This window comes from Anser brachyrhynchus (genome assembly GCF_964034855.1).
Source record: "Anser brachyrhynchus genome assembly, chromosome: 2".
Taxonomy (NCBI): Eukaryota; Metazoa; Chordata; class Aves; order Anseriformes; family Anatidae; genus Anser; species Anser brachyrhynchus.
The window spans coordinates 119,578,885-119,723,063 of record NC_137695.1 but is presented as its reverse complement, the minus strand read 5'-3'; the positions used below and the strand labels follow the sequence as shown (position 1 = coordinate 119,723,063).

Here is a 144,179-nt window from a genome sequence, read left to right as displayed (position 1 = left end):
CTTCTGATGGGTTTTGCCATCATTTTAGATGTTCTTATATGAAGTTCTCCAGATGCACTGACAAGGTTTCTAACCGGAAAAAAAAAAAAAAAAAAAAAAGCTGATCTTTTCATCAATACAAAAGCTCTTCAGAGTTCTCTGCCTGATTCGGTAATCAGAAATCAGCTCAGAAATGCTGCTGCTACTATATACAAACCTGCTAGAAAGATTCCAGAAAATATACTTGTCAAATTTCCAACTGAGGCATGAGGATTAAGAAGTCCATTTCCATTAAGGTTTTGTGCTGTTTTTTGACTACAATCCATGTAACACTTTCCTTTATTATTTATTTATTTATTTATTTATTTATTTATTTTGAAATACCAGAGAGTCACTTCAATTATTTACTGTTTCCTGAGCTTTCTCATGATGGAAATTATAAAAAAAACCACCACCCAACACTATTATATTTCCTGTATTTCCTGAATGCCTCAGAAAGTAAATCACTAGCACAGTCACCAAGTAACCAAGTAAGGGCTTCTCATATAAAGCCCCTATCTCACTTTCACTGATATTCAGTGTACTTTTTCACAGACAACAAAAGAGACATATACTGTAGCTCAATTGGTCTAAGTCATCTTTAGACATTTTTTAAGCCGGTTTTTACAGTTATTATCATAATATTCTGTCACCTAAGTAAAACAACACTCTTATTCTTTCTAGACTATGTTCAGAAGTACAGATCATCCCAGGCCCAGAAAAAAAGAGTTAAACATGTCATCCATTTTTTGTCCAGAAAATATATATATATATTTTTTTGCAGATATATTTGTTTTTCAGACTTTGTCTATTCATTCAATTTTGTCTTTATGCAGATATTAACTGAAATAAATCCCATCTTATATGATACCAACACAGAAACTAGACAATTCAATATATTTCCTCAAATCCTAGTAGCTTTGATTGGAGTACTCAATTTATTGAAATGCAATTAAATCACCATTGAAAGCATGACTGGAAATGAGTGGCAAGATATTCATCATCCAAAAGACAAGGTGTCTTGGCTTAACTCTCATTTTTACTACTGAAATGTATGCAATAGACATAGTGTTAATGAAACTTTCATATTGAAACCCCCAGTAAGAGGGAAGGGAAGTCTTGCTCTCAGAAAGAAGTCTTTCTCATTTTGTGACAGGGATGACAAACATAGACCACTGTTAACTATAAACATTCAGGGTTTCTATCCACCATTCAAACAAAGTGGGTGAGCTAAGATTTCAAACTAACACACTCAAGTCATCTGTCTGAGCTTCACCTCCAGCATGGACTAAATCACATTTATTCAGTGAGAGGGAGGAGGGGGATTGTGTTGGAAAAAATTTTTATGTTCATTCCTGTAGAAGAGCAAATAACACTGGATTTAATTAATGTCTTGACAGTGGAGTTAATGAGTGTCAGCATTTGGCTACAAAGAATTAAAATCCAGATTAAAAATCTTATAAACATCTCCTGTAGTGAGCTCAGACTGCACTGCAAATATGGCAGCAACTTGCTTTTTATAGAGTATCTTGTTAGGAGTGTTTTAAGTAAGAGTTAGCTCTAAAGTAAGTAAGTAATTGAGTTAAGACTTGAGTCTTACTCAAGTACACTGCTGAGATCAGGTAGAGAAAGAAAAGATTGCTAAAACATGTTGGGTAATCACAGGTAGCTACAAAATCCAAAGCAGAAATTTTCAGTTATGCAAAATTTAGTTACAAAAACTTACTTCAGCTGTGTGGTGTTACCTGTGAACACCCAGGATGTCCAATGAATGCTTCTGTTCCCAAAGGTGCTGCATCTTCACTGGAAAAAAATGCAAATCTCCCTTCTGTGGGAGCACTCAGACCTCGGATATCAGAACATGGTTTCCTTTTCCTAAGCTTTTACTGTCCATTTTCAGTAAAATTTTACAAGTGCTTCAAATGTATTCTGTTCTTATGGCTTTTAGAAAAATGATAGAAGACATATAAGTGAATCACTGAAAGAGAAGCTTGTTGCTTAGCTCATATATATATGAATCTGAAAATTATTTGTAAGTTACTCATATCCTCAGTTGTGAGGCTCTGCATTTCTTCTGAAGAGTTTTATTGCTGGAAAGAATACTTAAGTAAAATAACTATGCAGCTTTTATTTATTTATTTATTTATTCCCATTAGGAAAATTCTACTGTATTAATATGCTGGGACATTGATTTCTCTCAGTGATGTAACCCCCATCCGATAATGCATTGTCTTCGCAGAGGCTTTTAGAGGTTGCTTTTCTTAGGAATTTAAATGGAATAGATACTTCTACCTCTAGCCGTCACTGCTGTGTGAAGAATTTTTATGCGTTCACAGATTGAATTGGGTGCATGCTACAAGCTGAGGCAACAAAATGCTACAGTGCACAGTAGACTTCAGAGAACATTATGCTTCTACATTAGCTGCTAAACAAAAACAAAAAACAAACAAACACACAAAGCAGCACCAGAAATATGAAGTTAATGAACTGAGTTATTAACTTTGTACCAAATTCAGAGTTGCTGAAACTCACTGCAAGCCTGGTAGCATAAATATGGACCTATTTCCCTGTCCCAAGGTAAGCTGTGATTATATTTTTCTACCTGTTTGGACCTTTGTTTTGAGAGACTGTCTGCATCTTCTTCCCAGTTCCTGATCAAAGTTCACCAACTACAGTAAAAGTGTCGTGACAGCCAGGAATAAATATTAGGACCCTGTATGTAGAAAATGGCTTAGATTATTAAGAAATGGGATTGAGAAGCTGAACACAGATTACCATTTATGTTGTGAAATATTTTTTAAGTGTTACTTGTGGGTTTATGGACAGAAATGTTAAAAAGAAACACAGTGAAACATACTAGAAAGGCATTGTAATTTTAGCCATAATAACAAGTTTAAAGAAGTAAACCAAATAATTAAGAAATGACTGAAAAAAGAAATCCATAGTGTTTATAGATGTCTCTAAAATATTTCACAGGCCTTTTATCTTCACTCTTCTGCTAAATCTACAATTTCCCGGCTGATCTTCTCTTTTTCTCAAGACTGATTTATCCAAAGGAGGTAGTGAGATGACAATAAGGCCCCTTCCCATTGTGGTGATCAGTAAGCATAGCGTTTTTTCCAGATGTTGTACAAATATAAAATAAAAACATAGTTACCTACCCATAAAGCTCACAGGGTGACCATTGAAACAGGATGCAATCACAGATAAAAGGAGCCTGGCAGGGAAACATTCAACAAGATACCTTTCTGAGGCATAAGCAGCTTAGCCAAGTTACCTTTTTGTCATTTCTGAGAGATAAGGAAAGGGAAGAGAGGACAGAAAAAGAACTCAAAGTATGATATGTTTTCATAAGGTACTACATCAGAAGCTAACAGTTTAATACTATATTAGTGGATGTTAATTTCTCTTCTCTTGGTAATTTGTTCATTGCCATAAATTTTTGTGATTGTCTTCATGCATTAACTCAGAGAATGGGAAAAAGGCAAACAATGTTTTGACAGAACTGCCTCCCCCTTACAAGAGGTATTCTTGCTGTGCTGTATGCTTCATGCTGTGCTTTTGTGCCTCTATGGGTACTGTTTAGGGAAGAGTAGAATTGAAAAGGAAGAGAAAAAATCAATTTTAACATTATTTCTTATCTGTGCTTCTGTTCCTGAGGGTTTGTTCCAGAATAATTTTGTCACAGTAAAGCTACTATGACAATTCTACATTACCACACAGTGCAGAATATATTGACTAACATTATGGAGCAATGATGGTGCCACCACATAGTACTTTATTGTGATACCACCAGCACTGAACCTGGTGGATATGTTTGCAATGTTGTTTGCAATTACTTCCTGGTTGCATTGTAGAGGAGTTTTTGACCAAATATGCCAAGTCCTTTATAACTAGCACATTACATGAGGTATCTTGGGAGTTAATGTAGGGATCATAGTTTCAAATAGTGTTAAAATAATGCAGAATTTTTTTAAAGGTTTAACATAGATATTCTCTCTTATGGGGTCAGTAAATTGCTTAAAAAATCCTTTGCTCTGTTGATGCTCTTGCATTACATCTTTAATATGCAACTAAAGTTTAAAGAATACCATGAAAACTTGTTTAATATCTGCTTGCATTTTATGCTTAGTCTTTCTTGTTTATGGCTATTATTAGCATATGATTTAATTGATCTGTGTAGGTTAAAGTTACTAACTTTGACACTAACTTTGACACAAAGGGAAAAATAAGAAAATGCAGCGATTTCAATAAGCAGTAAACACTGGCTAGAAGTGCAATGCATTCAGTATAAGATGAACCACATCACAGCATATGGATAGTATATAAAAATTCCAGGTTTGCCTGTAGTATTACCCTGCACTTTTTTTTTTTTTTTTCTGCTTATTTTCCACTCCATATATGTTCTTAGGACATAATTAAATAGTTATGCATTCTTCTACCTCAGGCTTCAGCCCCACACTACCTGACATCTGAAAGGCCAGTTCATTCTCTCGGGCAGACATTCCTAGCTACAGAAAGGAAACAACAAAAAAATAATAATTAGTTTTGAGTAGATCTCGGACAAATAAGCTATTTACTACCTTTTTGAATTCCTTTGCTACATGTTATTATCATAAAGCAAGGCTATTTCTCCTACTACTGTACAGAACTAATGAGATGTGATTGTCTTCATGCATTCTTGATGCATTCTAACTTCTTGATGCTAGCAGTCATAATCACTACTAACATTATTTTACTATTATTCACATACTAACCTTCTTGTTGACTTTTCCTGAAAGTCTTTTTATTTTCAGCATTTTGTATCTCCTTAACCCTCCCAGCAGAGATCAGTGAGATGGTGTAAACATAAAAGCCATCACTTTTGGGAGATAACCGTTTCTCACTCCAGCACTTTTTCCTATATCTCTTCAGATTATTTAAGTGAATCTGTTACAAATGTTTAGAACTCCAGGTCTCTGCTGCTGTTTTCTCCAGTTTTTCTTCTGATGTCCTTAGTCAAAGCATCCTGTTGATGGTGGGAATGGTATAATTTAAATTTAAATTTAAAGTTGAAAACTAAATACCAATGATTTTATTTGTATTTGGAAAGCAATAGCCCAGATGTAAAAGGGACACAAGTGACATTAGAAATGTAATGAATTTCCAGTTGTTAAAAGGATTTGATTTCTTTTGAATTTATTATTGTAGGAAGCTAAGGCAAACAGATCTGCAAGAGACTTAGTTGTTTTCTTTACTCCTAGATGTTCTTCAAACAAATGTTAAAGGAATACTAATTCACCTTAAATGCAACCAGATTATACACTATCCCTGTTAGAGTACATTAGACTTTCTGTAAAGTATCTGGTGTAGGAACAAGGTTAATGATCTAAATGGCCAGTGGGATGAACAGAGTATGAGGATGATGTATTAGGGATCTAAATTAGATCACAGCTGTAAGTGTAAATTACTCTCTAACACTTTGCTGCTGTGGAACATGAATAAGTAAAGCTTTCCAGATTCTTTGACAGTTTGCTGTTTTCTCAATAGATTTTGAGACATGACTCCCTGGTCTGCTGCCAGTCCCTCTGCCAGGAAAAATCCCTTTTCTTCCCCAACCTCTACAGTAAAGTCATCTCCCATAACTCCCATAACTGTGACTGCAGATCCTCTGTTCTTCTTTCTGAGTGATCACAAGGTGACAAAATTACACTTGAATGAAATGCAGGTTACGGTGGGACATTACAGAGAGCAGTGAAGAATATCAGCCTTGGAATATAAACTAGGTTGGTGTGTAAGCACTGGAGAAAGGATTGTTTCTTTGATACCCCAGGCACATCCTAACTATTCTGAGATAACTGATTTTAGATGTCCAGACTGTGTTTACATCAGAAGTGGCCAAACTGCCAAGTTCAAGCCTGTTGAGAAAATTTTTCCACATGGTATTATTCTATAACATGCAAGTTCCTTTTTAAAACCAAATTAATTTTCCCTTAATGAGTTTCCTTTGCTTATTTTAAACTGGTGACAATACACAAGGTTTATTTCAGGCAAAGTTGCTGCATTTAGTTTGATGTTTGTCATAATTTCTGTGTACTCCTCCATGTGACATGTTGTATGGGAATAAGCACTCACTGTATATTCTAAATGTGAAGTTCAGCTTGGAAATCCTGAAGTTGTTCTTCTGTAAAACTACAGCTAGTTTTTGCTTCAGCTTCCCTTCACATGGGTAGTGAAGAAGTACATATGCTCTGAGGCCAAATAACAGTCTATAGCTAGTGTTTGTTTAATCAAAATCCAATTCCAAGAAGACAACAGCCATTGCCTATATAAACCTGGCATGTTGTCAGCAGGAATAGGTGAAATATGTAGATAATAAATATAGGATTCCTTGAACCTATTGTTGTTTTTACAGGCTGATAAATCAAAAAGAAATGAAGATCAAGAGGAGAATCCTTTACACAATGATTGTCAAAATAGATGATATCTGAGAAGCATTTTATTACAGTGGCTCAGTGAAATCTAGTTTCTTGGCTTCACAATGTAGCTCTGAGCAGTAGCTCAGATTTGTTCCTGCCTCAAAGATTCTGTAACCTCTCATGATGCCATTGGATATTAGAAGAATTTTTGACACAAACTTAAGGTTTCCCAAAGGCAACAAAGTTCTATAAAATACCATTGTTCAAAAAACAAGCACTATCTTAGTTTTTTTTTTTCTTGTGTAACTCACAATAAGTTAATATATCCCAGGGAATCTAATTTCCCAATACTGTAGGCAACAATAAAATCCCAAGTTGTAATGTTCTTTATAATAACTCATCTTAGGAGACTGTTTCTTAGCTGCCTGCTATAAACTTTGAATCCCCTTCTTCTTCTAAAACAAAACAAAACAAACAAACAAAAGAAGAAAAATTCAACTTTGACTTGCCCATTTTTTTTTTTTTTTTGGCTTTATCCTGCTTAGTGATGACCTGACCTGGGACTGGCATTTTCTCCTCAAAAAAACATTTTTTTCACAGTCTTTGGGGGATTGCAGGTGGGGGTGTGATACAAAAGGATTGGAGCTGATTACCTTTTTGGTCAATTTGTACACACACTCAAAATTTGAAAACTTGATTTTCTTGAGTTGTGGAAATAGTATTTTTACATACGTTAGCTCCTCACTCTGAATGGTCACCTTTTCTCTAGTGTAATAAAATGAAATGAAATGAAATGAAATGAAATGAAATGAAATGAAATGAACAATGGTACTTAATCATTTAGTCTGTATGTTACAGAGACATATTGGAAAACCTGATAGTTCTTTGACAGAAATGATGACCAACGATAGCTATAGCTGAAATCAATGAGAACTGTGCTGTAGACCACCAAGTGGCTACATTAGGGGTGATACTATGGAAAGCTTAGTTCTCTTAGTTGTCATCAATAGGCTACACAAGTTATGAGAGTTTCTGTAGCTTTTTGATGTGTACCACTATACTTTTTCATCTCATTTAATTTCAATTAACCCTTTTTGGATTATATGGTCATACTGTGTATAGTCATTCAAATGCACATTATACACTGGCCTTAATGTCCCTCTGGCTGCAGGAGCAACTTGGGAAAATGTCTGCCTTATTCACAAGGCAGTTTTCTTAATAGTCAGCTTTCTTTTTTCACTAATGAATAAACATGTTTCTGAAGAGGTTTGAGTTGCTGAAGATCCAAATGCAGTATTGTCTTAGTTCAGCTGTAATTGTTAACATAATAATGTACCTTTAGTACTTTGAAACCATCTTTTTTTTTTTTCTGACAATCTGAGTCTCAGTTTCATACACATTTTTATTTATATTTATTTTTTTGTCATGTAAGCCTTTTCCAAAGCTATCAAGACCCTATTGTATATATGACATACTAGAGTGGTATATATCAGTCTTGAATTTATAAACGTAAATGAAACTTCTGAACACACTTGATCGCAAATAATGGTCATATGGATTTTTGTCTGAACAGAGTGGTAAGGGGACATCTATTACAACAGCTCTCAATTGCTTAATTTCAGCAATGCATTTTGAAGCGAGCAGATAAATATTTTTTTATATTTGCAGTATTTCTGTAAGACATTGCACAGAATTCTCTTAACAAGTCCAAACATCTCTGGGTTCTCTGATTTTTAAAGACAAGTAAATGTTTCTATAGCTTCCTCCCTTAAACTCTACACTTTTAGCTTCACTTTTTTATGTCAATGGTAGAAGTTGTCAGGGCTGACAGAAAATTATTGGTATGGCAAACGTGTCTTGAGAGTTCATCAAAATATACCTTCCTTGCAGAGTGTAGTGCAGATAAATACCTCTGCTGAGGAGCTGTGTTGTTACAGACTTTTGAATAAAGTTCAGGTAACTGGGTCTGAGAATTGTGTGGAGGAGGAACGAGAAGGGCCATTTTCCCTCTTGCAAATTTTCCGTCTTATAAATGGCCTTTACAAATAGGTAAAAAATAGATAGGGCCAGGACAGCCCTCAAGCCTGTATTCTATTACTTGGAGAAATACTCTGCAAGATAGATGGGATTTATTCATCAGAGGGATGTCTTTCACTTCAAGTGGAAAGTTGTGACATGAGCATAGTCATATCCCATAATACTTATCTAATTGTTTGCGTCCTTGAGTAATAGAAGTAGAGTTATTGGGATCCTGATTGTGAATGTCAATTACCTCTGTTGTGTTCTGCTGCCTTGGGAGCACGATTGTTCCTTAGATACTGACTAACTAGAAATGATTTCTCTGGAAAGTCGATTTGACTTTGGCCTACAGCTCAAAACAAAAAACCAACAATCAGTAAGGTTAATAATGATGAAGTTTGATTTTGAGAATTTCTCAATACCCGTCTTATTAGATGGAAGTGTCATTTCTGTGCTGCGGAAAGCACCACACTTGATATCATCCTACATGTAATTTCAGCCTACAGGCTTACTGCTTTCCTGATTCAAATACCATCATCCCTGATAGAGGAGATTTATCACTATGTGAAGCTCTTCTCAGGAAACAGGGACAAAAATAATATATCTTGGTGCCCTTCACTGACACCTTCTAGATGCATCATTAAATTCCAGCTTTCTCTCTGTGCATGGTGAGTTCTAACATTGTTTCTCATAATTCTATCTATATAATATAAAGAGTGGCCTTTTTGTTTGATTTATTTGTCTTCTATTTTTCTTTGCAAGTGATCAAACATCCTGTGATATTTGATAGCTTTCCTTTGTTGTTCTTAAAGTGAATACTTTGACACATAAAGTGGTCATTGTTTTCTTTTATAACATTTCACTTAATAGTTTTTAACTATTTTAACTATTAGGCACAACACAAACTAAGTTTAAGGATTTCATTTGAAGTGCATGATATTAATACTGTCCATTGGACCCCTCATTTCAAAAGAGATGTAATTAAACTTGGAAAAAATACAATGAACACAATGAAGATCAAACTTCCACACAAAGAAAGACTGATAAAGCTATGAGTCTTTGTCTTGTAAAAGAGACAACTTAAGGTGTTTATTATTGAGAGAGAAAAAATTATGAAGGTCCATTCACTGTTATTATTATTATTATTATTATTATTAATTATTATTATTTTATTTTTCAAGACAGAAATCTGGCCATCAAATGAAACTTAGTGTGAATCAAGAGAAACAAAACAAAATGATTCTTCACGCAAAAAAAAAAAAAAAGTAGATCTCTGATATATCTCACTAGCAGAAGAGATGGTTTTTAAAAAAATGGATTCAAAATAAAACTACAAAAGTATTTAGAAGAAAGATCACTGAAGATTATACAACAGACAAACTACTCAGAAATCTCAGGAAAAGAGGTCTGTTTTCCCAGATACTTTTGCCTTAATAACCCAACTCTATGAAGGTATTTATGTTTTTAGACAAATATTAAAATATTTTTATCATAAACCAAGATAGTTCAGATGTGCAGGTACAGTATGACAGATGCACTGTCACAGCTCTTTGAACACATTAATGACCCAGAATAGTTCTTCTCCTTTGGGGCTCAAGCTTTTTTGCTGACCTCTGTTTCTCATGATCCATTACAGGCCTTCACAAAAGAACAAGATGATAATACCCTATGAGAACATATAGTCTTTCTATAATCTAGTTTTCAGAGGGGACTACAAAATCAGTGGTCAGTGACATGTGCTTCTTTTTCAATAATATATATTCAATTTTAGTTTTCTGAATTATATATGGAAATTTTTTACTTTGTTAAAATCTTTCTCAGAAAATAAGTCACTCTGCAATAAACTCAATCTCAATTACCTTGACAAATGCAAAGCTCAGATTAAGCAAGATCTTACTAAATCTATGTGAATTACAAATACGTTTCATTTTTTGGTTGTTAAAATAGCTATATTTTGTTGTAGACTGGCTTAATATGAATTTTAAAGCTTTGATTTCAAATGAAAGTTAAAGTATTAATTTCCAGTGACCTGATAGTCTTCTGTTGCTGCCTGCTGCATTTTGTGAGATTTGCCCATTGTTACTAGATGTACTCATAATGAATACAACAGTGATTTCTTGTACATACCTGCAAGTTCATTATTAGTATTTATTTACATATGTGTTGCTGGTAACTGTTATGCTTTGCTTCCTGTTTTGTTTGTTTGTTTGTTTGTTTAAGTACAATTACTGTGATTTACTTTTTCAAGTTTAGCCACCAACACTTTTGGCAGCTGAGGTATGGGCCTCGTCAGTGAGTCAGTCCTGCAGCTATTCTTCATCTCTTTGATAGTGGCTGAGGGTCTGAAGATGATTTGCATGGACTTGTGAAACCAAACAGTGAAATGGTTGCTCTGTTTCCTTGGTGGGTTTTATTTTCATATTTTGTAATTTGCAGTAAATAAAAGAAAATAACAATTTGAAACTCACAGGCAAAAACGTTGTTTGCTCACAGAGAAGCCAATATCTAGGAAAAGCAAAAGCATTTGCAAAACATAGGCCTGCCTGACTGCAATGTGTCATAAGAAAATGACTAGCAGACTTGAGTAAGTTGCAGTGACTCACTGTACCAGATGTTCTATGAACACTGTTTTGATCCAAAACCTTCCTCTCTGTGGAGAGAAATTTAGTTATGTTCGACTTCTTTCATGTGCTTCTTTCCTGCCACATGGCAGCTTTCCAGTGTGCCAATGGAGTCATGGATGATAGGCATTTGTAGTGTGCAGACCTCCAGTTTATTGATATATTACAGCAGTAAGGATGCTGCTGTTGGTACTCTAAGCCCACTTCTTGTCAATATTATGATATGATTAGAAGAAGACAATTTTCTGGAAGGATCCATTTAAGTCTGCTTGATGATCTCTAGTTAGCTTGGAAAGTTAAAAACAAAAACAGAAGAACAACAAAAACAAACAAACAAAATAAATAAAACCTTTGCTATGAAACCGAAGTAAAGATTTGTGGTGTAGTAGCTCTTTCCCCAGCTCAGCTATGGTTCCAGATCAACTAATGTTATCATCCCTCTTTTGTCAACAGGCAACTGGCATAACAGGTGAGAACAAACAGGTGCTCCCTGATCATGTCTTGGACCCTGTGGCCTGGATTGTAGCCTAATCTGGGAAGTAACATTTTGGAAGGTACCAGAATGGCAAAGTTGGTGGAAAATAAGCCAAACTGCTTTATCTGAAACATAGCCAGGATGGAAAAGTACTGACTAAAGAATCGATCATCTCGTGGTCCTATAAATAGTCGTCCTGAGCAAAGAGCCCATGGAGATCTCCAGGACTTCAGTGGGCTGTGATCCTTGATCTCCCACTGAGCTGGGACACCTCTCAGGGCACTCCTGAGGTGGGACGTCTCTCAGGGCAGATTCCTTGAGGATCAAAGATTATCTGCTGACAAACGCTGATGGCAGAGGAGGAAAAGTAATTCACCAAAAAGGAGGGAAAGTCCTTAAGCATGCAACTGAGTTTAGAACCTTGTCCCTACAATATCCTGCAGTAAATCTTGTGTGAACCTTGCCATTCTTGAATCTTTAAGTAAGTCACTGTTTCAATTGTAGTAAATTCTGTTGAATCACTGTATTAAATTGGCTGATGCTTAAGTGCTGTTAAGAATTACACAACCCAATCTTGTGATTTACCATAAAGCTATTAATAAATCCTAAATTGCTGCTTAATCGAAGTTGTGTAAAAATTAATTTGCTACATTTATATGGATTGCCCTGGAAGAGGGCAAGTGTCATAGAAGAAGGACCCAGAAGATCACCCAGGAAATTCCGGACCCGTTAGTCTTATTTTAATCCCAGGGAAAGTAATGGAATGAGTTATCCTAGAAACTATCACAAACCAAATTAAGCAGGTTACCAGAAAAAGCCAACATGGATATACCAAAGGCAAATCGTGGTTGACTAACCTGATCACCTACAATAAAATTACATCAAATAGTTCAAAGGAGGGTCATGAGGATGATCAAAAGGCTAAAGAATCTGTTCTGAAGGAGTTAAGTTTATTCACCCTGGGGAACAGAAGACTCCTGGGGAATATCATTACAGTATTCCAGTGCTTAAAGTGTGGCTACAAAAAGGAGGAAGGCTCTCTTTACAAGGAGGCACATGGAGAAGACAAGGGACAATAGGTACAAGCTGCACCAGGAGAGGCTTCATCTTGACATAACAAATACATTTTTAACAGTGAGAACTATCAACGATTGTAATGACCTCTCCAGGGATGTGGTAGAATCCCCATCACTGGGGATTTTCAAAATGTGATTGAACAGGGTGCTAGATAATCTCATCTAGGCTCCCTTTTCGCATGAAAGGTTGGTCCTGATGATCTACTGAGGTCCCTTCCAGCCTGGGCTGATCTATGATTCTGTGAGATCACCCCAAGTCTTCTCTTCTCCAGGCTAAAGAGTCACAGATCTTTCCTCAGCCTTTCCTCATAGAAGAGATGCTCCAGTATCTTAATCATTTTTGTGGTCATTTTCTGGGCTATCTCCAGTATTTCTATATCTTCTACTGGGGAGCTCAGAGCTGAACCCAGTACTCCAGGCGTGGCCTCACAGGTGCTGAGTAGAGGGGAAGGATCACCTCCCTCCAACTGCTAGCAGTGCTTTGTCTAATGCAGCCTTCTTTGTGGCAAGGGCACGTTGCTGGCTTGTGTTCAACTTGGTGTCCACCAGGACCACCAGGTCCATTTCTGCCAAGCTGCTTTCCAGCTAGATGGCCTCCAGCATGTACTAATGTCTGGGGTTGTTCCCCACCAGGTGCAGGACACGGCAATTCCCCTTGTTGAACTGCATGAGTTTCTTGACAGCCCACCTCTCCACCATGTCCAGGTCCCTCTGGATGACAGCATGGTCCTCTGGTCCCTCCATTCCTCCTCCTATCCTCCACTCCTCCCAGTTTTGTGTCATCTGCATACTCAATGAGGGTACACTCTGCCCCATCCTCCAGATCATTAATGAAGATGTCAAAAAGGACTGAACCAAGTACTGACCTCTAGGGTACACTGCCAGTTACTGGATTCCAACTAGACTTTGTGGCACTAATCACCATCTTCTTGGCTTTGCCATTCAGCTGCTTTTCAGTCCATTAGACTGCCAGCTCATTTCATCATAGAAGATTATCAGGTTGGGCAAGCATCACTTCCCCTTGGTGAACTCATGCTGACTACTTCTAGTTATCTTCTTGTCCTTCATGTTTCCAGGTTTCCAGGATTAGTTTTCCCCTCACATTCCCAGGCATAGAGATGAAGCTGAATTATTGGTAGTTCCCTGGGTCCTCAGTCCTGCCCTTCTAAAAGATAGAAGTCACATTTGCTTTCTTCTGGTCCTCAGATACCTCTACCAGTCACCAGGATTATTCAAAGATTATAAAGTGGCCTTGCAATTACATCTGCCAGCTCCTTCATCTGGCATTCCATCAGGCCCATGGAATTATGCATGTCCACTTTGCTTAAATATTCTCTAACCTGATTCTGTTCTACCTAATCCAACATATTTCTCTTTCACTGAGGGTCCATCTTCTTTGCTACAAACTTTCGCCCCTTCATCTCCTAGGCCTTGCAATTCTGAAGACTGGTCTTGCTAGGACCATAATTCTCCAGGATGATTGGCAGATTCTAGATCAGCCTGAAGGTCTGGCAGAGCATAGCAAAGGCCAATAATGTTTTAAGATGGAGCACAATATGTTCATAAATGTGATTGTATGATGGGGTGTTGTGGCAATGGGGAACTGGGCATTGAAACCCTTTGAGGTGCCCTGTCTTGTGTATAGCCCTGTCTTCCAGTGTTCAGCTGTGAATGGTCTTCACTTTTCTGCCAGCAATTGAGTGGGGAAGCTGCCACCTGGCTTTCAAATCAGCAGGAACATTATCTTGCCATATGCTTAGCGTGGAAGTCCCCAGGCCACTGTATTTTGGTTACAAGTGTGTGTGGCTTCCCCGGATTCTTCATGTCCCCATGTATGTTACACACAGTCAGTCTCAGTCCCAGCCCTTCTTCATGTCTTCCTTTGCTACTGCAATGAGGATTAGAAGTGCATGTTTTCTCTTGCCAAAGCAGTGGACAAAATGGAAAGGCTGTTTCTCATTATGGGACAGGGAGAAAGAGGATGAACCTTGGTGATCAAGTCCACATAAGAGGTTTCTGCAGAACTTGTTATCTTTTTCTTCCACAGGGACACAATTTAAAAGGAATTGTTTATAGCACAGAAGAGAGAGCTATTATTGGCAAAGAATATGGTAGTGCTTTGGTGCCTTATAAACAACTGTAACAACCTTAGAGAACTGCAAGTGTAAAGGGATCTACGAGCCCTTTTGCAGCCCCTGGGTAGCTATGATGTAGTTATTTCCAGATCTTGAGCAGCATAAACCCTTGCTGTCCCTTGCTGGCAACCCAGGTGTACAGGCTAAAACATTTCCTTGGGCAGAGCCCCACAGAGCAGCAGGAGTGCTACCAGAATTTAAGCCATGATTTCTACAAAATGCCAAGCTCAACTGTTTGGTTTTGCCTGCACTGTGCTGTCCTAGACTGCTTTGCTCTCTAGTGGGCAGTGCAGGGAAAAAAATACATAAATAAATAAAAAAAAATGAAGGTACTGAGATCCCTTCTGCATATGGCCTATGGTTTTTTTGTTTGTTTGTTTGTTTGTTTTTGTTTTTTCCTCTCCTAGAAATGATCGCAGGTGAAATATGAACTTTTTAAGAACTAGTGCCTGGCATTTTATTTTGAAGCCTTTCTTAAGGACTTCTAGGATGGCTCCATCACCAATAACTGTTATGGTAGGAGATGATAGGCTTACCTCCTCTTGCTGCTGTGTTCACCACTGCCAAAGGTGGGACAGCTGACCTTGCTGCAGCTAGTGGAACTTCTGTGTTCTTGTTCCTTACAAGAAACAAACCACAGAGCAAACCACAGAAAACAGAGAAAGACAAATTAACAACTGAGCAATTTGCTGTGTCAAACGAAGCTCCAGCTGAACTCACAGACTGAGAGGCAAAGTCCCTTCATTGCCAGATGGTACTGGTGGAGGCTGTTGCTTGGGATTAACCTGCAAGAAACGTTCTGTACTTAGAGAGCAGACCCTGGGGTGTACGGTCCACCAGTGAACCTCATCGGCCAGTTGGACATCTGGGAGATGCAGGGATGGCACAGAGGCTTTGCTCCAGCCAGCAGTCTGGGATGTGCCCAGTGGACCATGACAACAGTGCTTCTGGAGGCTCCTACTGTGATTCCAAGAAGCTCCCAAGAGGTACAAGCAGTCTGAACATGGCAGGGCTCGGACCACCTGTCCTCCTGGGCTCTCAGCCCCACACAGCAGATTTTAAAATGCATTATGGTAATATCTATCAAACTCTATAACAGGTCCCTGAGTAATGGAAGCAAATTTTATTTGTTACACTGGACTGGACAAAGCACTGAAATATGCTTTAGGAGTTTATTGTGAAATAGCAAGCTGTATAGGAGATAAAGCTTTTCAGAATGTGTGAATAAATTGATTTTCTTTTATAATCTTGTTAACCAGATTGTAGCTTTGGTCAGTAATTTCCTTCTTGCATGAAGATTTCATATTCTGAGTTGAGGTGAAGGGAAACATGTAACTTGGAAAATATCCTGGGTATGTGAAAGGTACCGACTTTCCAGTTCTCTTTAGAAAGGGAAAAGAAAGAGTGGAGTTCAGAAGTTTCAGAATTAATCTAAACTGAAACTTCATGTCAAGTTGGGAAAGATGCAGGCTCATACACTGCAAGGAAAATGTTGAAGTGGGAAGTGGGAGAATAGGAACAGGCTAGACTAAATTGTATTTGATTCCCTAATGGTTCCTATCAGACCTCTGTTTCTCTGAAAACAAGAACAAAAGAAGGCAAAGGAAATAGGATGCAATTTCTGCACTCTGCTGCTCTTTGGCTGGGGCCCAGGAAGCACATATTACTTAGCTGTGTACTATCCTGTGAATGCACTTAATGTTAATGAGTCCTCTCTGTAAAACTTCTTAGGCACGTGTCTATCAAATCCTGTACATCTAGTGAGTAGCAGCTCTGTGGCAGGTTACATTATTGACCACAACAAATTTTTCAATGCAGGGCAGCCACAGCTGCCACGGGAGCCTCCTGAGGTGGAATGGCCGCAGCTGCAGCACTGTGCAACCACTCAGGTCAGATGCAACCTGACCGGGAATGGACAAGGTCAGCCCTGGCAGAGGAGCCACAACACCACATTGCAGGTCAGTGAAGAATGGCTCATGGATGAATGTGAAGCGGGAACCAGTTGTTTTGCAAAAGTTGCGCAAGTCTTGATAGATTAGGAGATGTTTGAAATGTGGATCTGAATGTGATTCTGATTGTGTTACCATAGTATAACAAGGTGTTTATTAAGGGTTATACTCTGAAGAGCTCAAAATCTGTATAATGACTTTCAAGAGTGGCAATATCAGCAAAAATGTTGATATGTTGGAGAAAAGAAATGTAAAACAGATGTCTGTGTAAACAATCATGAATTGCAACTGATATATATTACATGTATTGTGGAAAATAAATGGCCAATAGTATATTCTGTGAAACATGTCTTAAGTTAATCCCAGTGGCTTAAATAATATTGATTCATGATCTATTCTACATGGTAAGTAAAAGGGATGTTTTGGATACAAGATTAATCTTTCTTGTTAGAAAAATAAGAGCCCTTGAGCTTATTAAAAACATACACTAAGTGACTGAGGCCCACTCTGGTGCAGCTGAGGTGCTACAAAAGGACTAAATCTCTTTTTTGAATCTATCCTTTGGTAAAAGCAAAGTTCTTTGTGGGGTAGGAAAAAAACATGGAAAAGACAGGTGTGTGTTTCTGTTGGCAGGGAGCTGAATGGGGTGGACTCGTTTCACTTTCTCAAGGCTTTTAAATTCAGAATATGTTCTTTTGCTTTGATATCACTTGCTAAATAATGCTTGAGTGATGGAGAAGAGTCACATGGAGGCACCTGTTGAGAAGCATGCAGTGGTGTGCTGTTGCCATGCAACCCACAGCAGGAGCACTTTGATAATCTGCCTGTCTCTTTGGACATGCTGATCTGGGCTTGGAGTGGGGAGGTTAGAAACAAGCTTTGAAAAAAACAGCCATGAAAATATTATGCAGTAATTAGTAAGTAACTTTATTCAAGATGGCTGGAATGTTTCAGGAAGTGTTTTGTTATGTCCTGCCTGTGCTTTGGAAAGTCATACAAATCCTTTGCTGCTCAGGGCACCAGCCTCATTTTCTTTAGTCAGGGAAAAGAAAAATTAGATCGGGATGGCTGGAGGGCTGGAAACTGAAACATTTTCACTGTTTTACATGAAAAAAGGCTATGTCTTGCTGTCCATGTGTCAGATAGTCAGTCAAATTCACTATATTTGTTTCCCTTAACTGGAGATAATATAAAACTCATTGAAAAACTTTAGAGTATCTTCTTGTCATGTAAGCTTTTGGCTTTTGGATACTGTTTAATAAAATGGCCAAAACCTGCACAGTTGTTTTTTTGTTGTTGTTGCTGTTTTTTTAAAGTTTATTTAATCCCAATTTCAGTTGCCAGGAAGGAACTCCTGAGGAAGAGGACATTGACTTTGTAGCTTTCCTTTCAAAATCTGATCACTTGATTAGTGAGAACATGAGAAAATATAGATGGCCCACAGATTTCATATCTCATCGTTGTGAGGTAATGAAATGAATCCTGAGGATAACTGAAAAAACTGAGTTTCTAGGACTGAAGTCTGAGCCATTTGAACATTTATAACTCTGTCTCTTTAAGTTGTAAAATACAATGTATCCCACCTAAAATAAACAAACAAACAAACAAATAAAAAGGAGACTGATAATATCTGTAATTTCTGATTTCATAATTATTTAAATAGAGAGCATTTTCCACTGCATTCTTATTTTGTGATAAAAAGGGGCTTGACTAAAGAATCTGCTACTTGGGATCCAACTTAAAATATTTTTACCAAGTTTCTTAATAAAATAGCAGGCTCCTAGAAGAAACTTTCACATGACCTTTATTAATACAAACCTGACAAGAGCTTGCATTGAATTTTTATGAGTGTTTTTGCAGAAAATTCAGAAGTAGCAATTTATTCCAGTCTTTCCATAGTCATGCTTGTGTTCATGTATGGTGAGAGGCCTTATGTATCTGTTGTCTTTACCATAATAATCAACAGAAAATTAAAGTGCCAGAGAAATATCTTGAGGAGTTCAATAAGCAATAATGTAATAGTAATAGTTTTATATATAATGCATAGGTCTGTACTTATTTATAAATATTTATGAACAAATATGAATCAACAATTTCATATGTTGGTAATTTATCATTCATAACAAATAATACCTCTTGCAAATAAGTCAAATGCAGATTTAAAAAAGTAATTTTTTTCCACACCAGTGGCAGATAATTTTTAGCTTATGTTGATATAAAGTATTGCAGCCTGACTTTGATCTCTTGTAGCTAACATATAGTTGCAAAGATTTAATGCTGCTGAACAGCTTGCTCGGATGTCTTTCCAATGATCTGCAAAGCCTTAAGGATTTCACAGTGATTAACTCTACCATATGTATTTTCTAAAGGCCAATTTTGCCAGGCCATAAATTTATATGCAGATTAAACTGGCAAGTATGAGCAAACTTTCAGAACGAAGTAAAGTAAGTGTTAACTGCTTGTCACTGCCTTTGATTGTCATGTTATATAGACTATTATTGTAGTAGAAAAATTCCAAAATAAGGAGGATAGGCAAGTAATAAATGAAGTTCCCATTTGGCATGACAGCTGGAGTATCAGAAAATTCTCCTGTTGTCATGGGTTGTTGCTACCAGTTATTTTACATACAAATTGCTTCACTCTTCTCTGGTTGGCAAGTTTTCTTGGCACGACCAATATTTAGTGTCTAATTCTCTAAGCACATGCTAAGAAATATTTTCCTCTATAACTGCTTATGAATGATTTGCACTTGGCACCAGAAAAAAGGCAGGTTTCTGAATACACATTAGAGGTTTTGGGGCCCTGAAAATGGACAGAAGCAGGCAGGAATGAATAAACATGCCTACACTGAACTAGTAAGGAAGACAGCTAGAGAAAACCTCCTTCTGCAGCAGCTGATGATCTGACAAGAAGATAATGGAAGTCCTGCTGCTCTGACAACAGGCAATGGTATGAAGCAGAACAGATAACTGTTCACAGGAACATGTAAGGTGTCCAGCATAGCAAAATTCAAACCAAGGACAGGAAGTCATGTATCCAAAAATGTGTTTTGTTATTGTTTTTCCCAGCTTCAACTAAAAACAGCACACAATTTCATATCTATATTTGTACATAGCATAGATTTATAATTTATAGATTGACTTGTGCCCTGAGGTGTGTGCCCTGAGATTTCCATCTCTGTCAGCCAGGAGAAAAAGAACACTTTTGTCTCAGAAACTGATAAGCTGTTTACATTGGGTAAAGATTGCTTCACTTAGCCAATAATGTTTGCTAAATTTATGGGTATGTGAGGAAGTTTCCCTCAGGAAAAAGCTATGCTCAAAGTTCTAAATGATTCCTATTCTCAGAAATCTTGAAGGAGATGCTGGGAAAAGGGATACATCTTAAAGAAACCAAGGGAGAGATTTAGATTTATGATTTGCCCACGTCCTGAGATTGCAGTCCTTTTCTTGTGTATCAGATGTAAGGTTTATGTAAGACCAGACACAGAGTTGAATTTGTAGTTAGATGACACAGAGAGATCTTACATTGATACCGATGAAAGCTTGCAGGTTTGTTTATTTCTGGGAACCTATCCATAAAAAAACTTTTAACTGTATTGCCTATGCGCAGAGTATGAAAATGAACTCCTAATATTTACTTATCTTGAGTTCTTGGCAAACAATGAAGCATGTAGATAACTCTGCTCAGTATAACCTTTAAGGTACTTGTGGGAAAAAGCACAGGTGCCCTTGCCTAGAGGAGCTGAAACAGATCTGGTAATGCTACTTCTCTATAGTGAAGATATCTTCTTGTGATGAGACTCTACAGTGACTCCCTAGGGATGGGAGAAGCTGCCTGAAATTCAAGGGTTTACAAGTTTGTTGCAGGTTTGCTGTGCTTTCAGAGCTGGAGAGATCTAGGAGAGCTACTGAAATTGAAAATCAGTCCTTGTTTACCTTAGCAAATCCTGACGTTGTTATGTTTCAGGAAAAGGTTTGCATTCTGAAAAGGGAGTTCATGCTCAGGAATTAGGGGAATAATTATTTCATTCCCCTTAAGCAAAGTTTGCTTAACAATAGCTTAATAGACACCACAATGAAAGAAGTTATCAGGATCATTAAAAAAAAGCACAAGAAGTATCCAATAGGATGAAACTTTGTCTGGAAAGTAGATGTGGAAAGTCTGACGAATAAACTCGATATCATAACTTAGAGGTTATCAATATTTTAAATGTGGGGAGAAAATAAACACCGAACAAGAAAGAGGAAAAAAAAAAGAAGATAATGAAACAGATAGTATGGAAATTTAGTATGGAAGGATTAGCCATAATTATCAGGGAAAAACAAGAAAATTAAGAAAGGCTGAAATGAAGAAAGAAGTGATTTGTTAATATTAATCAAAGGAGAAATCAATAAATGTATCAGGGTGATACATCCTAGAAAGAAGAAACTGCACCAGCATGAGTATAAATAAGTCAATAACAAAAAAGACAATGAATAAATGCTGAGAGTCTGAATAACAGGAGGTGTTATCTCTCATTAAAAAGCAGGTGTAGGAGTACTTGGAAACACTATGAACATGCCCATATGAGATAATATACATTTCCTATGATACTGGAGAGCAAAATTCATTAGCACCGAAAGGTCTTTGAACATAGGAAAAGTAGCAGATGATCAAGATTTTTTTTTTTTTTTGACTGTGGATAGATACTTGCAGCATTTATTTTGCATCTATTTACTCACTGAAAAGACAAAATGTTGCTGTGGCAGCTTTTTATACTTTTGCATTTCTGTCATGTTTTCTTCATGATGTGACTGAGAGAAGGATCTGTAAGAAAAGCAAGTAAAGACCATGTATTAAAATCAAATTTTGTTCAGCACCATTGCTCATTCCCACATTAAAAAAAAAAAAAAAAAAAAAGTGGAAATTCCTGTGCCACATCTCGAGAGCCTTCATAAGGCTGGCTTTTGTATTTTTGTTTGTATTTGTTTAGTAAATATAACAGTAGAGAACTTTAAGGGACTGGTTATAGAAACAAAGATTTAGCAGACTGATGGAGAGTCCTTTCTTAGGTGACGATAATAAATAAAAAACTACAGTAATTCTTTCCCTGTTGGACCACAGGAGCTTTCCTCGGCAAGGGATACAGTTCACCAAAAGGCAGGGGAGACAGGTCACTAGCTCTGTAGAGACTTTTGTTGTATGAAAGAATCAACAAACAAAACAGAAAGATTTCCCAAAGGTCTTCCTCGAAGACAAAATGGAATGAGGGTTGGGAGAAAATGAATCCTCAGTTGACCTCTAATACTGACCTCTAAGATTTCTATGCTACCTATGTTATCTATCAAGGAAAATGTAAGACTTCTAAATACCTTGGAAAGTTTGTTCTTTTCCCAACTATGTGCACCCGTGTATGCAGAAACAGAAAATATGTCACTTGGAAGTACTATAGCAAGGAGGAAATAAAATGGAAATGATAATGAAGAAAAACATGGAACAAAAAGATAGGATGCCATGGTTATTGGACATAGTAAAGAAATAACTGACTAGTGTATTTCTGTTATTGCGTAATGCTGGCTGCTGTGACATAAGAGTATCTTTTAAGGCTGTAACAGACTTAATGCCTTTTTTCTTTCTCATCTTCAGAATAAGGGTTAACAAACCATCTCTGTTGTTTCTCTCTATCTCTCTCTCACTTTCTTCCCCCACAAATTGACTTCATGCAGTTCTGTTTGATTTCTTCTAACAAATGGGTGTCCTAACATGTGTCCTAAGAAATGAGTTAAGGTGATCGGTATACTGTGAATAACATGCTTGTGCACAAAATTCATAGAAAATCTACTCACACTGAGACTCAGGTTTGTTGGAAGGTGAGTGATGGATATACAGCTTAGTGTATTTCATGCAGGTTTAATTTAGCATCTGCTTGCTGTTGCAAATTAATCTTAAAGTAATCGGTCTCCATCTTGGAAGAGCAAATGTTCCTGAAATAAAATTCATATAATAAATTGATTACAAGGTAAAAAACAGAAAAAATGTAGATGGAAAGATAAATGATTAGATGAAAGGTACCTATTTCCACGCAACCAGTGTGATGACAATTAAAGCCAGGTGTGATTGATTGCTATGAAACAGAAGGCAACTTTTGATTCGCTTTATCATTGATTCTAAAAAGTTGCTAATTTTGATGGTGTGGGGTTATATTTATGAACAAGCTTGCTTATGATTTTTTATTGCCATTTAAAGTCTAGGTTTTTCAAAGACAAATCCAGCATTTTACTTTTATTTATACAGATGTTCATCACAGTTCCTTAAAATTCTGTCCATTCTTTCCAAATCATTTTTCACTATTTTCTTACCAAAGACTTTTTTTTCCGTTATGATGATTATGTACTGTAGCTAATATCTAGTTATTCCTGGATACATTGTGCTTGGACTGAAGAATAAATGGAGATCTAATTTCTGTTGCTCATTTTAACCCTGATATTTTAATATAGTGTTTTTGGTTTTGTTTTTCAGCTACTTACCTTTCTCCTTTTATTTCCCTTCCTGTCACGGTTCTGAGTCTCTCAAAATGAAACTCTCTAAATGCTAAAGGTAAACATACAGAATGTGGAAGAAAAATGGAAACCTTGCTAACTCCCAGATATTGTGAATTTTTATGTAAAACAGATGCCTGTAACTTTCATCTTTGATCAAATAAGTGCAAATATACTTGAAGCCAACCTTAGATCAAACAAAACAAAACATAACAAAGCAAAACAAAACAAAACAAAAACCCACCCTACACACAACAAAAAAACAGTGTTGGTGATTCCATATGATGTGCCAAGAAGCGAATCTTGAAAAGACTACATCATCAGGCACTGGCCATATTCTTTCTTACCAGTATAGTACTGGAGTCACAACCACAGAATCACAGAAAAGCTGAAGTTGTAAAGTGCATCTGCAGATGATCTAGTCCATCCTCCTGTGCAGACAAGGTCAACAAGATCAGACTGCACAGAACTGTGTTCAGTTGGCTTTTGACAGTCTCCAAAATCTGTTCCAGTAATCAATCGTTCTTACAGTAAAAAAAGTTTGTCCGTCCATCCATCCATCAGTCTCCCCCCTTATATTTAAGCAGAATTTCTCATGTTTCAGTTTGTGGCTATTGCCTCTCATCCTTTCACTGTATACCACTGAGAAGAACCTTGTTCTATCTTCTTTACTTCCTCTGATCACATATTTATACACATTGTTAAGGTTCCTCTGACTCTTCTTTTCTCCAGTCTAAACAGTCCAAGCTCTCCCAGCCTTGTATGACACTTTCCTTGCTGCAAGGACACACTTGTGCCTTATGTATCACCTGGCATCCACCAGGACACCCAGGTCTCCTTGTGCCAAACTGCTTTCCTGCATACTGTTTCACAGCCTGTACTGATGCCTGCTGTGATTCCTAGCTAGGGGCAGGACTTCACTTAGTTGAACTTCATAAGGTTCTTGTTAGCCCATTTCGACAGCCCTTGCATTCCCTCTGAATGGCAGTGCAAGTCTCTGGTCCCTCAGCCACTCCTCCAACTTCTATATCATCAGCAAACTTGCTGTCCCATCATTTGGATCACTAATGAAGACATTGAACAACATGGGAGGCAGTATTGACCCTCGAAGTCATTATATATAAGTAGTGGCCATTACATACATGTGGGATCATGATTTCCCTCAACTTTGTGAATTAATAACCCTAGAGAGTTTCTAATGAAGGAAAGCTTCCTCACCTTAATCATATTACTAATTGGAAAAGGAATTCCAGCTTGACTACATTTATATAGTCAAGATCATGGGATGATGTGTGAGAGCCGCTGCTCATATTGTTATGACGCATATGCCAACTTTCTGTTTCAGAAAAAAAGAGAAAATGCAGTCTGAATATACTGTTTTTCTCATAGTTTTCTTTTACTTTTTTTTTTTTTTTTTTTGAGAAGTGAAAGCAGAGATACACACACCTCGTTTTGTGTTGTTAGTATAATGCATGACAGGAGACTGGGACTGGGGGAATTGGAATGCTCAGCAGACCTGTTGTGAATTTTAGAGAAGAAACTGAATTGTTTGGGTTCTAAAATATTTTTCCCGCTCCTAGGCACCATTCATCATACACACTTTAAAAACACGATACAACACAATGTTTGCAATACATGCAATACCACATGAGTACTGTCAACACTAAATCCTAGTCAACAATGATACAGACCAGATAGGCAGGGAGATTCATTTGACAGTCTTTCCAAGGATTTCTGAAGTTTCTGCTGATGTTTTACACATCAGGATATGGAAGGAATATTTTAGACCTCCTTTTTTTAATCTGGAGACAGCAACACGCTGGCGACGAGACGCTGGAGAGCAGCCCCGCAGAGAGGGATCTGGGGGTTGTGGTTGACAGCAAGTTGAATATGAGCCAGCAGTGCGCCCTGGTAGCCAGGAGGGCCAACCGTATCCTGGGATGCATCAAGCACGGCACTGCTAGTCGGTCGAGGGAAGTGATTGTCCCTCTCTGCGCTGGTGCGGCCTCGCCTCGAGTACTGTGTGCAGTTCTGGGCATCACAGTACAAAAAGGACGTTAAACTGTTGGAGAGTGTCCAGAGGAGGGTGACAAAGATGGTGAAGGGCCTAGAGGGGAAGACATATGAGGAGCGGCTGAGGTCACTGGGCCTGTTCAGCCTGGAGAAGAGGAGGCTGAGGGGGGACCTCATTGCAGTCTACAACTTCCTTGCGAGAGGGAGTGGAGAGGCAGGTGACCTATTCTCCGTAATCACCAGTGATAGGACCCACAGGAACGCTGTCAAGCTGAGGCAGGGGAGGTTTAGGCTGGACATCAGGAAGAGGTTCTTCATTAAGAGGGTGGTCACGCACTGGAACAGGCTCCCCAGTGAAGTAGTCACTGCACCAAGCCTGTCTGAATTTAAGAAGTAATTGGACTGTGCACTTAGTCACATGATCTAAACTTTTGGGCAGACCTGTGCGGTGCCAGGAGTTGGACTTGATGATCCTTATGGGTCCCTTCCAACTCGGGATATTCTATGATTCTATGATTCTATGATTCTAACACAACCATTGTAGATGAAGAATCAGTTACATCCATGTCCCCTACACAGCTTTACCCCTCTGGCAGATCAGGAGCTGAAATCAGCTGTGAACATCACCATCTGATGAAGCTGAATGTAGTATAATTAATGTTGAATTGCCCTTACCTGAGACGTTTGAGGTGAAAAAATGGTCAATCTGGCGTATCTAATATTTTTATCCTTTGCTTATTTTTAAACAGATCCATTAAGTTCAACAGTGAAGCAGTTTAAGAAATGCATGTGCTCTCGCCTCACAGAGTCGTCCTTAACCCAGATTAAAAATATACTAGAAGCTAATTCGAATATCTGGTCCCAACAGTTGATAAAAGGGGATGACCAGCTAGCAGGTGGAGGGAGGTGATTCTTCCCCTCTGCCCTTGTGAGGCCCCACTTGGAGTGCCGCGTCCAGGTCTGGGACTCTCAGCACAAGAAAGACATGGACTTGTTTGAGTGAGTCCAGGGAAGGTCCACAAAGATGATCAGAGGGCTGGAGCACCTTTCCTATGAAGACAGGATGAGGGAGTTGGGGTTGTTCAGCCTGGAGAAGAGAAGGCTCCTGACTGCTTATTGCAGTCCTCCAGTACCTAAAGGGGGCCTACAAGAAAGCTGGGGGGAGACTCTGTGTCAGGGATTGTAGTGATAAGATAAGAGGTAATGGCTTTAAACTAAAAGAGGGTAGGTTTAGATTAGATATAAGGAAGAAATTCTTCACTCAGAGGGTGGTGAGCCACTGGAACAGGTTGCCTAGAGAAGCTGTGGATACCCCATCCCTGGAGGTGTTTAAGGCCAGGTTGGATGGGGCTTTGAGCAACCTGGTCTGGTGGGAGGTGTCCCTGCCCATGGGCAGGGGGGTTGGCACTAGATGACCTTTAAAGGTCCCTTCCAGCCCAAACCGTTCTATGATAATATGATTCTCTGATCATATAACCACAGTGTTTAGGTGTGTGCTGGGAATATGTGAGCTGTAACCAAGAATCAAGCAGAAGAGGTAAAGAAACACATTCTGGATTAGTGCTCCAACAAGTATGCTGTTGTTTCAGGCAGGTAGGCTTAACCGTAGCTCTTCCTCCTGCTGTATTTTATTAAAAAGCAGCTGTTATGAATGCTTTTTGTTTGAACTGTCAGGCTCAGACTCTAGTTCAGACATTGTGTTTACCCATATTCCAAGAGAGCCTGCCAGGCTGATCCCTTACAGGAGGGCAAAGCTCACTCTCTGTGGCTCTCCTACTTGTTTAAATATGCCAGATATTTGTTCAGCGATGTTAAAGCTGGGTAATTCTACACATGTACCACAGAAGTATCTGGTGAACTCTGTCAGAAAACCCTCCAGGCATATTTCTATGGAATCAGAGATCCCCAGGGGGAGATAGCAGCCGGATGGAGATTTCTGAGGTTATTTGGTGTTTAGGGAGAAAGTTAGGTCATTCAATCTTACTTTAAGTGCATTCTTTATTTAAGCTGCCTGTTCAAATAAGGTTATATAGCTGGCAACATATTCAGCAGTAAAATTGTTCTTCTCTGCCCTTTAAAATTAAACTGAAAATAGCAAACCAATTTAGTTCATAAGTAATTACAATGGCTTCTTAATTGTCTCAGTGCAGGTTGCCACTCCAGCTGATGTGCTGATGGGGTATTTAGTGATTATCTTCTGACATTTTCTAAGGGCCCCTGGAGATGTCTGACATAACCAGTGGCAGCAGTTGAGCATTGAGCTGGCCTCCCTGCTGCACTCTGCAAGCTGCAGGCTGCCTGAGCGCCTTATGAGCCCACGTCTCACCACACCATTTAAATGCCTGCTCAGTTGGATTCACTGCTGGTGGAAGTGGGTGAAATGAAACTGCTGAACTGTCAGCTGGGGAAGCATGGTGGAAATGTATGCTTCTCTTCCTTGTCTGTCTACAAAGATGGTCCTTTAGTGAAGGGATAGAGGGATAGAGGAGAGTGTAGGCTCGTACCTGTTACTGTATCATGTCTAAAACACTATAGTAAAAGGTTCAGAAGTATTAGTCTTTCTTTCTTTTCTTTCTTTCTTTCTTTCTTTCTTTCTTTCTTTCTTTCTTTCTTTCTTTCTTTCTTTCTTTCTTTCTTTCTTTCTTTCTTTCTTTTCTTTCTTTCCTTCCTTCCTTCCTTCCTTCCTTCCTTCCTTCCTTCCTTTCTTTCTTTCTTTCTTTCTTTCTTTCTTTCTTTCTTTCTTTCTTTCTTTCTTTCTTTCTTTCTTTCTTTTTCTTTCTTTCTTTTCTTTCTTTCCTTTTTCCTTTTTCCTTTTTCCTTTTTTTCAGCTCCTCCTGTTGGCTGTCAAAAGTTTGTCTACTACTGTAGACAAACAGTAAAGTGGGACCATCTAGGGTGTCACAGAAGGGGAAGGAATTGAAGGGTCAGGGTCAGATTTGGGCAAAGATGACTCCGTTTTTCAGCATTCGTGAATCCTGAAAGATCTAAGTGGCCATGCTAATTGTCATCTTTACTTGGCAATCTCTGTGGAAAATCTGAAAGTCTCAGGATATTGTATTTATTATATCATATTCTACCCCTATGGCTGATGTAGTGTCTTTTTTTTCAATTTCTCCACAAGCCTCATATCTGAGTATCCCTCAATTTCTCTGGAGAACATTTTCTTTCCTGATAATGTGTTCTTCCTCTTCACTACAAACTCTTACTAGCCAACTGAAGAGAAGGGGTATCCTGTTCTGTTTAGGGCAACAGTTATGTTCTACCTAGGCCTACTTTGCTTTTTACACTAAAATTTTTCTCCTGGCAAAACATTCCATCTCAGAACATTGTGATTAAACTATAAAACACCTGGTGTGATAGTTCAGTGAGAATGAGTGGTGCCTTATTTCATGCTTTATTCAGTTAGACAATGGACTCTAAGTGAGGTAAGATAAAGAACTGACTGATGTGTTTGTCTGGAAATTTTCAACCTCATGGAAGGAAATGCATAAGAAATTTCTCTTATCACATCTCTTATTCCTCTTTACTCAAAGTAGAAGAGTATGTAATTGAATTTGAATATATAGAATCATATAATCATAGAATGGATTGGGTTGGAAGGGACCTCATAGATCACCTAGTTCCAAACCCCCGCCATAGGCAGGGACGCCACCCACTAGATCAGGTTGCTCAGGGCCTCATTTCCACTTTGCCACTGTTACAGTGGCTTCAGGAATGGAAATTAATGAAAAGCAATCAAATGGAAGGTAGAGAAATATTTTGTGGAAGGTAGGGAAATATTTTGGTTGAGGCTGAACAGAAGATAAATTTAAATGAGATTGGAACAGAAAGGAGGAAAAAGAAAAGCATTAATTTTGGATATATTTTATTTTACAAAAAACAAGGCTTTTTTTTGTTTTGGATAAGGTATATTTGACTAAACTTACTCTCTTTCTAACTTGATAATGTGAAATAAATTTAGAATAGATTTTCCAATTTGTAAAAGAATTTCCCAAAACATTTTCAAGTAGGCACTTCAGAAAACAAGAATAATAGCTGAATGAAAAAAAAAAAAGGAAAAAAAAAAAGAAGGTGATGTTCCAGCTCTTGGTTTTCTTCCACAATTGAATTAAAATTAAAATGAATTTTCATAATGAAAGAAGTAAAAGCAAGAATAAGCATTATTTAAATATAGGCAAGACTGTTATTTGGATGCTCTGAGAACCCCTCTTGCTCTCAGATACTTGCATTCGAAACCTGAGAAAACTTCTGCTTTCACTGCTGTTATTCTTTTAATGATAGACTTCCACAATAAGTCTTTTTAGAAATGTCCTCTTATATATATATATATATATAGCCATTAAAATATAGCATGTTTTATTTGAAATCCTTATTATGCCAGACATTTATGTAAAGTCCATTGTCTGTTTTATTGGGCTTTTTCTTTCACATGTATATACCATATTTCAGAGCACAGCAGGACTGCACAAAATAAAAGGGCTGGGTACTGGCTAATATTGAAGGCTATCATTAGCGAAAATGAAATTAATTGGATTATACATAGTGCGCTATTGGTTCTTACAGAAATACCGGAATAAAACAGCAGGCTTTCTTGAGAAGGGACAAAATCATGTAAACAAAGCATCGAAAACCCCATCAAGGAGCATTAAACTTCTGAAAACTAGAAAGAAATTAACCATAATAGCTTGTTTACTGGGGAGGTTATAACTAGAGCTTCTTAAATATTGTCTGCACTTTGTCAAGAAAACACACAACACATTTTTTTTCCCTACGGAGATGACGTCTACTGAAGTGCCTGCCTGTGCCCATCTATTGCTGGAGAATTCCTGCAGTCAGGTATTATGCAGAGGGAGAATTTTTTATTTGACCCTAGCTGTTCTCCTTCTTGGATTTCACAGAAATTTCTGAAGCTAGAAGACTTCAAGTACATTTTTTCTTAAATATTTGGTTACTGGAAGTTGTTCTGTTGGTTCATCTGCCTCCATTTGACATTCATCAGAGTGACCACAACACAGAGCAAATGTGGGCGCCCAGCCCCATGCTGCGGGGCAACTGAGAGCTGTCTCCAATGAATCTGTGATAGTCCCTTTGATGGTTGTGTCTTTTCCACAGTTAAATCTCCATATCTGTTACTGTGTGGAGCATAACCCACTCTTTGGTGCTCATCTTATTCATCTTACATCAATTAATTTCATTATCCTTTTTAATTTATTGGTAAATTCAGAGTAAATTATTCCTGCATAGAGAAATATTCCTCACACTCTGTTCAACTGGATAAGACTACAGATCATATTTAAATACAATACTTAAAGTTGTGTGTCATTTGCTTCATTCTGCTTGGGAAATGCCTATTTTTTTTTAATTTTTTTTCCTTACGTGATAGAAAAATCTAGCAAGACTAGATTGCAAAATTCTAGCAGAAAGAATTGTACCCCTCCATCCAAAAGAAATTTTTAAAATTTCTTTTTGTGTAATTTTGTATCAATTGCACATATATCAAACTGATCCATGAATTTTTACTATCCTAATTGCTTTGGTATCTAGAATGTGCATAATATAATAAGAGGTTAGCCAAACTTGCTAATTCAGCAAAACTATCTTCAGCTTCTGAAAAGCATCTCAGCATTCCAGTTTAAAGGCATATAGATTTTGTAAGTTACATTTAAGCAGTGCCAAATGCAGCTGATAAATGGCTTTTTAATGTATCACAAGGTCTTGATGCCTGTTCTAATCTGGAGTCTGCAAGCTACATAGGCCATAAACATCTTCTGAATATTTACAAATGTCTCCTATTAGTCAGAAAGAAGCATGTCCCATCTGATGACTTTTGATAATAGAAGTCTTCCTGAAGCTGTTGTGGTTTTACCCTGCTGGGCAGCTGAGCTCCAAACATTCTCTCACTCCCACTCCTCAAAGGGAAAGGAGGAGAAAATATGATGGCGTGGCTCAAGGTTTGAATTAAGGACAGGGAGATCGCTCAACAATTATTGTCACAGAAAAAACAGGCTCAGCATAGGGAGATTGGAGAAATTTATTACATATTACTAACAAGCTAGAGGAGTGAGAAACAAAGAAAAACTAAAACCACCATTTCCCCCCCCCCATCCACCCTTTTCCACCTCCTCCCCTCAGGTGGAGCAGGGGAACCGTGAATGGGGGCTGCGGTCAGTCCCTAACACTTTGTCTCGGCTGCTCCTTCACGGTCTCTCTCTGCCCCTGCTTCACGTGGGGTCCCTCCCATGGGATGCCGTCCTTCCCGAATTTATCCTGTGGGGGCAGCAGCTCTTCGAGAACTGCTCCCCCATGGCTCCGTACCACGGGGTCCATCCCCCAGGAGCAAACTGCTCCAGCACGGGTCCCCCACGGGCGGCAGCTCCCCCCAGACCCCCTGCTCCTGCGTGGGCTCCTCTCCACGGGCTGCAGCTCCGGCCCGGGGCCTGCTCCTGCGGGGGCTCTCCATGGGCCGCAGCCTCCTCCAGGCCACATCCACCTGCTCCACCGGGGGCTCCTCCACGGGCTGCAGCGTGGAGATCTGCTCCGTGTGGGACCCATGGGCTGCAGGGGGACAGCCTGCTCCACCAGGGGCCTCTCCACAGGCCGCAGGGGACGTCTGCTCCAGCGCCTGGAGCACCTCTCCCCCCCCTTCTTCACTGACCTTGGCGCCTGCAAGGCTGTTTCTCATTTCCTCGCTCTCTCTCCCAGCTGCTGTTCCCTAGCAGTTTTTTTTGTTTGTTTGTTTTTGTTTTTCCCTTTCTTAAATCTGCTCTCCCAGAGGTGCAAACAATATCACTTATTGGCTTCTGGTCTGGTGCCTGGAGCACCTCCTGCCCTCCTTCTGGTTCTCACTCCTTGCTCTCCCAGCTGCTGTTGCACAGCAATATTTTACCTTCCTTACATCTGCTCTCCCAGAAGCCCAACCAGCATCACTCACTGGCTTGGCTCTGGCAGGCAGCGGGTCCCTGTTGGAGCCTGCTGGAGCTGGCTCTGATCTGACATGGGGCAGCTGCTGGGCTCTGGTCACAGAGGCCACCCCTGCAGCCTCCCGCTACCAAAACCTTGCCACGTTAACCCAAGACAGAAGCTTGTCTGGCTAAAACTACTCACTGTTTCCAGCATATTTTTAGGCTGTCCATCACATATTTTCCCAGGAAAAGGAAGATTAAATCAATTTTGATGACAGAATGAATGCTGGCCCTTCTCAAGGGCCTCTAGCTTATCCCAGATGCTGGAGTTTGAGGTAATACAAATCTTTAGTACATTAATTGAAGCTGTATGAGAAAAAGGGGGCTTTACCTAAGACTAATGGTATGAGTGTTATATGACACAGGACAAAGTATTTGTCACTGTTAGAATGAAGAAAAAAAAAGTCAAATACCTCTTCCTAATTGTTCTTTGAACTTGGAAATTATTACTCCAGTCTAAGGCGGCAGCATATTTTCTAGTATAAGTCCTCACACTGAAGTACCCACACATGCTTAATGGCTATGTAGCACAGATATTAATGAAAATTGAGATACTCTATTATAAATTGTGAAGTATGAATCCTGAGATTTACATATCAGATTTAGTATATTGATGCTTTAATATCCAAATACAATTCTTTCCCCTTTACTACAAGGTCACATATCATATATTTATTATCAAGAGATTGTATTTGGAAGTGAAGTTTAATCATATTAACAGGTTGCTTGTTTCAAAACTTTTGACTTTACAGAGTGTTTTTCATTAAATTTGTTAAAGTAAGTAAATATTATGATCTTAACCCCTCTAACCCCTCTGGTTAAGTCAATGTCATTATTTATAGGATGTGTTGGTGACCTCAAAAAAAAAAAAAAAGGAAAAAAAAAAGACCCCCAAAAGTGATCTGCTGAGATGTATGCTGATTTCAGCTTACAGCTGATTCCAGGAGCTAAATGAGACACTTGAGATAGCAGAGAAAAAGTTATGAAAGTGAGAATGTGCATTGTGGAAACTGAGCTATGAAGTGAAATTAAAATGCAGGTTTTAGTAGAGTGAAAATCAAAGATAACTGGGAGATGGGGTTAAGATCATAAATGGCCTTGAAACAGCAGTTTGGTTCAGCTTGGGAAGCAAGGACTTTGCTGCGATATTTAAAGAGCAGCAAAATGACACATTTTAATGGGATACGAAGGTGTCAAGTGGAGCAACAGGAGACAAGTTAGAGCAGAAAAAGATAAAAACTCTTAAAAGTGTCACTGATGCAGATGGAGAGCAAGAATCTGTAAAGCAAAACACTTGCAGTTATGGAGTGGGCTTGGAGTAAGAGGTGCTACCAGGATGTCCTGTGTAACTTAATTAAAGCTAGGACAGTTACATATACCTAGGACGTGGGCTTGGGCTTTATATGGGGACTGACATGGAAAAATAAAAAAAAAAAAGACTTTTATATAACAGCCAATCACTTCAGAAGAGCCAGTTACTGATAAAATGGTGTTGGGAAGCTTTAGATCTCATCTTCTTCCGTGATCAAGACGAAACAATGAAAGAGGAAGTCAACTCACTTAGAGGAAACTTCTAGGATGGAGCAGGAGGAAGAATTGGAAGAAGCAAGCTGCTCTGCAGCCGGGCCACCGTGAGAACAGGAAGGGAGAGAGATAGAAATCATAAGCGAGTCAGAAACCACCCGATCTCTGTCCCTGAGTAAGCCACTAGGTATGTGAGAGGATTTCAACTGTCACCCAGGCGAGCACATGGTCAGCTAGCTGCTCTGATGTTGGTATACTGGAGCCAGTAGTCAGGAACTGGAGGGCAAGGAAGCCAAGCAGTTGGGATACTTTTGTAGGGAAAGGGGCATTGGCAAAGTGATTGGAAAATGGGCACAAGTCCTCAGCCTCTGGATGTGACTCCTGTCTTGTCCAAAGGAAAGGAATCCCTTCAAAGAAGATACTGTAAATTTCCAAAGCAAGTAGACCACCATGGAAGGAGGTATCCAGTACCTGAGAGGGTCTCTTGTTATGAAAGTGTGGTCTTCCCAAGCAACCACTATGAGCCTTGAAGCTTTGCTTCCCAAGACATGGCTGAACATTGCTAGCTGATGGAAAGTAGAGAATAATTGTTTTCTCCTTTTGCTTCCATTCAGCCTTTGCTTTTAGAGGTCTATCAGTGTGAACCACCACAGCTGGTTCAACTGAACTGCTTGATTCCTTTTTTCTCAGGTGGCTAAGATGGCATGAGCAAAACAAAACTTTCAGAAGCAAGATGAAAATCTTTCTTTTCTGGACTTGGTGATCACTAAAAAAAGGTGTTACATAAAATACTGTTTAAAGTTTTTGAAGATAATTAGATCTCTGATGTTTGTGGGAGTGCTTTGTGCATTCAACTGTTTTGAGGCTGAGATACCACTGACTAATACAGAAATGTGAAGGTGGAATGCTGAGTCACATGGCTTTCAGTGATACCATAGCTAACAAAGTGTGAACAAAGATATAAGAACAAATCTTATATTTTTTTAAACAAACACTTTTGTTAAAGTTAAGTAATGCCCTTTATGCAGTATTTGTTTCCCTCTCTTTTCTTTATGTTGAATTCCTTAGGGTCAAGGGATTTTGTGTGTGTGTGTTTAGGTCACTGTTAAGTGCAATTTAAGAGATGATTTCAGATATGCAGGCTTATATCAGGCTCAGCAAGGTGCATATATGCATTTGCTATTGTTTCTAATACTGTGCATCATAAGGTATTAAACCTCTAAATATGTGTTAGGCAGTGATGTTTATATCTTAAAATGGTTGGTTTAAACAACCATCCAAAATGTCAGACTTACCCGAAATAAGTCAGAATTTCTGACGTTTTTCTTTCGTGTTAGTAGACTCTATAGAAGTAGACTCTATAGAAGGCTTAGTTCATCCTTGTATAACGAATCTAATTGTTTAAAAAAAAGTAATGCCATAACATGTCTTGAGTCTATAAACATATACTTAAATAATGGCATTGACTCTCCCATTGGTGAGGGACACAGTCTTGTTCCAGCATACTTTCTGTACAATTAAGTCATCTTGGCTAAATTTGGCATCTGAGTGAAGCAGATGAGTAAATAAATATCCCTGTTAGTCTTTATAAGCTCCAGAATTAAAACTGAGTTTTCTGTTATTACAGATAATGAGGTAAGGAGACTGTTGGAGCACTTGCAGCATATTCATAGGACATAGCACAGGACAACCAGGATGCTATAACACTAGTTCTGACCAGTGACCCATCGATGCCATTACCATGTCTACAACTAATTGCAAGAAATGAGATAATTTCTTCAGATCCTTGTGGCAGACAGCAAGACAGTGATGATAGTGCACAGAAGCATGTATTGCTCAGACATCTTTGATATTTTTCTCATCATCCCCTTCTATTGCAACTCTAAATATTTATTTAAGCATCTCCTATCCTATTTTGAATTCTGTTAAACTTTCTGCTTCACTGCTATTTTTGACAGTGAAGTTCAATATGCAAGGCATTCACTTACTCTTTGAGAATTACTATTTCTGCTGTGCACCGTAAACCTGCTGCCTTCACTTTCATGCACTGGCTAGTGACTCTCACTTTGGCTTTTTAGGCTCACCTAGCTTTCTTTGTGTGTGTTCAAACACTCTGTGAAAATGCTGCTATAATTAGCCCAAGTACAGACTGAGATACCATTGTTTGAGTTGTTAACTTATACTGCCTTTAACAAACGACTTGATGCACAGCCTTCGTCTGTTTTGTCTAGAAGGGTTTAGTTTTATATAGTCTTTGCAAGAAAGAAACAAAACTCAGTCCTGAAATGGCATGTGATAAAGTGCCAAAGATTTGTGCCCAAAACAAATAATTGATGCATGCATTAGCTTGGACAATACTAGTGGGCAAGGATCGTTAAACAAGCCAATAGTTTAACTACAGTCATACGAAACTAATTATCACAATGACTTTCTGTTGCATTTCTGTAGCTACGTAAAGGTAATTCTATAAAAATTTCAGTTACACAGAAATGTAATTTCATTTTTCACTTTGAAATTACATTTTCTTTTCATTTCAGTTCATGTAAATTCAAATGAAGATCCACTCAGTTTCCTTTCTTCTCTCTTTTGTAGATCTGAAAAGATGTCTTGCCATTCTCTATTTCTTAATGTTATCTCTCTCCTCATACTCATGGTGCTGCCATTAAACTTTTTCATGTTTGAGAGTACTTTATCTATCTGAAAGATTAAAGCAGATGGGCTAGCTTTCTCTCTTCTTCCTTTTTTTTTTTTTCCTTCTTGGTCTCTAAGTAAGGGTAAATTTTTTGCATCTAGTGAACTGCATGTGGTTCTGTATGCGGGAAAAAAAATATATATATCTTTCATAAAGTAACTCTGTAGCCATAATTAGTAATTTGTGCCTGAAAAATTCTGAGTCTTTAAAACATAATTTGAACTAGAAAATCCAAATCAACACAAGATGAATTTTACTTCACTGAATGGTAGACAACAATTGAAATGCAAAAGCAATATTTTTTTCCAGAAACACTTTATTTAAACTTATAGCTTGTAGTATTACCAATCCATTTCAGAAACTGAAATTAATAATCATTCCACTTAACAATACATTTTAAATAGTTGGTTGTACAAACTGCATAGAAGCTTATACTTTTGTTGCCCATAAATTCAGTCTTGTGCCTCTGAAAAGCTTCCAAAGTGTTCATTCTGCTTCATAGAGAAGAAGAGAAATAAAATCAACAACTTCTTTGTCAAAGACATTTCATGCACTAGTGAAAAGCTATTCACATAAGGTAGAGTTTCAAATATCTCAGCTGCTTGGTTTTCTGAAAGCTGCATCTTCCAAACAGAAACAGATTCAGCTCATTTTCTGCCCCAGCAAGTTAAGGAGTTTTGTGCAGGGAAGCCTAGGATAAAGCCGCAGGAAGGTGGGCATTGCCATGTTGGCATAAACAGCCTCTTGTACAGGTTCTGGAGGAAAAACAAAACAAAACAAACAAACAAACAAAAAAAACAGCTTGTTTTGGAATAGGATAACTGAGCCTGGATGAACCACTGTCAGGTCTGCTTAAGAAAACAACTATGTGAGCTAAAGACTGTTTTACTAGAGGCAGAAGACAAATGCAAATGTGGATTTTTTGGAGCAGCACATTTGCAACAAGTGGCAAAGTACTGCAAAAGAAGATGTAGAAAGCGTAGCCAGAAATAAATAAATTAAATAAATAAATAAATAAATAAATAAATAAAAGTGTAGCCAAAAAAGCCTTAAGAACGGATTGAGAATAGCCCTGATGAGAAGGACTTGGGGGTGTTGGCTGATGAGAAGCTCTACATGAGCTGGCAGTGTGTGCTTACAGCTCAGAAAGCCAACTGTATATTGGGCTGCATCAGAAGCAGCGTGGCCAGCAGGACGAGGGAGATGAATGTGCCCCTCTGCTCTGCTCTTGTGAGACCCCACCTGGAGTGCTGCATCCAGGCCTGGGGCCCCCAGCACAAGAAGGATGTGGGGCTGTTAGAATAAGTCCAGAGGAGGGCCACAAAGATGATCAAGGAGCTGGAGCACCTCTCCTACAAAGACAGGCTGGGGGAGGTGGGGTTGTTCAGCCTGGAGAAGAGAAGGCTCCGTGCAGACCTTGTAGCAGCCTTCCAGTACCTAACAGGGGCCTACGGGAAAGCTGGGGAGGGACTCTGTTTCAGGAAGTGTAGTGACAGGACAAAGAGTAATGGCTTTAGTCTAAAGAGGGGTAGATTTAGGTCAGATATAAGGATGAAATTCTTTACTATGATGGTGGTGAGGCACTGGCACAGGTTGCCCAGAGCAGCAGTGGATGCCCCATCCCTGGAGGCGTTCAAGGCCAGGTTGGATGGGGCTTTCGGCAACCTGATCTAGTGGGAGGTGTCCCTGCCCATGGCAGGGGGGTTGTAACTAGGTGATCTTTAAGGTCCCTTCCAACCCAAACCATTCTATGATTTTAGGATTTGAAATGCTGACACTGTGAATGAATCTGTTATAAATGAAGGCTTTTTTGAAATGTGATGACCAGATGTCAATGGTCCATTTTAAGTGTGATTTTTTTTTGGCACAGGCAACAGGCAGTCTGTACTGCATCTTCTGAGCTTTGCAAGTGTGAGGTGGGTGGTGAATGACAGATCAACATTATCATCAATTCAGCTTTCACTGAGCCTTGTAAAAGACGTCCCATGTAAAAGCTGTCCAAGGCTCACAACACATATCTTTAAAAAATGTTGCACCATCACATGTGTACCAATAAGATTTTATAAGTAATAGAAATTGAAAAGAAAAATATTATGTTTTATCCAAGTTTTAAATGTATAACGCAGCATGAACTGTACAAAGGCTCTTTCATAAAAGCATGTACTATAACCTGGACATAGGGATAAGGAAAAGTGGAGATGCAGTAAATACAGGAATTCCATTTTAAGGCATAGAAGAAACTGAAATCTCAAAGCAGCTTTAGCCTTTAACAACAAGAAACTTTACAGGATGACAGCACTGGATTTAGCTGCAGAAGGTGAAGAGCCTTCTGTACAAATGAATGGGGTGATAGAGATGCCAAGCAAAATCCTTCCAGTTGAGTGGAATTTTATTAGTCTAGATTTCTTTTTTTTTTAAATTTATTGCACTGTTGGAAGCCTGTGTTTTCAAAAGTGCTCAGCTTTATCTTTTAAAAAGATCTACAGGGATAAAATTGATCCTGAGTTCTCTAACGCATCAGGCCATTCTGCTCCCGCCAATATTAAGATCCCTAAACCCATGCTACAGGGAAAGCTCTTGCAGTAAGGACACTGCATGAATTCTCAAGAGTACCCATAATGTATGGTTGTGCCTTCAACAGTTTTCTAAGTACATTTGAGGGCTACTTAAACAGCTCTATGTCAACAGCAGGAATCTGCTTCTCAGTGTCCAATGTTACACAAGAAACCCCTGTGGCATGTAGAGCCCATGGGAGATGATAACATTTGAAATACATTGATAACATCATGAAGGCAGTTCTATACTTGCCTACATCTCGAACCACTTCTGCACACTAAAGTGCCTTAGATATTTCTTATGCAGAGCTTCCCAAGGCTGTTTATCCTTTCCGAATCTGTGAGCCCATTGGAAATCAGTCCCTTTTATAATAATCACATAAACAGATTCCTTGGTCACAGTAATGGGCAAGGATCAGCTGATTTGTCTAATGCATGTAATGAAATGTCTTGAGGAGCACAAAGCTGAAGAGACTTGCTCCATACACTCTGCATCAAGATTGTTTCATTTTTTCTGAAAACTAGAATGCATCTTCTCAGCTATGTTGAAAGGCAGCCCTGTGGCCTCACTGAGATATATATTTTTTTAGTGTATTTATGTAGAAACATTGTAGATTCAATGACTTACCATTGGATTTTGTTATTGTTGTTGTTTTTGTTCTTTTATTTATTTTTAATATAGATTCCATATTCGTATCAAAAGCTGGTCTCCGATGTGGGTGCTGTTAGGCTGTTGTGAAATCATCTTTTAAACCTCCTTCAGGAATAAATGAATAATTCAGCCTTTTAGGAAACAACTTTAAGAGATATTTTTCTGACCTTGCAACTTCTCTCTGAATCCTCTCCACTTGGTAAAGCTCCTTCCTGAAATGCAGTTACAATGCTTGGCACTATTGTGCTACAGTTGGACTGTAGTTCTTCTAATACTTATAGAAAATACTTACATAAAAATGCCTTATTCTTACCCTTTATGGGCTTAATTTTCATATATTCTTCTTTATAACTGTCATTTTCACTTGCTTTTAATTGCTGTCAATTTGTTGTGTATATTTTCCATTTATTATACATTGGTAGGATGGAGTGTTTGTTTTCCTTACAGTATTTACTTACACTCAACAAGTACAGAGTTTAAATTAACAGAGCATTCTTTCTCTTGCATGTTAAAATATTTTCAAATAATTATCCTTTATCATTCACATTTACGTATTTGTATATTTTTGGACTAAATGATCTCTAAAAATCCCTTCCAACCCAAACCATTCTGTGATTCTATGATTTTCCTCCTCTTCGGCATTTTAATCTTCTCTTTCATGGTAAAGGCTTTTCTATTTTATTTTATTCACTTTGAGTTGTGTCTCATCTTTCTAAATTTAAAATAAGCCATATTCTTTACTTTCTACCGATCATATTAGAAGCCAGTTTTCAGTCTCTAGATGCAACGGTAATATGTCAACATATGGCAACTGGAGTAATTATTTAACAACAAGTGATTATTATCTTTGTCTTGAACATATGCAGGAAAATGCAACAGAAATAATTTGTTGGAAATGAAAAATATATTTAAGAGGGAGAATTAAAGGTTCAACCCACCTGTCTATAAATGTTAATAAAATTGCCAATCTGCTGCCTGTTCAGAAAACAAAAATCAGAGTTGATTGCAGTCATTTTTATCTCCACAGTTTGCAGTGACAGAAAAAATTACAGTGAAGCAAAGCCTACAAGTTCAAATGTGGTTTCGTACATATAATTTATCTCTCTACCCACACTCAGTTACATAGAATGCTTTGAGGTTCATCTAATTTCCTTGTTCCAACACACAAACACCCACCATTGAAGTTAATGGTTTTTATTTTATTTTAAACAGTTTTTCCAGCTATGCTAAATTAGCAGGAACATTTTAATCAAAGCTTGCAGTGGATAGTCCCTTGCCAGTCTTTGGGAACTATGGTTTGGTGCATGCAGAGGGTGTGTTTGCTTGAAGACATCTATGCACGGTTGTCTGGTCGGCTCATCACATGAACAGAGACAGACTGGTTGAACTGTATTACTTGATCATAGCTCTGACAAGCTTTAACTAGTATCTCAGCACTTACTTCCTTGCTTTTGTGCAATTTGCAAAATGAAATTAGAACCTAAGTATTTGGAAAGCCATGCAGATTATTGACCTTTGGAGTATTATGGAGAGAGCACATGTAAAACAAAGCATGAAATGTAAGGCAGCTTCCTGCCTTACAGTAGTATCTGTGGTGCCTTACAGTAGTACCTGTAGTAGGCTGTTTTCATCCTCTGGAAATGTCAAAATTACTTTTTGCTATCTATTTTTGTCATCTTCAAAATCAATGCAGCCAATTGGAAATGCAATTGCATTAACCGTATGAAATGGGCATATTTTACACTATCCCCAGACAGAAAACAGTTTTTGATATTTATGCATAATACCTTGGATATGGTTTGAAGAAGAGAGAGCCAGGCTCCTCACAGAGGAGCACAGTGGGAGTATGAGAGATCATAGGCATGACTTGAAACAGGAGAGGTGCCAACAGGACGTAAGGAAACTCTTTTCCACGTGACGACATTGTCAGTCCTTATGTGGGTCTGGTAATGCATATCTCGTTCAGCTCCACTGAGTGCCATAAGAACCTACACCAATGGCCGTAAATATGTTTATAGCCATAAAATCAGGATAGATAAAAATTGGTGAAGTCCTTTGGATTGTCTCAGATATTCCTCAAGAACTCTTTGAGAATGTTTCCTATTGTAACTCTCCTAATCAAGAGCTGGTTTGATTTTTTTAACGTTGAAGAATATTTGAATTATTTCTCCTTAGAAACTTACTTTTTCCATTTAAATGTTATGTTTCTTCTGCTTTAAAGTACTTTTAACAATTGATATTTTCAGTAATTAAAATGTTAAAATTTCCCATGTAAAATGAAATCCTATATTCTGTACTGCCCACTTTCATTAAAGTGATTTGTGTCAGATGAAAATGAAAGCATAAAATGACTTTATTTTGAACTGTTGTTCATCACATTTCATAGTGACTACTTTCTTTGTTCAGCATAAAAAGGATTTTTTCGTGTATAATATGTAGTATGGAGTAATATCTCCTTTGTAAGAAAGTATTTCTGTGGGGCAAAATTAGGTGTTGTGAGAAAAAAGGCAGCAAGATTTGTTCCACCCAAGACTATCAATAGTACCTTGCTCATTCCTTGAGCAAAGGATCAATTCCCATACCATATAGTGTGATGCTCTGCAATAAAAACTGGGGTAGAATTAAAAGAAGGTGGTAATTTGCATCATTTAAGTTGACTTACCTAGAGACTGGCTGGGCATTGATCTGCCTGAGGGAGCTGGTGAATTGAAGCGTATGGTCACTTGGTCACAATCCACTTGGTCACTTTTTTTTTTTTTTCCCCACTTATTAAACTGTCTTTGTCCTGACTCAGGAGTTTTCTTACTTTTGCTCTTTGCATTCTCTCCCCTGTCCCACTGCTGGGAGAGGGAGAGCTGGGGAGCAAGTGCACAGCTGCTACTAACCATGGCAGGGTTAGTAATATAATTGGATTAATTTTTAAGAAATATTCTGAAAGAAAATAGAGCTAGTTACTACCACAGATCTAACCACTCACTTTTCAATTACAAGTTGGATTTCTTTGATTTTGCTTTCTCTATTATAATAAATAGAGAATAATAATATATAATATATAATAAATATATAATATATAATATATAATATATAATATATAATATATAATATATAATATATAATATATAATATATAATATATAATATATAATATATAATATATAATATATAATATATAATATATAATATATAATATATAATAAATAATAAATAATAAATCTGTTTTTTTGTTTGTTTGTTTTTTTCTATAATGCAAAAGAGGACTTAATATTTTGTCTTACAAAACAAGAAATCAAGGAATACTTTTATGTCTGATACAGGCAATGCCAGAAGATAGGATGATCTGACAAACAATAAATGATAGATGCTAGCCACAGTGTGATTTTGAAGCATCTGTCTTAAGTATTGTGAGGTGTTCTCTGTGAGATTTACACTTTTCTCTGCCTTTGTCATTTTGGGTACTATTATAGGACTTGCACTCAGGTCTGTAGGAATATTAGATATTGGATATTCTACTGGCTAATGGGGGGGGGGGGGGACGGGGACGAGAGGAAGAGGAAATGTGCTTAATACCTTTAGTACTTTCCTTTATCACTGCTCTTCTGTGAGAGGAACTGAGCCTTAACTCGGTGCTTACAGAAACGTTACTTAAGAGGACCTATGCAAAACCAAATATGAAGTGCAGGTGTCTGCAGTATAATACCACAGTTTCTACTAACAGAGCTATGAAGAAAATTAATGAATATTGATTAATATTTCATTTTCTAACATCATTCTCCAAACACCAGTTTTGGCACCTCTAGCAAGTAATAACAGCCTTTAGCCTGTGTGGGAGCACATTTGGCTTTGACGGCACTGTTGGATGCCAGAGAGTATGTTTTGTCCCCAGTAATATCTGGGTCCTTGCTTTGCTCTTTGCTAGATTCTACAAGGGAAAATGCTGAAAATGTTGAACAACTTTTGGATCTAATGCAAATTGTTGTTCCTTTCATCTAGAATTTGTATTAGCTTAAAAAACTTAGTTTAAAAACAAAAACACTTTAGTGATGCTTTAGATAACTAAAGCAGATGGAGTAGACTATGTGTGAAGATTTTGTTTGTACATTTTGAAAGGCATTTAAAAAAATCAAACGTATTGCACTATACTGATCTTCTAATAAGAAGAAAGACCGTTTTCTCTGCCATAAGATCTCTGCTAGTTTCTTCACTTAATGTGTAGGAATGGAGTTTCATTGCAAACAATTTCATGGGAAAAGAAGTATTTAAATTGAATTTCTCTGAAGAAATGACATGAATGTTGCAATATATTGACACAGAATGTGCTTCAAACTTGGGCTTTATCAATATTTTCCTCTGGCTGAGCTATGGGAGGATGTGATGTGGATTGAAAATAGAAGTAATTAATTTTGGAATCTTCTGGGGAATGGAGTTTCCATTTGTCAGTCACCTACAAGCCCAGTCACTGCCTCCTCCACATTTCTCCCTGGTCACATTCTGAGGGGGTTTATTTAACAAGTTGCATAGCTGGATCTCAAGTGGTAAGGTGAAAATTAGCAATGTTAACATTGTAACTAGATTCACAGGCACAATAATTGGGTCTCTTCTCAAATCCAGGAATTCCCATGCCGTGCACATTTCTGATGCCAAATTTTGCTCTGACCTCCAAGTACAGCTATTTGCTTGTTTCTTTCAATTATGGGGCCAGAGTAAGCTGCTTCCAGACCTGATCCTTGCTCCTGTCCTACTTTTGTAATGTAAGGAGAAATTGATTTTTGAACCTATTTTTAATCTACCTCTGTTTCTTGTTTATCACACAGCTCCACAATCAATTGTAGTGGTGCATCTCAAGCAATGATACTGGAGCAGCAGTCAATGTGATTGTTGAAGAAACGTAAATCTAAACACATGATTTTTTTTTCCCTTTGTCATGATGAGCTGGGTACAAGTGCTTGAAAGTCTGCTTAACCTTTCTGAAATAATCTTTGTGGGAGCTGTGAGCTGTTAATTTGTTTAAATGAGACACCAAGTTTGAAATCTAAAGATGCTAGAGTGAAAATTCAAAGTGCAAATTGCTTCATGACTTCTTATCCTAGCAGAAGCAGCCATCCAACATGGTTCCTTCACAATCCTGCATTCAAGCATTTGGAAATCAAATGTACATAAAGTTTTCAACATAATTACCAAAACATTCACAGGTCTATGGATATCAATATTGGTTGACATTGGTTTCTCTCCTATGCATATTAATATTTGTTCATGGCGGCTTCTCTCCTAAGCATATTTTTATGCAAAGGTTATGGTTAGATATTGTCCTATCCTGACATTACAGAAATATGTACTAACCTCATGAGTAGTTCTTAATACCTTAGTTTTCTTTTGCTTAATATGATATTTTTCTTTTTGATTAGTTTCCCCAGTTTTTCTGTAAGTTTCATTAGGAGAAATTTATTCTCAGAAAGAGTAGTCAGACATTGGAACGGGTTGAGATAAGAACCCTTTAATAAGACGGATAAAAGAAATAAAACCAAACAATAAATAAATAAATAAATAAATAAATAAACAAGTGATGCACAATGCTCACGACCAGCTCACCACCTGCTGACCAATGCACAGCCAGTCCCTGAGCAACAGCAGCAGCCCCAGCCAACTCCCCCCGTTTTATCATTCAGCATAACACCCTATGTTACGGGACATCCCTTTGGCCAGGCTGGGCCAGCTGCCCTGGCTGTGTCCCCTCCCAGCTCCTGGTGCACCCCCAGCCTCCTCGCTGGCAGGGCAGCACAGGGAGCTGAAAAGTCCTTGGCTCCGTGTAGGCCCTGCTCTGCCACAACTAAAACATCAGTGTGTTATCAGCATCATTCTCATCCTAAATCCAAAACACAGCACCATACCAGCTACTAGGAGGAACATTAACTCTACCCCAGCTGCAACCAGGATAAAGAAGTACAATTACAGTTTTCAGTTTTGTTTAGTATCTGTATCTTTCAGTAGATCCATTCATGAGAACATCCATTCTTGGAACAAGAAGCTATCATAATTATTTTCTCCGAGTTGAAAAAGAACAGAGAAAGAAACATGTTTTGAAAATAATTTTCCATTTTTAATATATTTTCTTTGTCTGTATCCAATTGAAATCTTTTTAGGCAACTACGAGTGGTTTTCAACACAAGGAAGTTATTCTTCTCTGAGCTGAGACTTATTCACCTTTAGCAGTGGCAGAGTCAGTATCTGGAGAGAAAATAAAACATACTTCTAAGTGGATTTTAGGGTGTGTGTGTGAAAAATGAAGACAGACACTTGCAACAATTACAGTTCAACTTTTTCGTTTCTAATGATGTGGCTGCTTTTGAACTTGCAGGCACTTCCATGCAGGCAGCAATTTGGAAAAGAGTAAGTTATGGGCTTTGGTGGGTCCACTTGCTCAATACCACTTTTACAGGAGGGATTTCATGAAGTAGTTGCTCTAGCACCAAAACTAATGGTGTTCCTTCCCCATAATTTTAGGTATTTCAGTAAGTCAAACAATTATTTCAATTTTTAAACATATCTCTTATTAGCTTGATAAGTCAACACTTTGGGTCTAATCAAGTGAACATGCCTTTCCTGTCACAGATGAGAAACATTTCACTCGGAAGAGAGAAACAGCAATATGGTTTGTTGATGTGAAGTAGTGATTTAACGAAGCTTATGTGACTTAAAGATTTGATGATGGCATTTTTTTTTTATTTACTGCACAGAGGATAAGGACAGACAAGATCATCAGGGAGGCCTCCCATTGAGTCCCAAAGTTCATAGTGCACCTCCTTGCTCTCTAAACTCCTTGAACCGAGGAGGTAGGGAGCCTAGGTGCAGCTAAATACAATCCCAGTCCCACGCTTGGTCAGAGGTTTATGTCTGAAGGATTATATATGCACAATCAGTCCTTTCTATTACTTAGAAGTGTGGCTGTCCCATTTGGCACATTTCTGTTGTGCGATTTGGCTTTTCATACATTCACTTTCAAAGCAGCAGTTTGGAACTGGAATTAAAATGACATCTCATATGTCTGTCAGCTCCTCCAGCACCCAACTTGAGCCAATACCATGGCTGCTCTCTGCCTGAACAAGGCCTCTGGTGCAGCCAGGACACTTTTTGAGCAAGGGAACGGCCAGACCAAAGTGGGGGTGGGAGCACACTGTCACATTTCCTTCACACAAACAGACGACATATTTTATTTTTCCGTGACTGTGGTCTCATCTCCTGCAGGATTGCAGCTTTTTGTAGCCTGTGCTGTTCCAATGGAAGGTTATTTGGGTTAACAGCCACTTGATGTTGCTATACCAACCCAGCTGATGGTGTAGCCTTATTGCTGAGCAGCTGGCTTGGTACAAATAGAGGTTTTACAAGCTACAACTCAAGCAGCTGGCTCCACAGAACTATTAGTAAGGCTAAGGCAATTCCCTAGTGAAAAGAAGATAGATCCACACATTAGCAAGACAAGACATGCTGCTCATACCCTACTGCTAGCACTGATAACACTTTGTGATTTCTGAGGTCAGGCACAAATGGTGAACTGAAAGCCGGGTCCAACTGTTGAGCAGTATTTTATCTTTTCCCTGGATAGTATAATTTGGACTCTCGATTTAAGCAGACAACATTAAAACCAAAAAAACAAGTACCAGAGAACAGTAGGATTCAAGCTTATGGTCAGAAATTCAGTGCATATCATTCAGTGCAAATATATCATAAGAAAAAAAAATGAATTAAGTAATTTTAGATTTCCCTACTTTTCGAGAATATTCAGTTCAGTACTGATGATAGTTCAGTATTCTTAGTATTTTTAATCCACTACTCTTTTCTTTACATAGATATGCTAAACATATCCATTTAACTGCCATGACATCCTCTGTGTGGAAAGGTAAATACCGTGAATATTTAGGATCTCATCAATGCCTTTCTTTTAGCAGTCCAGAAAACTGGAGCAGGTAATGGGACTCCATATGGCTCCAGTGTGATTATAAATGCGCAGGTCCTCTTCAGACCAAGGCAAAACCACTGGTGGAGGATTATACTGGGGATGTATTCTCTATTTTGAGGTTATTAGTGTTTAAGAACTCTGCAAATCTGTTTTGTTTTCAGCATTTTTTATATATTCACTCATTAAGTATTTCTTCAAATATAAGTTTGCTTTTGATAGCCAGAGCAGGCTACCAAAATAGGCCCAGGGTGCACAACTCAGCCAGCCTCTGTGCTGCAGTGGGTGTTGAGGTGCTGGCTGTGGACCAGCAATAATGAGAGCTATGGTCTGAAAAAACAGCGATGAATTCTTTATACCACAAATAATAAATATTGTTGTGGTTATTAATTCTCACATAGAAAATAACCATACTAACTGTATTTATCTCAAGATCAAGATGGTTGTTTTAGATATTTTTTTGACATTTAATGTGTTTGTTTTGACTGAATGTAAAGTTGATTAGAACTAATAATTCCCTCATTCTTAACTGTGATTCATGAAAAAGTCTGGAGTGTTTTCAGAGATTAGCTTACTGTTACACTTTATACCAAGTGATTTAATTTAAAGATATTTACCACACAACTCATTGTTTGAACTAATTGCGGTAATGCAGAGAAAACTGATTCTGCAACCACCACTGTATTCCTGTGTAACTACAGCAAAATGTTCAACATTCTTTTTCCAATTCAGCTTTTTCATCAATGTGTTAACCTCAGTCTGTTTCTTTCCTTTCATCACAATCAGAATCAACTTCAACAAACACTGACATCAACATGATCATAATGCAAAATCCTTCATTTTTGAAAGCAAAACTCTAATTTTAAGGTAAGCTTTTACTCTTGTCCTCTCTTTGTATAATAGCAGTTCAAGCAAGTCCTTGGCAGATTTGTCACCTCAGAATTGAAATCTAATGTGGTTATTTGAGGCTTGAAATTTATGTGAAATTAATTCTGTTTCATAAGCTTGCAGCAGTACTGCTTGGCCCACGTCCTTTATTAATAATTCTGACATTCAAGCACACCTGCCTTTGACAGCGGCAATGGCAGGGACTGGTGAAACAAGAGGAATAAAAGAGAAAGCTGGTTCTGCTTAATCTAAATATTTACAATGTTATCACTGCTGGGCAAGCAAAGTTCAAGTTTTAAGTCAGCAAGTTGAAATTAACAAAATAATTTAAGCATATATTAGCAAGAAAAAAAAATTTAGGCCAAATTCTTCAAAATAGTTCTCAGTAGAGAGATTTTTCTCTCAGATGTAACAATTGTATCACATTACAAATTTCCAGTAGAAAAATATATGCAGCTAATAGCACAATAATAGGAATCGATGAAAGGAAAACCAAAATATTTTGAATTTGCACAGAAATAGCTGTTTTTATATTCCATATGGGATAGGAGCTTTCAATTGACTTTTCATGGAAATGGTGGAGGGAGAAGAGTCTGGAGAGAAACATTGACAATGATTTCCAACATCCAAAATGAAAGAACAAATGATGCTTTCCCCAGTTGTTTGTTTGATTGTAATGGCTGAAGCAGTTTTATTAATCAGACCATGAAAATATCTCTGAAAATGCATGAGAAATTGTTTTCTTTGAGAAAACAATGCCTCTGGAGACAGTGTTACTATATCACATCAGAAGTCAAATAGCTCTTAGTATTTAACCACAAAACTGGAAATGAAAGGATGCATTCTGTGCAGTAGCAAGTTTGCTGCTCTGTCATCAGAAGATTTTTAATGGTTTAAAAACTATGCATAAAGAACAGTTTTGAGCTTAGCTTTATGTTATACATTATTTAAAGCATTTCTTGTTCCATATCTAACTTGCTCCTACACCTACAACAACGTTATGCCAGGATTGTCTTCACTGGAGTCCTTACCAAATGCTGACACAAATTTGTCAGGCTGTATTTTCATTTCCCATGGAAAGTGAATTTTTTCCTGTCTCTGTTGGATAGGTTTTCCTCCATAAGTCTATGATACTTGTTTATCTTCAGAAGCCACAGGGTTATGATCCTGGGTCCCTGCTCGAGCAGCAAGGTTGGTCCAGATGACTTCCAGGGGTCCCTTCCAACCTCAACCATTCTGTATTTCTGTGGTACAGAACTGATGCTGACAAGCAATGTTTTGAGCAAAAGGTAATTAATCCCAAGCAAAAATCACTCAGAAAAATCATTTGCTGTCCAGCTTGTGATTGTTGGAGGCTTTACACAGCTGTACTTTCACCTCAGCTGCCCTTGCTGCCAAGAGGCAGGCTTAGGTGCTCACTGTTACAAGCACTGGTGACGTGTTCCTTCCCAGGGATGAGTCCTCTACCCTAAAATTGAGTTCTAGACTGAACAGAGATGTGTTTTTTCTAGGTTACTAGGAAGGCAATAGGGGACTGAGGATCAACAAAGAGCTTAAACATATTCTTTGTTTACTGTGGATTTGCAATAGGAAGTAGTTTTATTTCTACAGTGGTAGGGAGAAGGTGCACTTCTTAATACTGCCTGTATTTTGGGTCTGCTTTTGTGCTCAGACTAACTACATGCTGCTTGTGGGTGCAGAGGTCCAGCTGAGAGCGTCACAGGAAGAAAAATTCCTTTATTTAAACAGGTGCAAACCCTCTGTGTAAACTGCATTGCCTTCTGTGGCTTGGTGCACAGCTTGCCTCTGAATAAAGCTAGACCTGGGAGGACTTCCCTAGGGACTCACGGGCTCGTGAAATAGCAGGTGGTTTGGAAAGACATCTGTGTGTTCTTTGAGTTTCGCTTGCTTTTCAGAGAGAAACATGTGGAAACACTGGCTTGGTTTGACAGATTTCATTCTGCCTTAAAGTTTATTTGACTGAAAAGAACCAGCCCTGTCTTCAGTTTTTCCTCTACCTACATTTATAATTTGGCATTTTTTAACAGTATACTATTAACCATAATATGACACTGATGAAGCAATTCACCTATAAATTTGGAAGTATTTGTTGTACCACAGTAGAAACACGTCAGACATGAAGTACTACCATGACAATTCATGCTGCTCTTTTGCACTCAATATACTACTATACTATCCTGAAACCAATAAAATCATGTGATGTTAAAAAAGGCATGCATTTATTCATATGTTCTTGATTTAAACTCACTGAAGAAATCTAAGGTAAATCTGCTAATTTTCATTGGCTGTAGAGCATGTTTCATATAGAATAAGTACTATCCTTAAGCATGATATAGAATAAACTTTTTGCCTGGTATTAAGGCAATCTCTGAGCAGTGAGTAGATAGCTAACCACAGTCGCATTTTTACTAAATATTGTTTTTTAAAATTCCTATTTTTACATCAGAACAGCATAAAGAACTCCTGCTAATTGGGGCAGTAACTAATATCCTGGGATGAGGACGGAAATCAGGTCTCTGCTGATGCTCTTCTTATTGACCTTCCAAAGACTTGTCCAAAACATACCATAGAGAAAACTACAAGACCAGTCAAAGTAGGCGGGATTAAATGAAAGCAACTGTAAGCATTTGCAACTAACTTGAATTAATCTTGTGCAGTATTCAGAGTTGTTGGTATTTTGTTTACAGTAAAATGTGAGCATGCCAGAAATTCTGGCAAAATACTTATGCTTCTGTGCTCATATGAAGACCACGAAGCATTACAGTTTGGTGATGAACAAAGTAGTTTACCACTGCTGTGAAAAACAAGCATATTAAGGATGCTTTTGACACCTTCTGTCTCATACTGAATATCATGACTTGCAAGCTGAGCGTATGTCCTCTAAATTGCCAGCCTTACAAAGGCAATGGTAAAAAAAAAATTGTCTTCGTTCCGCTGCTATCAGCAGAACAAATGTTCATCGAGTCAAACATACAGTTAAAAAAATCTCCTTTTTCCTCTTCCAGTTGAAGAATGATAAAAGCAAGATAATGGAAATGACAGTTGGAACTTAAGCCCACAAAGAAACATCAGTGTAGTGACAGGAATTGTTTCAGTTGTGGAGGCTGGCTCTTACAGAAGAATTTGCCTAATTGAAAAGGAGGTCTAAATTCTCCATGCAGTGTACTGCCTAATAATAATAAGAGACTAATAACCAAGAAGAAAGTCCCTAGAATGCAAGATACTGAGCTGAAGGGACTGCTAAACCAACCAAGAAGAACTGCCAGGCAGAAATCCTATCATATTCTTGATCTAAACATTTACCTGCACCCCTGTGATCAAATTCACAGCATCAAACTGCTTCTGAATTTGAATGTGTGAACTGTTCCTTTGAAAATCCTCCACTCGTTTCTTAAATTAAAAAAAAAAAAAAAAAAGTTTAGCAAGCAATCCAAGGAGCATGAAACCTGTGTTAGAAAGACATTTGGGCATTAGCTGGAAGAGGCAGTGCGCACCACAAAGATGCTGACAGCACTCACTTTGCTGGATAGTGTCTGGGCTGCCTACCAGAAAAAAAAAAAAAAAAAAAAAAAAAAAAAAAACCACAGAAACGAAAGGGATTTAAGAATAAGTAACAGAAAATGACAATCATAAGACCTCTCTCTCTCTCTCTTTTTTCCCTTCACCTTTTGCAGTGAAGGATTATTAGAAATCCCTGAAATTTGCGGGCAGGCATCTTTGAAGCCTTTGGTGTATATTGAAAATTTTAATCATTTCAGGAGAGGCATTTATCTGATGAGAAAGTGCTTCTTTTAGAGTCTCAGGGAATTACCCTTGCCATTATTAAGGTGGAATATATAGAAAGTGAAGAAGTAACACTTCAGAAAGTCTATCCTAGCAGGCAGAGCAGATGGCATTTTTTGTTGTGCTGATTTCTGTTGCACATCTCCATTAGACCAGGAGTCTTGTACCTGATGGTGCTGAGCACTTACAAGTAATCAAAATGGGGTCTGTGAGAATGGGTTTTACACAAAGCTGAGCCCTGTTCTGACTGACTGCAGGGCTGGTGCTCCTTGAAACCCTCAATCTCCCTTTCTGGATAACTTTGATCAATCTTAGTGGTAACTTTCATAGCTCTGTAGGTTTCTTTTTCAAAAATGATGCAGGAGCCAGAATGTTCCTGCCTTCATTGATTTGTATTGCCAGGTACTGAAGATTATGGGATTTGGGAAAGAATATTTAGTTTAAGTTTGCCTTCAGCATAATTCTTAAATTTTGTGAATAATTTTTCCATGATAGAAAAGATTTACAGGAAACTGTATTTATTTGAAAAGACTAACTGGTAATGAAAAATGCCATGTGTTGTTTCACTAAGGTAGTATTTTGACTAAGAGAATGGACTGCTTGAAAATAAAGAATTTGCATGTTACCAGCAAGTTCTCAAGAACTATTCAAATATTTTTAATCACTTAAAAGATTTAGTCATCTCTACTTTAAAACAGTGCGTCTCCATGTTCCCTCTTTGTTGTTTCTTCTCCTTTTTTTTTTTTTTTTTTGGTAGTATGCGAATTTAAAATTGCCTATCTTATTTCCTGAATATTTAATATCATATTTGGTTGTGAATGCATTCATTGTATCTACTAAAACAGGCTTTATGAATCTGTTTTTCTAGCTTAGGCTAAAAAAATATAGAGTCCAGTATAAGCAAAAAATGGTCTGGTCTCAGCATAAAATTCTGGTAAAATCAAGGTAGCATTACCTTGTATATTACAGTTCTATAGAAGAAGTTCTGTAGAAGTTCTATAATGCAAACTTCTACACTGCAAAATATCTAACTCTAGAAATAACATTAGTGGTTTATCACCAGTCATAACACATAACCTTAGCAAATATGTTTCCAATGATGTTCTCCTTCAAAATCTTGTTTGCAATTACTATCTTCCACTGTCATCTAGTGTCCAAATAAACTTTCTGCAAGTACTTAATGATTAAACAGAAGAATGAGAAGCTGCTTTTTCCCACCTTAAATTGAAAGGAAAAACAAAACAAAAAAAACAACCCACAAACAAGCAAACCAAACCAAACCAAACCAACCAACAAAATAACCGAAGAAACAGAAATTAATTCCTAAACCTTGGATATTTTCTTCTGTCTTGGTAGTTACTCAGCCTTGAAAAACTCTTTGTAGCTGAATATGCAGGTCCAGCAAAGAAATGTGAAATGGAGAAGCAATACAGAGCTTTGAAAAAGAACAGCATTACAAATGATAGTTGAAGGAACAGGGACTGCAGGTCCTCCTTGTGTCTGAGCTTGAAGGTAACTAGAAGAATGTGGGCTAGGAGAAGGCACTGTCAAAATATCTCAGCACAATTAAACGTAAGAAGTAAATAGACATATCTAGTGTAGAAAGATATTAAGATATTATTGAAAACCGAAACAAAAACACAACAAAATAACAAATAAAACTCTGGCAAAACAAGAACATGCATTCAATATATTCCATGCTTTCCCATGAAATCTCCCTCTTTCCCACATAAAGTAACAAAAAAGCAGACATGGCAGATTTGAGACATGTTCCCCAACACATTTCTGTGGTTTTTCAGTGAGCACACTGCTGGTATGCTGCAAAACTGAGCCATATTCAATAGTTTCCTCTTCATATGCCTCCCCCCCCCACCCCCTCTCCCCCCGTTTATCATTCAGATTAGTGTTTCAATAGAACTTGTAAAAGTATTGCACTGAGAATATTTGACAATCATTTCACAGAAATATCAGTTAATTTTCAAAGTGAAAGATGATATGAAACTCTTGTTTCTACTTACCTGTATTTGCCACAGCCACCTGGCCAAATTCAGTTTTCATTTTACAACATCCATGTAGCACACAAGACATTCTCAGAAAAGCAGGTACTGTGCTCACATATCCATAAGAAAATAGGATTTAAAATAAGCTCTGATAACATGAGATGTCATTTATGTTATTTAGCCCTGCTAGAATTAGCTTCAAGGAACCATGGCACCACACTCTAATATGACAAACTTAACCCAGGGCATTAATATCTTTTTCTGAAGTTGCTGCCAAATGTGTATTACCTATTTACTTCATAAATATTATTCCAAGGGGAAAAATGGAAGTATAGTGAAGTTAAATAACTAAAGATGACATAAGGGCAATTTATTATTATATAACATACTAATAAAAGGCTGTTTTTTGTTGTTGTTGTTGTTTTGTTTTGTTTTTTAATGTAAAAAACTTGCTATTCTTGGTTAAAGTAGATATTGAATTTCATTAGGTAAGTGCAATAAAAGTTCTAATCTGCTTAATGGGATTTTTCTTTACCTTTAAGTTCTCTTCCTGTATTTACTAATTATGTAAATAACCAACCATGTTTACCAGTTTTTAGTCAGAAAGAAAGAACTTACTGTCACTCTCTTTTAGTAGGTGATTTTTGTTTAATGTTAAAATAAGGTTATTAGGTTATTTTATAGCCTACTAAAAAAGCCTACATTTAAGTCCCAGTATGTCCTTTATAGAGGTCCATATGGCAAATGCAAAAGACTTTTGGAACCCGACAAAATAAGTATGTGCATTATTTATTACCCTGTCTATTGCCTCATCAAGTAACTAACGAAATTTCAGTACTTGGAGTTCTAAAAGAGTTTGAATGCATTTTCTATAGAGAAAACAATTTATTCTATAAATCTGAATGATAAATTCCTTGCATTAAAGTGTGCAGAAATAAAATCTAACAGTAGCTTTAGAACTCACTAGAAAATACTATACCGGGGTGGCTGTCCCAGCTAAAATGTTGCTTTAAGAAAACAGAAGAAAAAATGTTCCCAAAAGGTTTTTTTGTTTTGTTGTTTTGTTTTTCATTATGAAATTATTGTTTTTTGTTTGTTTGTTTGTTTTTTTGAACATGGTAAGCTTCAATTGAAACCCTCTAAGCAGCATAGTACAACTTCAGTCCTTTGTGAAATGAAGTCTCTGTGTGTCTAGTAAAGTATCTAAGTGTTGGTACTCAAACTTTTAATATTGTGCTATATTGGACCTCTAAGTGTCTACCTGCTCTTTGCTAGAATATTAGAAATATTCAAGGACATGCCTTTCTGCATATGGTAAATGACATTCAGACAACTTTGTACTCATCGGACTGTAAAAGAAACAGAACAAAGATACGCTTCCTTTCTGAAACACTGCCTAACCTTAGCAAGCACTCTATATGGCTATATCACACAGCTCAATATTAATTCCTAATATGTGTCTTTAATGGAAAATATTAAAACTCACATTCATCCTTGCTAAATGAGGTATTTGAAAAATAATTAAGAAATATTAGAGAGAAATAAATAAATTGTGTAGGACTGACATGCAGGTTGTTAGACCACTGTGTTGGTTTTAATGTATATATTCCCTTGTCTGTTCTGGGATTGATGTTCTACTCTTATTTGATAAATAAATAAATAAATAAAAAGATGAAGCGTGAAAACTGATGAAACCATGCATCAAGAGTGGATTTGGTTCCTAAACATACTCCACATTATGTATGCTTAAAGAGAAAAAAAAAATAAACTCTGAGAGCTCCGCTTGCTTTCCGGCAGAATCAACATGTAAAGACTAACAATGTCCTCTAGCGTTGCTTTCTCAGAATTGCAATATAGTGTTGCCAGCAATAAACCACGGCATCCATGAAATAGGTAATTCTAGACTGCATTAAACTATGTGGTGTAATGCAGAAGAGGATCTTTTAGAGAAGAAAAAATGCTTATTCTATTAAATAAAGCTAACACCAGCAGAAGTACTCTGTTATTTCTCTTAAAAGCTAGTAAAAACTTACGGAACTCTATTTGTTTGGATTGATAGCTCCTGTTTCTGACCATAGTGGGAAAAAAAACTTTCTGTGCTCTTCTTTGCGCCTGGATGGGGAAGAAGGACAATGGCTCAGCTGAGAGGCCACTCCATCTGGCCCATATGCCCAGGACAGGCAAGACAGGAGGAGCAGGAGAAAATCAATTAAACCCCAACAACAAAAGCAAGTGAGAGGCTATTACATTTCATACTGTTGCTGGCTATGCTGTGCATCCTACAGACCTTTTGAGGGGAAAGGATATAGCAGCAGTGCTTTCTAAGACAACCTTCATGCAAGGATAAGGCTGTTACTGTCCCCTACACAGACAAATACCCCTGTTGCATATTGGCTTCAATAGCCATGAGCCTGAACAGAAAGAGCCTAGATACATAGACATGGTTAGAAAAAGACAGTACTGGGATGTAAATTAATTGCTTGTTTGGGCTTGAGAGGGAACACAATACTTCTCTTCAGTAACATCATAGATATGCCAAGAATCTTTGGCCTCAGTCCCGCAGCCCAGACCTTGCTTTCAGATCTCTGGTGCATCTGTTGGAGAAGTGAGATCGATTCAGTTCTATTGAAAATACCAACTGCTTCAGAGAAATACAAAAAATTGTCTTTAGGGACAAGTTGCCACAGCAGGATGGTTGAAAAGGTTAAACAAAATCCTCTGTGGAACCCTAGCGCATCTTACAGGAGGACTCCAGAGGCCTTCATAAACACAGCTGAACTGAAATCACAAAATCATCTTCCTGGGTTCTTCCAGGGTTTGCTCTGGTCAGCAGGCACTGAAGAGTGCAGTGTTTCTATGTCTAATTCCACTTTGGGATCTGGCTTGCTCTCACTTGCTCCTCACTTTTCTTCTTAGCATTTCTTTCTTCCTTTGTAATGACAATATTAAGCACACTGCTGAGTTACTGCTTGTATCTGCAAGAGTTTTCTATAATTTTCTTTAATTGCCTCCAATTCATTGCTATTTGCTGTGTAAACATAGATTTTTATTTTTTTTTAGAGTACATCTATGCAATACACTAGTCAATCTATATCTGCAACTTGAGATGATTTCTATTGCTTAGTTTCAGAAATGTAATCCTGTCATTAGAGAAAAAGTGACTGTAAAACCTACAGTCAAAGGTTTGACTCTGCTAGCCCTCAATGGGTCACAGCACTACTGGTGGCATAGCTGCAAGGACATAGTGCTCAGGCTGAGATAGCCAGCTGTGAATTTCCCAAGTTCACAAACCAGTTTTGCAGCCACAGCTGAGCAGGTGATACTTCAGCTGTGCTATCACCAATGAAAGATGTGCAACACTTAACGCAAGTTCTGCTCCACATCTGTGATCTGAAATCCAACACAGAGCACCAACACTGCGTGCAAGTTGTGGGATGAGCTGTCTGCAGCAAAATCACAAAACACCCTGGCATGTGCTGGAATGTACCTCACAAAATATGAAGAGGGACAATGAACTTAGGAAGGTGTGAAAAGCAATGGCTTATTGAGATGGTCATCTGGAGTATTTCTGAATTTAAGATAACCACAAGAAATGCTTGAATTTCCATATGTCTCTGGAGAGCACAATGCAAAATCAATCATAAGCACACTCAGACTTTAAGCAGCATTTGGGACAGATTGGGCTTCTGTGCTCCTATGAACTAAGTAAACTGCAAAGTGGAGTTACTACTTGGAGAAATATTAAATGAACAAAATTATGACGTTTTCTCCAGCTCTGTCTTTCAAAAATTACCTCTTATAAGCAAGCTGGAAAAAAAAATAAAAAATTCGTCCTGCAGACAAACCTACATTATTCAAGTGGAATGTGTGGCTGGTTAGTGACCACCAGTAAAGTTTGTCTCATTCAAAATGGGTGTACTTTGGTCAGGTAAGGGGGCATAGGTAAACTTGGCAATTCCTTTTGCCTAGTCTTCCATATAGTTCCATAGTGTCCATATCCTATAGTTTGATGTGACACCTACAGCACTTTTTCATCATGATGCCAACGGTTTAATTCAGTTAATACAGCTAAAAGGATTAAAAATAACGTTAATACTGCTCAAAATGGTTCCATGAAAATGCATCCAAAACAGTAAAGCTTCATTGACTCAGGTTATATATTAGAGGAAACAACAGACATACTACTCACTGAAGCTCATTTCTTCACGGTTAAATCATGAACACAGAAAACCTCTATGCACAAACCTGATTTTCTATATATGCTGTAAAAAATGAAGAAAAGCAAAAACCCAAACCAGTCTTCAAGAAAAGAATCCTATTAAGAATTTGATGGTGGTGAGATTACAGTTTTGACATATTTTTTCCTACTTTTCCGTGCCCAAATGATTATGCAGATAGTGATCTGCATTATCGCTAATTTGCTTATTTCAGCAGAAAACAGTAATTTGTTCTTAGTAGAGATTTCTACCTGTTAGTCTCCATTTTGGTGTCCTTCATGTGTTGATGCATAAATGTACCAAACACAATCATTTTAGAAATACATTCTAGAAAAATATTCATTTTATGATCTTTGAGTATTTTTAACTGCAAAATAGCCTTCCACGATCTCTATCTCTTTAAACAATTCCCTCTCTGCGTTGGCTTCAACAATCTATACATGCTTTTAAAATGCATAGGGAACATAAATGATGCAATGAAACCAGCAGACTTCAGAGTTGCTGCATTGCAAAGCTCAAATGCAGAGCAAATTCCAAAGCCGCAAAGCCCTGAAAGAGGATTCTGCCAGCACCCACAGCTGATCTCATCAATGAATATAAAAAAGCTTCTAAGAATGTGTAATGAATGCAAGTACACTCAGAAGTCAGATTTTTATTTTTTATTTTTTGAAAATGATTTAAAATCTCGCTTAAATTATTCTACTCCTACATAATCTTTTACAAATACTTAAACTAGGTACTTAGGAATGGTACTTAGGTATAGCCTCTTCTGGTGATACAAAGAATCATCACTTCAGTTTATTCAGTTAATTGAGGTCAATGACTAATTCGTTGCATTAAGAATCTGTGAGCTAGAAGAAAATGATGGTTTTGTTTCCCTTCCATTCAGGAATAAAAATGAATAAAAATGAAACAAAAAGCGCTGAATGCTATAAGCTACAAGACCAAAGGAGAAAAAATAATTCAATATGTTAATAGGTGATATTTTCTTTTCACAATTCATCTTCATTTAAGCACAAAGTGGGTTTTATAAATTTGGTTTGAGGCTCTTAATAATTTATTTAAATATAATTAATAAATTACATTAAATTACATTACATTTAAATTTATTTACTTAAATTAAATTTATTTATTTACATTACATTTACATTTAAATTACATTAAATGAAGAGTTTCTGCATCTTGAATTTCTAATTTGTGTTAATACAAAGCTTGTGGGTGGGGGGAAGTTATATGCTAATATAAAATCCAAGCAGTCCTTTTTAACAACAACAAAAGAAAACAAACAAACAAACAAAAAATGCCTAAGTTACTGACTTAGATTATATGTAATCATACTTTTTCTAGCCTTTAAAAAATAGACTGTCCATTAAAAACTAAACATAGGAGTGGACAAGGTCTAGAAGTGTATGAGGCTGTCTCAGGGCAGTGCCTGATGAGGGGCATCTCCAGGCTGGGTGCTGGGACATTGGTTGGCTCGTGGCCTGGGTTTTCAGCCGAGTACATCCCAAATCCCTTTTCCCTGAATAATGCCACTTAAACGTAGCTTTGTGTACTGTGGTAGAGTTACAGTGAGATGTAAAGTTCACCGCTGAGGCTGAGAGGAGCTCCAGTCTCACAGGTAAGCCTGCACCCCTTCGTTTGTGAATTATTTCTTTATGGTGACTGACCCGGGACAGTGACTGATGCAAGTCATGAGAGGATGGGAATATGTGATCTGTGAACAGAAAGACCACCAGGTATTTAGAATGATGTTTTGCAAATGGGGACAGCGTATCCCATGCCATAACTCTAAAATGAAGAGGCGTCTCCACAGCTTTCTAGCAACTTAGGCCAACTGAATTCCTGGGATAACTTCTTCAACCCGAATATCTGTTTATATAATTAATTTTCTTGTCTGTAGGAATTAGACTTAACATTTAAAACTATAGTTGTATATGTGAATGTGACTTAAGTGCTTTAATAGGAAAAAAAAAAGCTGCTACATATTAAAAAGTCAATTCTATTCCCAGCAACATGAAATACTCAGTAATACTAATACAGCAATGCCTTTATATAATTGTAATTATTATTACTGTTCTGTGTAATGTTTAGTGCATTACTTGTTTTTCCTTGTGTTCAGTATCCTCCATGTGTTGTGGGGAGGAGGTGGTGCGGGAAGGTTTGGTTGTTACATTACACACAAACGATGTCTCTAAATTAAAATGAGCAAAGAGAATTTTTATATGATTATTCAGGTGGCCTGTGTTCCTTTCAAAGCTCCTGCTCTTAACCACTTCTGAAGGTATGTCCATTCTGACTATTTTATCTGAGGTTTAAATGTCATTTGCATGTTTCTGCCCAGGACCAAAACCTGATCGCATGACCTAGATGTTAAATTGAAGCTAAATAATTAGCTTCCTGCACAGAGCTCAGGCAATGAGCACAAAAAAATCAAGCTATTCACTTATGAATTCAAAACCTATGTAGTCAGAATTACAGAAATATATTGGGAAGAGTCACATGATGTTAAAATCACTAGTTAGGAATGATCCATAAAAGGGTCAGAGGGAGTGGTGTGCTGTCAAAAATGGCATCAGCTGCTCCTGAGTCACTGACCATTCAAAAACAAATTACTGGGAGCTTATGGACCAGTCTGTGCTCTAGAAAGAAGCAAGAGATGGGACAGTACTTGGTGTTTACTGTGGAGTGCCAGGCTCCATTAAGGGATAATCAAAGTTCTTTAAGCCTCTCTGCCCAATATGGAGGAGAACTTGTGTTGTTGGAGGCTGGCATTCACTTTGTACACTCCAGTTCAGAGCAGTAATTTACTTTGTGCTTTAAAAACCCCACTATTTTAAAAAGTGATTAACTTGTTTTGTTGCAGGAAAACTTAAACTGAAAACAAATACTTGTTCAAGATTTCTTTAAAAGATGCTACAAAGACTCAGTGAGTGTGAATGGAGAGACAAGGAACTTAGGTTTCAAACATCAGCCTGGCTCAGCAGGGAAGGGAAAGCAGCTATGTCCATTATCCTAACCCCCTGACCCCTCACCCCTCAAAAAAGACAAAATTGAAGGGAAGTTGATAAAGATATCAAGTGTAAGGGAAGCAGAAGTGCACAGGGACAGTTATGGGCAAGAAGAGCTAAAGAAAACAGGAAGATGTGGTTTTTCAAGTACATTTGGAACTGAATAAATACCAGCAGTATTGGTCCATTACTGGCAAGGCAGGTTACAACTGCAGATGAAGAAGCTACATAAAGATTGATATGCTACTTCCGTGTTTGATACTGAAATCATTCTGCTGACCTAGTGCTATCAGTTTAAAGGGTATGCCTGACAGAAGTGTTAGGGATGCACTATGGGAATAAACACTTAGGAGCAGAACTCGAGGAGTTAGCTTATTTGGTGTCACGGAGAAAATTCAGAGGTGCTATGGAATCACATGTGAACAAACACCTCCAGAAGAGAAGCGTGTAAGCGATTAAATGGCTGACAGTGAAACTGCCCAGTTAAGGTAACAATATGATGCTAATTAACCACTGTAATCCTTGAAAGTTTAGATTGACACTGGATGTCTTTCTTAAAACACTGTAAATCAAACAAGAGTTTTCACAGTCTTGTCCCATTTGTTTTGGGAGTACTCAGACTAATTCATGTCTCCTAGTTTTCTTTTGGAATTGAATTAAATCAACATATGTATATATATTTCTCTAAAGCATTTTCACTCAAAAAGCATTCTTGACTTCATGAAATTACAACCCCCATAGTTTGTAGTAAGTAGCTAACCAACCTTGCTTCAATTTTTTTAAATACATAGCTTTGGCTTGCAACTGGAATTTTTAAATATAAATCACATTTGCAGTGTCTATACCCACGTATGGCAGCTCTCATGGCCCAAACAGGCTCTGCAAGCCCTTCCAAGGGGTTGGCTGTCCTGCTCGAGGCCAGCTGTGACATGGTGTGGTGATGGGGACCTGGTCAGGCTGCTGTGAAAGGACTGTGTGGGAGGCCCTGGGGGGCTGCTTCCCCTCTGCTCGGGAGCTGCATTTACGTTTCAGCCCTTGGCCTTGGCCTTTTCTTGAGGTACACTGCAGCTGTGACCCCGTGGATCCTGATGCACTGTGCTGGCTCAACCCCAGGCCTGCCTTGTCACCATGGATTTGCCTCCCAGCTGCTGACCTGGTGGCTGAACCAGGTTTTCGTCACCAGACCTCCTTCTGGTACAGTGGGACCGCACTCTTTGTTCATGATGACAGTGCCCCTGCCAACCTCGCCGTCAGCTTCGGCTGCCAGCTTGCCTGCCCTCGCAGAGCACCCCTTTCTTTTTGCTCCCCAACTACAGCTGCATGAACACATAATTTAAGAGACACATTCCTTGGTATACCCAATTTAGCTCCCAAAATTAAAAGCACACAGTGAAAAACTCCTTCAACCTCCTTGGCTGTTGTACAGAATGTGAAAACAATGTACTGGTGAATTCTGGACAATACGTTGAAAGAATACTAACTTAAATTTGGTCCAGCGCTTTGAAAATGTGAAGAATTATCAGCAACCCCAAATTAATGCTTTTTTATACATATCCTGGAGCAAAATAGTCTTCACAAAATACAGCTTTTCAGGGCAGAAGTGCTAGATATGATGTTAAACTTTTGTTTGTTTTTGTTCAGACAGGCTCGTGGAAAAAAAAAAAAGCCACTGTAATTAGTTGCTTGGCATGAAGTGGCTCTGGATCACTTTGAGAGGAAGCAACATAATGAAATGTTACAGGATCAAGCCAGACCAACCTGCTCTGCTAGCAGTGCTTTGCTTACTCCTGTTCCTGCTTCAGTCCTTCCTGAGCTGCCTCTGAAATCAAGGTGTCCCATACGTGCCGTCAAAGACAACAGCGCTTCAGTGCCTAGAGCCTTTATGGAATTGCTGAAAGCCTGAATGGCAGAGGTGCTTTGTCAGGAAACTACCAGGCCCATTGGCACTGCCACTTCAGTGTCTGAGTAATCAAAGTTAAATTACACAAAGCTGCCCTGAATTGCTCAATTGCCCTGATCATATTTCCCATTAAATTATGTCTGCTCATTTCGGTACCAATGCCTTCTCCTCTCCAGTCACGGTTGTACTCTGAAGTGCCAAAGTCATCTTCCAGAATGTGGGTAACTAGGCCACGTTTCCCTACAAGCTGCAGGAGTCAGAAAGCGCTCGGTATCAGGTACCACAAGGTGGCAACTGGGGGTAACGAGGCCTTATTTACTTGCAAATCCCACAGCAGTGTTTTCCAAGAAGAAATACCTGTCTGCACAAGCTGTGGCTGTTCATTGTTGTCTTTAACATGACAGACAGGCAGGAAGCTCTTCATCCTGACAGAAATAACTACTTCAGGGTTTACCGTGAAAACCATAAGCCTGGTCTAGCTTGTGAGGAAGCGTGTTTTTTTGGCTGATGAACTAAGGAAAAAATAAAATTGGGTGAAGGGCTGTGCACGAGATGAGACTTAGAGGCCTAAGAAGAAACCTCAGGTGAGGGGGGAAGAAAATGTTCTTTATAATGACCCTAGTTATTTTAGTAAATGCATCTGTCCTGCAGGCTGAAAATGAGATGCCTGTGCTCTCACTTTGCGTCCCTCCTCTTATGCGCTTGCTTCCTATTCTGACCGCGGCATCGTGCTTTGAATTTCTTCTATTCCCTGACCTGCTGCCTATGGTTTAGGTTACAGGAGAGGTCACGGTGCTGCAGTACATAAGACCCAACAATACGCATAAAATATAACACAAGAATATGATACGGAAAAGATATGACATAAGGGAGCCTTGCTTCTTCTAGGGATGTCCTGAACCCAAGCACCGTGACCCCCACCTGCAGCTGAGGCAAACCCCCTCACGCCGCCCGCTATCCTGCTCTTTCGTACGTGACTAGACCACTAGAGAAACCAAAAATAAAAGAGAAACCCGAAAGCGAGGCGTACAAAGTTTATTTTCGCTTTCCCAGCATAGGAACAAGGGGCCAGCCCCCGAGGAGACTCAGGGGCTGCTTCGTGCCAAAAAACAAATCACAAAAAACTCATGAGCCAACTCAGGGAGGCGGCGAGAGGATCCCCCCAGCCTGGGGAGGGCAGAGCGGGCCGTTCCCAGGCGTCGGGGGGGCTGAAATCAGCCCGGCGGCCGCGCCGGCGCTACGCGGAGGAGAAGCGAGGCCCGGCCCCACCGCTTCCGCCGCCCGGTTCCTCCCCGGGGCCGCCCCCTCCCGGCGTTCCCCGGCTCCGGAAGCGGCTGACGACAATAACAAACAGCGGCGGCGGCTGCGCCCCGGCTCCCCCGGCCCCGCACCGCCCGCTCCCCGCCTGCCTGAGCGCTCGGGGGGCCCCCGCCCAGCCGCCGGGCCCGGGGGGCGCCGCTGCCGCCCGCCCGCCGCACGATGCGCGGGGCCGCCGCCGCCGGCCCCCGGGGTGAGTGGCGCTGGGAAGGGCGGGGGGGCGCGGGCCCCTCGGCCGCCCCGTTCCATCGCAGGGAGCCGCGGGGAGGCCGGCGGGGGGCTGCCCGGCTCCACCGCCTTGCCGCAAGGGGGCTCGGCGAGGGCTGGGAGGCGAGGAGTCGGGGTACGGGGGGGGGGGGGGGTGGTAGTGATGGTGGTGGTGGGGACCCCCGGGAGGGCGGGTTGGGGCGCTCCCTGCCCGCGGCTTGACGGCGGAGCCCTGGCAGCGAAGTTGCTCCGAGGGATGACTCAGCCGGCCTGCGCCTCCCTGCCCGCCCTCGGCGGCAGGCAGGCAGGCAGGGCAACGTCGTGCTGGCCAGCGCTGACCTGCAGCCCTCTCGGCTCTTGGCTTCTTTCTGCTCCCCAGGGAGCCGTGCCCCGCGCCCAGCCTTACCCTGCTTTCCCCTTGCTGCGGGGCCGGCCGGGGCTGGCTTTGCTTCTGCGGTGACCCCAAAGTTTTGTCTGACTGCGGGGTGGAGGTAGGGCTGCTAACCTGGGTGCTGGGGGAATCGCGTGAGCAGAGCCTGGCATCGCCGTCTTTCTTTACTTTATCTAGAGATTAAAGAAAAACAACTCGTGCCTGAAACCAAGGTACTCAGCAGTAACCTTGACGTGTTAGTTTAACCCTCTTTTAGCCGTAGTTGTTTTTACTCTACCATCTGTTTCATGCCTGAAGTAATTAAGTGGTGAGTTCTGTCGGCGAGCCGAGCAATGCGTTCATGCTTAAAGTTGCGCCCGTATTTCACTTTGGGAGAGAATGAGCAGGTCGGGTGTCTTTCCTACCACTACGTAAATGTGAGAAGTGGTTGGCGTAGTAGGCTTTCTGGAAGAACACCGCTTCTGAAATCAATGGGTTGATTGCACAGTATAAGTTATCCCAGCTGCGTTGGAAAAATAATGCAGATGGAAAAAGGTGCATCTTAGAGTTGAAGTTCATATGGCTTGGCAGTAGTATGAGGAGTACTAGGTACTAGAAACACTTCATAACAATAAAGCAAGCTTGTGCACACTTATGATATATTTAAGTTGTGGACCTAAAATAAATTAATATCTAGCACTTTGGGATGTTTTTAGGAGATGAAGCACATGAAGAAGGGACTTCGCTGTTAATTAATGTTTTCCCTTACAATTTAGCGCCAAAGAACAAATACTAGCAAGAAAGAAATTGGATGTATAAATCATTAAGTTTAGTTTAAATAAAAGTGTGCAGAGGATACAGTTGTACTTACTCTAAATGCCATCTAGAGTTCCAAATGGTTTTATTTTATGGGGAATAGTGAAGAGAATTTACCCGAGAAAGTGGAGAAAAGGACTTGAGCAGTGCCAGTTATGGACCCAGAAATAGAAGCAGGAACCTTTGGGATAATAGATTAGTGTAAGATAGACGTAACTGCACTTTGGAGGTATGTTAACGTTGTACGCTTTGTATAAATAGCTGTATGTTTTGTAGGTTTAAAAAAAAAAAATCACAAAACCAACCAACCCCACTATATATTGCACTGTAATCTATTGATCTGGCCTTTTGCTCGGCACAGATTTGGGTTAGTAGTGTCTGAGATCTTCCTCAAGGGGCTGGCTCTCTCCTCATGTCATGTTACCATATTTATAATTAGAAGTGTACCAAGCAGATTTGCGCCTACTGGAGGAGAGGGCAGCGGTTATTTTGAGGTCTTTTGTGTTGTCTGTTTAAAACATGGTTTGTCCCTCTGTGTACTCCAAACTTCGCTAAGGTTATACATAATTTTGCAAAACTTGAAGTGAAAAACAGTTTCTAAGCTACTTGTAAATTTCTTAGAATTTCAGTTATTCTGGTTAAACTGGAGGTAGGTTTATGTGGGAGGATAGGAATGGTGTGTGTCCTTCTGCTCCTTTTGATATGAGAGTGACAGTTGGAGTAGAATTGTTGGAAAGTTTTCCTTATGTTATCCTGTGGGGTTGGTTGTTATCAGTGTGTTCTTAAGCCTTTGTTTGTAAAGCAATAATTTTAGTGGATGACTGGCTCTGCTCTGTGAGGATCTTGAGGCTTGTATTGCAAAGTTTGGGTTTGCTCACATACTACGGTAAAATGAACCAGGTCAAAATGAAAACTGTTGTGTAAGGTGGGTACTCTGAAAAGTATAGTGTGCATGCCAGGCTGTCTCACGAGCTGCTCCAGAGTCATTTGGACAGTGTCCAGGCTGCTATGCCTCTCCTTCTGCATGTGTGTATTGCTCAAGAACAGTTATGCTCCTGATGTTGGTCTGCAGCTCCATGATACCACACGAGGAGTTTCCGAAAAGGGGAAAAAAAAATCTAATACCCTACCAACTTGGCACCAGAGCATTAGCTGTTAGTGAGGTCCTTAGAAGTAGTAATCTGTGAAGAAGCAAAGCTTGATTACAAGATGCAGGCTTACATAATGTTATGTTATGCTGCAAGGCCTGGTTGAATGCACTGATACCAAGCAAGCAAAAAAAATATATATATGCATATATATAACATGTAAATTACTAACCTAGTTGGTAGAGTTCATGTGTGCATTTTGTATCCAATTTTTCAGAGTAATGATTTCCATGTACAAGTTTTTATGATTTCTTTGTCATAAAAGCTTGCAGTGTGATTGGTGGTGATAGAGAAATCACTAACAGTAACTTGTTCGGGAAACTAGTTAGAGATTCCGTGGGGGTTATTGCAAAAGTCACTCCTCTGTGGGCTAACTCATATTGCAGATCTGCTTTTAGTTCAGTTTTGAGTTCAGTTGGAGGACACTAGCCATGTGTCAGCTGTTTCCCTTTGTAAGCAGGGTTGGAAGTGGATATATTTTCTAAAGATAATGGGATTTTAACATCTCTGGATTGTTAATATTTGTTGATAGAAATATCAAAACAAATTTATTGATATAAATACTTTTGCTCAGAGATTCAGGTGGGGCTGGTTGCTCTTGGACGACTAGGAGAAGCCCCTGGGGTGTCAGGAGAATTCTTGCTTGTCTTCTGTCCATCTCCCCGCGTGTATTTTCCTGTTGTTGTTGGGGTTTGCATTGCTCCAGCAGGGTTCTGAGCTCAAGCAACCAATGGCAGTTGCTAGTGGAGCTTTTTTATGTGCATCCAAGATGCTGACAGTTTCTTCTGGGAAGAGATTTTGCAGCTGGGCCTGCTGCCTTTATCACATCAAGGTAAAATGATTACAGAATGCTGTATATAAATCTCTAGTAGCGGGTGTACCTAGAAAATCAGCTGTTGTAGAATGTGGTAGCCTGCTTTCTGAGACTTGAAGTGTTACATGAATTTCTCTCCAATATGTATTGATTACCTGTTGATTGAAAATGAAAAGTAAAGCTGCTTTGTTGGCTAGGTGGGTCCCAGATGTCTGGCTGTGTTATGCCACTCCGACTTCAGAACTTTTCTTGCTATGAATAGCTTTTCTTACCTGCTAAGGATTATTTTTGAAACACTATTTCTGCTATTTTTTTTCTGGAGATTGGGAAAGTTTTGGTAGTGTGTGTGTGGGAGTAGTGTGTTCGTTATTTGAATTGCCCGTTTTTTATTTGGACAGATGAGTTGAAACTAGTGTCTGTATGATAGAAACACAGCACAGCAATCTTCATTACTATTCTTGAAGATATGTTTGAAAGGCCAGCATGGCGTTTTCAGTTTGAACAGATTGAAAGCAATGTGTATTTTTGAGGTAGAAAGTGGCACTGGAGAAGTAATTAAAGGGCAAGTTAGACTTTCATCACGAATTCACAGATCAGACCTCTCTTAACAAAGCTGCAATATAAAGTCTGTTCAGGATGGCACTTTGCTGAGACCTGATTTCTATGAACGTTTGAAATAGCTGCTTCTAAATTCCCAAATTTTGTGTTCACATTCTGTTTTGTAACTGATCTTATCTTGTAATTTATCTCCACTTTTTATATGGTTGAATGTTTGTGCCCCATTCTGTAAAATACGCTCTTTTGTCTGTTACATATGTTGCAGAAATGGCTGCAGCAATTTTCATTCTTTTTCCTTTTGAATGGCGGTGTTTTCCTGATATTGCGGGGATTATAAATGTCAGTGTTTTATCTCAAATTTTATTTTGGGTTCATCGCTGCCTACTAGCTGTAATGGTATGTCAAAAGTATGGATATTTGTTTCTTACTTAGTGTAGTTGTGCTTGGGTTAGGCAGTTTACACTGATAAAATGGTGCTTGTATTGATACAGTTTTCTTTCCATCCTCCAGTGTGTGTATTTCTATTAAATTCAGATGAAAGGAAGGTTGTTATGTAAGAATATATTGTGTAACTGGACTAGGAGCTATTTTATAGTATATAATGCTTATGTTATTGTTACATTACAAGTATTTTACTAGTAAACTTGAGATGATTTGTCTATTGTAATTAAAAATACTCTGTACAGATACTTGTTACCTACTAATTGGAAGAAACTTGATGTAAACCGAATTAACACTTTAAACAAAAACCCTGAAGTATCTCTTAGAAAACTTCTCATCTCAGTCTGAACAAAAAGAGGGGGTGGAGTGTGTAAATTTGCCTTTACTTGTCTTATGTGGAAGACTCAAAGATAAAATATGCTTTTTTTTCAATTCATAGGTATATGATACAACAAAGCAATTTCACATTAATGTTCTGTCAACACAACCAGAGTTTAATAAGGTGGGGGTACAGTTGTCATACATAAAGAGTTGTGGGTTTTGTTGTCTGTGTTTTTTTGTCTGAGGTTGTCTGTTTCATAAGTTGGTGATATTCCATGGAAGGATTTATTGATGCACTTTGTTAGTTGTTTTAAACTGCCAAAGATTTAGCCAAGAAAGGTAAAGATGCTAGCTGAAGAGAAAGTAAAATCGAACTTCAAGAAGCTGTTTAATAATATTCTTCATACCCATCCTGCGCTTCTCATTTCTTGATACATTGCTGTTATCTTTCAGATTGATTCCAATAGAGACCTGAAGTAGATTTGTAATTATGTAATATGCAAATAGAGCAGTAAGCTGATTTGCCAAAAATCTATATGTGATTTTTTTTGAAATGTGTTCATAGGGAGGATACGAACTCTGCATGTTCGTAAGTATCCACATGAAGAAGAAAAAGTTTGAAACTGTTTTGGAAGTTGCTGATTATTTGAAGATTTTACCATGATTATGGTAGTGTTGTTTCAAACTTGCTACAGCAAAGTAATCTGGTTTTCTGCATCTAACTATGGAAAGTTGCACAACTGAAAGTTGATGCAGGGAGAGGAGCAGAAGGACAACTGGCTGAGGAGGGGACGCTGCTGCTCGTGCTCTAATCAGTGTTTGTGGTCTTGGTTAGCCAGAGGGAGAGTGGTAAAGAAGGAGAGGCATTGCTGCTGACTTGTCTGATTTTGATGTGAGAAGTACAGGAATTTTTGTTGGCTGTTTCTTGCAGAATTGTTTGCAAACACTGCGTAATTTTACATGCTAATCATTTTTAAAAGAGCTTATTACAGGGAAACCTCCCCACCAGTATGGAGTCAGTCAGTAACTTGAATAAAACCACCTGAAGCTCTACATACCCAAAAGCACCATTCTTTGCAAAGTATTAATCTCCATAATTGGAGAGAGATGTGTAGTCTGGCAAAATTACACTTTAAAAAAAAAAAAGCTGACTAAACCTTCAGTTAACTTTGCAAAAGACAAAGTTGCAGGCAGCTGTGCAAAGACTGTTTCCATCAATTAAAAAAAAAAAAAAGAAAAAAAGAAAAAGCACTTTTACAAGCTGTGGGCTGTTTCCTAGCAATAAGAATGTCAGAAAACCTTGATTTGTTTTCCAACTTCTACTTGTTAACCAAGGCACAGAAATTTCACTTTCTGACAGATAAGAGATGTGGGGTTTTGCAAAAGCCAGTCAACTTTTTTTTTTTTCTGTTAGAGAAGAACTTTTGCATGATTCTTTATGTGGATTGTGTTTTGGCACAAATACAGTGAAAAGAGTCATGTAAATAGATGCTAGCCCTCAGAACTGAAGTTTTATAATTATATACATACGGCATCGCGACATAATGTCTAATAATATGCTCTTTGCCTCATAAACATGCTTGAAACTATTCTTTTCTTACAGTTCCTGGTACAAGTTCTGTCTGAACTTGAAAGAAGCTGCATTGTTTGGGCCACATCAGTTTCAAAGTTACTCTTTGAGGCACCATGTTTTCTTACCTGCCTGGCTGCAGTCGCTTCTGGTCTCGTGCTCTTCCACCCTTGGTGGTGTTGGGGACCTGTGAGGGTCTCGCTGCACCTGCCCTGCTGGCAGGGAGAGCAGAACTAGCTCCCACATAATTCTGAGTTGCTCCTTTATTCATACATACGATGGTCATGCGTAACACCTATTTTGTGAAAAGCTAAGCACAAAGTTGGCATCGTGCCAAAATGCCCAATGAAAATAAAAGTAAAAAATGCCTCTTACGTTCTGAATTACTGAGTTTTGAAATTCCCCTTTTAGTGAATTGGGAAGTAGGGACTTGGCACGTTTCCTGGTTCCTGTGCAAAATTGCAGCTCCTTTCCTGCCTTCAGAGTGGAAGGGACTTGCTTTGCTGACCAGCCTGTGGCTGTGAGGGCTGCTAACGAGGCAGGGACTGTCGGAGACTCTTTAATTAAGTAACTGCTTCTGTGCCTGACGCACATCTCAGCACAGTATAAATAGAGCTCCAGATGGCACCTTGCAGATGTCAGGGATTGACAGCCTTTCTTGAAGACTACTACACTGTGGCTTCAACATGAGATTTTTAGGACTTGTTGTAAGGTGGCCGTGGGAGATGGGATTTCCACCTGGAGTAACATGTGTCTTAGTCATTAGGTGTGGCCTGGTTTAAAACTTTTTGAAGGGGTGGGCGATGGGGTTTCTCTCTGCATCTGGGTCAGGAGAGGTCCTGTTGTAGATCCGTCAGGCAGCACAGCCAGCCGTATCATGGGCAGTATTAAAAGCAGCGTGGTCAGCAGGGCAAGGGAGGTGATTGTGCCCCTCTGCTCTGCCCTTGTGAGGCCCCACCTGGAGTGCTGCGTCCAGGTCTGGGGCCCCCAGCACAAACAGGATGTGGGGCTGTTAGAGCAGGTCCAGAGGAGGGCCACGAAAGTGATCAGAGGGTTGGAGCACCTCTCATATGAAGACAGGCTGAGAGAGCTGTGGATGTTCAGCCTGAAGAAAAGGTGCTGGGGAGACCTTGTAGCGTCCTTCCAGTACCTAAAGGGGGCCCACAGGAAAGCTGGGGAGGGACTCTTTGTCAGGGGGTGCAGTGACAGGACAAGTGGCTTTAAACTAAAAGAGGGTAGGTTTAGGTTAGATATAAGGAAGAAATTCTTTACTATGAGGGTGGTGAGGCACTGGCACAAGCTGCCCAGAGAAGCTGTGGATGCCCCATCCCTGGAGGTGTTCAAAGGCCAGGCTGGATGGGACTCTGAGCAATCTGATCTAGTGGGAATTGCCCTTGCCCATGGCAGGGAGGTTGGAACATGGGATCTTTAAGGTCCCTTCCAACCCAAACCATTCCATGATTTATTGAAGAAGTTTGGAATTTGTTTTTTGAAGTGCCTCTTAAAGCATGTTTCCTTTCAGTTGCCCAGATAAGGGTATGCATTTGCATTGTGTTTTAGAAATGAAGCTGTTTGTGTTGCTAAAAATATTAGTGAAGAATGTAGTGAGGTCATCCTGTCTTTTTTTCTGGGTGGTTGCAGTGGTCTTTTGCAAAATTAAGAGATTTTTGGTTAGAAGCATTGGTGGCAATAATGAGGAAAGCTCCTTGACATCTGCTTTTAGAGGTGATCTTACAGCATGAAGAAAGGTGTTTTTTTCCTTAAATTCAACTTTAGTCTCTATGTTCCCTCTCCTTTGATATTAGGAAATGTGATGTTTAAATCACATTTAAATCACTTTGCTTCTGAAGTGAGGTGTGGAAGCTAGATCAAGAGATTTTTTTTTTAGAAGGGCACCAGAAAAAAAGGAAGGAAAATAGAGGTAGAACACAGATTTGTAGAAGAAAGCAAATTGAATTGGAAGGAACATTCTGTGCTAGTCTACTACTTCGTCTATTATAGAGTTGCCTAAGTTGAAGTGAAACAGGAAATCCTGCTCAGAGGAGAGCAAGGTGAGATCACAGGAATTGCAGCAGCTCAAAGGCAAAACTTAAATTTTTGCTGCATGGACATGAAGGGCAGCTTAATAAAATGATAATGTGCTCCAGAGTTGGTTCTCCATCCCCAGAGGTAATGAAGGCATATTCTCCTTGAGGAAAGATGTAATCCACATACGATGTTCAGTGAATGAGGAATACAATATAAGTCTTTTTAGCATGTGACAGACTTGTCAGACTTCACCTCGGATGAATTGCCCTTTTGGGAGGTAGGAATTCAACACTGATCCCCTGTGAGAAACCAGGCCCTTGTAATCACAGGTAATATTTGTGACTCATGTTGGGGGCAATATCTATTACTTGTAACGTAGCCTCAGTAAGAGAAGAGAACTATCCTTTATTAGCTTATACAGATGATGTTCATAAAGAGCTATTGCAATGTCTAATCATTAGCAATGTGGAAAATTGCAGGCTTTTGAGTGAATAACGAGGGTACTGCCCTGCTTAGGTACTTAAAAGCTAGTTCTGTCTGTTTTTAGAGCCATGCTCCTTCCAACCCGGAGATAAGCACGGGGGGAAAGGAGTTCAGTCTCCTTGGTCCACTCTGACCTTGGAGGTGAAGCACTGATGAGTACAGCACTTACTTTGCAGATATGAAGTAACGCTTCCCCACTAAAAGAAAGGTACCCTATACTGCTGATGCATTGCTGTTCCCTCTTGAACCCATCGGTTTTAAGGGAAGCCATGACTTTGACATAATGTAGTTTTAAGTTCTAGGTGCTTAAATAAAAATGTATTAATAACTTGGATTACAGACGAAACTTGAACAACCCGGTTTATAAAGGAGGCATGGAAAATGAGATACCAAAAAAAAACACACACAAAGAAACACACAAAGGTGAGAGAGAGAGGAGGAAAAAAAAAAAAGCGCAAACTGAAATACTAGAATATTGTAGAGGAAACCTGATAAATTTAAAGTGAAGTTGATGATGCCCCTTTAAACACAAACAGCAATAATAAACATTGATTGCTGTCTTTGTCCTACCCTGCATGCTGTATTCTAGTGTTTGGGTTAGTGAAGTTGGAAAGAATTGCACTGTGAAGCAGTGGAACAGGCGGGGTGGGATGATGGAGCAGGGATTCTGCACTTAGTGGGAGAAGTGGATGGTTAATGTAGCCATAGGATTATTTGTGGAGTGCTGTGAAACCCATCATGTCTGTGCTGTAGTTACAAAAAGGGAAGGTCTGTAAACAGACATTCATTTCCTTTTAAAGATGTAGAAATAATGAGCATATTCTGAACTAAATAAGCTGCATTTTAAAATTTCTAAACAGCATACATTGAAAGTATTGATCAACACAGACTTCAGAAGTTCACAGTTGTGTTTCAGAGTTTATATTGGATAGGACAAGCTTGCAATATTCTTGTGAAGTGAAGCAGATGTAATTGTATTGCAATGTAAACACAACATGGAGCAATGAAATAAATGTTATATTGTCAGCATAACATATTCCTGGCTGTTTTTGGCATTAGCTAATGTAACAAAATACACATCTGAGTCACTTCTTGAAGGTTTTTCTGCTTTGTGCTATTCTTACCTTCACTTTTTATCATCTTAATCATTTTTTATATTCATTTGTACTATGTTCTGTCTGCTCCGGCGGTTACTACAGCAATTCCTCTTTTCAAATTTTGGGCACTTTTAAATGACGTTGTCAATAATTCGTGGGTGTTGATCATATAAGCTTCCACCCCGTGACTTGAAAGATCTTATTTCTATGATAGCATTGACCTAATGGTGCAGGCAGGTCATGCAGTTCAGACAACAAATGTGGGTGGACGAGTCATTTCATTACAGCTTCTAATTACATAGTTAGCAGCTTTGTCTTCAGTAGTTGTCAAATTTTGTAATTTTTCAACCTCTTTTAAAGTTGCTGGAAATAATTCATCAGTGTAACACTAAAAATCCTAACTAACACTTGTATATTATGTAACAGTGTAACGCATTGTGAAATTCTCTTAACATACTATTGAAGTAATGCAAGCAGAAGAGTAATAAAATGTATTTGTTTATGGGTATGTTCTGTTGAAACTTGATGGTTCCTGATTTTCACTCCAAGCTTATGTTAAAAACTTGTGTTACTGCTGAATCATGTTCTTGAATTCTAGGAACAAACCTAAAAGCTGATTTGTGGTATGGAGCTGACCTTACTTGTGTTAGCCTACTTTAACCTTTTTGAAGAAAAAAGACTGAGGCACCTGTGACTGAATTTCATGTGTATCTATCTCCCTTTAATTAATCTTGGATGTTATTGGGCAAACTCGGGCAGGCATTATCCAGAAATGCGAGAATAGTGGGAGCTCTCAATGTTAAGTTTCTTCAAGTGTTGAGAAAAGAAGCAGCCTGGGAGACCCTTGGTCCTGTCTTCAGATGATGGCCCCTGCTGGATGGAGGGCTGCAGCCTGCCTTCCTTATTCCTTAGGGAACGTGCGGGAAAACTCAGCATTCAAAGCATATATTTTCTAAAATCTTGCTTCATGTGACTCCTCTGTTTGTGGAAGTACTTAATGAATTTTGTGGCAACCTTGGGAGTGGGAGTGGGTAAACTCTACTTTTTTTTTTCCTTCTTCTTTAAATAGTAACCTAACAGTGTGAACATAAAAATTTGTCCTGCTTGTCTGAGCATACTTCAGTTCCCTCAGGATTGTTTGTTAGCTTGTTTGGTGAAGTGTTGGGTGGAAGAAACAATACTTGGTTTCTGACTTCTGAATGGTCTCAGAGGAAGTAGAAGGATAGAGGTTATAGTACTGGGGTCCTTCTTTGTGGTAGAAGTAGTTTCTTATGATTTATGGTAACACTCATTACTTCAGTCTAAAGCAAGTATTCATAAATTTATTTTGCTTGAGTAAAACTGCTGATAGCCAAAGGAGGATGCTTCAGTTAGTACTTTTTCCAATGGTGATACTTAAGCACATTGCTTTTTTCGTCATACTGCACCTTTACTTCTGACCGGGTGATGTATGTGCCTTTTGAATGGGAGGAAAGAGGGAGTGTGCAGGAATGGAGAAAGATAACTTAAAAGTTCAAATAACAAACTGCCTGACAAACTGCCATCTGTTCCATGCACGTAAAATGCAGTTGTGTAATCTTCCTCTCCATCATAATGTTTACAAATTCAGGATGAAGAGAGTTTGTTTCCAATTTACTGTTAGAGGCATGAGTTGCGTAAAACAAGTTACATGTTCTAATGGTTTTGGGGCTTCAGCAATCCTATTTTTAGTAGTGGATTATCACCCTTTATAGTGCCTGATCATCTTCTCAGAGAGCTTGCTAGGGTATTAACATGGTAGAAATAACGTTTGTTTCAGTTTGATTGTGCGATTTCCTGACTGCTTTTGTACCAGTTGAACTGAACGAGTTACTGAGCCCTGCTGCTTGTCACCGCCTCCTTGCCAAGGGCTCCTTCTCCTTCAGCGTGCTATCAAACTGATAGCAGTTAAAATGAACTAAATTGGCTTTAAAAGACCACTTTTGCTGATCTGGCTCACTTTGGTTGTTGTATTTTTAACAGCATTTCTGGGAGAGGAAGCCCATGGCAAAGATGCCAGTGATGAGCAGCTGGGTCTGGTAACATCTTCAGTTTAGGAAAATGCCTCTTTACTCTCTTTTTTCTCAGATCAATTGCATTGTGTTTTGAAGCTTAGCACCATATCAGCATTACTCTTAGCATCGTATCAGAATTTTGCGCCAGTTCTGAAGAACACTTTTGGTTAATGGAAATACAAGCAGTTCTTTTTAGTGAACTAACTTTACCTCCTTGTAAATACTGAAAAATGTTGCAGTGATTTTAAATTGAACTTGTGGGGAAAAGTACTAAGGTGTGTAATAGCTTTGCGTAGACTTACAACTGGATGTCACTGTTAATTTAAAAAAAAAAAAAAACCTACATAATTCTTTCTAGTATTGGCATATACTTTGGCTTCAGTGTTAAATACAGCGATAACCATAAAATCCTGATGTTTTAATGGTACCAGTAATTACATTCTGTATCTTTTCTTTACAGATCTTCTCTGGTTTTGAACAGTCATGCTACTCTGTTGCCAAAATCAAGTAAAGCGAGCAGGCATTTATTCTCCCTGTGTATTTGAAGAAGGTGATAGCTTTGTATAGTGCCTGAAGGTAATTCTTTCTTTGCTTGAAGTTGAAAAGTTTGAGACTGATGCATGTGTGGCAGATGCTGTCATAAATATTTCTGATCTTGATGCAGTTTTTTCTTTAGAAGCTTTAAATGGTTAGCCACAGTGTTAAGAATGGGGTGTATCAATTAAAATTTCACTTTGTGTACATGAATAAATGATGTTTCAGGACAGATTGTCTATTAAATACCACTCAGGCTTGCAAAGTAATGTTTCTGTGAAAACTAGATACTATACAAGTATTTTACTCTGCTTAGGTGGGAAAGACAAGAACAGCAGCTTTTACGTGCTCCGTGGTACTTGTTTTAAATGTTGTATTTAACATGTGTATTTCTAATTTTATATGGACCATAGTTGCAAATGAAGCACACTTTTGGCAAATGAAGTCTCTCTGTGCTCATGAGACTATTAAATTCACTGGCCTAAGCTATAGAAATAATCAATGAATTACTGCTAGTATGTTCTTGAGATTCAGGAATTCTTGTATGTCTAGTAAGTTTTTTAATAGAGTATATTCCTTACTAAGGCTTTTGTTATTTGACACAGTTCTCTTTCTAAGCCTTGTTGTTAAAATGCATGTCTTGACTAGTTTATGTTCATGCTTGAAAAGTGTGCAGAAAGTCATTCTTGAAAAAAAGCTGTTAATGACTTTCTGGAATTGTTCTTCTGGTAGAACTATCTTCCGACCCCTCACACACTTTAATGGTTATTTTGTTATTTTTCTTTGTGGTCTGTCAGATTTTTTTGTCTGTGTAGACAAAGATAAATGCATTTTCAAACTCATTTTAAAATAATACAAATAGCTGTGTGGGTCTTGTGTGTTTTCCTCTTATTTCAGGGAAAGGAGGACTACTTATTCTTCCTGTGAAGTAATTTAATCCAAAAAGTCATTCTTGTAATGACGTAGGAATATTGCTGAGTCTAAAACTTCTCCAGCTTAACTTTTCATCACTCTTTTCACATCAAAAAAAAACAAAAAAAAAAACAAACAAAAAAAAAAAAACAAAAAACAGCAGTGCATTAGTGACTGCAGTGACAGTGTACTTTTGCAGCCACTCTGTTAGTGTGGAGAAAAAGGCCTGGAGGTATGGAATATTTCAGGGGTAGAATATCAAATCTGAGAATGTCTTGCAAAGCAATTAAATGTTTTTCTTCTATTATGTACTCTGGAAAAACATGTGCTTGCTTATAGTCATTAATCCAGAAACTTGTAGGGTACATGAGTGAAAATGTCCAATGTTTCTTTGATCGCTCCATAGTGGCTAGTAGTGACTAAGAAGGTAGCTACAGATTTAGCAGTGCTGAAAACAAAGGGAAATCTGTATTTTTTTATCTGTCTGTAATTACCTAATAGCTTTTAAAAAACTAATTTCAGCAATTTTTTTTATTGATACTGTTTCTGTATATCTGAGAGGAAAAAAATTATGCATAGGGATAGGTAAACTTTGATCTAGGTTGGGGAATGAATACTTACAGCTTAGACCATGCTGCTATTTGTAAAGTGTAGAAAAGATAACCAGAAATGATTATCTGGGGATTTAAAAATATATTTCATAACTGACAAAAGCCAGGTAATCATGCCAGATGATGGCCTCTGCAACTGAAAGTTGTCTTCTCTCCTTCCTGTCTTTCCCCAGTGTATAATTTCATGCGTTCTAGCCCATCCGCATATGAGAATGCCCTCCTGTGCCTGTGTTTCTCGTAAGAGAAGCATCTGTATGTTTACTAGCAGCAAAAGAACTGCAGAATATGAGAGCTGATATATTAACCCACTACGTAGCTAAAAGTGTTTCTTTCAAAAGCATGTACGTACTTTTTCATAACTCATATGTGAAATACACTTCAATCTTTTTTTTCAGTTTCTAGATGATTTTAAGAGTGGAAATTATAAACTTCAGAGACCTAAAGAAATCATCATGAAGCTATATGTATTTCTGGTCAACACTGGAACTACCCTAACCTTTGACACAGAACTTGCTGTACAAAAGTAAGAAAGTAAATTAGTCTTGTATTGTTTGATTTTTTTTAATAAATAAAAGAAGTGGTATATGCTTTGTTTTTTTGTATAATGAGTTCTTGAGAGTTGATACTCAATTGTTTTTTGAGTATGTCCACATAGTTCCCCCCCACTAGGTTTTCATGTATTTCAGTGAATTGGGGATTTTTTTATTAGCATTTTCAGTGTCTTGCAGGTGGTTGTGCTTCTGTGAGGTCCCATGAAAGCGCAGGGAGGTTACTTTCTGCAGTAGTGACATAGGATGTAGGTGTTATTTACTTGATCTTAGCTCTATCTGGTGTTATATTTGGGATTACATTTTGGAAAAACTGTCAGATTTACTTCTGGTCTTTTGTGATCTTTTATTGAACAGCATTTTTGTTTATTGGTATCATAAAATAAGTTCTGCGGATTGTTTTTTCTACTCGCAGTATTTATACATCTTGAAGAAAATGTGTTCTGTAATGTTTTAGACTAGATGCTGAAGAACTGGCGTATAGGTTTTTGTCATATGTTCCAGGATGGGAAAAACTTGGTTCTGTCATATGTTCTAGCATAGGCTCTAGCATATCTTACAGCGTTCTCTATATAAAACATAAACGTCCAAACTGTGAACTGTTTGAAATGTGAGCAGTGTGTTAGATTACCAGTCAAATCCCAACGACTTTACAACTTTTTTTTCCCCACTGCATATTAAATGCATCTTGCAACCTTAATGATGCTTTAGAGAGACTTAGATATACTAAGTGTATTATACCATCTACACTTGTTCTCATGTAGAACTCTGATCTAATACAATAAATCTTGTGTAACATCATCATAGCCCATGAGCCTTGGAGCTAGCAAGAGCCAACCTGACCTGTTGTCTTCATATTCTGTTAGTGGTGAATGAGTTGCAAGTAATTCATGTACATGCTGTTACATGTGCTAGATAATGTTGATTGAAAGACTTCCATGGATTTTTGTAATGAAGTCCGTTGTTACCATACTCCTGAATTTCTGTTTGTAACTTTCCAAATTCACTTGTTGAATCATGATTTTGAAACTTTTGAGCTGGAAGAGCCCTAACACTGCATGCATTGAATGATTTTGTATGCTGTTTTGCAAAGCTAACTGAGGATAGTATTGGGGATGAAATAAAATACCACAGCTATTTTGGATCTACTGAGTTACGAAGCTGGTGAAGGGACTAGAAAATAAGATCTGAGGAGTGACTGAGGAAACTGGGGTTGTTCAGTCTGGAGAAGAAGATACTGAGGGGAGACCTCATCACTTTCTACAACTACCTGAAAGGAGATTGCAGCAAGGAGGATGTGACACTTTTCTCAAGTGACAACTGTCAGGACACAATTAAATAGCCTCAGGTTATGCTGGGGAAGCTTTAGATTAGAAATCAGGAGAGGGTGATTAGGTATTGGAACAGGCTAGCCAGGGACGTGTCACCATCCTTGGAGGTATTTAAAAGATGTGTGGATGTGGTGCTTAGGGACATGGTTTAGTGGTGTACTTGAAAGTTTTAGGTTGATGGTTGGACTTCATGATCTTAAGCATATTTGCCAACCTAAGTTATTCTATGATTCCGTGATTTGCAGACGTCAGTACCTCTGTGTGTCATCTAGTACACTGAGATCTCAAAATCGCCTAAATCATGATGAGGTGCAGCATTTGAACTGCCAGACAGGGTATCTAATAGCCTGGCACGGGCCAACTTTTTGCTCTGTGTGTTATTTTTTGAGGAAAAAGTGGTGGACGAGACAAAATACAAGACTATTCAGCTGAGTAGTTTAACTTTGTGTTCTGTATGTCTGTAGACACTTGCTCTTCTTAGCAAGACCTTTTTCTTGGGTTCTTTGCCTATCTCCTTGAATGTGTGCCAATCAGTTTTCTGAATAAACACGGGGATGATAGGTGAATTCTTTTTGTAACACAGCTAGTGAGTACTAGCCTGTGTTTGAGGTGTTTGTAGGCTATATTAGGTAACAGATCTTTATTTTTTCAAGTACCTTATAGCCAGTAACTTTGTTTTGATTCCTGCTAATAATATCAAAACCAGTGATGCTTACGTTGATTATTCACTTGATAATCTGAAGCTTTTCAGTGCCTTTGCTCAGTTGTCACCACTGTGTATTATAGTTTTAGTCAGTTACTGTATCATATTCACGAATTCTTTGTTTGTGTCTTTGAGACAAAGTCTAGAATTGTTAAAGTAAGCAGTGTCATGAGGATGTCATCACCTGGAATTAAAGCTGCTAGGATGCTGAATGAAAGCAGGGGTGGCTTACTGGTCTACTGTTTTTGCATTAAACATGTCTGCAATGTTTATATTCGTTTGTTGCATATTCATTGATTGAATTTCCTGTCAGTTGAGCATTGTACTGTGCTTCATGTACTGTAAATCAATCAGAGTTGATTAAGTGGAAATGTGCTTAAATTAGGCTTAATGAAGTGTTGAGTACTCGTGTTGTCATATTATAGAATTTCAGGAAGTCATTTGTATGCTCATAAAGTAAGCATTCAAAGAACATAATACGACTTTTACAGTTGTTATCGTAAATGCTTTATTTGATCTAGAATTTCAGCACATTATCAGATCTTATTGGAAGAAGATTGCTGATGATATACCAGTGTTCTACAGGCTCTACTCCTTTAGGTGATAGCTTGTTAGGTGGATATCCAGAATACAACATATTACAGCCTTTACGAACTTACAGATATTTCATTGTGCAGAATGCAAATGTAACAAGTCCTGCCTTGAAACAGACAAGTTGCCTGTCTATATTACAGGAACATGTGAAATTAGACACACAAACGTTTTTATTGTCATCTTATCCCCCGTTTTTTTTTCAGTGTGGCTGATCTGAAACATGCAATACAAACAAAGTATAAGATTGCCATTCAGCACCAGGTACTGGTTGTCAATGGAGGAGAGTGTATGGCACCAGACAGAAGAGTGTGTAGTTACAGTGCTGGAACAGTAAGTGCATACTGCATTTGTCATTTAAGCTGTGGTAGGGGAAGAAAAAACTCTTTTAGTAAAGGATTTTTAAGTATTTTTCTACAGTATATCATGTTTGCTGAATTTCTTTCATTTGAGAAACCTTTTTTATCTATTTAGTTTATACATGTGGATTTTAACATGGTCTTAAGACATATTACCCATATGATGGAATAACTGGTGACTGAATGATACCTTTACTAAATGTGTGGTTTCACTTTCTTCTTGAGTGTAGGACACCAACCCAATTTTCTTATTCAACAAAGAAATGATCTTGTGTGAGCGTCCCCCAGCTATCCCGAAAACTACGTTTTCAGCGGAGAATGAGATGGAATTGAAAGTAGAAGAGTCTCTAATGATGCCTGCAGTTTTTCATACGGTAGCATCACGGACCCAACTTGCTGTGGTAAGTAGATTTGTAGTGTACTTGCGCACAAAAGGACAATACCCTTTTTATGTCAGAGCAGTAACTTGATGCAAATTTTGAAGGAGTTTTGTCAGAAGACAGTGAAAATGATATACTATTAATGATCTATTCTTTGAAGCCTTTGTCTGTAATTTTCAAGATAGGTACTAAAATGTGCTTCTGTAGCATTTTCAAAGCTGCTTTAGAAAGCAAATTGTAGTATGGCTTTATGGATGCGTATGTTTCCAGCACTGGCAAAATGAAAGAAATCTGGTTTCTTTGGACTCGTGCCTCAATTCCCTGCCTCATTTTCAGTGACTTTAGTCTGTCTCAACTTGAAGACAGAAAAGTTTGTTAGTTCAGAAACAGTATTAACCCAGATAGAAAACTTGCAGTGTGATCTTTTTCAAAGTACCTTTCCAACCTCCTGTTTCCTCTTATAGATTTCTCACCAGTTGTGTAGACATGCAAAACTAAGATTCATTTTCCCAAAATGTCTTTCACGTGTTTTCTTATTGAGTGCTGGCTTCTACTTGCATAGAAAGCAAACTTGTTAGAATTACAATTTTATTATTTCATATTACTTTGAGGAGTGGGCTACCCTGCAACAAGGGTAGTAAAATACCAAGTGTGCAAGCAGTATGAACGGCTGCATGTTCTAGAATGTGATGTGCGCAGTAGCTGAACTAATTGCGTTTCTTTGTGTTACGAAATGCTGTCCTCATTTTCCTTTTCAAATTTTACATTCTAAATGCGTTAAATAATACAGTCTCTAATAATTATTTAAAAAACCGTCTCTAATAATTATTTAGATTTCCAACAGTTAGGAGTGGGTTAGTGGTTGTGTAGCATTTAGCACAGACTGAATAGTAATTCATGCTTTTAGCATGTTGTCTTGGTAATCATTTGCAAGTTTCAGTAATAACATTAAGGCAGTCCAAAAGAGTATTTTGTATTTTAAATGATGTACTATTTAAATACTGTACAGAAGAATTCAGAGAAAAGTGCCAAGTCATGCATATAGCACAGAGTTTCTTTTTGCTTTTTTTCCCCCTTGGTCTATCAGGAGTGGGGAGGTTAGCTTGAATAATCTAACATTGACATCCTGTCTAATTTAAGGCAAGGATCAAGTCCAATAAACACTCTTCTTCCATCTACCACCTGTTGACAGTTATTGCTGACTTAGTAAATAAGACCTTGAGTAATTAGGGATCTGTGAATCATATGACTGTCAGACTGAAAAGAGTAGATATAGATGTGAATTCATCTAGGAGTAGGAGGTTTTCATTTGTGCTCCTTACTTGAGGAGTGTGAAGATTGTTTTTTCAGCAGCTGAGACTGAAATACTGATTTTTCTGAGGTGTTAAAAGGATTTTATAAAAGTCAGTAAGACTAGTGTCTGTTAAATGCTTAACGTATTAATTGATTTGATATGAATGGGAGTTCTGGTATTTATGTATGAACTTTACTTGAAGAGGTGGTATTAATGAGTTTCGTGTTTCTAATTGTTGATGTTTTCTCTCCTTTGTTTTCCCCATCTCTGAAGGGGAAAAATTAACACACCAGGGATTCCCGATTATTATTTTGACCCAGTAAAGTTACTATACATTGACAGATAAACAGATTTGATTCCTGTGGAGTAAGTTTTTATATTCCAGGAGTGTTTTTTAATGTATACTTCTACTTGAGAAGGATTGTTAGTGCTACCTTCTCTTCCCCCTCAATTCTGAAGGCTGTATTAATACACAGAGCAAGCAAGTTTATTCAAGTGTTTCTGCTTTTAAATTACTTATATCTTAACTGACTTGTTCTGTTGGCAAGTCTTCTGTCAGGGAAACCCGTATTTCAGAAATACTCTCAAAGTCCATGTGAAGTACAGCATTTATTGGCCAGCTGGAGCTATAACATTTAGCTTAAGACTGTGGAGTTCGCGTAGAGATTGATCCTGAACTGATTTCCAAGTAAAGAAATCTTCCTATGCTTGATGGAATCTGTTGTTATTGTTGAAGGAGGGCGGATTTAGTATTTTAAAGGTCTTTAAACATCCACTTAAGTGGAATGGAGTTGTTGTTTTAGCCTGCACATTGATCTTGTAAAAGATTGTCCTATGTTCCACACTTCTTCCAGCTCTTCCCTGCTGGTAAAAGGGCAACAATTATAGTATTTTTTTCTAAAAAAAAAAATAATAAAGACTGAATATCTAGTTATGTTCTTAAATCTGATGTGCCTTTATACCGTCAGTTAGCTTTGTCCAATATTTGAAATATTTCAAAATCATGGGCTCTGTATTTGGCTGTGAAAATGCTTTGGGTGCTTTTCTGAGAGTTGAGGGGAATGCTAAGAAAACAGCTCTGTATCATAGAAGATGAGTAAATAGTCTAACCTGACTTGAGATATGCCAGGGTGTGAAGACTTCATAAAGGAGTATTATAAAGGAGTATTGCAGTGTTACTACAGCCTTTCATGATGCTTACTTGAAGCACATTGAGCAGTAATTCAGAAGAAATTAGAGAAAGGCTAGAAATGTGGTTAGATCATTAATCTTCTTCAAGCTTCATTGTAAGCCTCTGGTCTGGGAGGAAGATGGAACATGGGATATTAGTCCTTCTCAAAATTAAGATCTGGGGAGAGGAAGAGAGGCTCTGAACCTCTGTAGTTGTGAGAATGATGCATCCAAAACCACACTGACTATACTGTACACTAGATTTCATGCAAAATGGGCATGAAAAATCTGCAGTATAATGATTGAAGGCTTATCTTTTAATTAATTTTAGAGACAATTTGTGTTACCAGAAAAACAGTTACAGTACTTGATGGTGGTTTTGCCTGTTGTAATTGTTTAGGGAACTTAAATAATTGTCATGCATTAATAGTAAGTATTAATTACATTTAAATATGTTTTGTATTAGAATAGAAATCTCAATCTAAATTGTTATGATTACAAAATCTTATTGTCAATAATAAGAAACAGTGATGTGCAACTACTTAAAAGTAGAGGAGAATTAGATATCTGCCAGTTTACATTTAATTTACTATCTCTTCTGCCCAGAAGATATGCAGTATAACTTTAAAATCAGATTTTATAAGAAATAGTAAGACAGTATGTGAAATAGTAAAAATTGCTTAGAAGATGACTTCTAATTTACCGTGCAGGAGTACAGTAACTATTCTTGGTTATCTCTTGTAGCACATGGCCTGCTTCTAATTTAGTAATAGGCAAACTTATTTTCTTGTATGGAGTGTTATATACGTTTCAGGGTGTAATGGATTTTGTTGTCATCTTAGTTTTCCCTTGTTTTAAGTCTTCCTGAAAACTTCTGAATTTGATCAGTTTTTCCATGGGTTGTATTATGCTGTAAAACAGTATGAAAAGGTATTTTTTTTATCTTACCTTATTTTGAACTTTATTTGTACTGTAGAGAAAGCTGACAGATATCTGATTCACTTTCTGGATATGATGTTTTAAAAACTTGTTTGCAGTAAAAAGTAGTTCTACATTTTCCTTTAACAAGTATTTCTCTTAGTCTGTGTATTTATTTTCTTCCTCGTTGTTTTTTTTGCCTGCCTAAAATCTTGTTTCCCATCTTTCCTTTGTTAGATGGGCAGCTAGAGCTGACCACCACTGATTTAGATTTCTGTTTTTTGTCATAATCTTCTGACATCCTTGGTTACTGTTCAGGTAAAACAAAAGTTATCTTTTAGTTCGCAGTGGAGGCCCTGTTTTTTTCCTGCCTTACAGATAGCTCAAATATTCTGAGTTGGGTAAATAGTCATATTCTGTGTATTTCTTCAGGAACGTAGTTATAGCAGCATAATTATAGTTGGAATTATTGTTAAAGAGTTTCTTAAGAAATCTGCGTAAGCTTTGCAACTTCATGGCTTGTTTTTTTTCTTCCAGGTCAGTAATTTAGAATCATCGGGAGGGAAAAAATATGCAGAACTGTAACATTTTTCAGTAATATTCATGGAAGACTGTTTGTTTTTCATGGCCTGCATTTTTCTCTTTCAGATGTTGCTCTCACCTACGTTAATGAGCCATTGTCACATGAATAGCTCAACTGCTTTTATGACTTGAATGAGCCAAGTTAATTCCACTTACAAATATAGATTTTGCTTAAACAAGGAACTTTAAAAGTCCTACAGAATGTTTGCATTCTTGTAACTTTTTATCCACGTGGTATAGAGATGTTAATTTTCTTATTTTCTGATTGGAGCTAATTTCATTAACTTACATTTAGTCTTTTTTTAGGTTTTAATACCTCCTAACCAAAAGTCCTTCCTGTGTCAAGCTTATTGCCACCTGTTTGGTTTTCCACTGTACTATAACTACCCATATCAAGATAAATTATTTTCTTTTTCGTTTCCTGAATTTAACACTTAAACAAATTTCCTTAAGGTGTATGTGTGTTTTTTTTTTTTAACTGGAGATATCATTACATAAAATTCACAGTATAAAAACTTTAAAGAAGCTGTATCTGTTACCACAATTTGCTCTTTCGCTGATTAACCTGAAATACTTTCCGTAGCTTTTGTCAAATGTGGTGATGTCTTAGTGTTTTAAACTTTTTTTAATCATCTTTTCCTTGTTCAGTGTTTGTTTCATCTACTGTCTGGCTTTTAAACAGCAGTTAAAGCAACTTTCTAAGCCTATTTTCATTTTATGTCCAAGTATCCTGGTTGCCCTCTGGCTAAAAATTTACTGTTGAGATGTAAGTGCCTTAAGTGTTACAGCGTGCTTTTCTACAGCTACCCTACTTTCCTGCTTCTCTTCCAGTTCATCAGTTTTGGCCTTGAGCTGCGGAATGTGGACAATGAGGTGCACAGAGTGTTTGCAAAAAGTTGCGTACATATCAGCTTAGGAGAAAACAAGCTGTTCTCTACACAATGCATTGCGCAATGAACTCTGTTCTATGAATCTTGTCTAATCTTTTGTTTTTTTAACACTACTGCTAAAAAAATCTGATAGCTTATCTTTTAGAACAGGATTTACTTAGATATTTTTAAGTGATTGAAATTCCCTGATTTTAACTGAAGTTGCAGAAGAAGGTTATTGGAGACTTGCACTTTTGGTTAGTGGATATATTTCATATTTCATGTAATACTGTTGCTGACATCATCAAACTGTCAATTCCAGTCATTTTTTCTTTTAGAAATAGGGATGGCAATGAGAAACTGTGTGGTTGTTTCATAAGGCTACGTAAAACCATGTCTGTAGTTGTAGTACCTACATCATTCTTGGTTCAGTTCCAAATGCTTCCAACCCTAGTGAAGATGTATAATCATGCTTCCTGAAAGCGATGTAACTACTGTTTAAATATGTACACTTTCACTTTGACTAGAAAGCTACTTTGAGACCCGGTGGAAAACAATTACTAAAAAATGTTGCGTTCTTAAAGCATTTGTAATGGTTCTAGCAATTGTGTGATGAAATTGCTATTATTCATCCATTTTTACTAAATATTCTAATAGCAGGAAACACTTCTAGCTCTTCCACAGAAGTCCAGGCTTCTTTAACTTGCATCAATGATCAATCTCATCATCTTTGAATGTCTTTGAGCTGGGCAGGGTTAAAATAGAATAGCTTTTATGATTAAATGTTTTTTGGTTGGCCTTTGCGACCAAAATCGTTAGGTTAAGCTTTTGGAAAATTCACTGGGAGTGTTTTAAAAAAAAAAAAAAAAAAAAAGACTTGGATGGCTTGGAAAAGCTAGTGAAAATTATCACTTACCTCATACCCTGCTTTGATTCATTGTCTGGGTGTTTTATATCAGCTTCTCAGTGTCCTTTTTGGTGGTAAATTCTGTCACTTGACTTCTCTTAGCTTGCTTTTAGGATCTCAGCCAAGAGCTAGTGAAAACAGGACTGAAGAAAAAGTCACTAAGCTATGAATAGCTTGGCTCTGTATCACGCTGATGAAATAAATACTTAATAAATATGTAGTAAGTCATGAACTGTGTGGACAAATGTTCAAAGGACAGTCACCAAAATTGATCAATATTAAAGGAAAATGGAATAATCAGCTGTCTAATGAAAGACGAGAAATTATCATGAAATCTCAAGCCTCCCTCACAGTCAAGTTAACTGTTTCAGCTTCAAGTTTTAAAAGCTGAAATCCTCAGAAGTGGTTAATATAGTAACATAACTGTTGTTTTCAGTTGAGGTGTTAAAAAAGGGATATTGGTCTTAGTTTCTGGTATTGGCAACCAAGATATTGGTTACCTTTTGTGGAAGTGTTTATCCTCTAGTGTAGTGTGTGTAACTTCACTTTCAGAGAACCTTTTTGGTGGCCTGAGGTTGATTACTTTTTTGTTTAGGGTGACTCAAACCTGTAAGGAGTCCTTTAACAGAATTTCAGACACATGGCAATAGAGGACTTTGATGCCTTGTTTCCTTTTACCACAGGGTTGTAGAGAATGGAAAGAACCCTGCATTTCCTGAGAACTTTTGTTCTTTAGAGGTAAGTCCAAAAAAGCACTTAAGACAAATGGACCTTCCCATGATTTTTTCCCCATTTAGATGAGCAAAATTAGGGTGTTAGGATGCAAGTGCGAAGTCTTGAAATTAATGGGAAGCACTTTACCAGTTAATTCTTGTTTCAGATAAAATGTACTTTGTTGCTTCTACTGATTTTGGTTGCAACTTACTAAATTGAAATAATTATAATCAGAAGAATAACCTATGGTGAAGTCATGCTGATAGAATAAAATAATTCAAGTAAACATTCTGTTAAAAAATCTAGATGGAGGTAAAGAATCTTTCTGGTGAGCCTGTGGATTTTTGGACTAACTAAAAAGTCAAGATGCCTTTATTTCCTCTTCAACATAAATGGGCAAGTTGGGTTTGTCTAGTCTTGTAGTAGTGCTTCTTGAGGTCCACATTCCAGTGGTATGGTGAAACTCAGTGTTCTAGGTATATCGGTATATTTGAGTAAAATGAATGTAGCTGTGCAAGTCATCCAGTTTTTAATTTTTATGTTCTGTGAACCATTGATTGTCTGCAAATTACTCTGAAACTGATCTGTGGAAAAATCAATGACAAAAGCATACCTGTTGTTAGGCAGGCTTCATTTTCTGTGCTGGAGCTTTACTGAGGAGTGTTAAAACATGTTGAACTGCAGGCCTTTATTTATATGTCTGCGGTTTTAGATGTTACTTGTTTGGAAGGGAACTGCTTAATTCTTTTATTCATGCAGCAATACTGATTGTGTAAAATAGATTGGTGTTTATCTTCTAAAGTAGCTTAAGGATGCCTCCCCTTTAATATTGCTTATAGAAAAGGCAGGAAAAACAAGCCCAATCACTTGAAGCTGCATTCAGTAGTGATGGAATGATAAGAAAGATGCACCTGTGCAGATTTTAATTGAACCACTTCTGAGCTACATATAAAATATCTTTTTGTCTCAGTATCTTATGTATGGTTGCTTTCACTTTTCTGGGACACAAGTTTCTGACTCGGATAAGTTTGGGTAAATCATGGCAGGTCAGACTCCTAGGTAAAAAGTGTCAGTGCTGGTCATCTGTAGTATAACAAGCAATTTCAGCTGTAATGTTGTTTTCCTAGTAAAATTTGATAACTTGCAATTTTTATTTTGAGTTTGAAAGTGTTGTGACAACCTTGACAGAATTAATGTCTTAAGTTGACAACACTTAAATTCTCCAGGGAGTATCAAAGATGACACACAAAACTTAATAGAACAAAACTAACTTTGCAGCTTCTGACTCCTATTTTGAACTCAGTAAATAGATCTAGCTTAAAAAAAAAAAAGTGGCCTGAGTTGAGGGTATGTCTCAGGGCACAGCATCTGTTCTTATCAAGCCTAGTAGTTGATCTGTGCAATACCAAGTCAGTTTGTCCAAAGGAAAATAGAACTAAAAGTCCTCTATGCCCAGGTCTTTCAAAGAAACATTTTAGTTAGGTGGTGGGACAAATTCAGTCTTTATTTTCCTCAGTACACAGTGATGGTACTCACTTGAAGATACTGCTGCATAAAAAGACTTTGAGATCAGTTTAGATTTTGTAGATAGCTTAAATTGTTTTAGTCTTCAAACTAATGTGTGGTTTCCATATGCTGTCATTTATAGGATTCTTGCCAATAGGGTGGGGGAAGGTTGACTTTGGGAAGGGAGTAGTGTTTGTGGGTTGAAAGCAGAATGCTCATTTACTTTCACAGGGCATACATTAGAACACAATGGAGACATTTAGTTGCCTTTCAGCTTTATATTTTTGGTATATCTTTTAGTATACTTTAGGGTAAAAAAGTCTGTTCTGGTTTTCAGTATAATTGAGAAAGCAGCAGTTCTTTTTTTCATCTGCTGCAGAATTTGTTTGAGCAATTTGTATTCAAGAATGAATAATAAAAATTCTTCAAGTTGTCAGTATTGCGTTAGTTTACATGTGTATTTCTAAGTTGTACAGAGGGACTGGATCTAGTATTGAGGTAATGACTTGAAGGTGTCAGCACAACCTGGATGCTGTCCAAGTTGTATTGCTAGTTTTGACTTGGGAAGCGAGAGCTCATGATGCAAATAAAATAACTGTTCTTTTCAAAGTAGAAATTCTTCCTGTTGTGTGCCCAGAAGGTGAACAAAGTTCAGAAAACAAGACCAAGTTGCAAAGACGTACTAAAGGCAAACCAGTGCCTGTACTATGAAATGGTAGAAATTTGTAATAGCTTTTGATTTCCTTGGGTTTCACATATAAGTAGTTATATATTCATTGTTTGCATGCTGATAAGTTAGATACCAGTAATTTGAAAGACAATGGAATTTTGTGATGCTGCTGGAGACAATACTTGGACTTTTTTGTTGTTTTTGTTTGTTTGTTTTTAAAGGGAGTTTGTAACTTAGGCTTTGTCAAGATTAATTCTGAAATGTTCAGATAAGATGCTCTGCAGTTTTGTGATTTATTTTGGGAAGATAAGTGTTATTGTTTGAAAATTTTGTGTATGCATATGTGCTGTAAACCATGTGGTCAGAAGTGAATGTATTTTATAATATGTTGAGGTTTTTACTGCTTTTTCACTGTGATTAAATAATGTAAACTTGTTTCTCCATGTATGCTTTTCTCACGTGCACTATAACAAAGGAAAGATATGCTTTGTTTAGTTCAATGCTATGAACAACATGCAAAAAGTTGTAGGATTTTTTTCCTTGGTGGGTAGGCAAACACTAAAACCAAACATCCAGGTATTCTGAGGAGACTATTTCTAATGTAGTATGTTATAAAGTGTTGAGCTGAAGGATTAAGTGTGACTTCTATATTATTTTTCTCATTTGGGTGTTTGGGAAGTAGGCACCTTGGGGGTAGTAGGGGAGATGCAGTTTGTTAGTATACTTTAAATAGATTTTCTACTAATAGTTAAAATTTTGGAATTGAATAGAATAAGGCATTGCTATTAGTGCATTTCTAATAGGATTTGGTACTTGCCATATCTAGGTTTCTGTTTTATCTCTGCCATGCTGGGTGGTAATGAAATTTTCACCTTCTTATGGTGGTTAAATGTTTGTCATACGATTATTTAACAAAAAAACTGTGTTGATTTGGGTGCACCAAGTTTCAGGGTGTTTTAGAGTTTTGTATGCTCTCTGCACTGCTTCTCTGGTTTATTAATTGCTAGAAGACTTCAGTTAAGTATCTGCCCTCCTATTTACACTATGCATCTCTCCCTGCATCTGATGTACGTGTGTTTCTATCGATGGATACTGCAATTGTTTGTCTTACTCTGAGTTTCTGCTTGGCTCTTCAGTAGTTTTCTCTTTAATCTACCTTGTTTGCTAGCTCCTTCTGCTAGATTTGTACAAGCATTATTATTCACGTGTGCACTGAATATTTTATATTAGCAGAATTCAGGTATATGAGTTTTTCTTTTGAACTGCAGCTTTTCATCTGCCTGTTTAGAAGAAAAATAATTCAGTAAATGCTCTATAATTTTTTCATCCTCTAACTGATTTTCTTAAGAGTAAAGGAAGTTATTTTTGGTTGAAGTTTTAAGAGATGTGCAGCTTTAGCTGTCACAGTTTAACACTTTTTATCTTAATATTTTCTAAGTGTCTCACTTTTCTATGGTAGCTATATAAAACATCACAAGTCTGGCTAAGAGAGTTTCATTTTTTTTGTTGGATTTTTTTTTCCAGGAAATGTATGAAGTTGCCAAGAAGCTTTGCTCATTCTGTGAAGGTCTTGTACATGATGAACATCTTCAGCATCAAGGCTGGGCTGCCATAATGGCCAACTTGGAAGATTGTACATACTCTTACCAAAAGCTACTTTTCAAGTTTGAAAATGTATATTCAAGCTATTTGCAGTCCATAGATGATATCAAGTTGAAACTTACACAGTAGGTTTGCAATTTAACTTCAGTCTCAATCTCCAGAGCTTATTTACATTTTTTGTGTTGTATATCTCATGCTAGTTTTAATTAATCAGGCATGTATTTGATTTTTATGTCACTGAAAACATTCTTTCTCTTCTATGCTAGTTATTTTTTAATTGACTTTTTTTCATTGCATTCATCAGCACACAGAAACCTGTATTGAATTATCTGGAAGATTATGCTCACTAATGTGAACTGTTTAAGAGCTGGAGTCCTTCCAAATGTACACTAGAAACATCTAGATAATAAATTTAGACATTAAATAGTATTTTAAATACATATTTGCACTTCTGAATTATATACTTCTGAATACACTTACATATTAAGAATGATGATCTATGTTGCAAATCTGAAGCTACTTATAACACAGAATCTTAGTGTATATATACATCTTTGGGTGTGTGTGTGTATAAATGTATACTTACAGCCTTGCGAACTCTGGATGTTGCTTGAAGGAAAATATTTTTTTGACGTCTTTCTGGAGACGTTATACTATTGTGGTATTTCTGTGAGTGAAGTGCCTAATCGAATTTCAGGTACTTAAAGAAATCAAGCAGAAATATGGTTTACCTTTTTTTAATAAAACAAAAAAAAAGTTGAACTTCATAGTTTTTACCAAATACGTAGAGAGCATTCAAGCTCTGCAAAAGTAGTCAGCCAGAGGGCACTCAATCTTTGCTAATAAGCATTGGTGTGTACCTATGCAGAATGCAAACATAAAAGTCCCAGTTGTGTGTTTAAAATATGGACGTGTCTCAGTTATCAAACTGCCATGTTTTTTCATGGTTTTGTCATTGCATTATGCCATATAATATTGACATATAAGCTTATTTGACATATAAGCTTACCCTGAAGTTTAGAAGAGTTTATATTCAGCAGTGGAAGAGAGCAAAAATTACTTTCTGTGCTCTCATGATGTTGTTACTGAACGCAGTGCTTTGAAAGGGTAATAACCAAATTCATTTTGAAGTCTGTTTCAGTTCTAAAATATACAAATGGCACTTTAATTATGAGTGGCTTGTGTCAAAGTTGTTATGCAATTGGCTTCTGGATACTGATGGCTTTTTTTTCACCCTTTTTAAAAAAGCTTGGGTTCTGCTGTTTCTATCATGGCCAAGATACCACTGCTGGAGTGCCTAACAAGACATAGTTACAGGGAGTGTTTAGGAAGACTGGATTCTTCAGCTGAGCATGGAGGGGCAGAAAGTGAAGAAACTGAGGATGGGAAATCTCCTGAACTGGTGCTTTATTCTGATGTATCTAAAATGAACAATAAATCAATGTTAGCATCATTTTGCAAGTCAGTTGAACATTCAGCTTTGGAAGGCACAAATCCTGAAAATGTAAAAGATGATAAGGAGTCTGGTCAAAATGCTACTGTCCAGGACAATGAAGCATCAGTAGAATTGAAAGATGATGATCAGCCTTCATTCAATGTGTCTTTGTTAGACTGGATAAACGTTCAAGATAGACCTAACGATGTTGAATCGCTGGTCAGAAAATGTTTTGATTCTATGAGCAGGGTAAGTTAACAATTTTTTTTTTCTCACTCAAATTATATTGAAAATTTGCTATGGGATAGTTTTATTTTCCAGATGACGGTTCTTTTGAAGTGATTCAACTTTCTGTAGCTTGTTGTTTCTCAAATAACTTTCTGAAGGGAGACCAAAACAGAGTGGGGGTGGGGGAAATATTTTGTGAATGAGTTCTTGAGTTTTAAGAATTTGACCTCTGAGAAAATTTATAATTTCACAATGAATGTTCATTATCTTGGAGGTTTTGTTGTTGTTTTGGGGTTCTGCTGCCTTTTTTTCCCAAAAGTAGCTACTCCTCCTGGAAAGCCAATAATTTCTTTTATCAAAGCAGCTTCTGCTCTCAGTTGATTGTGTTTTTGTGCTTATAATGAAACTAAAATTTTCCTGGACCAAATTCACTGTTAGTCTGTGCTTAAAAATACTGAATATTTATTGAAAGACAGATCAAATTCATGTAGTTAATCATGATATTTCTTGATTCTTTATTAACTGGTACATGCTTATGTTCTTTGTAAGTCACTGCTTTAGCCAATTAACGTTGTAACCTTTTACATTGAGATTTCCTTCTTTCTTGCTTGTACCTTTTTCTGTAGCTTATGTTTCTTATGTTGTGTAACCTTGTTTGCATATGTATTGTTTTAATATAACTCAATGTACCTGGAACAAAGAAAATAATAATTTATATTGTCTTGGACACTTTATTCTAATTAAGGTAAGAATGGAAGACTCTCAATTATGTCTAAGCATAATCTTTTACAAGGCGTGTTACCATGTGATCAGTTTTGCTTTTTTTTTCAATTCTGCATTAAAAGTAAGTGGAGAATTGGGCTTAATATTAAGGCCTGCCCAAGGTTTTGAGCTGTCTCAATTTTAGTAGTACAGAAAAGGCTGAGCGAATGACTGAGCTTTCCAAGTTGTGACAGTTTTACTTTCCTTTACCAAAACCAAGTACGTTCAGTGCTGTCTCTGAAAAACTTTGCCGAAGTCTGAGACAATCCTCTGTTTTGTTTCTTCGGTAACGCTACAAGGTGCTTTCTGATAGTTTTAAGCAAGTAACAAAGCCCTGTAGTTCAATTTGAGAGAGAATAAATTCATTTTGTTCATACTAGTTAAAGTTGTCCTGTATTATATCCCTATATCTATCAATATTTTGAGAGACAGGAATTAAAGAGTTGCTTCAAAATAAATGTAGTGATGCTGAAGAAAAAAACATTTTAGTTAGTTGTTGTACCTTTTTTAGATTAGCTTGAAGTCTTATTTACCAATGTCACATGTTTTGAGTAGGTTATATTGTAACTGTGTACTTTTCTGTCCTTGCTTTTCTTATCTAGTTGTTTTTTTGTGGGGGGGGTTGGGAAATGAAATTGCCCCTGCAATTTTTTTTCCTACCATAATTGACAGGTAGATACTCCATCTATTCTGGCTACCACCAGACCAACTATAAGTGATCAATTTTGATTTAGTTCTCACAAAAACTCAAAAGCTTCAATATGGTAGCTCCTAGGAAAACATTAATTTACTCTCTTCAATGTACCACAGACAAAGGATTCAATCTTTGTTTGCCATTGATTTAGAATTAGAAAACAGAATTAGTGTGTAGCTGAAAAGGAAAATCAACCAAATAAGTATCTCACAACACAGTTGTCATCTCAAGTAAATATTAAGAGAACACTTCAATGTGAGAATACAAAAGTCAATCATTTTTTGTTACTGTTCTTCGCCATTCTTCCCCTGCCCTTTCCTTCTTGGAAATATGAACCATACAAATGGCTTATAATTGCAATTCTTATTTGAAACTCTGAATTCAGGTAAGATTTTCATTGAAGTGTAACGTGTCTGTATGAGATTTGTAACAGAATGAAAGTACTGCATAGGAAAGCTTTTATACAGTCAAATACTAGATTGGGGAAAAATAGTTTTTTTATGTTAATATTGATACACGTAAGTGTATCTTTAGGAAGGTGTAAGTATTCTTTTTGGTGTGGGTTGATGTAAAACCTGCGTATTAGTGGAAGAAGTCAGTGTTATGACAGCTTGTATGACTTTGTACTTGTATACTTTTCATTAGATTCTCACTTAATGCTTTTAGTTTGTTTTGCTGCTTCTTTAATGAAACTTGAAGGGTTACCCTTACTGTCTGTGGGTGTTTTAGCTTCTTAATGTTTCACAGTTTTTTTATTTTTTCCTGGATGATGGGTCACAAAGGAGTATGATGAAACAATTTTATTAACAACGTGTTATCAAAAATAATAGTGAAAAGTATTAGAAATATACTATTTTTCTGTAGCTTGTATTCCAGTTACTAGTACTGATCTGCCTTATATATGACGCCATAAATTAAACACTTTCATTTAGTGGGAAAGTGCTAATGAGTCTTGCAGCTCTTTCCTACCACCCTCCCTATTGCACTTCCCACTGAGTCACATTTGTCGTTTGTTCTGATTATGGCTGTATAGACTCTGTTCTAGTGTACGCTCTGTCCATTAGCTTTAATTCTCACTGTCCCCTCTTTGTCCCTTCCCCTTGCAAGGACCTGATTTGTACGATGATCTGGTTGGAAAACTTAAAAGAAGCTGATGCGTTGATCAAAAATCCACAATCTAATTAATTCAGGATTCTGAAACAAATGAAAGATGTAGGCACGCCTTTGATTCAAAGAAAATACTTAGTGGAAATAGTACTAGAAATGACAGAATAGTGAAGGAAAAACATTAAGGTTATAAAAATTCATGTAGCTATTTCATGTTACCTTTGAATACATCAAGTGCTAATTTTTTCCGTTATTTTATTTCTAGCTCGATCCAAGGATCATCCAGCCCTTTTTGGCAGAATGTCGACAAACTATTGCCAAACTAGATAATCAGAACATGAAGGCTATTAAAGGCCTTGAGGATAGGCTCTATGCATTGGATCAGATGATAGCAAGTTGCAGCAGACTGGTGAATGAACAAAAAGAACTTGCTCAGGTAATACAAATGTATATTTGTGTGACGTTGGAAGATGGTAGACTTTTGATATGTGTATGCTGTTAAAGATTATAATGAAACAGTTGCATGTCTTAATGCAAGATAGTTTTCAATGTGTTACAGTAAAGCGCTATATTTATAATAATTGGACAGTTAAATATTATTTTTACGTTATGTTTTCAGTGCACAGCTGATTACCATATTCTTTTGAATACTTCAAAGTGTTCTTTCCTCTTTTGATCTGAAAAGAGGAGTTACCACTGTTGTATACTTCAGGAGTAAGAGAAAGTCTGTTCACCTTCAGGTTTCAGTCATGGAGGGATTTATTGTTATCCTTGTTGTCTAGAACTAGGGGAAAAAAAAAATCAGAGCTTGATTGAGATACAGAATAAGAAAAAGACAGATTAATTTTTGTTTTTGAAGGCAAATACTTAGCCCTTGGTAACTGCCACTCTATAAAAGTACCTGAGAAGAGGTAATGTGCTTAATGGTTGATCACCAAGCTTGTAGTGAGGAGAAAATGTAGTGTGCCTGTCATTTGAAGTGGTAAGAAATTTGATTTAAAGCTTTTCTAAATATTAAAATACACAAACACACGAGCTGTACATTTTAAATAGTATAGTGCTGTAGTAAAGCTTCTTTATTAAATGCAGCTTCTGTGAAGAGCTTCAGTTAATTTTATACCCGATTGTCTTTTTGAAACTAGAAGTATATTAAGACCTGTATGCGAACATTACCTGATGTAATAGTTGTGTAGACTTTCACCATTGTGTCAGAATGGGGACCATAAGGAAACAAACGAGTTACTCATTTCTGCTTGGTGTGGTGTATCATTAGTGGGAATAATTGAGCAGCATTCTTCCCTATCTTGCTGGTCAGCTGGGTGGTTAGGGGCCCCTTTCAAGTCCTAGGGAAGAATTGGACTGGCAGTCATGTAGGACCCAGGTTTCCAGCTGCATCCTCTGGCTGGTGTGTAAAGGTGGGTGCTACTAGTTCTTCTGGCAGCATTACTTAAAAGTGGAGACTGTTCTCCAGTAATTTCAATGAGTAAGTCCAGGCATAAGTTTTTGTTAAATGTTTTTTAATGTTAAATGGTTTTTTTTGTATATCTTGCATACATGTTTATGTTGTAGGCAGGTGCTAAATCCAAGAGAAATTTAGCATGATGGAGAAAGCTATTCTTACATCTCCCTACTTGGTTGCCCAGTGCTGTTGTGGTCTTAGCTGTGTTCTCCCTCTCCACTTGAATGAGGAATGTACCTCAAGTTTACCAATTCTACTTGAGTGACATGCCTAAAAGTCAATTGGAAAGATACTTGGTACCTTTTTTAAATACCTCTGTACATTTTGATTATGTGCCTTTTTGAAGATTTATCAGACTTCAGACTTTCAAATCTTCATCTTTGCCTTGTCTTTTTTTGTAAATCGGCTGTTCCTTTTGTATGTGTATCATAAAAGACACAAGTTTTTTGTTTTGTTTTAAGAATAGTGAGATGGAATCATAGAATGGTTTGGATTGGAAGGCACCTTGAATATCGTCTTATTCTGACCTCCCTACCGTGGACAAGGACGCCTTCCATTAGATCAGGTTTTCCAAAGCCACATCCAGCCTGAGCACTTCCAGGGTTCCACAGCCTGTATGGGCAACCAGTTTCAGTGCCTCACCACCCTCATCATGAAGAGTATGCCTTATCTTATACCCTAGATAGGACAACGTTTTTTTCTTCCGTAGTGAATTGAATGCTTGTGATTAAGTACTAAGTGTACTCCTAGATAGCTTTATTCCTTCGTTTTATATGGAAGCATTTCTGTATGTGCTGCATATATGATGGAAAAGCCTCAGGAAGCATTTTCTAATCAGATCTAGGAAGACATCGTACATCATTTTTCATTTCATATGCTTGTATGATTTCATCTACTACATTTAATGTAGTTGTTTAGATACCGTTTGAAAAAACTAGATGCTTAATGTGAGATTAGAGCTACTATCATGTTAATCGAATGATAGTCTGCATAGAAATCTTAAAAAGGATAGCTATGTGCAATATTCAAAAATATAGGCAAAGACTTGGGTATTTTTAAAGGGAGTGCTTAAATTTTTTTGATAACTGTTGATATTTGGTGTTACTAGAAGAAAACTAACTTTTCCTTTATATCACATTTTTCAGCAGTGAACTATTTCTGTTCATAAAGAAATAGCAAGTGGATGTATTTTATGGAACAAGAGTAAGGAACATCTAAATGGTAATTCCAGCAGCAGTATATGTATTGGAAGCTGTATACTTGTCTTTCCCAGGCTGGAAAAAGCTTATGTTCCATCTAGAATGTGACTTGACTTTCTGTTCCCACTTAAGTTCTGTTACTGAAATTCAGAACAAACTTAGCCCACAGAACAGTCATCTGCTGCTAGAAGGCCTCGTTGCTTAGATAATTTGTTTGTCCCTTGGACTGTCTTAAGAGTTATTTTGTCTCTGGTTAGCCTTTTCAATGAACTGACCCTTAAACAGCCTTTTACATGAAAAAATACTTTTTGATTTATGTACTTGAGTAGTTAATCTCCATCTGCTGGAGCAATGGAAAGCTGCTTTGTTAAATTCAAAAACTGTTTTTCTCTGTGGAAGCTAGGATTTGTAGCATAAGCATATATAACTATGGTCAGTAGGTGGCATTATGTAATAAGTGTACTCACATAGAAAATTTGGAGCCTCTTTAATCTTTCAGTATGATTCTGTCCAGTAGCTTGTCCTTTACAGCATTTTTTTGTATTTGATTTTTTTTCCAAATTTTCTCAATTAATAGTGTAGCTTTTTAAAACATTGTTACATCAAAATTCACTTCTACAAACTAGATTCATAGAAGTGTTAGTCTTCTGTTAGTTCTGTTAACCATAGCCAACACACAGCTTTTCAGATGGCTTTCTTGTTTCTGGGATTGTTCTGCTTCTCGTAAAGTTAATGAGAAAAGAACTTGAATTAAACGGGGAGAGTTATCCATATTGTCAGTGTCATATTTTGTGCTTTTATATCCCTTCCACTTATTGACATTAGGGAAATCTTATTTTGTTTTTTGGGGGGGGGATTTATCATGCTTCTAGGTCTTCTCAGCTGTTAATTACCCCACTGACTGCCACCTTTCCCTGTTGACTATTTGAATTTAAGTCTAAAGTGTAAAATATTTTCTTTTTTTTTTTTTGATTTAGAAATAGTCACTGCGAAAATCAACGAAAGCACTAGCGTACCTGTTTATTTTCAGGGCTCTTCTTAGTTTACCTGTGATGCTCATGTCAACCCTTCCCATTTCTCAGGGCTAAAAAGGCAAGAACTTGTTGGTACAATTGATTACTTTACATCTTGGATTTCTCCAACATTTATTGTTTTCCTTGCTTTTTTTATTTTACTGTAGTTTTTCTTAACTAGCTGTTGTAGTTTAACCCCAGCAGGCAGCTCAGTGCCATACAGCTGCTTGCTCACTCTCCCCAGGTGGGATGGGGAGAGAACCAGAAAGGTAAAAGTGTGAGAAATCATGAGTTGAGAAAGACAGTTTACTGGGTAAAGCAAAAGCCATGTGCACAGGCAGAGCCAAACCAGGAGTTCATTCACTGCTTCCCATTGGCAGGCAGGGGTTCAGCCCCTTCCAGGAGATTAAGGCTCATCACAATGGTTTCTTGGGAAGACGAACACCATCGCCCTGAACATCCCCCCTTTCTCCTTCTTTACCCCAGCTTTTATTGCTGGGCATGACGCTCTGTGGTATGGGACATCCCTCTGGCCAGCCTGGGCCAGCTGCCATGGCTGTGTCCCCTCCCAGCTCCTGGTGCACCCCCAGCCTCCTCGCTGGCAGGGCAGCACCAGGAGCTGGAAAGGCCTTGGCTCTGTGTGAGCACTGCTCTGCAACAGCTAAAACATTGGTCTGTTATCACTACTAGTCTCATAAAAAAATCCAAACCACAGCATTATGCAAGCCTCTACTAACTCTATCCCAGCCAAAACAATGACATTGTTTTTTTTCTAGTATGCTGAGAATTTTATTTCTGATCTGTGTGCTATGAGAATTTTAGTTCGAAATTTATTTTAAAGATGGATTCACAGATACAGAAACCTCAAAAGATATTCAAACTTATGGATAGCCTTTTGGAACTGAGAGTAAAGCTGGAAGGAATTTCCTAGCTCAATGTATCCAGTTTTGTGTAATTGCAAGCTCCACACCACGTGACCAATTTAAAAAGCTTACTGAGATGCAATTTAAAAGCAATTATTTTCTTGACTTCTCTGTACATGTTACAGTTTTATACAATCTGATTATCCTAAAATGTATAAACATCCTTTCATCTCAGATCTGCATGTATTCTTCTCTAGTTCAAATCTGTATTTTCTCATGCCTAATCCTGTCTTTGATTTTGGTACTTGGCAATTCCGTAATGATTACCACAGCATGTTCAATGTCTTCCATAGCTAAACAATTCAAGTTCTTTTGGTGAGACTCCTAATCTCAATCATCTCTAACAATTCTTCTCACCTTTTCTAGTTTCCATTCACTTGGGCTGAATAAGACAGTTAAAATGCTGGAAACCTGCTTTTGTTTGCCAAAAGGTCCTCCCTCATTCAATGCGGAAGTTGCACAGAGTTCAGTAACTGCATAGCTCTTCAGTATTCTCTTCCATCTGCTGTGTGCATCTTTCATTTTCTTTTCGTTACACTTAAACTACTTTTATGATACTTTACTTTCTGATTTCTGTGCTTTTCTCACTAGGATACAAATACTTATTGCAGGCTTTGCGAATAAGCTTTATAGTATTTGATGTCAAGACCTCTTCGCTTTCAATATTAAACCAGCAATGACAGTAATTTCATTTGTCACCTGGTATATGTAATTCTGTATGGCTTACTGTTCTCATTGACTTCAACATCAAAAAGAAACGCTTTGAACTAATGTCTGTCTTTTATTTCTTAATTAAGAAAACAAAGGGTTAATAAACAAGTTTATGGAAGTACAAATGTAGTGTCCGCTGTGTTCAAGCAATGTGTCAGGTGCAACATGGAAGTGGACAAAATCAATGAGCAAAATCGTATGCAAAGAACCACACTGCCTCCAGCAGTATTTTGTCTCACCTGTTGAATGTGACAAAGGAGACAATGGCCCGGCACAGCAGTTCTTATGTCAGGATGCTTCCCTGTCCCTGCCTTTGCTGCCTCTTCTGCGTATGTCTACATATGTTACCTTCTGTAATCATCAATCTAAGACATGTTTAAGATGGTCCAACTTTCCTGTTTTGCCCCCTGACCCTTTTACGGGGTTGCCTGTTGTCATCCACAACATAACAAGTAATTCCTTGCCCTGCCCAATCTCCAACTTGCAAATAAATGTCTGGCTGCACTTTTCCATTCTTGTTGTCTCGCTGAAGTTGCTTTCTCTGCCTACTTCCTCTTGTTCCACTGGCTCATCAGAAACGAGAAGAGTTTAGAGCAAGTGTTCACAATTGGAGAGACTTGTCAGCCCTCCCCACCATGATGCATATGGATAAAGAGACCCTATTGCTTTATGCCAGGTGTTTTGTAACCCTTGACTTAGCTACTTCAGCTTTTAAAATATTTTCGTATCTTTCTGGATTACTGAAGAGAAGTCGGTGGGGAGAATTTCCATTCATGAAACTTCCTCCACCCTCACATACGGTATTAATAGGATGTTTGCCAACAAAACTTTCTATTTGGTTGTTATGCAAAGCCAGCGCCCTTTACAGGAATAAAAGAAGAAAAATGTATTACTGATAGTGTTTGCAGTATTCTCAGCTCTACAATTGGTAAAATGGACAACCGTTTCAGAGAGTCTGTGTTGCGGTCTAGATTCCACAGAAAATCCTGGTCATAATGCTCTTTTGTCCTTCTCTCTTTCATTGCATTTTCTTACACTGTAGAGACCCAGAGCAAATTCCTAATTCCTGCCCCATAATAGGAAAGTTAATACTTCCGAGTAAAAACAATTATAAGAATTTTAACATATTGCAAAAGCACTTAATGTTCCTCAGTTTATATTTTTAATGGTTCAGTATTTGACTTTTCAGAGGAAATTTGTGAGGAACAGTCTTATACAAGTAGACAATGGAAGAGCTAATGACAGACAATTACATCTTGGAATAATGAAGACTAAGTGAAAATTGATGCTTCTAATAAGGAGTATCAGGCATCCTTAATTGTCACTGCATGTATTTATTTTGCTGTGTTTTGAAGGTTATACATTCCATGCTGCATAAAGAAGTTCAATAATTTGTCTTAGGTAGGACTTGCATGGCTGAAAATTTAGTGACAATTATGATCTACTTCCTAATTGGCAGATAACGAATGAAGATGATGTTTAAATTTGTACATACATTCATTCTAGGAAGGAGGGGGAAAAGTTATTTTCATATATGAATTTAATTGTTTAAGAGGTAGATTCTTTCGCCCACAGTAATAATACTGGATATGCTATAATGTTAAGTCTTGGATATGCCAGAATTTAAAAAGCTGTTTGCAGGAATTAGAATGATGGTTGATTGCCTTAGAATTAGTATCTACTTCTTTCTGCTGCATTAAATTTAAAATCTTTCACTTGTGCTGGTTAGTTGTGGGAAGTTCTTAAAAGGTTATGTTGGTAATGTTTGGAGATTAAAATCTCATCTGAGATTTATTTGGTATTGGATTAGAGAATGGAAGTAATGTGAGCTTGACACTTGATTTCTCTATGTAGGATTCTGTTATACCCTTTAATAGTTACAGGAATTTTATTAAAAGTCTTGCATGCTTACAGAGAAGATGATTACTTCAGTGCTTTTTGATTGTTACAAAGCTTGTGTAACAAATGTGTCTTTTCTCCTATAGGGATTTTTGGCTAATCAGAAGAGAGCTGAGAACTTGAAAGATCCTTCTGTGCTGCCTGACTTGTGCTTGAGTCATGCAAATCAGCTGATGATTATGTTAACTAATCACAGAAAACTGTTAGATATTAAACAGAAGTGCACCACTGCCAAACAGGAGCTTGCAAATAATCTTCAAGTCAGACTAAAGTAAGTTACAACTTCTCAACTTGGCATTGCAAATTCCACTTGTATTGATATTCTTAAAAGAAAAAGTGTCATAAGGAATTCTTCAGTAATGCACAGAGGCTTTTCTCAATGGAAGAGAAAATAAAAGTTGGATCAGTTGAGGTTGTTTATCAAGTCATCTGTAAGTAAGAAACAAAATATTACTTAAGCTGTAAGAAAAAAATCTCTTAATGACCTTCAAATTAATAAAACAATATTCTTGAACCTACAATCCCCTCTCCTGTCATCAACCTTGAAAGCCATCAATATCGTATTTAAAATCTGGCAATTATATTGATATTTTCAAAAGAGTGTAATAAATATAAGTAAAACATTCTTCAGTAGCTTGTGATCATATCAAAGCAGGAAAGCATTACATTAGTTTGTTATTTACTTGCAGTTAATGAAAAATAATTACGTCTACTGACAGTGAAAATGTCATTTTTTCATGTAAGCGTCCTTGCCGTATGCCATAGAAGGCAGTAAGTAGTCTGTATTGCTAAATGGAAAAAGTGTTCTTTCCACTATTAAACCTAATCCTTAAGCTTTATTTAATGTTATGTCAGATACATAGGGAAAGTGTACAGACTTAGATCATTCCTTCAGAACGGGTTATGTTTATACTAGCTGTTAATAATTAGGCAACATTAGTGAAGGGTGTAGAGGGCAAGAAGTATGAGTAGTGGCTGAGGTCCCTTGGTTTGTTCAGTCCAGAGCAGAGCAGGCTGAGGGGAGGCCTCATGGCGGCCTGCAGCTCCCTCACGAGGGGAGCGGAGGGGCAGGCGCTGAGCTCTGCTCTCTGGGGACAGCGACAGGACCCGAGGGAACGGCATGGAGCTGGGACAGGGGAGGGTCAGGCTGGGGGTTAGGGAAAGGTTCTGCACCCAGAGGGTGGTTGGGCACTGGGATGGGCTCCCCAGGGCAGTGGTCACGGCACTGAGCCTGTTCGAGTTCGAGAAGCATTTGGACAACGCTCTCAGACACATGGTCTGATTTTTGGGTGGTCCTATGTGGAGCCAGGTGCTGGGACCTGATGATCCGTGTGGGTCCTGTCCAACTCGGGATATTTTGTGGTTCTATGAACACTGACGCTGTTAAACTTGCACACTGGATTGGTTATTCATCAAGGAGATATTTTTTCTTCTTGACAAGATTACAGTTTGTATAAAAAATGTAGTTTAAGGATGCAGGGAAAAGTAAAGCAGAATCAGCAGTGCAGTAATGACAGATTCTGTGTTTGTAAGATGAATTATTGCTAGGGAAATCAGAATAGGAATTTGTTTCTCTTCAGTGCCCATGCACCTACTCTTACCCTTCTGAAAAGATGTATTTTTTGTTTTTTCACCATTTTTCAAAAGCAGAGAGGGTTAGTATGTGGAAGTTAGCTTACCATAAACATCCCTTTGATTTCCTATATGCTGAAGTACTGGTGTAGCTATGTACCTAATTCACAAGTTACTAGAGGAAAACAATTGCATCCCTTTGGAAGGAGAAAGTGAGGCACAGAGAATGAATGCAAGGAGGATAGATCTTGAGAAGAATAAAGCATAGATTAAAAAAAAAAAAAAACAACTTTTGTGTGTCAAACCAAAGGTGGTTCTAGATTGTCTTTAGCAGCAGCTAGTAGCAAATGACTGTAACAGGAATGAGGAAAATACATATTTTCCTCTAAGAATATTTACATATTGAAGTAGTTCTGGGTTTAACTGCTGGGTAATTACTTTAACTACTTCTTTTGAATCCACGAACTCTTCCTGGCTTTTGTAAGTTCAGCCGTGCAACTCTTCTGTGGAAAAAGTCCTTCCTTTTGTGCTTGAACTGGCCACTTGTTGGCTTTGTGTAATGCTCTCTGTTTATTTGTTGCTACTCATTACTGTGAGAAAGTTAAAAGTGTATGTTTGTCTTTTCTGTTAGCATATGTTCCTCCTAGTTTAATGTTGGCTTCATTGTATTTGTCACTTTTACTTCACTTCTGTCAACAAAAAGATTTTTTGTTACTGCAAGGGTGCTATGACTTCTTTGGAAAAGTTGCTGTAATGTTTCCACTGAGACACCAGGTTATCACCTTTTTAGTAGTTAAGCTGTGATTTAATTATTTTGGTGTCTGTGTTTGAAATTACTATATTGACCAAGGAATGCATGTGTATATTTTCAATAAGATAGTTGGACGTGTGGTTACATAAAATGAAAATTTGTATGTTAGCAGGGCGGTTATTTGTAGTGAGCAAGTAGATGGTGTGAACTTCCTAGGCAGTCTTTAGATCTTCTCTTTAACGGTATCCCCACCCCTGATATTTCTGGCTAATGCTTTTCCATATTTTTAAGATTTATAAACAAAGACTAGTGTCGTCTTTGCTCTGGATGTACGAACTTCTTTGTAAATTCTTCTAGAGAAAATTACATTATTATAAGGTTATCTATGCTAAGAGTATTACTTACCAAAAACAATACCTTAACTTAAATGTTGATGAGTGTTACTTTGAACATTTATGTGGATTTTTTACTCTGAGAAGTTAATAGAGAAGACAACTACTGAATTCTGAATTACTTGGTACTTCCAGATAACCTGTTGTTGACCTGTGTAAAATAATATTGTTTAGCTGATCCAAAGACGTTGCTAATTTTGGATAAATTAAAATGCAGAAGAGATGACTAAGTTGCTATCTTCTAAAGCGTAACCTGCTTTTGTAGGTGGTGTTGTTTTGTAATGCTTCATGCTGACCAAGATGGAGAGAAACTGCAAGCTTTGCTTCGTCTTGTAACAGAGCTTCTAGAAAGGGTCAAGGTTGTAGAGGCTCTCAGCACTGTTCCTCAAATGTACTGTCTAGCTGTTGTTGAGGTTGTAAGGAGAAAAATGTTCATAAAACACTACAGGGAGGTAAGTAAATACAAAGGTTTGGTCTTGACAGTTTGTCAACGTATAAATTAACTACTAATTATGCATTTTCCTTTCTGCAGTGGGCGGGTGCTTTAATAAAAGATGGGAAACACCTATATGAAGCTGAAAGAGCAAAAAGAGAATCTTTTGGTAAACTGTTTAGTAAGTACTTTCTCTTCTGTGAAATCAGAGCTATGGTTTAGTATGACTTTTGTCTTTAAGGGTAGTTAAAATATTTTCATTATGTTGTAATTTAAATACCTGCATGTTGTTTTTTGTTGCTTAAATAGAGAACATACGGTGTGCCAGGAGGTCCTGTTATGAACAAATTTTGCTACTAAATCATGTTACGATTTAATCTATTCCATATAGTTTATCTAAAATATTGTGAAAGTTCTAATTAGTTTAATGGTTCTGAAAGAAAAAAAAAATCCTAATTACTACACTTGAATGGAGTTTCTTCTTGAACATGTTCTACAAGCTTTACTATTCCATTAAATAACACTTGTGAAACCATTACCGAATATTTGGGTATTGGTACAGTTTCATTGATATTTCTTCAGGAAAGACAAAAACTAAAGTTGCACGTGTATAACACTTGACCAGAGGTTTAAAAAAAAAAAGTATGAAGTTTGAGTAAAAAAAAGAAATCAGAGAAACTGGATTTTTCCTACTAAATTTGTATCCTATGTTCTAAATGAACTACTAAAATAAGAAAATTGAGTAAAAGGTTATCAAAATTTTGGAAAGGAGATTTGCAAGATTATGAAGAAGAAAATTTGAAAAACGACTTGAGGATTTTAAGAGATAAGCATTAAGGGAACAATCTCAAATGGAGTGCGAAGTTGTATTTTTCATGGTGGGTTTTGCATGAAGTTCCATGCAAAAAGTTCCAGTTTTTGTTAAGAAATAGCATAGTTGGTAACACCTTCAAATTTGGTTCAGTTGTTAAAGTGTTTCTCATGGGGCATTGTTTGTATGTTGCATTTATTTCTTTTAAATAACCACTTTTTTTCTTTGCCCAGGGAAGTCTTTTCTAAGGAATCGCTTGTTCAGAGGACTTGATTCCTGGCCTCCATCATTTTGTGTATGTACTCAGCATCTTTGTTTCTTTCATGTTTGTAAACAGTACTGTAAATTAAACTAGGCTTAATTAATGTTGTATGCCTGTCACATTGCTGACACAAAAGAAACAACTAGAAACTACTATTTTTTGCTATTTAAAGTGATGTGTATTAACACTGGTTCCTAACTTGCGTTGCAGTGGGAGAGGAAATATCAGTTTGATACTCCGTTTTAAGAAGGAGCCTCTGGAATTGAATAAAAAAAGCTGTTGATCGGAAAGCAGAGGCCAGGAGGGATAATTTGCCTAACTAATCCAATATTTTGAATAATACAGCCATTAGATTATTCATGCTGCAAAAACAAGTAAAAGGTTTTCGTGTTTTCCTGTAATTACTAGATGAGCGGAGCAGAGTTTTCATCTCTTCATTGGTTGATAACATGATGGTGAAAAAGTGTAGCTATAATCAAGTATTGTCTATTAAATTTAATTTCGCACAGACTGGTTAATTCAAGTAAGATCTATCTCTGTGATTCTAATGTTGCCATCTTATTTTGCCTTGTTTACCCTTTGCAGCTTCTCTTTTGCAGCATTTTTTTTTTTGAAAAGATGCTGGGAAGAAATAAAAATGCTACTTTTCTATTTTAAATACTGAATCGGATTGATACTTAAATATTTGTTTAGTAGCACAATAAGTAAAGTTTCAGTGCCATCTCTTATCCCTTAACTACTTAAATCATTAATGCTTACAAAGCTTGGTAATAGGGAGGAAGTACTGATGCCAGAGGCACTATGGATAATGACTGTAAATGTAAATTAACTTTTTAGGGTTGTATGGGTGAGGATGTAGCCAGACACAGTTTCCTTAAAAAGATAATGAATTCTTTTGAGAGATCAGTTTGTTAAACTTCTCCATTATGAATTAGGCTCCTTTTTTGAATCGTTCCTTAGTCATCTTGATATCACCTTTATAACAATGTAAACTAATTTCTTGTTAATACAGACACGAAAACCTCGCAGGTTTGACAGTGAGCTTCCAGATATCTCATTAAGTGACTTGCAGTTTTTGCAGTCATTTTGTCCTTCAGAAGTACAGCCATTACTCAGGTAAATCACCTTTTTAAACTTTGTGCAATATGGAGGTAACTTCCCTTTCTGTCGTGCTTCCACTTCCAATTTATTTTGCATAAGGAACAGACAAGGATATTTTTGTTAAACTGATATTCTTAAGCAATGCTCTTTTGCTGACTTAGTGCAGATATATGTTACTTAAATGCTTATACACAAGCTCAGATGACCTGAACACATGTATGCCCTATGTATTCTGTATGGAGATGTAAAGGATGTTGGACATTGCTCTTATGGTTAGTGAACTTTCAATTCATGTGTCTTAAACCTGTAAAAATTGGGCAAGCACAAAATAGGCAGGAGCAAGTCCTCTGTAAGGTGCTGTCTAGGAAGAGGTCTATCTGTATCACTGTAATCAGATGCTACAGGTATCTGCATTCTCCGTTCTAACAAATGTCACTGTATTTAGAGATTTTCTCAGATTTCATTTTCTAGCTCTAAGGCCACAATCCCACAAAGGATTGATAATGTAAAAAGGAGTTTCTCCACTGTCATTTGTCAGGTTCATCAACAGTACCAACCTGCAACCTGTTACTAGTCCACAGTGCAGGAGCTGAATTGACTGCATTTTTCACCTTTATGTTGTAATGGCATTCTTTTTAATTCAGAAGTCCTGGAAATCCTCCTGGTGCTATGGCTACTGACATTAACAATAAGTATAATGAGTTTAGTTTGCTTGAGAGTGAATTTGCCATAGATCGCAATGCAACTGATAAACCATTCTGATTTCCTCGTTACACTGTTAAGTTTGCATCTCAGTCACTGTGGAGATAAAAAGCAAACTATCATGATATGTATTGCTGATATTTGCTGTGAATTTTACAGCCTTCCTAGGAAGTTCAGATTGAATTCAGGAAGAATTTTGTTTTTCTGTTGTCAGGAAATCATCAGTAACTAAACTGTTGCGGGTTACTGATGTAATGATAGAGCTTTCCACTTGATGGCAATAGAGGTGGAATTATGTCATGTTCACTCTGTTTCGTGTTTACGTTTGGTGGCAATGTTGATGACAGTGGAGGACTTGTAACTTGAGTGGGCTGAGTTGCCCCACATGTTGGTACACTCTGAGCTTCAGAACAAACTTCAGAGCAGTGCTTTGTCTGGTATTTTCATTTAACATCTAAAAAGAAAATCAGCAAACTAGCAAGCTGAAACTTAGCACAGAATCCTTACCTATCACCACCCTGAGCTGCATAATTAAAATGATGCTTCTAGTATATATACTATTATCTAGTACATAATATTTTGATTAGAGAATGCAAAATACAGTGAAATATAATCTGCTTTTATTATGTTGTTAGTCTAAATTAACTTCAGTTTCATGACTTCAGTGAAGTAATTCCAGATAAATATTCTGGAAGTACAGGCTCTCAAGAAAAATGGAATAAATATTACTTTCCTGGAGGTTTAGGAAACTTGCAATTGAAATCTTACAGTGCAAAACTTGCAATATGATCACAACACATTATTCAGCCTTTTAATTTAGGCTACTTATCATTGAGAAAGCATAATTGAGAATTAATTGTTGTTTCAAAGGAAGAGCTGGATTGGAGAAAATCCAAGAGAATAATTGAGTCATAAGTGCTTCAATTACAAATCGAATCACCATCAATTCTCTTCTGTTAGTGTTGTTGTAACTCTAGGTACTAGTGGTAAATCTTTTTCTCAGAAGGAAAGACTCTGATATATTACTTCCCCATTACTGTGTTTATTATTATTTAGTCCTTAAGAGCTCTTGAGTTCTTATTTTAAAGCATAAATACCAGGTGTTTTTGTGGATTTTCCATGTAAAATAGATGAAACGAAGAAAATATAAACTTTATACTGAGAGAAGCTTAGCCTTATTGGAATATCTATATAACACTTTAATATATTTGAATATTAGATGTAACAGTAAGGGGAAAAGAGTTAATCTTGCACTGTTTTTAAGGGTTCCCATACTTTGCGACTTCGAACCTCTTCACCAGCATGTACGTGCTCTACATAACCTGGTAAAAGCAGCACAGAGTTTGGATGAAATGTCACAAACCATTACAGACCTGCTGAATGAACAGAAGGTATGTGCTTTTTTTTACCAAGAAAATAGAGTATTGGAAAAGAGTTGTGTATCTTCATAATATTGTTTTAACTGAAAAAAACTGTTCCAGACATGAAGATTAGGTTATCTCAACTGCATAGTAATTGTTTCTTTTCTGTTGAGTAAAATGAGCCTATTTAGAAAGCAATCTAAAGATATTAAACGTTTATCAGATGTTTATATTTTACAGAATTTTTAAAATTAGGAAAATAAATTAGAGAGTCTAATAGAATTATTCTGAATATTTTTCTGCCTTTGTGAGCTTTTGTGTGTGCAATGTGTATATTTTGCCAATGTTGCTTTAGCTTGTATTTTAGTTTGTTCTTCCTGTAGATACTTGCATTGATTTTTTTTTTTAAGTCTTTCTGGCACAAACAGGTAAGGGAGAATTCAGGACCTTGATTGATTGTCCCCATTAATCTGCATATTGGTGTGTCATCTACTCCTTTTGTTGCAGTCCTGTTTCTTGGGGAAGGGAAGTAATATGTGCAGTTCTTTGAGTATAGAAGAAATAGATGGGAAAAATTTCTTCCTCGTTTCGCTCTACTGTTAAGCAGATACTTTGCCCTAGAAACTCTATTCCTGTCAATCACTTTTGATTCTACACATTCTGCCTCTTTCATAGTATGCCAAATGGAGTCATTTTAGCTTGTGACTGTAACCTGTCCTGTTGACTTCAAGCAAAAGTTCAAACATAGCTTAAAGTTGACTGCTTCATATTGGGCTTCTCTAGTAGTTGTAGTATAGAATTTTTGCAGGACTCCATGCTATCTACAGTGTGAGTGTTCAGATACATTTTGATGCTGACTAGAAGCAATTTTTTTAACTGTCTTTATACTGAGCCTGTCCTAGTTCCACTGAAATTTGAGGTATACTCTTCAAATAGGTTGTTAACTATTTTATCCTCAAGATCATGTGCATGTTCAATTTTGAATTAGAAAATTCCTGCTTAAACTACATGCATGAAGTCCTGTCTTTTTACTCCTTTGAAACTTGAACAAGATATTTACTGGTAGTCTTTGTATAAAATGAGATCTGGGCTATTCTTTGTTCTGAAATATGAAAATGGTGTGCTATTTGTCAGCTTAGCTCTTTTCTCTTTATGAAGGTTGCTTTCTTTATGAACAGCCATTGTGAACGAGAGTTAGGGCCCGATTGCTGTATTAGACAATGGAATGGCTAGGAGTAGTGTAACTTCTGTGAAGTGTGGGATTTTTCTGAATATACTCTTCTAACATGCCACGCTATGGTATGTAGAAGTCCACCCCCATCTTGGAGCATACTGAGATTTATCTTGTAAGAAACCAAGGCAGTGACAGGGGTTCTAGGGAATTCTTAATATCACTGAAGCTTGGAGTGTCAGGATAGTGTGAAATAAATCAAAAGAATAACTTTGAATCCAAAATATATATAATAGTAGAACAAGAAACAGGAAAGGTGCCTTGTTCAGTCTTGATCGTAGAATCATAGAATTGTTAAGGTTGGAAAAGACCTCTAAGATATCTGATCCAACTGTCCCACTAAACCATGTCCCTAAGTACCATGTCCAACCTTTCCTTAAACACCCCCAGGGATGGTGACTCTACCACCTCTCTGGGCAACCCGTTCCAATGCCTGACTACTCTTTCTGAGAATAAATGTCTCCTCATTTCCAACCTAAACCTCCCCTGGAGCAACTTGAGGCCATTCCCTCTAGTCCTATCACTAGTTATGTGTGAGAAGAGGCCAACCCCCAGCTCCCCACCACTTCCTTTCAGGTAGTTGTAGAGAGCAATGAGGTCTCCCCTGAGCCTCCTCTTCTCCAGACTAAACAACCACAATTCCCTCAGCCGCTCTTCATAGCACTTGTGTTCCAGGCCCTTCACCATCGTCATAGCCCTTCTCTGGACACATTCTAGGGCCTCGATGTCCTTCTTGTAGTGAGGGGCCCAAAACTGAACACAGTACTTGAGGTGCGGCCTCACCAGAGCAGAGTACAAGGGGATGATCACCTCCCTGGGCCTGCAGGCTACGCTGCTGATACAAGCTAGGATGCCATTGGCCTTCTTGGCTACCTGGGCCAGGGTGCTCGTGTTCAAGTGAGCATCAATCAGTACCCCCAGATCCTTTTCCTCTGCAGAGCTTTCAAGCCACTCTGGCTCAAGCCGTAGCGCTGCATGGGATGGTTGTGGCCAAAGTGCAGGACCCGGCACTTAGCCATGTTGAACTTCATCTCATTGGCCTCTGCCCGTCCACCCATCCTGTCCAGGTCCCTTTACAGGGCCATCCTACCCCGTCCGGCAGCTCGATACTTCCCCCCAACTTGGTGTCATCTGCAAACTTACTGAGGGTGCACTCAATTCCCTCATCCAAGTCAACAATAAAGATATTAAAGAGGATGGGTCCCAACACCAACCCCTGGGGAACACCACAGGTGACCCGGTCGCCAGCTGGATTTCACTCTATTCACCACCACTCTCTGGGCCTGGCCGTCCAGACAGTTTCTAACCGAGGAAAGTGTGCACCTGTCCATGCCATGGGCTGCCAGCTTCTCCCGGAGCGTACTGTGGGACCGTGTCAAAGGCCTTGCTGAAGTCTAGGTAGGCTACATCAACAGGCTTTCCCTTATCTACCAGGTTGGTTACTTGGTCATAGAAGGGATGGTTTCTATTGCTCTGAAAGTCCACCTAAATATTGGTTCAGACTTGTTTATCTGAGAAATCTGTATCTGTATCAGGCTTTACAAAAAATGCGTGCCAAATCAGGAGAATGTTCTATCCACATTTTTTTTTGCTGTTCTTTGATCAGTTTGGATTCTTGGCTGACTCAAAAATGTGAAATGCTTAGACAGATTTGGATAATTCTCTCTTCCCTTTAAGTAAATTAAATTACACAATCAGAGTTGGGCAACTCGTGATGTCATCTTGAAAATGCCTGTCTCTGTATGTCATTTCAATGATTCATTTGAACATCTTTTTAACTGAAGCAAATAGGTCTGAAGAGATTTTTTTTTGTCAGTATTCTTGTTATCACCTGATAGAAAATTGGGCCCTTTCTATTTGTCACTTTGTTTTGCAAATGATCTAGCAGTATTTTTTGGTTGTTTTGCTTTAAATCATAGAACATATAATCAAAGAAAGGCTTAGGTTGGAAAGGACCTTAAAGATCATCTAGTTCCAACCCACCTGCCACGGGCAGGGATGCCAGCCACTAGATCAGGTTGCCCTGGGCCCCATCCAACCTAGTCTTGAACATCTCCAGAGATGGGGCATCCACAGCTTCTCTTGGCAACCTGTTCTAATTGCCTCACCACCCTCTGAATGAAGAATTTCCTCCTAACCTCTAATCTAAATCTCCCCTCTTCTAGTTTAAAACCGTTTCCCTTTGTCCATCATTATCTGCCCGAGCAAAAAGTTGCTCTCCATCTTTTTTATAAACCCTCTTTAAGTACTTGAACCCCCCCCTTTAAGTAGTGAAAGGTCTCAGTGAGGTCACCCCGGAGCCTTCTCTTCTGTAGGCTGAACATCCCCAGCACTCTCAGCCTTTCTTCAGAGGTGTTTCAGCCCTCTGATCATCCTCATGTCCCTCCTCTGGACCTGCTCTAACAGATCTACATCCCTCTTTGCATATGCTCTTCTGTTTTTATTTAAAATGATTGAGATAATATGAAAATGACCTCTTATCGTCAGTATTGCTAGGTATTTCTAACCATGAGCCAGCAATGTGCCCTTGTGGCCAAGAAGGCCAGTGGTATCTTGGGGTGCATTTTGAAGAGTGTTGCCAGCAGGCCAAGGGAGGCAATCCTCCCCCTCTACTCAGCCATGGTAAGGCCACACCTGGAGCAGTGTCAGTTCTGGGCTCCCCAGCACAAGAGGGATATAGAACTGCTGGAGCGAGTCCAGAGGAGGGCTACAAAGATGATTAGAGGACTGGAACACCTGTCGTACGAGGACAGGCTGAAAGAACTGGGCCTGTTTAGCCTGGAAAAGAGAAGACTGAGGGCAGACCTCATTAATGTACATAAATATCCGAGGGGAGGGTGTAGAGAGGATGGAGCTGGTCTCTTTCCAGTTCTGTCCAGCAACAGGATGAGAGGCAATGGGCACAGACTTGAAGCACAGGAAGTTCCTGCTGATTATGAGGGGGCACTTGTTTACTGTGAGGGTGACAGAGCACTGGGACAGGCTACCCAGAGAGGTTGTGGAGTCTCCTTCTCTGGAGGTATTCACAATCCACCTGGACGCCATCCTGCGCAACGTCCTCTAGGTGATCCTGCTTGGCAGGGGCGTTGGACTAGATGATCATAAGAGGTCCCTTCCAACCATGCCCATTCTGTCATTCTGTGAATTTACACAATATAATTTGCAGGATAAATACATATTTAATAATAATCCTGAATATTACTATTTTTCATGGTTTGTGAACTGTCAGATATCTTCCCAGGATGTTGATGATTGTCCAGACTCTGAATGTTGCTCATGTAGCCCATATAGTATTTGCCCAGGGAGGCACACTTGACCCCAGCCTCCATTTCCACACAGGTAGCAGCAGAAGCCTGGTTCTCCAAGTTGGACTGTGATAGTTTTTCAGGCTTATTAATAGTGCAGCAGTTTAGCTTTTTCTGCGTCAGGCAGGAGTTCAGCTTCTGTGGTTGATGCAGGAGGATCGTCTTTTGATAGCTGCTTTAGGCAGGAGAGGAAATCTGTCTGCAGCCAAATGAACAAAGAGCAAGTCAGAGGGAATCCAGTAACTGATCGGGGAAGCTAGTAATATATATTCTAAGTGTCCCATTAATTCTTATCAGTCCAGCTTTGATGACACGGATAGTATGCATCTTTATCTGAGGTTTCTTTTTTTTAGTATTACATCAAAGTATTTAAAGAATAATGTTTGTTTTTGTTTAATTTGTTGCTATTTTGAAATGTGTTTTTCTTTGTAATGCTTACTGCTTTTTCTGTTTCATTTAATGGTCTCACACAGATTGATGTGTTCTTTCATTTCTATAATACAAAGTTTAATCTGATTAGTGATTGGGTTAAAGATACCTAGGAGAAAGTTAAGATGCCCATAGGAGTGAGGTAAGAGGATTAAGGTGTCTTCTCCATGGTTAGTAGGTAATTAACATGTGCAATCCTGTGGTGTTAAAAGGTCCTAGTGTAAGAGAAGGCTTTTCAAATGAGATTAGGTATCTATCATTTGTTCTAGTTGAGTTCAAAATCCATTGCTGTTTATAATCCTTCAAAGAGTTGCACAGTTCCTTGCCTATGATTTTATCTACTGATCTAACTAGAACAAGGCATGTAATCCAGTAACAGCTCAGAGCATTACAATTACTTCTGATTTCTAGTTTTCCTTGTTTGCTCTGGACTTTGTCACAGAAATTACAGCATATGACATATGCATGCATTACTGCATATACTTTGTAAATGGACTACATAGCGGACATCAAGTTTTCAGGGAAATAAGCAGAAGTAAACAAAGTCTTCCATCTAGTTTCAGTTCCTCAAAATGTGAGGTTTTACTCTTCACTAGGAAATAATGTAGTAATTCAACCAGAGTTCCACCCTAGTTCACAGCAGCCACTGCAAAGACATTGAATTTGTTACAGCCTTGTTTCGGTTTCCCTCAGAACTGTGTAAAAAAAAATGAAGTTCACTTCAGAGTATTTCTCTACGCAGTGAAAAGTTGTGGTTTATTTTCCTCTTCTTTATGCTGTATTCTTACTCTACACTTTCTAGTATGATCCTCCAGGAGTGTCAAAAATTGATACCATCTTTCCTTTGCATGTGGCTTTCTGTAGGGCTTTCTAATATTCAGTCTTCAAAGTCATTTTTCATGTGCTTGCTTTTATCTGTGATGCTAGCTTTTATTACTGTTAAAGCTCTGGTTTATCAATATTAAATGCTTGTCAGTTAAAGCATGTGGTTTGAGTCCAGGCATTTATCAACATATAGAATATCTTTCAACATTTCTTTTTCTCAATTTTCTTAGATAAACAGCAAGCTGAAATTAATCACAAGGGAAACATGTTGAAATCTGGACTGATAGTATTTTTAAAAAAGGAATTGTTCCATTTATGTTTTTTGTCTCTTGTGTCCTGTATTCATTTTTGATGGCTAAAGACAGTGTTTTGAAAGAATAATATAAAGCTTTTTGCAGCGGGTTTTGATCATCAAATTTAAAAATCACTGTATGATTTACTTTCATAGAAATGAAAAGGCTAATGGAGGTAAGGTATATATGCAAGTCTGCTGTTTAGGTGAGTGTCACAACTGGAAATAAGTTATTCCTAAATCTTAGTTTAGTATTCATTTCTTACTCATATTAGTAATGTTACATCTCCATGAAGAAAACATATACCTAATACAGAGAAGGATAAGGTCCCTTTTTGGGTAGCAGCTATTTGTAAAAAGATTGAGAAAACAAAACAAAACAAAAAAAATAGGTATTTATGCAACAGCAGTCTGGTGTCTGCCACTTTTGTCTGGTTTTGGCGTTCTGTTGCTGACCATTTATTGCCCTGCTCTACTAACTCATGTCATTTAAGTAGCTGAGTTAAACAGATAACAAAAGTTTCTTCAGTAAAAATTAATATCCTGGAGAAGACTAGACACACTATTTAAATGCATGGAGACAGCAGGTATATTTTGGAAAAGAGGTGTGCACAGGATCATTAGCTGGAGGAGGTTGTTGGCTTTTTGGAACTGAGCATCATTCTGGAAGATGTCCTTCAACTGAATTCACTTAAAGTATATTTTCCATGGCAGTATAGAAAAGCATTTACACGTCTGAAATTTACTGTAGCACCTGTCTTTGAAATTACTTCAGATTTGTTTTCAAACACTGTACATGAACTTCACAGTAGAGTTTGCAGAATTTGAACTCTTGCTTTATAATCCTCAGTGCTGAACAAGAGGTAATAGTGATGAGATTTAAACATGTTATCTAATCTCAGTTAATTGGAAAATAGATGAGAGGTAGTCTTTAGCCTTTTAAATATCAAAAGCACTGTGATCAGAGTTTTTTTGGAAATAATTCCACAAAGGTGAAGAAGCTTGCATAATACTTGTGCTGGGTTACAAACTGCTGTTATTCAGGGGTGATTGTGGAGAGGTGTTCTAATCCTTAGCCTTTCAGTTGAAGACTCAAGTGTTTGGAGTTACAGAATCAGGTTTAGTGCTATCTGGTGTCTCTAGGCAAAATGACAAATGTTGGTGTTGGAAGCAACATGGGGAAATAAATCCACTCCAACTGCTATGTCCTGACTTCTGAAAAGTAAGAATTTTGCCTTTAATAAGAAGGTGCTCTTTATTATATTAGTAGTCTTTTACACTTGCACTTACTGATCTCAGAAGTAGAACAATTCTCATTGCAAGTTTTTGATACTTACGTTAGAAGACAACATTTTGTCTTGGTAAAGTTTGTGTAAATCTCTTTAATATTCATTAATAGTATCTGAATTAAACTAAATCTTAACGGCAGTATTAACAAGAATAAATTAGAAATAACTTAAAATTATTAAGGAAAAACAATTTCAGCAGATTGTTGGAAAACAAAGGGTATCTATTTCTGACCAGTTCCGTCATTTTTCATCCAAAATTGTTTCAGACTTCTCAAACACAATCATACGTGATTTATGTAGGATTTCTATATAGGTGGACATTTAATATTTGTTTGATCAATTTTCAATTTTTTTAAAAATTATCACTTGCAATTTCTGCAATTTTTAGTTAAATTGCAGTCTTAGTTATTTCGGATCCTTACAGATAAGGCTGACTTCTTCATTCTAGTTTTTCCTGGTAATTATTGATCAATTCAAAAATATTTGTCAATGCTTCTGCCAATCTCTTTAAATACTTTTTTGTGTTCTTTAAATTCTAGGCCTCCAATAGTCAAGCATCGCCACAATCTGCTGCTACACCAAGGATGGAAAGTACAACAGGAACCACAGTTGCTACCTCTTCAAAAACTCCTCCATCGCTCAGTCTTCAGGGTCCCCTGTGTCCTCCTGTGTGTCCCCCAGCTCCATTAGAGGAATTGTCACCAGACAGCATTGATGCTCATACATTTGATTTTGAAACTATTGCCCATCCGAACCTGGAGCAAGCTCTTAAACAAGGATCATTAGACTTGGATTCATTAGCAGAAAGTCCAGAATCTGACTTTATGTCAGCAGTAAATGAATTTGTAATAGAAGAAAATCCAGTATCTCCTAATGTAATAAGTGATCCACAAAGTCCTGAAATGATGGTGGAATCTCTTTATTCTTCAGTTATCAATGCAATAGACAGTAGACGCATGCAAGACACAAATTCTTGTGTAAAGGACGTTTCAGTAGAAAATGCACCTCTCAGTGTTTGCATGGAGAAGTGTAGGATTATTGCTCAAGATTCAAAGGTACATTTAAGAGGTATAAAAGAAGATCTTTGCCACTTTAGAACACTTGTACAAAGAGAACAGTGTGACTTTTCTAATTCTTTAAAATGCACTTCATTAGAAATAGTAAATACTATTGAGAAGGTAAAACTTTCACTTGAAAAAACACTAAAAGATAAACATCAAAAAGAACTACAGTCTTTGAAAAGTGAATATGAAACTAAAATTAATAAATTACTGGAGGATGGTGAAGAAAGCCAAAAAAAGATTACAAAGTTAAAAGGTGACTTGTTAGGCCTTGAGGAAGTACTTCAGAATAAAAACAATGAATTTGCGATGGTGAAAAATGAAAAAGAAGCTGTAGTTTGCCTTCAGAATGAAAAAGATCAGAAATTACATGAATTAGAATGCCAAATGGAGACACAAAATTGTGAAATTAAGGAACTGAGACAGTCACGTGAGATAGTTCTTGAAGACTTGAAAAAACTTCATATTGAAAATGATGAAAAACTACAACTCCTGAGGGCAGAAATGCAGAGTTCAGAACAAAGCCATTTAAAAGAACTGGAAAACAACCTACAAGCTAGACATTTACAGGAATTTGAGAAAGTGCTAGCTGAGCACAAGGACTGTTTAGATAAATTAAAAAAAGAGAACCAGCATAGACTTGAACAAATGCAGGAATCTCATGCAGCAGTTGTACAAGAGAAACAACAACAGGTAGAAGAGTTAAAACTGAAAGTTTCAGATCTGTCGGATTTGAGGTGCAAATTAGAAGTTGAACTTGCCCTGAAAGAAGCAGAAACTGATGAAATGAAGCTTCTCTTGGAAGAAAGCAGGAACCAGCAACAAGAGACCTTAAAATCTCAGATTGATAAGGAAACTGAAAACTTAAAAAAAGAGATTGATAAATTAAACAGTAAGATACAAATCAGCAGTGATGAATATCAAGTGGGCTTGTCAGAACTGAGAACTCTAATGACAATTGAGAAAGATCAGTGCATTTCTGAGCTGGTAGACAGATATGAAGAAGAATCAAATTTGCTTAGAACTGAACTAAACAAAGTAACAGTTCTGCATCAAAAAACTTGTGAAGCAGAAAAAAGACTTTCAGAGCAAATAACAGAACTACAAAGTAAGTTAGAGTTGGAAGTGAATGCCTTAGAAAAGGAAAAAACAGAAAAAATGGCACTCTGTGAGCAGCAGGAAAAATATGAAGCTATTATCCATAAGCTTAAGGAAGAGAAAGAACTGTTAGTATCTAACCAAGAGCAAGACAGGCAGTTGCTCATTCAGAAGCTCAATTCTGAAAAAGAGGATGCAGTGCAAACTGCTTGTAAAGAGTTTGAATTACAGAGAGAAGCTGCTGAAAAAGGGCTTTTGGAAAAAATACAACAACTTGAGATGCAAGTAAATCAGAGGTACTGTAAGAATTAAGTTGCTGTGTTGTCTTAGTATTCTAAAGTAATTAATCTGGTATATTCGTGATGCATTATGCAGTAGGTGAAATTTCTACATGTTTGTAGTAGTGTTTGTCTGATTTGTTTTTATTCAGGTTTCAAGTTATTTCTGTTTTATAGGTAGTGATGTTCCTGTGTCTGCATTTAGTCTAAAAGACTGTAACATACTTTATACAGTATGATTTTCAGACAGCAATGAAGATTTCTTATTTCAGTCTTGTAATGCTTTGTTGAAGGAGCACTTCCACGGTTGCTTGAAATTCAGGATTTGATGGTCTCAGCCTCTCTACTGTCCTGTCCTTTGCTCTGGCGCTAGCACTGTATGAGCTTGAAGTGGATGGCTTTTAGGCTAGTAACTTTCGTATATTGGCTAGTTGTACTCTCATGGTGATGCTAATGCTGCCATGAAAAAAATGTGTGAGAATACATGGTCAACTGAAAACTGGACTTTAGCTGCCTCGTTTATACAGTCTAGGATCCTCCATTTGAGCTTTATGGTGAAACATTATTGGGCAATCTCCTTTTAAAGGACATCCTAACATAATTGTTTTTCGTTGTTAATTTTTGCAGTATTTTTCCAATTGGGGAAAAAAAATCCTTGCCATAAAATCCTCGTTACTTCTCCTGACTTCCCGTTTCTAATCTACCTACTAGTTCATAATGCCTGTCAACAGAGTAGACATTTGTATATTGTATAATGGAAATACTAGACTTTTTCTATGCGACTGTGGCTTAGAAACAATATTCTAGTTTGAAATGCTAGAACTTGTTGTTAACCTTCCTGTAGAGTCTTGGAGCTCTGGAGATAATTCTTGTTTGTACAATACCCAATTGAAGCATTTTGTTCTAGGTATTATGATATATCAAGTACGTGAAATGTGAAAACCGTGATAAAATTAGCAGAATATACATAAAAAGAACAGTGCAGAACGCAAACACAAACTTAAGTTGGCATTCACCTTTTAAATATCAAGGTAATGTTTTTAAAAAAAAATAAAAATGGGGAGAGTTTATGCAGAGAATCCAGTACACAGTTCACTTCTGTGTAGAGAAATAGAAACATCCGCTTCACTTGAAATATCCACTTCATCCCCATTACCTAAGGATTTTGATATGCTAATATCTGTCATTGTGTTGTATTACTGTCTGTGTTTTGTGTGTCCATGTACTAAAAAGGTCAAAATGAGTGTGCTTCCTGAATTAAGGTTCAGTGATCGGGATACAATTAAATTAAAACTTCTGTTTTTAAATATTCTTTAAATTTAATGAAATACACTGAAATGAGGAGGAAAAAAAAATGAATAAATCAAGCACTATGTTCTTTTCCTTTTGTTTGTATTGATGCATGTAGAAGTTATAGAAATATGACTCAACAGGAAAAAGATGTAGCTATGTCATCAGACTTATTTAAAAAATAGACCGACATTTAAATGTGAACAACTGAACACAGCTGTGTGCATTACTATACAAACTGGATGAAGTGGAGAGCAATATATTTCAAAGAAATGTTATCTGCTTCAGTCTGAAGACATGTTAGTAGTTTGTTATGCGTTCTATCAAGTGATTTAATTTTCAAAGTGCGATGTTAAAATAAGGCCGCTCTTTATGCCTTTAATCTGCTGTTAGGCTTTTTCTTTAGGAATAAAGACACAACGTGTTTCGTCTCCAGAGGGCACATATGTTATGTGAATGTGTCTTAGTATTTCAAAGTCACTGTCTAGCTGTTTGGTTTTCAAGTACCTAAAACCCAAGCTATGTCAGTAACTTGAGTTGACTTGTTACCCTCACTTGGTTGTTGTTTAGCCGTTAATTTTTAACAGTAGAAAACAACTTTTATTTGGCACCTGCTTAAATGCTTGTCAGATAAATGCTTTTTTCTTCAAGATCAATGTTACACTAGCATTCCAGAAGTCACTGATAGGGACTTGCATTGTTGAATTTGATCTGAGTGTGGCACTGGTATCAGAAACTTAATTTTTTGAACTTTCATGAAAGTGAACAAAAATATTTAGAAGCTAGAAAGAAATGTTTATGGCCCATGCATTACTAAGACATGAAAATTAATGCATTTTGTTTATAAAGTGCCTGGAGCTCAAGTCGTTGTGATTAGGAGAGAGAATATATGTACAAAGCATTCATAACTATTTCATTTTTCTTATGTATGTAGTATGTACTGTTCCGAACTTAGATTAACAGAGATTAATTGAACAATGCAATTTTTATAATTACTGTCATTAAGCAATTTGTTTAGCTAAAAGACTTATAACTTTGAAAAAATATTAAAAGTGTAGTAGGACTTTTGACTGGTTTTAAAACTGAATTACCGATTTGATATCTTCCAGCCTTGGGATTTTCCAGCTCAGTGGTGAAGCTTTTCCATAAAGCATGCATGTCGTATCTTACAGATGGTTTTAATTTATTTAAAGACAAATTTAAATTTAATCCAGCACAAAAATGCTTTCTCTGGCATAAAAAAAAAAAGACTTGCCTGGGTGTCTCACAACTTATTTTGTTCTCTGCTTGTTTTCCCTCTGACTTCTGAAATCTCAAAAGGTTGTTTTGTCACTGTGTGCACTTAGTTCTTTCAGGGCCTTTGTATTTACAGCTTCTGACAGGCTTTCTGAGTGCTTAGCTACTGCATCATATTTTGTATCTTCAGTATATGCCCATGTGGTAGAGCAGTGGCAGTGTTCCTAAATATGTCCTTTGTCGACTTAAAGTACGGTAGTACACTGCTTACTTGCGAGAGGAACCCCAGTCCCTGAAGAAAGGTGCTTTTCGTATCTGAAAGAAAAATAAAGGTTAGGTAGGCATTGTAACTAGTGCCATAGGTATTGAGCATCCTTAGAATAACAATGAACTTGAGTGTCATTTTCCAAAGAGTTGAGAGTTCATTCAGTTCATCTGCGAGGCAGATGACACCTCCTTTGGTTTGGTGCAGCTAACAGTCTTGGGTTTAGGTTGGTGCATTAGATTGGCACTCAGGCAACCTGGAATAACACGAGTAATGATTTTTTGTTTGTATTGTAAGATGCAGGCATACCTCCTTACGCTTCCCAGCCAACCTTTTACATAGCTCTCTTAACTGGATAGGGAGAATTGATGGCAGAAACAGGTGAGTTTGTGCTGGATGATACAGTGAAGAATTCTTGAAGCATTTTTAGATTAGATGTGCTTCTGGGAGTTGGTATATTAGCGCACACAGTGTTTTGATTTCAGCACAGTCTACCTAATGTCAGGAGACTGTCCCTGCAGGCTGCTGAGACCGGGGGAAAAAAAATTTAAAAATGACACATGTATGTAGATAGGTTTGGGGAAATTTAATTTATATAAAATATAACTGGAGTAGCGGAACAATTGAAACTTAAAATAATACAAGTTTTCACAAAAGTTGCTGAACAAAAGGGATTTGTCTGTCCCAATACTGTACACAATGGTGGTATAACCAAACTGTTTCAAGAGCTGTTTAATGTTGTTATTAATCTTTCTGCCTGAGTGGCAGTTAATGCTTTCTTTTCTTTATGATCATTACTGCTGTTCTTCAGATTCTGCAAGCCAGTGTTGTCTTTTACATCTGCATTCCTTTGAATTATTGCTGAATTGCTTATTTTTGTAACAGTACTGTAGACTTTGCATTTTGACATGCTAAAAATCTCAATGGAATTGATCTGTCATTGTTTCTTGTTTCACCACTTCCCATACCTTTGTGTTCAAAAAGGAAAAAGTCCCTCCCTCAAGAAAATTTCAAAAGTATAGTCACTGTAGTGCACTAGAAAACAGAATGCCCAAGAGTGTGAATATGTTGAGATGTACGTGATTAAAAATAGAATGGAGTATTAATAATGACTTAATTGGAATACAGTTACAGTATTTGTTAAACATTTCAGAGAAAACTGTCTCAAAACTGACTTCTGATTTGTGTGTTTCCTTCTTTCCATATATTCTGGGACTCTGTATATGACATAAATTTAAAGCCTAAACATTTTCTTTTAAGTCCTCCCACTGAATCATCTGCTGAATCAAGCTTGGTTGCTGAACTTCAAGAAAAGCTTCAGGAAGAAAAAATGAAATTCTTGGAGCAACTTGAAGAACAAGAGAGAAGAAAGAATGAAGAAATGCAGAACATCAGAACATCGCTAACTGCAGAGCAGCAGGTAAAGTTGATTCTTTGTTACTTTCCCTCCTGTGAGAATGTGTTCTTTTGCTGTTTTGAAAATACGGACTTCTTTTTTGCTATGTAACACACATTCAGAATTTGTACTGTTTTGTGGAGTCATATGATGTGTTAATGAAATTCAGCACTCCATGGTTTGTTTATTAATTGCTTAACTATCTGTGAAATGTGCAATCCAGATTCAAGTACTGTTCTGCCGTCACTTTTGCTTGTGTTGTTATGCTAGTTCTGTAAATTGTATCTGTTAATATATTGAACTCCAGAAAGATGTCACTTAAGTGCAGTTTAAGTTAACAGTGTTATTCTGTGCAATACATGATTAAAGCTTTGAAATACTAATTGATTTGGAATGCTACTTAATGGCTTTTATCCTTTATTAGCCTGGGCAGATGGTGTTTGAGGTTCAAAGCAAATGTAATCTTTTACTTCTTTCTAAACCTATATTAAACAACTCTATGTATTCCTCACCTTGATACAAACTCATACTACACTGATTTAATTATTAGAATATCTTTAATGGTGCATTTTTTTCTTTTTAAAATGTCGTGAATCTCTGATTTTGTAGAGGTGCTCAGTTCTGAAATTAAATCTCTCTTAGTAACAGCTATTATCTACAGCTTAGCGTTTAACCACTAAGAAAGGTTTTTCTGTTTTAAGCACCTCTACTTACTTTAGTTATAATAGGATCAAATAAGGTCAGAGAGTGTAGTAATCAATCAGCTTGGTGAATGAACTTTGAATCACTTGGTACAGAGAGCAGAAAATCAGACAGTTATAAGGAAAAGAGTATTTTTGAAACTTTTGGACTGCAGACATTAATACTGAAGTGAGCCATACATAGTTAATAGGGATGTTTTATAGATTACTTTGATAATTTTAAGATTTCTTTTTGTGCTGGAATCTGCCTTAGTATGCCATTTTCCTCATTATCTAATAATCTTCATTCATGCAGCAGAGCGTGGTAGGGAAAGCATTAACATCAAATTCCAATGAAATACAGAACCTAAATAAAAATAAATAAACATATCCACCAGTGCTGAAAACTTACAAGACTTACATTGCCTCCAATGATTGCCGATTTCTCTGTGTATTTAACCTCATACTTGATGTCATTTTCACCTTAGCAATGTTACTTAAGTTTTTACTTATGCTTATGCTTGTGATGTGTTATGTCATGTGAGTTTTATTAGACAGACATATAGTGCATTGCAGACTTTACTAAATAAGTTCTATAACCAGTTAAGTAAATTGTGATTTAAGAGAGATGAGTAGGCATAGAAAAAAAAAATAGAAAAAATAGAAATAGAGAATCTAAAGCTAATCAAGGTCATGACTGGCTCCTAAAATTCACCTGAGTGAAATTGTGATTTAAAATATCCTCTTAATAGATGGTTGTTAATTTTTTGTTTCCCATCACCACAGCCCTAAAAGTAAGAGGTATGAGGGTGTAATGGTTAGTAGAGGGATTCATATCATAGAATCATTAAGGTTGGAAAAGACCTCTAAGACCATCTGGTCCAACCATCCCTCTACCACCATTATCACCCACCAAACCATGTCCCTTAGCACCACATCCAACCTTTCCTTGAACACCGCTGGGGACAGTGACTTCATCACCTCCCTGGGCAACCCATTCCAATGCCTAAAATTTCCTCAGTATGGCATCAAAACAAATAGCTTATTTCTTGCTTGGGCCTTTGTTTTACATTTCTCTCTTCTCTTGCTCTACTTGTCTCATACATTTCCTACTTCAGTAATCCTTTTTTATGTTTTCAGACCAACTTTAACACTGTTTTGGCAAGAGAAAAAATGAAGAAAGAAAATATAATTAATGATCTTAGTGATAAATTAAAAATGCTAACACAACAGCAAGAAAAAGATAAGGGTAAGCATACTGTGAAAGTATTTCTTTTCTATTAGGACAATTCCATTTGCTTCAGGTTGGTTTTGCTCCTTAGTTCTGCTATTATTAAAGGAATTTTGATTTATTTGTGTCATAGATTTGATTGAAACACTTTCTGAAGATCGAGCTCGTTTACTTGAAGAAAAGAAAAAGCTTGAAGAACAAGTTAATAAGCTGAGAAGTAGTAATCTTTCTCCGTCAACCTACTTAGCAGCAGCTTCAGAAGCTTGTGGAGCATGTGCAGCTGATATTCCTGCTGACACAGATAGATTGGCTTCTGACATTGCAGCTGAAGGGAGAATGGATTCCACAATGGAAACCAGTATGATGGCTGTGCAGTAAGTATGGGGCATCGTAGTAGAATTGCACGAAGCATGCTCTCATTCTTTGTGTGCGCTGTTGGGTGTTCTAATGTACAAATGAGCATGTTTAACACTCCCTCCACCTTTGATATTATTACTAAGAATTTTCTTTTAAATGTACACATACAATTGTGGCATCACAGTCATCAGAAATGCGTGGTTTTGATGGCTTTGAAGTAGACAGCCTTAAGGGCCTTGCAATTATAAGGTAGAAAACTACATCTAGGTGTATGAAATATAAATCAAGTGGAAGAAGAGCAATTCTAATTGCTAAGAGTAATTGTAATTGACCTAGGATGAGCTAGTAGAGTGTTTGCATTTTTTGGCATATCTTTTGAACAGTGGCTGACTCATATCAGACACAAGAAACTTCATGGTTGGTTGAGCATGTGACTGCTGTAGATTGCATAACGGTGTTCATGTATGAGTGGGAAGTGGACATACCTGCCCTTGGTAGAAATTAGGCTAAATCTTGGGCTGAATCCTGTGAAATATTCAGAAATGGCCCCATTCTTCTTAAATGACCGCAAACTTATTATTTATCAGTAACTGAAAATTCACTGGATTATAGAAGGGGGGAAAAAAAGCTTTTTCCTTTTTTTCAAAGGTTCTGCCAGAAATGTCAGTGCTGATTCTTAAACTACCTTTCTGTGCTGTAGTTTTGTTTTTTCTCCCCCAGCTTCTCAGCTACTTTCCCGATTCTTCTCTTTCCTGATTCTTTCTTTCCTAAATATATACCCTGCCTATATACTAGGAATGCTAGTACCAAAATATTCTGTAAACTCTGAGGTAAGCTACTTATCATGCTAGCAGAATGACAGCATTCATCTGTGCGTGAATGAGAAGGGGGGGGAAGCACTTTAGAGTGTGTGGGGAAAAATACTGCTTTTAATGTACTCATTTTCTTTTTTCTCTTTTAGTGAAAATGTCCATATGTCTGAAGAAAAACAGAGGATCATGTTGTTAGAAAGAGTGAGTAGATTATTTGTGAGATTAAGAATTACAGCTAATTATTATAAATGTCTGTTATGTACTCTGGTGCAATATAGCATCAGCAAAGCTTATAAATATCATTTCGAGGAACGCTTTCTGTTTGTATGAATTTCAGATTGGTATAAGTGAAGTCATTCAAAGTAAGTATTAATACACTGTATTTATACGAGGCCTAACTTAATGCTCATTTATACTTCATTCTGTTTATATAGATTTTGGGATAAATGAGTCATGTGTAGTATTTCTTCTTTTGGAGTAACAGTTCATTGATCTAGGGAATTTTTTACCATGGAAAAAATAGTTTGCATTTTCAAATCAAGGCATCCCAAAACAGTTGGACGTGAATCAAGGTTGGTTTTATGCGTTTCCTTTGGAAACAGGTTACTTCTACTCTTAGACTGTTACTACTTCGATGATTTTAGTTCTACCTGGGATGCATTATAATCCTAATTTTGCTTCTGTAAAAAGTGAGATAACACCTATTTTGAATGTTCATATTACGATTTTCTGACTTTACAGTAATGCTCCTACATTATTTATTTAACGTGCAGGTTAGGTTTGTAAGTTTAAACGTAAGACTTGCTTCCCTGCCTCTCCCAAATAATATATATTAATTTAATTTTTACTTCTGTTACACCTTTTATTTTGAATGTAACTTTCAGCATACATTAAATTATGGAACCTGTTTGAAATAAGCTTTTTACTTATTCGTAAACAGTTAAATTAATCCTCAGTGATTAAACTGAAATCTTTCAGGTTCTGGTCATTTTTAACAATCTAGTCATATTTAACTCCTCTCTAGTTGCCTTTTTTTGCCTCTTCAAAATTGAAACCCGAGTTTCAGTCTTTAGCCTTCAGTTTTTTAGGATCACTTAGACTGAATTCTGTGATCATCAGGAGAACTTGAATGTTGAACCACATAATGCGAGTGACTGGATGTTTCTGATTAGGACTACTTGCACGTTTTATTCTGTATTCTGCTTGCGAAGGATTTGTCATGGTTAGTAGCTAGCAGCCACAAAATAGTAATATATATTTTTTTCTGTTTTATCAATGGCATGTTTTCAAGTTAAGGAGAATGTGTGTGGAGATAAGCATAGTTTAACAGTAGTAATTGCTGGCCTTTGATCTTTGCACAAGTCTTCATTCAAAATATGTTTTGATACTGTTTTAAAACTGAAGCAAGTAAAGATTTCTATTGTGCAACTACTCTGGAACTGGTAGTGTCAACATTATTTAAGATGTGTATACTGTACAAATTGTATTAGTTAATCAGGTAAGATTTTTCTTTCAGACTTTGCAGTTGAAAGAAGAGGAAAATAAGAGATTAAATCAAAGATTGGTAAGTGTTTGTGCAATGCACATCTTTTAAGTACCTTAAAAAGATTACAAATTTTAAATTTGTTAAAATTTGTTCAAATATAAAAATGTGGTTTATTAACTACAAAAGTGTTTTAAATGGTAATGCAAGTGGCAAATTGGTGATCTGATAACCTTTGAGTTACCTCAGTTTAGCAGTTTTCCCATAGAACAGATGAATATGATTGGAGAGACTTCTTCCCAAAAGCACAGACTCTCCAGCCTTGGTGTGGGGGGACTAAATTTCAGTGTCACCAAGGTCTTTGAGAACAGTAGATTGAAAGCCAGTTTACAAGTTTATATATATGCCTGCACATTAAGCATATTTAGCAATGACCTGGAGATTGTTTTTGGAAAACTGTTTTTTGATGTTAGCATTTTAGAGGATTTTTTGTTCTTAGAGGATTTTTTGTTTTTAATTTTCAAAATAGGGATGCAGCACATTAGAATCCAACAGTGCTGTTGGCTCTGTCACATTTCTGTTACAAAGTGCTTTTAAGTTATAAGCCAAAAATCTAATTATCCTAATAAAGCATTCAGAATACTCAGAGACCCTTCCACCTGCATGTGTATTTTTATCAAATGTGAAACTTTAATTTTGCTTAGCTACTGAAAATACTAAGTCATCATTTTTAACTTATATGCTGAAATATTAGTCAATGCCTAAGGAAGGATAGAGAATATGCTGACAGAGTTCCTTTAATTCATGAGCTATGAATCCTTCTCGATTTATTTAGCTACAGCATAGTATTGCTAGCAGATCTTAACCTTAATTTAAAAAAAAGTTTATACAGGAAATTGTTAGTTCTACAGGCAGTTGAGTGGTTGGACTGGCCATGGAGATATCCATTTATTTAAATATTGACATATATCTAGGAATTTTGTAAGAACTGGTATCTGTGTGGTTGGATGAAGTTACATGTCATAGCAAAAGTGTTTAAATTTCTTCAGTTACATAACAGCAGTCAGTTTTCTGTCTGGGATACTATTGAAATTTGGTTTAGAATTTCCTCCTGTTCTGTTACACATTCAGGTATCAAATGATTTTTTTTTTCAAAAGCTTTCCATTCCACATTAAAACAGTCCTTAAAAATCCTTCTGTTGCAGATCATAAATGATTGCACACCTTTTAAAGCATTTCCTCATATTTGTTTATTCAGAATGCTAATAAAGTGCACACAAGGCATTTCTGTATAACAAATGCACTGGACAGTCTGCCAAACTTCTCTGTAGTATCCTGAATTAAATTCTGGATCTTTTGTCATCTAAGAGTAAAATTAAATTGAAGGAAGTCTGGTGTTGTACAAGATAAATACAAAATTATTTTTGTTAGTGTAATTAATAACAAGCTGTATAGGAGAAATTAGCAGATCATTGGTGTCTAAATCTATTCAAAATTAATTTCTAAATGGGCATGAGAACATAACTTCTCAGTTCCTTACATGTAGGTCAGCTGTTTCAAAAATAAAATATTTTGTCGTCTCTTCCTCCTCCTTTCTCTCACCCCCTTCCCAATACTCTTCTAAAGCTAAAATATACATCAACGTTAACATATCAATATTTATTTATATCCAGCTACCTCAGATAAGGAACCCAGAAGGTGTACTGCATAATAAAAGAATCTTCACAGGTGACTGGATTTTGCAGTAAAGTTTTTGGGTTACCTCTTTTAGCAATACAAGATAAAAAGGAGCTTCTTTTAATGACAGGAATGTTGTTACAGGATTTTCATTACTTTATATGAGCTTGAAAAAACTTCTATTTGTGTGTTTGGTTTACATGGCAAGGTTTTGGTAGTGGGGCAGCTTCAGGGTGGCCTCTCTGAGAAGAGTCCAGAAGCTGCCCCATTTGATATAAGGGCCAGTTTCAGCCAGCTCCAAAAGGAACCCGCAGCTGGTCAGAGCTGAGCCAATAAATGATGTTTCTGCCTCTGAGAGCAGATTTAAGAAAGGAGGAAAAAAGGAGCAGGTGGATGTGGCCTGGAGGAGGCTGCGGCCCATGGAGAGCCCCCGCAGGAGCAGGCCCCGGGCCGGAGCTGCAGCCCGTGGAGAGGAGCCCACGCAGGAGCAGGGGGTCTGGGGGGAGCTGCCGCCCGTGGGGGACCCGTGCTGGAGCAGTTTGCTCCTGGGGGATGGATGGACCCCGTGGTACGGAGCCATGTGGGAGCAGTGCTTGAAGAGCTGCTGCCTGTGGGCAGCCCCCGCAGGCTCAGTTCGGGAAGGACGGCATCCCGTGGGAGGGACCCCACGTGGAGCAGGGGCAGAGAGGGACCATGAAGGAGCAGTGGAGACGAAGCATCAGGGACTGACAGCAGCCCCCATTCCCCTGTTCCCCTGTGCTGCCTGGGGGGAGGAGGTACCCTCTTCTACCTCCTACAGGAGGAAGGTGGTTTTAGTTTTTCTCACTCCTCTAGATTGTTAGTAATAGGCAATAAATTGTATTAATTTCCATATGTTGAGTCTGTTTTGCCCTGGATAATAATTAGTGATCTCCCCATTCTTATCGCAACCCTTGAGCCCTTGCCATCGTGTTTTCTCCCCATTTCCCTTTGAGGAAGGGGAGAGAGTGGTTGTGGTGGAGTTCAGCTGCCCACCCGAGTAAAACCATCACAATTTAAGCTATTTGAACTCTAGTTAGAGTATTCTTAAGCTTTGCCTAGTTGTAGTACAAATGTATTTAATGCTCTCATTTGTTCTGTGCTTTTTCTTTAAGTTAGAAATTAATGAAAAGGTACAAGCTAGCTTGCATTTTAATTTAAATTTAACAGTCCAATTAAATGAAAAACTTCAGTCTTAACATCTGAAGAAAACTCTCAGATATTTTTAGAGAAAAATCTAAGTACATGATAAGCAGGTGACAACTTTTCTTGTTAGATGCAACTCTTCAAGTAAGAGAATTACTATGCGAGTCAAATGAATCTAAGAAAAAAAGAATCTGCAGTCGGACTACATAAAGAAAACTGCTGAGAGGGTCATCAAAAGTCAGGAAGTCAGGAGCTTTTTGTGTTGTGCTGGATTCAGTAACCTTGATTTGTCTAGCCATTTATACATAAATGATCCAGAAAGTAGGAACCAATGGAAAAACTACTGAACCTTTAATCAGAGTTTCTACAGGACACTTATCAAAGTGTAGACAATTGCATAAATTTACATCAGATTAGCTTCTCTTTCTAGTTGCTTGTATATGGGTTGGTATATCTTTGTAAATACCGAGCAGTAGCTTTACCCATTTTCATTTCTTATTATATCATGGTTACTGCTGATAGTGTATGTACACGTGGTCATTTTTGCATCTAATTTACTTTGTTACAGTTGGTTTGTGTGTCAGTATTAGAGGAATTTAAACTGAATTAAAGGCGAATACTGCATTTATAGGAGATGAGAAAGATGTGCAAAAACTCTCACAATTAAGCCTTTGTTTGGTCTTAGTACATCTAACTACAATTTTACTCCAGGGGATCTTGCTTTAATACAATAAACTTTGGATTGCGTGACAATCCTCTGTAAATCCAAGATCCATATACTGAATTTATGGCTGTTAGACAAATATAACATTCAGAGTTTAACTTCTACTATTTTACCATCAGACTTCTTAGAATGCCAGTGGATTCTGTGTTGGTGTGTAGCTATATCATAGATCTTCTGTATACCCAGAACAAATTTTCAGTAGCACTGATCTGTAAAGCACTCGTTAATAACAAAGGAGATATCAGCTATTTCATAAAGGTAGTTATTTAAAAAAAGCTGCTACAGAACAAGCTGAAAGAAAGATACTCTTTTCTTGAGTGAACATGATCTACAAGAGCAGGCAGGTTTGAAAACAAATGATTTATTTCAACCATATTGTTGCCTGCTGTTTATATTTCATCATAGTTTGCCAATTCTTTATAGCTTTTTGTTTTTTTATAGATGTCCCAGAGCATGTCTTCGGTATCCTCAAGACATTCTGAAAAAATAGCAATTAGAGAGTAAGTACATATTTGTTTTCCTGTAGTTGGATGTGCCTTCAGTAATAAGTTGTTAAAGAATGTCACAGTTCTTCTGTCCATTCTCTTTGATGAAAAGGTGTATAGATCATCTTTATAGCTCACACATCAGCCTTTGAACCATGCCAGTTCAGCATAAATCAAAATTTATAAACATTTCTTTTTAAAAAGGCCTTTCTGAATTCATTATTGAATTTTTGATTTCTTTATTTCCCTGCCTTTCTTTATGCTGTTCATAAGGCTAGTATTTCATGGGATTTCTAGAATGCATCCAGTATTTTCTTTTAGATTTACTTTTTGTTTAGCTGTTATCTTTCTGAAATCATGCTGAGAAAAAGTAGAAGGAATGCTATTAATCCTGAATCTGTATAGTGCTCCATTGTATTTCAGTAGAATTCTACTTTCCTAAAATCTTTCCACTTACCTTGAGAGAATGAAATTAACTCAAATATTAGGTATTATGGAACTGTTAACATGTGAAGTTGTTGCTTGTGTGTGTGTGCGTGTGTCAATTGTTGAAAAATTCAAAAGCTACAGACAGTTGTTTTCAAGTAATATTTCAGTTTGAGATTGAGGAACATCAGAAGTGATTTTTTGGAAAAAAAAAATACAGATTATTCCTATAATGTTTTCTGAACTGCACCAAATTGCATTTTTACTGTAACAAGGGCAGTATGTACAGAATCAACCTTTCCTTTGAGCATCTGAATATTATGGCAGTTCTCATGGTATTCTCTGGGGAGAAAAATACTATGAAAGAAGAATTCATCTGTCCAAGAGAAATATCTTTTGAGTCATAGTCTGTCATCATAGTCTGTCATCATAATCAGAACAGAGAGAAAAGCTGGAAGTGTTACTTAATCTGAAAGTGTGCATTCAAGCATATGAGCTATATTTCTCTCCAGATATACTTGTCTATACCTGAGTATCTTTGTGCCCTTCCACCCCCCCCAAGAAGTGTTTCCCCCCTTTCTTTGACACTTCCTCCCCCACATTCAGTATAATAGTAATAGTATAATAGTATTTATTCTTAGTGTTCTCATGGTTTAATGCTTAATTTGTAGCCATTTCAGACTTCATTTCATTCATGGGTAATTAAATCACTTCCAACACATTTGCACCGTGAAACAACTTGGAGACAGAAATTCTCTGACTTCTGTCACTTGGCTGAAAAACTTTGTGGCTTGTGTTAACCTGCTGTGAAGGAGACTTTTTGAAACTTTTTATGTAGTCACCAAAGTATTTTTGTTTTTATCCCTTTGGTCAGAGTCAGATGAATATTTCATCCCTTCTTTGTCCTGTGTGCCTAAAATTTTAAGATATCTACGTAAATGCTTTGCAGTATTTTTATATGTGATCAAATGTGTATTTATATGTGATCAAATTAGCTACAGTTTAAAACATCAAAAGGCTGTTTGTAAATACTGTGGTACAGTCGTCATCATCATAAGTATGGGTGAATATAAGTCAATTTAAAAAAAGACCTTAGTATTTTGTTAGGTATTCTTCTTTATATTTTAAAGCAAAGCTGTCAGTTCTTTTGGAAAAAAATAATAAGAGCTGATGGATATAGAAAAACATTTCAAAAACATACTTTTTAAACAGTAGAGTTTTTGTTGACTCCAGAATATACAAAATGTATATGAATTGGCATAACAAGTAAAAAATTCTGTGTTGCTTTGCAGCTTAATCTCATCCTGCGCAGTATGTGGAAAAATATTTCGTGTAATTTATGTAGTCTTAAACTTTCGTGCTTTTTTCACTAAATTCCTTAATATCTCTAGTTTTCAGGTTGGCGATTTGGTTCTAATAATCTTGGATGAAAGACATGACAACTATGTATTATTTACTGTTAGTCCAACCTTGTATTTCTTGCACTCAGAATCTCTTGCTGCACTGGATCTCAGACCAGGTGAGTGTGGTAAGTGTCAAATTATTTTCAATATTTGTCTTCCTACAAATAACGCGTAAATTTCTAACAGTAAGTGATATAAATACGTATGTGGTAAATACAACAAGTGTGTAACATAAATAGCTACTAGCTTTCTTTGTAGCTTTTGCTATTTGATACTAAATGTTTTTCAACACAGAACACTTCAAATCAAAATTTCATGTAGGTATTGATATCTCTGAAAAATAGAAAAGAATATCTGTATCTTCAAGCTGTAATAAATAAATGCCAATTTTATGCACAGCCAGTGTATATTAACATAGAATCATAGAACAGCCGAGGTTGGAGGGGACCTCAAAATAACATCACATCCAACCTTTTGTAGAATAAAGGAGCCTGGATGAGATTGTCTAGTACCCTGTATGGTTGCATCTTGAAAACCTGTAGTGATGGGGAATTCTACCACGTCTCTGTGGACTCCAGTGATTGATTCTTCTCACTGTAAAACATTTTTCTTATATCAAGACAAACCTCTTCCAGTGCAGCTTGTACCCATTGCCCCTTGCATTCTCCATGTAGCTGTTTGTGAAGAGATCCTCTGTCCTCTTTGCAGCTGCCCTTTAAGTACCGGAATACTGTGAGGTCTGCCCAAGCCTTCTGTTCTTCAGGGTCAAAAGACCTGCCTACAGCCTTTCCTCATAGGGCAGCTTCGCCAATCTTTTGATCATTTAGGGAAAACATTCTATCAGGCCACTTAGCTATTCAGTATCAGCAATAACAGTGTGTAATCGTGTAGGTCTCAGGCCTATTATTATGTGGAATTTGTTTTCAGTTTCTTTTTTATTTGATGAGGATAGCAAATGCAAAACCCATTATCACAGTATCACAGATTTCTAGGTTGGAAGAGACCTCAAGATCATCAAGTCCAACCTCCGACCTAACACTAAGTACTCCGCTAAACCATATCGCTAAGCTCTACATCTAAACGTCTTTTAAAGACCTCCAGGGATGGTGACTCCACCACCTCCCTGGGCAGCCCGTTCCAATGCTTAATAACCCTTTCGGTAAAGAAGTACTTCCTAACATCCAGCCTAAAACTCCCCTGTCGCAACTTTCTCCCATTCCCCCTCGTCCTGTCACCAGGCACATAGGAGAACAGACCAACCCCCACCTCTCTACAGCCTCCTTTAGTGTACCTATAGAGAGCGATAAGGTCGCCCCTGAGCCTCCTCTTCTCCAGGCTGAACAAGCCCAGCTCCCTCAGCCGCTCCTCGTAAGACTTGTTCTCCAGACCCCTCACCAGCTTGGTCGCCCTTCTCTGGACTCGCTCGAGCACGTCCATGTCCTTCCTGTAGCGAGGGGCCCAAAACTGAACACAGTACTCGAGGTGCGGCCTCACCAGAGCCGAGTACAGGGGCACAATCACTTCCCTAGACCTGCTGGCCACACTGTTTCTTATGCAAGGCAGGATGCTGTTGGCCTTCTTGGCCACCTGGGCACACTGCTGGCTCATATTCAGCCGACTATCAACCAATACTCCCAGGTCCTTCTCGGCCAGGCAGCTTTCCAGCCACTCATCTCCCAGCCTGTAGCTCTGCTTGCGGTTGTTGCGCCCCAGGTGCAGGACCCGGCACTTGGCCTTGTTGAACTTCATACAGTTGACCTCAGCCCATCGCTCCAGCCTATCCAGATCCTCCTGCAGAGCCTTCCTGCCCTCGAGCAGATCGACACACGCACTTAGCTTGGTGTCATCTGCAAAGTTACTGAGGGTGCACTGGACGCCCTCATCCAGATCATCGATAAAGATATTAAAGAGGACTGGCCCCAGTACTGAGCCCTGGGGGATGCCACTAGTGACCGGCCTCCAACCAGATTTGACTCCATTCACCACAACTCTCTGGGCCCGGCCATCCAGCCAGTTTCTAACCCAGCGAAGCGTACGCCAGTCCAAGCCCCGAGCAGCCAGTTTCTTGAGGAGAATGTTGTGGGGAACGGTGTCAAAAGCCTTACTGAGGTCAAGGTAAACCACATCCACAGCCTTTCCCTCATCCACCAAGCGCGTCACTTGGTCATAGAAGGAGATCAGGTTCGTCAAGCAGGACCTGCCTTTCATAAACCCATGCTGACTGGGCCTGATCGCCTGCTTGCCCTGCAAGTGCCGCGTGATGACCCTCAAGATAATCTGCTCCATGAGCTTTCCTGGCACTGAGGTCAAACTGACAGGCCTATAGTTCCCCGGGTCTGCCCTGCGGCCCTTCTTATAGATGGGCGTTACATTGGCTAGCTGCCAGTCAACTGGGACCTCCCCCGATAGCCAGGACTGCCGATAAATGATGGAAATCTCATTGTAACATTTCTGTCAAAACTTTGCATACTCAGTTCTTATTTTTAATATGTGACTTTATGACTCTCTTTAAAGATTGTCTTTGGATAAAATGTGTTGTCTTTCTAACTCATCTTCTGTGAAGTGACTTGAATTTAGGTTCATGTATTCACGGCCCTAAATATGTGTCTATAATAAAATGTAAGCTCTAGTATAGGGGGATTTGTAAGCAATTTTTTTGCTGATAATTTTTTTCCACTGTATTTACGTGGTGTTTAGCAGGACTCATTATTCTTCAGAGAGTAGTTTCTATACCTTTTGTTTATGTCCAGGTTGGTGGTACATTTGCTTTTTCCTTTGTTTAATCTTCAGGTTATTCATTGGCAATTTTTGGCAGCTACGTAAACTTAACTAAATTGAAGTATTAATCTTTCAGATATCAGGAAAAATAACAATGTTTAGTGCATTACAATAAACTGTGCTAAATTAAATAGATTCATGTAAATGTCTTTAATCTATCACACCTAATTACGTTTTGCAAACCTCCCCATCCCACCATACTCAAAAATCTTTGTTGCAGAAATATCTAAGAACATGCATCAAAAGGAACTTTATTAATTCTGACTTATCAGTGAAGATGTATATCTGCTGTTGCTTGTCAGAAGCTGTTAATTTATACTCAAGCAGCAGACCTCGTTATGTATTTCAGTTACAATGAAAGATAAGACAACAAAGTTCTAACTGAATTCAGAAACTATTGAAGAATCTGTGCTGTATGTTTTCTCTTACATGTCTGGGCAGAATTCCTATCTTACAGATATAATACAGTCTCAAATACAGTCTAACAATGGCATTAGCATTGCATATGTAACTGTGAAATATGACTGACTTTCTTACTGTTGGTTTACATACATAAGGTAACCGCCATTTCAGTTTGTATATTATTCTGAGTATGCAATTCACTGAACTCTGTTTTTGAACAGACTTAGTTTGTTCCGTCCTTACCACTTGCTAACCAGAGGTAGTGTTAAGCTTGAGAAAACTGCACGTAAAACAACCATGAAGACTTACCTTTGGAACACATTTATTTCTAGCTCAGCATTTCAAGAAACAGTGTCTTGATTCTATTTCTGTATCAGAAAAGTAGGGAAAATGAAATAAAGGTTACTTCAGTATTATTTGTGACAGATCAGAATTGGTGTGGACCTAGGTACTACAAATTATTGCTTTAAGGTCTGCCAAAAACAACATAAATCTGACCTTTGGTACCAACACGTATAAATTGTTAATATTTTTGTATAGATCTCTACAACATTAAGTGGCAGGGACTTAGGCTGTCATAGTCCTCCATTAAGAACACTTAGAATGTTAGGATGATGCTGAAATTGGTTGGAAGACTGCAGGATTTGTTTTGTCACACATTGTCTGGATATGGAAGTTTTAATTTGCAAATTTCAGGAATGGATGGCATCTTTCTAATTTATGTGAATTTAATGAAGTCCACAAGACAAGCAAATTCAAAAAAAAAATCATCTAGTATTTAAATCACAATATATTGTTGTACAGCGTTCAGGTCAGATATGAATACGTTCTACTGATATGTAGGAGCTTTGAGCAGAATGGAATCTGCTTTATTATTAATAGCCAAATTAATTTTGAAGAGTAAGATTAAAACTTCAAACACCGGTTCTTGAGTGACTTATGTTCTAGTTACTAGATCCAGCTTTTCATAGATGTGTTTAGAAAGCACTGATTATGCAGAGCATGTTCCTTCAGTCTGTTTTTGATACTTTATTCATGCCATGATCATTGATAAAATATATATAATTTCTTGGAATAATAGACAAGTACACGTCCTTACTCTTACTGGAATCTATAAATGCTGAAAGTTTTATATGGAAGACTTTAAATCTTTTGAAATACATCAAGAAATTCTCACCCTAAATCTGACTAAAAGGTCAAACAAGGTTGACTAGAATAATTCTGAGTCATTAAATTTTCAATTTTGATTTGGTTTCCTCCTTGCTGATTTTAATTTTTCAAATAAAGTTTGAACTGAAACGTTTTTATTTGAAAATGCCAGTAACCCCATTTTGACACCTTTGAATTTCTTATTTTTTCATGGCTTTAACTTTTTTATATGGTTTTTGGGCAATTCATGTTTTCAAGGAGAATGTTAACAAATAATATTTAACTATAGTTAATATAATGTCCTGTTGTCTGTAGCTGACTATCCAAAATAATAAACATATTGTCTCTTTAGCTTCAGGTGCATCTAGGAGACCTTGGGTGCTAGGAAAAGTTATGGAAAAGGAATATTGCCAGGCAAAAAAGGTAAGCAAATTGGAATAGAAACATCATCTGATTACATTAATAGAGAAGAAAAACAGATGAAATGTTTGTACCAATTATAAAAACTATACTCTTCACATAATGAGTACTTCAGTATAGAGATTGTCCAGGGTTCTGCCATTCTTGCTATATTTTTTGAGTCAGTGAATAGCAAGAGAAGGGGAAGTAGAAAAAAAGAGTAAGTGAGCAAGTGGCTTGGGTAGGTTTGCCTCTGGAAAACCTGCCTGTGTGGTTAAACTTTATGTTTATGTTTGGATCCTAGTGACTATTTCCATCAACCCTGTGTAATAATATTTCAATGATCTGTAGGGTACAATTCCTAAACTTCCGTTCAGTTCCTAGTAAGATTTTGGTACCTTGAAACCATCAGAATTTTACTGGAATCAGGGAAAATGATGAGGTATCTTTGGAGACCCAGATAAGGCAATACTTTAGTATGAAGAGATACAGAGGAACCTTGCCCGGGTCTGGCAAACTTAGAGGGATGGGAGTCAGTTTTTATTTAAAACAAAAAACAAAAATAATCTTCTGATTGCATTTCTGATGTGCTTTTTTTTTTTGTAGGCACAAAACAGATTTAAAGTTCCTTTGGGTACAAAATTCTACAGAGTGAAGGCAGTACCGTGGAACAAGAAAGTATAACGCAACAGAATTTCAGTTCATTTTGTCTCCATTCTTTTTTGACTTGTCCTTCAGTGCTTGTTCATCGCTCCGAATACCAGGCCATGTTTTTATACTGAGGTCATGTGACAAGATACTTCACTGATGTACTGCTTTTACTTTTTAACAGGTCACATTTTAGAAACAAGAATTTCATCAGAATCTCTGGCCCTGTTCCAATTTTTTTACCCAGATAACTTTAGGAGTGTGGACCAAATGAGTTCATTTTCTCAAAGGGCAACCACATGCAACATGGTTTGCTAGCCATGTTAATTGCCTGTTAAATATACATTAGCTTGTATTTAGGTGTTAAATGTTAGTTACCATTATTACCAGCATATGTCCTTTTGTGAAATCATTATCAAAGTACTTGCACTCTTTAACAGATTCTTTATATGTGTAAAATTCATCAACTATTTAAAGAGGAGTGTTCATTGCATGCAGATAATCATATAATTTTTCTTCAACATGAGTTTGCCTCAGTAGATGAATAAAAATAACTACTGCAACTTGTTTCATTACATGAAAATGCTCTTTAATGTTTAAAAAAAAAGTAATTTGATGGACTGATTTTGGAAATCAGTCACAGTTAGATCTGCAATCTTCAAAAGCACTTTCGATGGATTGATCACACAGATTCTGAAGGGAAGACTCACGTGCTGTTTATTCAAAGTGAAGTGCTTGTTCTTCCCAACAAACCAGAAATCTTGTATTAATCTATTTAGAAAAATCATATTGATGAAATTGTATTTCATGGTTGAGTTTCAGGAAAAAACTCATTGTACATTAACCCATACAAGAGTCATTTAAGTAACAAATTATTGTAATTGTAAAAGACATGTAGAATTTTAAAACAATAAAGATTTGAAACTGTATGTTTGAAGTATTTGTGTGCCTTTTAAATATTAACTTTCTATAATGTTTATTTCATGTTAATCTGTTGCAGCTTTTAGCTGATTACTCAAAAAAAAGTTTCATTACAACTACGTTTTCACCAGAAGGAGTTAGTGTTCAACAACATTCAGTAATTGCCTTGTAATAATAAAAAGAGCTTAAGTAGGTAGATGCTAATTTTGTTAGCAAATAAGACTGATAATGTGACATTTTTAAAAACAATTATACTGGCTACATTTTAAAAATATAGTCTACTTTATTCTGTTTTATTTTTTCAATAATACTATAAGAAGACGCACCACAAATGAGTAACCAGCTGAAAGAGAAATTCTGGATTCAACAATAAGCTTATGTCTAGGACTTAAATTATCGTTACATAATTATATCAGTTGTCTTTGGAAGGTATAAAGTTGAGGAAGAGAAAAGATAAAGAAATGATCACATGAAAATGTCGATGCTTCTGCCCGTATGTTGAAAATATTATTCCTTCAGACTAGCTAGTTCACTTGAATACCCAGAAAATCCTGTGTCTGATTTACTTTAAAACAAGCAAACAAACAAAAATTAAATTCAGATTTTTATTTTTTTTAAATTGGGAAATGCGTAGACTTGGAATTGTATCTCACCTTTGATTAAAATAAAACTAAGTTAATCTCTGGAAAATAGGATGGCATTTCGCCAAGTGTCTTTCCAACCTGACTCTTAAATTTGCTAGTTGATGGATGGACTTTTTTAAAGCTACTTAGTTTAAAAAAAAAAAGTTCCTTGTTCTTCAGGAACAATATTACCATACTTGAGCATTACCCAGTGTCAAATATGTAAATAACATTAATCTATAAAGCAAGTTTAAAGGTCGTGTAGTCAGTTGGGTCAAGTGGTTTGCGAAGGTACACACACAGCACTATTCATTCCTTCTAATAAGCTGTGTGTTCAGTTGCCTTGATACTTTTACTCCACTGAAAAAATTTCTCCAGTCCTTAGATAATCTTCCTACTCCTTTGAGCCTTATTTGTCTTTTAGGGACTCATCTCCTAGAAGCCACTGGGCCTAGCTATGAGACAGAGTCCTTCTATTTCTAGGAGAATGGTTACTCCTTGAGTAGCAATGGATCTGCATAATAGTGTGTAGTTCAGCACTACAATGTAAATCCCACTCTGCCATTATTGAATTGCCTACTTCAAAGATAAGTAAAAGGTTCCCCAGATCCTTCATGGAGAGAAGGTTGTGTTTGTGAAGTTCTAGATTGGATAAAACTGTCAACTTTATTACGGGCTTACAGAACTATGCACCTACAAAACTCTTACTTTTAGGGCATTCAGAAATTAAATTGTGTTTCTGGTACTCCAACCTTTAAGACAGCACCAAGGTCTCTATCTTGCTACATTTTGGATGACATTAGGTCATTTCAGCTGCTTGGATTATCTTCCTGAGTGTACAACTCCATACTGGGAATTTTTTAACAAAATAAAATCATTTTATCTTTGTCTTAAAAGTCTGTGCTTTCATTTGAAATTAGTCAAAGCTGTTTGTGCAGGTTGAAATTATACGTAACTTTTATGTGGACAGTAGCAGTAGTGATGCATGGTGCTACAAAAGTTTGCTTGATTTCCTTCTGATTTCTATCTTATCATAGACAAAAACGTGACTGATGCTTATAGAACCAAGAAACACACAAGCAATTTCTGAGTGTGAACTTGTGTTTAGCCTAAATACTTTGATTAAAATAAAGTACTGTAATGCAAACCATGAGGGCAGAAAAAAGTCCTTCCCTGCTGATATCTGCCACTTAAAAGAATACCAGGATATAGCTGTTATTTTTACA

The 144,179-nt window shown here is 37.6% G+C and overlaps 1 protein-coding gene across 4 annotated transcripts; it reads left to right on the top strand.

The window, feature by feature from the left end:
* The first annotated feature begins 64,711 nt into the window (after positions 1-64,711).
* On the top strand, positions 64,712-142,338 carry RB1CC1 (RB1 inducible coiled-coil 1). 4 transcript variants are annotated; one of them, XM_080580595.1, is made up of 24 exons: positions 64,712-64,887; positions 77,041-77,156; positions 79,033-79,160; positions 82,017-82,143; positions 82,400-82,570; positions 92,704-92,906; positions 94,030-94,465; positions 97,273-97,443; positions 104,298-104,482; positions 107,192-107,378; positions 107,459-107,540; positions 108,404-108,465; positions 109,445-109,548; positions 111,500-111,626; positions 119,507-121,422; positions 125,456-125,615; positions 127,412-127,520; positions 127,636-127,876; positions 128,821-128,872; positions 130,188-130,235; positions 134,161-134,219; positions 136,022-136,149; positions 140,715-140,785; positions 141,368-142,338. In XM_080580595.1, exons 3-24 carry the CDS (start codon positions 79,090-79,092, stop codon positions 141,443-141,445), a joined length of 4,788 nt encoding a protein of 1,595 aa, XP_080436721.1. In that variant the 5' UTR covers positions 64,712-64,887; positions 77,041-77,156; positions 79,033-79,089; the 3' UTR covers positions 141,446-142,338. The 4 variants fall into 4 exon arrangements, with proteins under 4 accessions (XP_080436721.1, XP_080436720.1, XP_080436722.1 ...); XM_080580594.1 differs by having other exon boundaries at positions 136,022-136,158; XM_080580596.1 differs by lacking the exons at positions 134,161-134,219; positions 136,022-136,149; positions 140,715-140,785; positions 141,368-142,338 and adding an exon at positions 131,828-131,996.
* The last annotated feature ends 1,841 nt before the right edge of the window (positions 142,339-144,179 follow it).

Bases quoted from the DNA above. Each gene is read 5' to 3' on its own strand.
- RB1CC1 (XM_080580594.1), top strand. From the start codon at position 79,090: ATGAAGCTATATGTATTTCTGGTCAACACTGGAACTACCCTAACCTTT. The intron at 79,161-82,016 runs GTAAGAAAGTAA...TTTTTTTTTCAG, and splicing joins ACAGAACTTGCTGTACAAAA to TGTGGCTGATCTGAAACATG. The intron at 125,616-127,411 runs GTAAAGTTGATT...TTATGTTTTCAG, and splicing joins CGCTAACTGCAGAGCAGCAG to ACCAACTTTAACACTGTTTT.